Source organism: Panthera leo, chromosome E1 (assembly GCF_018350215.1).
Source record: "Panthera leo isolate Ple1 chromosome E1, P.leo_Ple1_pat1.1, whole genome shotgun sequence".
Lineage (NCBI taxonomy): Eukaryota > Metazoa > Chordata > Mammalia > Carnivora > Felidae > Panthera > Panthera leo.
In genome coordinates this window covers 49584235-49728413 of record NC_056692.1, presented here as the reverse complement: position 1 = coordinate 49728413, position 144179 = coordinate 49584235, and the positions used below count along the sequence as shown (strand labels likewise).

Genomic DNA, 144179 nt, shown 5'->3' with positions numbered 1-144179 from the left:
AAAAGATGAGATGTGGTAAGCAACTTGCCCAAGGCTGTCAGCGGTCAGGGCAGAGCCGGGATACGAACCCGTGCACTGGAGCCAGGGCTCCCCAGCCCCACACTCTATTTCATTGCCTTTATTCTCTGCCGCCTAGGAGATGCGAACAGTGTCGTTCCCCCAAGACCTGCCCACGAATCCGCACGTGCAGAGAATGGGCATTCCACGCCCCGCGGATGGGAATCGCCACGCTCTATCCCTGTCCTCCACGGAGCAGGGCGCCAGAAAGGATGACAACAACCCCGCGAAAGAGAAGGCAGCGAGTCACATTAGAATGCCTTTATTCCCCCCAATAGTTAAAGCAACAAAATCTAATGACACGAAATAATAAAAATTTTAAAACTGCGATCTGGCCCCTTGCTGCAAGGCTTTGCATTGAGACAGATAGAGCCCAGCGACTCAGGAACGCGGAGACGTTGTCAGGCCCGACTTAACATTTAGATAATTTGAGGAATGCCACCAACAGGCCTCTGTGGGAATATTTTAGAGAGGATGAAACCGTTAGGAGCTGCGATACTGAACTAGAAATGAATCCTTAGTAGGTACATGATTCTCCAGAAGTCTAAAGATGCAGAGAAGGGATGGTTAGAGTTCAGTGAATCAAGGACCCCACCCTTTCTGTCCTCCTGGTCTACCATCACAGAGTGTTGGATGGCAACCTTGGGGTTCACTCCTCATGGTGAGAAAATGGTTGCCACTGCACCAAACACCACATCCACACATGACCACGTCAAACCCTGGAAGGCTGACATTTCTCCTCATGCGACAAATGCATGCAAACGTGTACACACACACACACACACACACACACACACACACACATACACAACCTCTCCTGGGAGCCACTTAGCATATTTTTCAGCAATTCTCCTTGGCCAGGATGGTGTGGCTTGCCCATGTCATAACCACAAGGGAAGCTGGTAAGGACGTATCGGGTGTTTACTAGGACGCAAGTTCTACCATCAGAAATGGAAGGTAAGAAGATGGCCGATGGGGAAGCAATCAATGTCGGCCACAGTGCACACTCACTGGTTTGCAGATCAGACCATTACAGTGAGAAACTTCTATTTGTGCCGAGTGGAAACCTGTCATGTAATTTGTAAGCATCCACCCTAAGGTTGCTCCTCTAAGAAGCTTCCCCCACCTTAAGTAGCTTTCACTTTCCTTTGATTTTAAAAGTAATGTGTGCTTGGAGGGGCTGGGTGGCTCAGTCGGTTGAGCCTCAGACTCTTGATCTCTGCTCGGGTCAAGATCTCACAGTTGGCAAGTTCGGGCCCTGCGGCGGGCTCTGTGCTGACAGTGGGGAGCCTGCTTGGGATTCTCTCTCTTCCCCTCCTGCACTCTCTCTCTCTCTCTGTCTCAAGATATATGAACAGACTTAAAAAGTTAAAAAATGAAAGTAATTTCTGCTTATAATAAAAACTACTCAAAGTACAATCGAGAAAATAACAGGGCACGTGGGTGGCTGAATCTGTTAAGCGACCGACTCTCGGTTTCCCCTCAGGTCACGATCTTAACAGTTTGTGAGTTCGAGCCCCTCATTGGGCTCTGTGCTGACAGTGCAGAGCCTGCTTGAGATTCTCTCTCTCTCTCTCTCTCTCTCTCTCTCTGTCTCTCTCTCTCTCTCTCTGCCCCTTCTTCCTCTCACTCTTTCTCTCTTGAAATGAATAAATAAACTTAAAAAAATATTTTTTTAAAAAAAGAAAAAACAACAGTGACCTGAATCACATTGTTTCGAGACAAGCGGTGTTTGTATCCGGGAACATTTAGGTCGTTTTTCAGTCTCTCGCCATTATTGGTATTGCCGGGTTTCCTTTGGGTCTAGATCTCTTTCCCATGGTTTTGACTGGGTTCTCTTTTGCCCCTGTTGCCTGACATCTCTTGGAAGGGCCACCTGGACCACTTCCAGATCCCTTCCCATGTTGCCATGGTTACCGAAGCCATTGCATGGGCTTTATTACAGCACTATTCACAAATATCTGGAGGGCTCAATTTTCTTTAAATGTTTCTCTTTTTTTTTTTTTTTAGAGAGAGAGAGACTGTATGCAAGTGGGGAAGGGACAGAAAGAGGGGAGGAGGATCCGAAGTGGGTTCTGCACCGACAGCAACAAGCCCAATGTGGAGCTTGAACGTACGAACTGTGAGATCACGACCTGAGCCGAGGTCGGACGCTTAACCGACTGAGCCACCCGGGCGCCCCCTTCATATATTTCTGAACTGTGTGATATGCAGAAGATATAATTCCTCTTCTTTGGGGCACAGGTCCTCTCTTTTTTTTTCCCTCAGGATTTCTTTTCTTAACTTTTCTTAACTAATACACAGTGTTGCATTAGTTCCGGGTGTACAGTGTAGTGATTCAACAGTCACGTACGTGGTCCCGTGCTTGTCACAAGTGCCCTCCTTCATCCCCATCACTTGTTTCGTCCATCTCTCCACACGCCTCCCCTCTGATAACCACCCGTTTATTCTCTATAGCTAACAGTCTCTTTCTTGGTTTGTCTCTCTCTTTTTGTTTCCTTTGCTCATTTTTTCTGCTTCTTAAATTCCACATAGGAGTGAAACCATATGGTGTTTGTCTTCCTCTGACTGACTTTGCTAAGCATTATACTTTCTAGATCCATCCATGTAGTTAAAAATGGCAAGATTTCATTCTTTTTTTTTATGGCTGAATAATGTTCCATTATACATATATCCTTTTATCCATTCATCCATGCTGCTATAAACCCAGGGGTGCGTGTATCCCTTTGACGTAGTATTTTTGTATTTTACTTCCATACTCTTTTCCAGAGTGGCTGCGCCAGTTTGCATTCCCACCAACAGTGCATGAGCGTTCCTTTTTCTCTGCATCCTCGCCAACACTTGTTGTTTCTTGTGTTTTCGATTTTAGCCATTCTGACAGGTGTGAAGCGACATCACAGGGTAGTTTTGAGGTGCATTTCCCTGATGATGAGAGATGTTGAGCATCTTTTCCTGTATCTGTCGTCCATCTGGATGTCTTCCTTAGAGAAATGTCTGTTCATTTCTTCTGCCTATTTTTAAATATCGGATTATTTGTTTCGGGGGTGCTGCGTTGTAGAAGTTCCTTATATACTTTGGATACTAACCCTTTTCGGATATGTCGTCTGCAACCACGTCCTCTTTCAACGTGGGGTAAACAGCTCCCTTTGCAGGTATGTTGGCTAATTGCCTGCTTGTCTTTAATCTTACAACATTTAAAACTTTTTTTTTTTTTTTCAACTTTTTTTTTTTTTTTTTAATTTATTTTTGGGACAGAGAGAGACAGAGCATGAACGGGGGAGGGGCAGAGAGAGAGGGAGACACAGAATCAGAAACAGGCTCCAGGCTCCGAGCCATCAGCCCAGAGCCCGACGCGGGGCTCGAACTCACGGACCGCGAGATCGTGACCTGGCTGAAGTCGGACGCTTAACCGACTGCGCCACCCAGGTGCCCCTAATCTTACAACATTTAAAATTACACAGGCAGACTTTTATATTTCGGCGTTTCCCATTTTGTGTAAGCCAAGGACTCAGGAACGCGGAGTTCTCTGGCCAGATCTGCCCTGCCTCCCGTTTTTATAAATAAAGTTTTCTTGGACACAGATGTGCCCATTTGTTTATGTATTGTCTACTGCTGTTTTTGTGCTAAGTCAATAGTAGACTTGACTAGTTGCAAAGGGGCCCCGTGACCTACAAAGCAGAAAATATTTACTATCTGGCCCTTTACAGGAAAAGCTTCCTGATCTGTCTTAAGCCAGGTTCCCCTTTATAATTTCTGGCTCAAGTATCTACTTCGCTGATCTCAGGTTTTAAAAATTTCCTTAAAGTCTTGAGTCTATGATTATGTCCATCTAGATTTTCCATCACAAACATGAACTCAAGTAACAATAACACTCACCGCTAAAATTTATTGAGTACTAATACTATGTACTAAGTGTATCAATATATCCACTTTCCGCGACCACGCTATGAAGTAGGTATGATCCTCGCCTTACAAAGAGGGAAAACCAGAGTCAAGGCAGGGTAAAAGAACATGGTTGGTAAGTAGTAGAAGCAGAATTTGGACCCAGGAGATGATGCTCCAGAATCTATGCCCTACCCATCGTGCTACCCTGCTTACCTGGTGTTCATTCTCCCCCAAAGCTGGCCTCTCCCTTCTATTCCCAGCCAGTCCTTCCTTACTGGTTTAAGTCCCAAGTAGAAGACCCCCGTGTGGTTGCCTCTACCTTCTGGGAGATGAAGTTGCCAGCAGAGGAAGTCAAGAACTTACCCAGTTCCCTTTCTAGAAGGCTCCATGGTAGACAGCTGTCTAATGCTGCCCCCATCACTGCTCCACCGGCCCACGGGCTGATTGGCCACCCGTGTTAAGAAACCATGTGCACATCTTGTGTACAACCTGGCAGGTTATGTGTTTAAGCTTCTATCTTTTTCTCCTTTTATTCAAACCATGAGCCGCTCCCTCCCACCTGCTGCTTCATTCAGGGAGAAGATTTCATACGAGAGGGCAAGCTCCGTATGGGTGCCACTGAGCGTCTAACATATGTTCTACCCACCCTGGGCATGTTTTCTTTTCTTTTCTTTTCTTTTTTTAATTTTTTTTTTAACGTTTATTTATTTTTGAGACAGAGAGAGACAGAGCATGAACGAGGGAGGGGCAGAGAGAGAGGGAGACACAGAATCGGAAGCAGGCTCCAGGCTCTGAGCCGTCAGCCCAGAGCCCGACGCGGGGCTCAAACTCACGGACCACGAGATCGTGACCTGAGCTGAAGTCGGACGCTTAACCGACTGAGCCACCCAGGCGCCCCATGTTTTCTTTTAAACAAGATGCAGCCTTTCGCCCAGACCGAAGCAGAGAAAAAGCTCCATACCGTTACAAGGGGAGCCAAAGAAAGCTTGAGACCCACAGAGGGGCTTTCCAACCCTTCGACCACGCGCCCAAGCTTTAAAGGAAGAACTTTAAAGCTCTTCAATTTAATTCGTAACTGACAATAAATCTGATTTATAGACAACTTGGCAGGAACCCATTAACACACAAAGCAAGATCTGCATAGACAAAGCTTTCTTCCACTATGGGATTTGAGCAAGGCAAGATTCCTAGAAGTAATAATGGTTGCATCAACCAGCATCTCCTGAGTAACCACTGTGTTCCAGGCACCGTGTTAAAAGCTTTTGCGGACCTAACCTCAATCTACACCATTGTTCCACCATAATAGTCCACTGTCATTAAGGATGGGAAAACTGAAGTTGCAAGAAATGATAACCGTGCCGGCACCTAGCTGCCTCCTCTCGCACAGGCGTTTGAGGAACACCCTCTACAGCCTGGACACGCTCTCCCGGCTTGCCCTTTGCACAACAGCCCTGATGAGCCGTGATTTATATTCCACACTTGTTCAGAACCAGCACACACATTCTCACCCCATTCTGCCCTGCGGTTTATTTGTTCTTCGCTCCTTTCTTAGCTATCTTGATAAAGCAACCCATGCCTTTCTGACAAATGCTAATGGATTCATCTGTCACTGCTTGTAGATAACAACGTCTTTCAATTTTGGCTGCTGCCTTCTGGGGCTCAGATGTAAAAGCGAGGGCACCAACCCCCCGGCAGCCGAGGGGGGCAGGCAGGTTCCGCGGGCAAGAACCTTGCAAGGCAGACGCTGGGGTTCGGGGAGTGTGCGATTCCGTGAGTGGGGGAGCTGAAGGAATGCGGGGGAATAGGTAGAAAGCTCCTTGCACGGTTAGAAGCTTAAGGCTGGTTCAAGGACAGGCTCTGCCACTCAAGACATGACCTTGGGCAAGATGCGTGTGATGTTGAGCCGTCTGGCTCCTGGTTAGAAACCTTTGTGTGGTTTTTGAGGCCTGATCACAGACGGGGAATTGCAGTCAGACTCAGGTCCCTGGGGCCCCGTGCTTTTCTCATATTTGGTCCCCGGCCTGGAGCCTTCATTCCTGGGTCTCTTTACCCTAGGCCTTCCTTGGGTAGACAAGCTCTTCCTCAGAGCCCTGCCGGCAGAACCAGGGATGAAACCGTGACATTTCCCCACCCCCACTCGGCCCCCAGTACTTTTCCATCCCCAGTCTTCTTCTCCGTTCCCCCTCTGACCTCAGAGTCTGCAAAAATGCTGGGGCCTTTTATTGGGGTTCCCTCAGCAGTAAGACACTCACCGCCTGCTGTTCCGTGGGGGAGAACGGAACTGGGGGGGGTCAGCGTTGGCTCCAGTTTGGGACCCCTGCTTACACCATCGCAGTGAGGAAACACTTCACTCTCATTTTTGCCTTGTTACTTGAATCAGCCATTCAGACACCCGGCGACTCAGCTCATGACCGACGTGCCGTCGGCCTTTCTCGGGTGACGAGGGGAGACCTGGGCGAGCCTCTCACTGCAGCCATGTGTAGAAAGTGTCTGGCACGTGATGAGGACATAGTGGTAGTTGTCTGTTTTTTCCATATCTTCTCCAAGGCTTGATTCTAAGTCTCACATCCAGACTCGTGTGCAGGTGTGCACGCATGTGTGTATGCATGTGCACTATGCATGTGTGCATGCTTGTATGTGCGTGTGCCCTATGTGTGCATGCGCTGTGTGCGTGTGTGCATGTACACCGCGTGTGCATGCTGTGTGTGCATGTGTGCATTGCATGTTCACTGTGTGTGCATGTGCCTGAGTGCTGTGCATGCATGCATGAGTGTGCCTCTGCACTGTGGGTGCATGCGTGCATGTGTGTGCCCTGTGTGTGCATGTGAGCATGTGCTCTGTGTGTGCCCTGTGTGTGCATGTGTGCAGTGTGTGTGCATGCTGTGTGTGCCCTGTGTGTGCATGTGTGCAGTGTGTGCATGCTGTGTGTGTACACTGTGTGCATGTGTGTGGATGTGTGCCTGCACATGTGTGCTGTGTGTGCATGTGTGTGCACTCTGTGTATGCACGTGTGCATTACGTGTTCATTGTGTGTGCATGGGTGTGTACACTGTGTGTGCATGTGAGCATGTGCACGTGTTCTGTGTGTGCATGTGTGCAGTGTGTGTGCATGCATGTGTGTGTGCGTGTGTGCCTGTGCATGTGTGCTGTGTGTGCATTGCATGTTCACTGTGTGTGCATGTGAGCATGTGCATGTGCTCTGTGTGTGCATGTGTGCAGTGTGTGTGCGTGCATATGTGTGTATGCTGTGTGCATGTGTGTGCATGTGTGCCTGTGCATGTGTGCTGTGCGTGCATGTGTGCATTGCATGTTCACTGTGTGTGCATGTGCCTGAGTGCTGTGTGTGCATGCATGAGTGTGCCTCTGCGCTGTGTGTGCATGCATGCATGTGTGTATACTGTGTGTGCACGTGTGTGCCCTGTGTGTGCATGTGAGCATATGCATGTGCTCTGTGTGTGCATATGTGCAGTATGTGTGCATGCTGTGTGTGCCCTGTGTGTGCATGTGTGCCTGTGCATGTGTGCTGTGTGTGCATGCACAAGTGTGCCTCTGTGCTGTGTGTATATGCGTGCATGTGTGTATACTGTGTGTGCATGTGTGTGCCCTGTGTGTATGTGTGCCTGTGCACGTGCACTGTGTGTGCATGTGTGTGAAGGCGTGTGTGCACATATGTTTGCATGTGCACATTGTAATGAATTCAAGAGGGAGGGTGAGGGATATGACCGAGGGTGCAAAATCCAACGCAGCAGCCCCTTAGTCTGCAAACGCTCCCTCGCACCAACCTGGGAACTCTGCCTTTCTCTCTGCCATCTTCCTTTTCTCCCTGAAAGTGAAGAAAGTCTCCTGCTCAGAGGAGCAGAGCCCCCACCCTCCCCACGGCCCCTCCGGGAGCCTGGGAGTCACTGGGACGGACTGGGCTGGCACCACTGCCGGCTGGGAGAAAGCTCTAGCCGCTGGCTATTTAACGAGGAGGAAGCAGGACTGGGAACTCCCAGATAAATGGGATTGGTTCCATCTTTCGGTTTCGGGGCAGCTTTTTATTTGAGACTCCAGAAATGGTGATTTTTTTTTTTTATTGTCCGTTAAACGTCTCCATCTGCTTTGTCACTGTGACCTCCAGTATGTCACTGGATAGAATAAAGACGTGTGCCTTCAGAAACCCTCCCAAGGGTTTCCAGGTGGCAGGAAGGAGAGGAAGTCTGTGGAGCTGTGGGACGAGGCCTGCCCGGGCTGGGGAGGGTGTGTGGCCACAGCTGGTAATCCAGAGAGAGGGCCTCTCCCAGCCCTGGGGGTTCACATCTGCACAGAAGTCTGGGTCCTGAGGGTGACAGGTAAGGGACCGAGGCAGGCGACTGAGGAGTGAGGAATCGTGAAGACGGGGCCCTCTGAGCTGACACCCTGCGTCGACCTCCTGAGTGGCTCTCACATGCCAGGCCCCGGGCATTAACAGTGGGCGTGACAATGTCCCCGCTCGCACGGAGTCCTCAGTCTACCCTCCCAATGGCCCCATGCAGTCCATTGCCTACACCCCCACCGCCCTGCTCTGGGGTCAGAACATGGCAGTCACCACTGTGGCTGGGCCCGACTTAGTCTCTCCTCTGACTGTCCCCGCCTTGAGCCGGCTTGGGGGGGTGGGGTGGGCAATGCCTACTGCCTGGGGACCAGGGGCCCGTCATCCACAGAGATGACGTCATGTCGGCTGGCAGGTGTCTGTACCTCTGGCACGTTCTCTCGTTGGGCACATGTTTGAGGGAGTACCAGGCACAGTACAGGTCTTAGGGGGGCCCCCGGGAACAAGACAGATGCGGTCTCGACTCCCCACACAAAAGGGCCTAGTGCAAAGGACAGGGCAGCAAGTAGTCGCCATAAAGAATGCTGCACGAGAGATCTCCGCCGGGAAAGGCAGAGTTCTACGGGACTAGACTTTACCTGGAAAATCAGGGAAGGCTTCTCTGAAGAAGTGACATTTAAACTGAAACGAGAGGAGTCCACCATAGCGGAGGCATCTTCCAGGCACGGGAACAGCTTGTATGAGGTTCTAATGGTGAGCGAACACGACGCTTTCCAGAAACTGGAAGGGGCCCCCTGGGGCTGGTGTGGGAGACAGGCAAAGGGGAAGAGGCGCCAGGTGCCAGGAGGGGCCTCAGAAGCCAAGGCCAAGGCTCGACTGCACCTCAAGGGCAGTGGGCACCCACTGAAGGGTTTCAACCACGAGAGACCCACGGTATTTCGCCTATTAAAACGATGACCCTCCGGCTCCCGGGTGGTTCAGTCGGTTAAGCGTCCGACTTCAGCTCAGGTCACCATCTCATGCTTCGGGAGTTCAAGCCCCGTATCCAACTGTCGACTGACAGCACGGAGCCTACTTTGGATCCTCTGTCTCCCTCTCTCTGTACCCCTCCTACACGAGCGCTCTCTCTCTCTCTCTCTCAAAAATAAATAAACACTAAAGAAATAAATAAATAAACAGATGCCCCTAGTCAGAGCATCAGGACAAGAGATTCTAGTTAGGACACCAATGCCACGGTCCAGGCTAGAGGTCTGGCAGAAGACGCGGAGAGAGAGCCACAGGTCAGAGGCCCAGTCTGGGGTCCACCGGCAACACCTGATGCTCCAGTAAATGTCACAGGTGGGGGAGCAAAAGGGTTCCAAAATAGCTGCTAGGCTTCTGGCTTCAGCAGCTGGGAGGACGGTGGTGCTGTTTGCTAGAACCTATGTATTCGCCCAGACTGGCCTGGAGACCTCCATTACACCATCTGTATGCAAGACTGAACTCCAGGGCCCCAAACACCGATCTAACAGCGACTACCCAAACAGGGCCCATATAAAAATGGCGAATATCCTACATTTTTATCCTTTTAGTGACGTCAGGTATTTCCTTTTGTCGTTCGTCTTTTCTTTTCATTTTTTTATGTGTCTTTATTTATTTTGAGAAAGCACGTGTGCACGCAAGAGAGAGAGAGAGCGAAGAGGGGGGGCAGAGAGAGAGAGGGAGAGAGAGAATCCCAAGCAGTCTCCACACCTCCGCACGGTCGGCATGGCACCCGATCTCCCAAACCGTGAGATCCATGACCTGAGCCGGAATCAAGAGTCAGATGCCGAATCGGCTGAGCCACCCGGGCGCCCCGATACCGGGTATTTTCAAACAAGGCCGCTCCTTATAAGCACCCCTGGGTCCCAGATTATCCGCATCCTTGAGAGGCAAAACAAAACAAAACGAAACCGTGAGGGTTTCGTTTTGTTTTGCCCTGAGGGCTTCGTTTTGTTTTGTCCCTATTTCTTGCTGACGAGAAGTAACCACGGCCATATGCTCAGAAAACGTCCAACGTTTGCATGTTTCTTTTTTATTTAGTTTTATCTGGTTGAGCCACAGAGCCTTCAGCTCCGGAAGCCTATAATCTTCACTTCGTGAATAGCCATGTAATTGAGCAATTGCAGTCATCGCTGAGGACTGCTGTGTGGACAGCAGGCTTTGGGGTTTTTTTCCAACATTTTTTTTTGTCTGGAGTACCAGGAAAGGGAACACGCGAGCTGAATCTCAGGCCCCGGTGTCCTTGGGAATCTGCAGCCTTCCGCAAGGAATAACGAAGGTGAGGAAATAGGGCTTTGGTAAGCAATGATGAAAACCCTGCGCCTAGCTCCGGAGCCAGAATGATCTTCCGGATTTTTTTTTTTTTTTAATTGAGAGTTTTGGGAATAACTCAATCTGCTGAGAGCCCACTTGAGTGCTTAGTACGGTCTTTTTAGAACCCTGCACCATGGTGATTACTGTTGGCACAGGGTCTCCCGGGCCTCTGCACATCACCACTGCACAGTAGGTCCATATTTCAACACTACCGGTTGATGTTAATATCCTTCATCCTTCAGACGTGCCAGCAGGCCCGGAGCTGGGGGTTAGTCAGGCTGTTAGTAAGTCACCGTGAGAGACCCGACCCCAAGCCGATCCAATGCTCAAGACGATAAAGCTTCTCATTTTACCTTCCAGTTGTGGGTCTGTGTGTCAAGTGCAGATTGAACGTCGAGTGTGGTCCCGCACTAACACGGCAGCTGGAGCCAGGGACTGGCCACACTGCTAACGAACGCACAAGGTGACTCAGAGGCGAACGTGCCTGTGACAGAGGGCAGACAGGAGGTTTGCCAGCCCCAGGAACGAAAAGTGACTGTCAGCAGACTCTCCTGCACCTGGCAGGCATTTCCCTGAAGAAGCACCGTGTGTTTTGAGTAACGGAGGCAGTTCCGCCCATCAGTCTGCGAAGAGCCATCCTGCCGCCATCTTGCAGGGAAACCCGCGGAGGGCTTCGTTCAGAAGGCTTGCCCCGCCGGGTGGGGCAGATCAGTTCCCGGCTCTCATTCAATTTGAACACGAATATATTGTACACCTGTTGGGTTCCTGGCCTTTTGCGCTACACACTGATGAAAATTTTTTCAGGTATTTCTTCAAGTATTAGATGTTCTCCCTCCACTCCCTCCAGTCTCCCTGGGAAAGGTAGTGTCTACACCTAGAGTTACGAAATGCCACAAGACCATAGGAGACCCATCTTAGATTGTATAAAATTAGTTGGGAGTACAGAGGCAACTAAAGAAGGGACGGAGGGTGGGCGGATGGGTGGATGGAGACGGATGGACGGACAGCTGAATATTCTCTGGACTTGGCGTTGCTTCAAGCTAAGCAGATGCACGAGAAAATTATAAGGCTTCAAGGTGTCAATCTTTCAACCCTCCAAGGAACGTAATGATTTAGGCCAATTTAAGACACGCGGGAACCCTTTAAGGAATAACACCGATGAGTGAGAGGTGAAGATTTTGGGAAGCTTGCACGTATGGATATTTTTTGGTCCCCAAATGACACCTCCTTTGCCTGCGTCAAATGCCAGTCCTGGCAGGAAGCACCAGCAACCTCTCACCACTTAGGAATGAAAATAAAAGGCAAACAGGAAACTGTGTTTATTTTTTACCACGAGTCAGCCAAACTCCCACACCTCTGCTGTGCGTTTCCTCTGTTGGGTGTTTTAAAGTGTAGCAAGAGGGGCGCCAGGGTGGCTCCGTCGGTTAAGCGTCTGACTCTTGGTTTCAGCTCCGGGCATGATCTCACAGGTTTGGTGAGCTCGAGCCCCACGTCGGGCTCCGTGCTGACAGTGCGGAGCCTGCTTGGGATTCTCTGTCTCCCTCTCTCTCTGCCCCTCCTCCACTCGCGCTATCTCTGTCTCTCTCAAAATAAATAAACGCTAAAAAATATGTATATATAAATAAATAAAGTGCAGCAAGAAAACGACCCCTCCCTTTCTCCCAAGGAGCCCACGGGCACCCTGATGGCTACAGAGTGTGTGCAAGACAGGGGCGAAGCAGGGGCGCCTGGGTGGCTCTGTCGGTTGAGCGTCCGACTTCGGCTCAAGCCATGATCTCACGGTTCGTGGGTTCGAGCCGCCTGTCGGGCTCTGTGCTGACGGCTCGGAGCCTGGAGCCTGCTTCGGAATCTGTGATTCCCTCTCTCTCTGTCCTTTCCCTGCTCACACTGTCTCTCAAAAAAATAAATAAATGTTAATAAAAAAGAAGAAGAAGACGACAACAGTGAAGCCTAACTAGGGACAGGTGCAGGGGGAAAAAATGTCACATTTTCCCCCGGGGACTCCTCACGAGAGTCATTTTGAAGCCCCCCTCAGACGGGACTATGGCACTACATAACTATGCTAGCAGAGACCAGGTAGCATTTGATGAAAAGCCCTCACAGAACATGATGGAGTCCCAGGGTGGACCAAGCTGCCGCTGCAAATCGTTCTGTACTCAAGTGACTTCGAAGAAAACAACCGGACCCGTAGGGCCACGGGATGAGCTACCCACGTCTCTAAACCTTGCTCACCAGGGCTGGTAAAGTTCCCCTTCGAAAGATCGCTCTGCTCATTAGGCCTTCAGTGAATTTTCTTCGTCCCATAGAGACTCTTCTTGAGAGAAGTTGAAACATGAGTACCTGTTTTAATTTAGACCGCTCTTTTAACTTCATTTAAAATTACTGTTATCATGCCCGGTCTCCGTAATGATGCGCCTCGGTCGGCCAGAACGTCTCTGAGGTGCAGGCCTTTAATGAGGATCTATCTGAGTCCGAGGGATGTAATTTGACCAGTCTACCATGAAGCGTTCACCAGCTCAGCGGGGCCTCGTCCACACTTGCCCTGAACTTCCCTTGCCCCTCTGAGGATATGCCCTGCTTGGTTCTTGCCCATTTTCTCCTGCCACAGGCACCTGACTGTGTCTTTCGGCTCAGATCTGCCTGTCTCTTCTTCACGTAACAATAGCACAGTAGCATCATAGCCAAACGCTAAAAGTGGATTGAAGAAATATTCTGATTCATTCTCGCATGGGTAAAAATATCATCAGAAGGCTGTCCAGTTGAGAACAAAAGTTACATGAAAGTGTAGACACTCTCACCTCACACTGTGGGTATCGCTACTATCGAAAAACAAAAATCAAACCCAGAAAATAGCAAAGGTTGACAAGGATGTAAAGAAACGGGAAACGCTGGGGCACCTGGGTGGCTCAGTCAGTGAAGCGTCCAACTCTTGGCTTCAGCTCGGGTCACGATCTCACAGTTGGTGAGTTCGAGCCCGGCATCAGGCTCTGTGCTGACAGCCCGCTCACACTCTCTCTGTCTCTCTCTCTCTCAAAATAAATACATGAACTTAAAAAAAAAAAGAAAAGAAAAAGAAACTGGAAACTCTGTGCCTTTTTGGCAGGCACGTAAAATGATACAGCCACTGCGGAAAGAGTATGGTAGTTGTTCAAAAAATTAAAAATAGAACTAACAGTGAGTGAGATAAAGGGGATTAAGAGTATACTTATTGGGGCGCCTGGGTGGCGCAGTCGGTTAAGCGTCCGACTTCAGCCAGGTCACGATCTCGCCGTCCATGAGTTCGAGCCCCGCGTCAGGCTCTGGGCTGATGGCTCGGAGCCTGGAGCCTGTTTCCGATTCTGTGTCTCCCTCTCTCTCTGCCCCTCTCCCGTTCATGCTCTGTCTCTCTCTGTCCCAAAAATAAATAAAAAAAAACGTTGAAAAAAAAAATTTAAAAAAAAAAAAAAAAAAAAAGAGTATACTTATTGTGGTGAGCACTGAATAACGTACAAAAATATTGAATCATTATATTGTACACCTGAAATTAATATAACACTGGATGTTAATTATACTTCAATAAAAAAAAATATTAGAACTGCCATATAACCCACCAATTTTACTTCTGGGTATTTATCTAAGGAAATGAAAACACTAATTCAAAAAGATATCTCACACCTCCCTGTTCATTGCAACGTGATTTACAATAGCCAAACTATGGAAACAACCTGAGTGCCCACCAATGGATGAATGGATAAAGATGTGGTATATATACACAACAGAAAACCATTCGGCCACAAAAAAAAAAAAGAAAGAACAAAATATTGCCATTTGCAACAACACGAATGAACCTTCAGGGCATAATGCTAAGGGAAATGTCACATAAAGAAAGACAAATACCGTACGATCTCACTTGCATGTGGAATTTTTTTTTAATTTTTTTTGTTAACGTTTATTTATTTTTGAGACAGAGACAGAGCATGAACGGGGGAGGGTCACAGAGAGAAGGAGACACAGAATCTGAAACAGGCTCCAGGCTCTGAGCTGTCAGCACAGAGCCCGACGCGGGGCTCGAACCCACGGACCGTGAGATCATGACCTGAGCCAAAGTCGGACGCTTAACAGACTGAGCCACCCAGGCGTCCCTGCATGTGGAATTTTTGAAAAACCAGCAAACCCTCCCCCCCAAAACAAAAAACCCAAGCTCAAAGTTTCAGAGAACAGATTGGTGGTTGCCAGAGGCAAGGGATGAGGGGAGAAAGAAATGGAAGAAGAAGGCAAAAAGGTACAAACTTCCAGTTATAAAATAAGTCATGGGGATCCCATGTAGAGCAGAGTGGCTATAGTTAATAATACTGTACTGCATCTTTGAAAGCTGCGAAGACAGATTTTTAAAGACATCATCACAAGAAAAAAAATTTGGAACTGTGACGGATGTTAACTAGACATTGTGGTGATCCCTTCACGATATATACAAACATCGAACATTACATTGTACGCTTGAAATCCCTGTTATAGGGGCGCCTGGGTGGCGCAGTCGGTTAAGCGTCCGACTTCAGCCAGGTCACGATCTCGCAGTCCGTGAGTTCGAGCCCCGCGTCAGGCTCTGGGCTGATGGCTCGGAGCCTGGAGCCTGTTTCCGAGTCTGTGTCTCCCTCTCTCTCTGCCCCTCCCCCGTTCATGCTCTGTCTCTCTCTGTCCCAAAAATAAATAAAAAACGTTGAAAAAAAAAAAAAAAAAAAAAAAAAAAGAAATCCCTGTTATATGTCAACTACACCTCAATAAAATAAATGAAGAAATAGAGAATTTATTAATTTTCAAAAGGTAGTCTGAGGCCTCCAGATTCTGGAACTACCTGCATGGCCTGGGAGCTTTGCCCGGAAATGTGCTCCAGATTTCCAGAGCCATGGTGCAATGTATAAAGACGTCAACCCTTGGCACAGAAACTGAAACAGAGAAGGGCTCACACGTGCATCATGGCTACTCCATCACCTCGCTGGTTTGCCTCCAACCTGGATCATTCTCTCTGGGCTTCTTTGGAAGGTAGACAAGTTAACATCTGGAAAAGGAAGAGCCACAGCCTTCAGGAAGGTTTTCCAGCTGTTGCTTTCAGTTTATCAAAATCGTATTGCCACTGGCCCCTTCCCTTCTCCACTAGCCGATCTTTCTTTCTTAGTGCCCCCACCGAGGTTGCAAGCACCATCTATCTAGATGCCAAGCAACAGATCAGTGTGCTGTGATAACTGAATAAGAAATAAAGGAGTTTCAGGGTGCCTGGGTGGCTCAATCGATTAAGCGTCCGACTTCGGCTCAGGTCGTGATCTCATGGCTCATGAGTTCAAGCCCCACGTCAGGCTCTGTGCTGAAAGCTCAGAGCCTGAAGCCTGTTTTGGTTTCTATGTCTCCCTCTCTCTCTGTCCCTCCCTGACTCATACTCTGTCTCTCTCTCTCTCCTTCTCAAAAATAAATAAACATTAAAACAATTTTAGAAAACCAAAGGGAGTTTGCCTTGGAGTGAAGGGAAGCCCACGTGAAATCGGTTTAGCAACCTTTGAAAATGAAAGTTGGGAAGGAAAAGTGGAGGGCATAGTCCTTCACGGATCTGCTTTTCGCTCTTACCACTCTCCTGTCCAGAGCTTAAAATACACAGTGAACTATTTGGTTGGTTGAGATGATGTTCACCCTGAAATCAAACCTCCTCTTGGGAATCGTTTGCTGTTTGCCTTTTGGCCCCCAAGACGCTGACCTCGTATCTCAAACCAAAGGAAATGTGGAGCAGGAAGACAATGACAAGGCAGAACTTGAACCTTAACTGTTGTTTCCTCAGGCCGGATGAGTCTGTCCTTAACCCCACTGTCCTACTATTTGGTAGGTCACGGCTGTCATGAACTCGCTCACATCTGGCCCTTGTCTGGCCTTGATTTAAGAGAAGCAAATAAGTCACAAATCCTTATGGGCAAAGATAATTGCCATGGGACATGTTTTTCCTGACCAGTCCTTTTTCCTCATTGTCCCTGGATTCAAGAGGACGCCAGCTTCCAAGCCTCAGCCACAGCCATCTCCCCAGAGTGGGCGTCCACGCCCTTGCCCTCTTGGCTTTTAATGTGGCCATCAGCTAATCTTTGAATTCCTCCTCCTCCACCCTCCACTAGATATTTCCTGGCGCTTAAAAGACATTTGCCTTTAGTGCAACAGCTCCAAATCGTCCAAGTAAAGCCCTTTATACTTGTCCATTTGAAGTCTGTTTGAATTCGTAAGTTGATGAATGAAGTGGTCTATTATTTTCACAAATACTTATGTTGTGAGCTGGCCTAAGGGCCTTATTCGGCAGGTAAGTTCCTTTTGTAGGTAATGATGGCTGCTGAAGTTTAGAGTGGGGAAAATTCAGCTATTCTCTAACAACCTTCCTGCTAGGTTACAAGGAAAGAAAATGTCAGACCAAATTCTTCCAGTCCGTGGACGTTTATTCAACACTTATTGGCAAGCAAATACAAAACAGTATATGCAGTCAGTTCTATAAGACTCCAACTAAGTCCCAGCTCTCTGTCTTTTGGGAGCTATGAACACCACCCTTATTAGAAAGCATTGGCCAAGACAATTACCACAACGTTCCGGAAGCAGCGTTCAGTTACTCTCAGTTGGGTTCAGGCACCCAGAAACATTCCAAAGTCAGGGACTGAAGACAAGGTTATTCTCTGACCCAGCTTCAGGTGCCCACTGGAAGAGGCCACTACCTTGCAAGCTTTTCATACCCCACTCACGGTAAGGGGTGTCTCCAAATCATGTCAGGCAATACACAAAACCCGAATGCTTCCCTTTCCCCAATGAGAGCTCATTCAGAACAAGCCTCATGCTCGTTGACAAGCTATTACTTTTACCAATAAAAGTAATTCTAACGTCATTATGTTATCTAGCAATTTCCATTGGTGTTAGCCAACCAGCCTGTAGGAATTTGTTACAGAAGCCCTTGGAAATGAATACAGCCTCTAAGATGAGGTATTTGCTTGGTTGGCTACATGGATCAGGAGCTCAGAGACTATGGTACATGGACGGCAAATGAACACAAATAGATGGTAATGTAAGGAAAAGGAGGGGGTCCCCTGGGAAGGAATATGTAGTGAGTCGTAGGGCAGAACTACAGGCAAGACCAGTATTCAAGGTCAGAGAAAGAGTGGCCTGCAAAGGATAAGGAGTCTGGAAGGGTAAAGGGAGAGGACCAAATGTCCTTAAACTTGTTACACTAGCTCCAGGAGGGAATCTACTTTTGGAAACTTGCAAGGTGGAAGTGAAAACTCTGAAGAAGATGAATTTAGGACACTGCGGAAAATCGGGTAAGGTTGAGCCTGAGAAGCTCATGAGACCGAAGGAAGACAGATCAGGGACTGGGTGCGATGTAGGAGAACCGTAGGAAGATCGAAGAGTCCAGGACGCCGAGTTGTGTGGTGGTGAGCATGGCGGAAGTGACATACGGAGAAGGAGAGAGAGAGAGAGAGAACTGACCATTGAATGTGGCGGTAACACGGTCTGGGGGATGGAATCATAGCAAGCCTGCATCCACAGTACGTGGTCCTCAACAGCAAATCAGAGCAAACCTGATGTATCCAAAATAGTCATTTTTTGCTACAGCAGATCTGAAACTCAAGGGGTGAATGATGCCCTAGAATTTCAGCTATTTACGGACTTGCTGGGAAAAGCCCCTAACTCCGATGTGCCCTCACTTCTTTTCAAAATGGAAATTCCTTTGAATTGACTGTATTTCTGCATAACTGGGGTCTGCATAACTATATTAATAAGCCCACATGGATTTGGGAGTTCTGCCTTATTCTATTACAGCCTATAAAACTCTAATAAATACAGACCTCCTTACAGACTCCCAGCTACTTTAGAAAAAAAAAAAATAGAAAAGAAAAATTAACCGCCCCCCCCCCCAAAAAAAAAACAATCCTCACTGAATTTTGATGATGATCTTAAAACTTTCCCTCTGGTAGCCAAAAGTAATTACACTCAGTTGGGGCGAAGAAATCTTCGTTTTCTAATTATGGAACAGATGTTTTACTGAAGCAATTACCCCTATGCCACCAGTAAAAACTAATCTCACAAGTTGATCTTTGATTCAAGAAATGGCTGTGTGATTCTGCCTGCAACCTATCCTAAAAAAAGGGGGGGGGGGGGAGTCGCCATTTATATGGGCCAAATGTATTGCGGGGAAGATTTCCCCGCTTTTCTAGAATTCTGAGACGACAAATATTGGGAGCAAGTGCCTGTCACCTCTATTTCTGTGGAGTGGCAAACCGTAGCTACTGTATCTTGGCGGGAGAGGAATGTGATGAGCACACATGTGTTGGGTCTCAGGACCTGCACATATCTCACGCGATGTCTGCCCTGTGCGGGAACTGATAATGTTCTACAGGATGCCTCCCGTGAGGCGTTTACTTAATGTTCAGCTTTGATGAGCATCAGCCTTCTCAGACACAGGACAACTGTGCCCCAAACCTTGGGTGGTCGCCATATTACCTGCTTTACCTGCAATAGCCACAATTGTTCATAGAATTTCCAATGGAGACAGTCCATGGGTGCCCCCGAAACCCTTTCCCAGCCAAGTTCCTGCTCCTCTGTGCTCCCACCAAGCTAGACCCTCACCTTTTCTCTAGCTCATTCACCTTTCTCGCCTTTACTGCCTCCCACCCCTGGTAGACGTTCTCGGCTAGAGGCAGTCCCATTTCGTGCAAAGAATGTGCTTCCTCAATTCACGTATCTTATGAGTGATTATCCTGTGGGAACATATACAAAGTTCGGAGCGTATGTCCTCTGAATACATAAAGCTACCAGCAAAATGGTTCTTTCAGACGGGTAGCCATCATTTTTTCCCATTTCCCCCCATTATTTTGTCCAATTACAGAGTTTTCTGTGAACCCAAGGTGTACCCACTTGTTTTGTTTATTCTCAACATTAGCTCTAATGTTTTGCAGAAAGAATTCTTCTAAATTACCTTTATAACCACTGTACGGTCACCTTTTGGAGCATTTTACCACATCTAACATTCCTGCAAAGTTATTGATTTTTTTTTAAGCCACATTTTTCTGTATCGGGCTTAGCACCAACACAAAATGAACGTTTAGATAATATGGTTACGTAACATGTAAAGATTTTAAATTATTAATCATCGTAAATGTTAAAAGAACAGCATAATAATAGCCACCATTGTTCATAGAATTTCCAATCCCCGTAAACACATTGGTTTTTTGAAATAATAACAGTAACAACATGGAAAAACGAATCATTGGTTTTAAGAGGCATTGACGTTTAGTAATAATTTGAACACTGTTTCCTATCCATTCAGCCCTGTTTAGAAATTATACAACAAATTGTTCTTGTAAGTTGGGAAATTAGAAAAATTCCAAATCTTGTGCAGTAAATGGGACTTTGTTCATATCTCTCTGCATCCTATTTTGAAATCCCTACAATTCAGGTTCACATAAAATAAAACAACTCTGAAATTTTCTCCCACTACTTTCTCCCCTTCTCCCAACAATTTCTACCTGTCAAGACCTTACCTATGTTTAAGGCTTAGATCAAATACTACCTCTTGTAAAAAACAAAACAAGATTTTCCTAATCTTCACAACATAACTTGATCAGCTTTTTGCTTAAATCAGTAGCTTTTGGACTATAGTCCAATATTACAGGACTATTTTATGTAGATAGGTCTGCTTTTCTTATGTTTTCCTATCCCTTCTTAGATTAATCGTTCCTTGCAGAGGTGAACTGTGTCTTAACCTTTAGAGCCCCTTTGATCAGGCCCAGCACTTGACAGAGCAAGTGTTGAGTAAAAGATTGCTTTTAATTAAATCAAATTGTAAATCAGTCTTTGTCACTTGTCTCCAAATGGCCTGGCCTCAAAGCCGATTCCTCTGGAATCACACCTGAAAATTCAACTTCTTTCCAAGAAGGAAGAGTCAGCCCTGTATTTGTTTCCTGGGGTTGCCGAACAAAGTACTAAGCACCAGAAATGGCTTAGAGCACCAGAAATGTGTTCTTCCCCAGTTCTGGAGGCCAAACAATTAAGATCAAGGCGTTTGCATGGTTGCTTCCTTCTGAAAGCCAGCAGAGAGGGGGAATCCGTTCCCTACCTCTCTGCTCGCTTCTGGTGGCCAGCTGACAATTTTTGTTAATTCTTTGCTTATGGACACCACCCTGATGTCTGCTTTCCTCTTCACACGGCCTCCGTGTGTGTGGGCCCCCCTCAAGTGTGATCTCATCCTAAGTAATTACACCTGCAATGACCCTATTATTTCAGAATAAGGTCACGTTCTGAGGTTCAGGAAGTTAGGACTGCAACATTTGAATTCCATGGCTGAGGAGGACGCAATTCAACTCATACTCGGCACCTCTCTATAAAAGAGCCAAAGGGAAAAACCTGAGATCACTTTTGGACCACCTATCATTAGCCTGGGAAAAGATCAAAATTCAGAATCTGAAGGACAGTTTCTACTGCATGTGTATGTCTTTTACTCCATTGTGAAGCCAAAAAATCATTAAGTTGAACCCTCGTAAGTCAGGGACGGTCTATACATCGGCATGGAGAGATAGACTCCTCTATAAATGAACTAATTTGCTGAGTCTGGACTTGAATTATCAGAAGTGAAAGATCTGGAAGACAGAGCACCCATTTTTTTTTTTTTTAAAGCAAGATTCAGTGATCTAGAGATAACAGGATAAAATATTACGATTCCATCCATCCTGTTGGTAATTCCTTTTGTACATTTGCATCTCTAAAGAACCAGAGCAAACAAACCCGTGGCACCTTGTCAAATTTTGGTCTCTGGCATCTATCTCTTAATAATTTCCAGAAGAGATGGCGAAAAAGGAAGCAGCGGTTCATTCTGGGTCAGCTTCCACGGCAACTGACTGACGTTAGCATTGGAATCTTGCTTCAGATGGTGCCCTGAGAGGAGAGAGACTGTGGGGGGATCGTGCGTAATCCCCATTTATTCTGAAAGGATGCGAGACACTCAAGAGAGAAGTTTAACAATCTGGTGCCTGTGGATTTCCCTTTCTTTCTTTTCTTGGCTTTGCTGGCTCCATTTGGTTAGGACACGCCCAGCTTGTTTCATTGACGTAAACGTCCCAGGAGCCTTTGGGAGACTAGGACTCAAGAGTGTATTTGTAGCGTCTCTTGTTATGAAAGTCGAACCAGTGGCCCTAAAGGATCACTTGCCACACCAAAGCTTGTGTCCTCACAGCTCTGGTTGTCACTTGCCGTCCCATTTACAAATGAGAGACTAGCCTACAGCAAGAGCCAAAACCTAGTCCACGATGACTACCTTGTCCATGAAGGATTTGAAAAACATGATAAAAACAATTTGAGAATTAAAAAAATAGGGGCGCCTGGGTGGCTCAGTCAGTTAAGTGGCCGACTTCGGCCCAGGTCATGATCTCGCGGTCCGTGAGTTCGAGCCCCACGTCGGGCTCTGTGCTGACAGCTCAGAGCCTGGAGCCTGTTTCAGATTCTGTGTCTCCCTCTCTCTGACCCTCCCCTGTTCATGCTCTGTCTCTCTCTGTCTCAAAAATAAACGTTAAAAAAAATTTTTTTTAAATAAACAAATAATGGAAAAAAGTGCAGATTCTAGGGCTAACCCTCAAACCAAAAAAATCAGAAGTTTTAGGGGTGGGACCTAGGAACCTGTATGTGCTTCTGATAACCTAGATGACTCCTTCCCACTCTTAAGAATCCAGGATATTGTGATTTCTCCTGGAAGCAGACAGGAACAAGGACTAAAGAATAATCCGAGGGCAAAGTCTGTTGGAATTGGCCAAGTTCAGGGCTCCATAGAAAACCGAATAGTCTTGGGGAATATGCAAGAGAAAGCTACCAGACTTGCCACCATTTACCGGGGGAAACCAAGTCTGTTCGCCTGGGAAGATGTTTCGGGAGTAACGCAGAACGGCGTGCAATGGAAGAAAGAAAATCAGCCATAAATGCTGAAGATCTGAGTGGTAAAAGAATGGTCAGAGCTGAGACAGAACGGCTCCTTGCAAGAAAAGTAGTTGGGTTCTGATATTGGGAAACTGTGCATCTGCCTGAGTCATATTGGTTGGGGGACAGTTTTATATTAGAATCATTTTCAGCCCAGAAACAGAAGCATGAATATGTGAGCATATTGTATATGATGTAGCACTTTTAAAGTGGGGGGAAAAAGAAAAAATACTCAATAATTGTGTTGAGGCTTCCCATTTTGAAAAAACAAGTTCGATCCCTCCCTCATGCCATACACAAAAACAAATTCCAGATGGATGAAATACCTAAAGATAAACCACAAAACTCCAAAAGCATTAGGAAAAAAGATAGATATTTTTATTGATTTAAGGCTAAGGAAATCTGCCTTAGCAAGACATAAAGCAGAGAAGGTGGAAATGAACATTCATTCGGCACCAAAACAGCGTTAAAAGTAAACAAACTGAGGGGCACCTGGGTGGCTCGGTCGGTTAAGCATCGACTTTGGCTCAGGTCATGCTCTCACAGTTTGTGGGTTCGAGCCCCACCTCGGGCTCTGTGCTGACAGCTCGGATCCTGGAGCCTGCTTCGGATTCGGTGTCTCCCTCTCTCTCTCTGCCCTTCCCCCACTCGCACTCTGTCTCTCTCTCTCTCTCAAAAATAAATACAACATTAAAAAAAAAAAAGTAAACAAACTGATAACAGCCTGAAGAAAACATTTCCGGCAAATACAATAGATGAAGAAAGAGTATCCAGAATGCAGAATTGTTGCAAATCAATAAGCAATGGGCCAACATCTCAACAGAAAGCAAACAAACAAAAGTAGTTAGAGGGTAAGAGCAAGACTATAGGAAAAGAAACACAACTTATGAGCAAACACGAAAGTATGCTACACCTCATTTAAACTCTGTACAGAGATCAAAATTATTACAGCAAATATTTACCAAAATGTTGATAATATCCACTGTTAATAAGAAAGCAAGACCAAACATGCTCTCATACACTGCTGATGTGGTTGTAAACCCATAGATATTAATTATTAATTAGTTAATTAATACTCATATACCTGGAATCCAAAATTCCATTTCTAAGACTCTATCCTCCAAAAATACCAGAAACAGTACTACAAATATGCGTGTAGGAAGAAGAAGGGGAAAAAAAGGTTCACTGCAGAACTGTTTGTAATGGCGAAAAAATTAGAAACTTTTTTTTTAACGTTTATATTTGAGAGAGCAACGGACAGAGTGTGAGTGGGCAGGGGCAGAGAGAGAGAGAGATACAGAATCCGAAGCAGGCTCCAGGCTCTGAGCTGTCAGCACAGAGCCCGACGCGGGGCTCGAACCCACAACCTGTGAGACCATGACCTGGGCCAAAGTCGGAAGTTCAACAGACTGAGCCCCCCCGGCACCCCTCCCCGCCAAAATTAGAAACATCTTCAAGTAGAATGTTTAGTCCAAGGGTAGGAACCTTTTCATGTTTCCTTTCTCTCTGGTGTATTTCAAAATACTCTGTACGTTTTCTAAGTAGGATTAAGGATAAGATGAACGAAACAACCCTATAACTAACTATTTGTTCAACAACCCTATAGTTCTGCTGCTGTTCTATAAGCTACCTGAGGGTGGGACTCGTATGCCTACCCTGTGCCCGACAGTCACGATGGAATGAAAAACCTTGCCAAGCCTCGATCAAACCCCAAGTTCTGCCGAAATAGTAGCCGCAGCTATTTATGGATGGGAGACCCCTAAACGGACCCTGCCTTGTCTAACAAACATGACGTTCGGCTAGGAATGAGAGGGCCCGAGTGAAACTGGCCCCATAAATCACGTCACCTTGGACGAGTCACTTAACCTCCCCAAGCTCCAATTAACATGTTTGCAAAATGAGGATAATAACGTCTGCGCTTCTGAAGGACTACCTTGAGGATGACTGAAATAACCTGGGAGGTCAAGCTTTAGCTCTGTGTAGACCCGGGGTATTATCAAGGGTGAGTATTTCGTGAACAAAATGAAAACTAACTTGCAAACTTCAGCTACTTGCCTGATTCAGCACACGGTTTCTTCGGGTTCTCAGAAATACGTCCCATTTTACCCCGTCCCTGGCACAGACACATCCACAGAGCCAAGGGCACCCAGCCCCGGGTAACTCATTCTGAGCTCTCAGCAAACAGGGTTCTGCTTCAGGAAAGGAAAGCAAATGCTTGTTCTGTTTCATCTCAAAAACATGGTGCTGGGGTTTTAACATAAACCCAATCTTCACCTGCTGAGGACATGTGGTGGAAGAAGGTACCAGAAGGGTCCCAGAAGCCCATGGCCCTGTCCTTGTGCCCTTTATCCAGAGGCACAAAGCCACTTTTGCCTGATGTGACCCCATGCTTCTGGCCACGGGTGATCGTTCTAGAAAGGAGCAGCTTACCCAAGCTGGTGATATGAGTGTATCTCTTCCAGGAACTTGGAAAAGGCCAGCCGCTCTGTTGATGGAGGCTGTAAATTTGAACCATGAAATGGTATCACCACCTTCCTCACAGTTATTGGAAGTGGCTGAGGTGCGTGGGTGGCTTAGTCGGTTATAAGAGTCATCGGACTCTTGACCTCAGCTCAGGTCTTGATCTCAGGGTCGTGAATTCGAGCCCCGTGTTGGGCTCCATGCAAGTCTTGAGCCTACTTAAAAAACAAAAAACAAAAAACAAAAGTGGGATTTTTGCATTCTATCGGTTCCTGTCCTAACTCGCTGGATAGAATTCATCAGTAGAGGTAAGACTAAAATCATAACCCGTTAGTATTTCTGGCTTTCGTGTCTCTCCCTCCCTTCCCTCTCCGGTAGATTCCTTTGTAATCATGCACATAAACAACAGAGTATATAAAGTCATAAGACGCTAGTCCTTGTCATGAACAATTTCCCCTCACTGTTGTGCAAGTTAAAAAAAAAAAAAAAAAGTGAGCTTTCTCATTCACACCCCCCACTCTTCACCAGCTGTTGCAATTTTGCAAGCCAACAAAACAAACTTGTGGCCGGACAACACAGGGCGCAGAAGACACGACAAATCACGTCCTGGGGCAACAGCTCACTTGGATGCAATGGAAAACAAGGTGCGGCTTTTTCTATGCCCTTGAGGCAGGGTTCTGTAGCCACCAAGACAAGAAGCAGAAGGGACCCGTGGCACTTCAGTCAACATGAGACACAGTTTTGAAGAAGACCTGTGTCACCAATATGGAAAGTCCCCAAACGAGTATTTTAAAATAATGACCTTCCCAGACACGTTTGTTTATACAATAGCCTCCCGTCCCCACCCCCTCCATAAGTAGCTCAGAAGCTGAGCCTGGAGGGTGGGGTAGGAAGAATAAGGACATCAGCAAGAGAAAAGGACAGGAGAAATCCTCTTTCCTAGTTTTCTGATGGCTTTCTGCTCCTCCTTCCTTTTCTTCGTAAGTTATAGGAGATACTCCCGCAGGCTCCAAATAAATTCTCCCTGGTTGTGCTGAAATTGGCTTCAGTGAGTTTCTGATATTGGTAACAAAAGAAGTCTGGAGAATGCTGATAGCTGTTACTACCCACCTTTTTCAAGGACACTGGGGGTCACTGGAGGAAAGTAACTTGTCCAAGGTCAAATGGTTCTCCTTCTCTGACGTCCATGTTCCTTCCATTGGGCTGTTGAGGACAGAATGTGCCTGAGCCCATGGCCCCTTGAGTGATCAGGGGGATAAAATCTTGCTGATTTCCTTCTTGGTTCTAGACAAGAAGTTATCTAATGAGACAATCCCATTCATTCCTTGCCGCTGTGCTCCCTTGTGATTCATCTGCCTTCCCATTTTTCTTCCCCGGGACCAGAACCCTGTTCCCAGCCACAGCTCTGAAATCTCTAGGTCGCGGCAGGTCAATGAGAGAGGAATTTGGAACCGAAAGCTTTTGGGTTGTCTCTTCTCAGACTCAAGGCTGGAAAAGGATGCCCGCCGTCTACCTTTGTATTATTTGATAGTGTACTTAAAGGTTGAAAAGAAAGTGGTGAATTTCAGTCCTTCCTGTCTGCCAAAAGTCAGCATACTCAATCTTGCCTCCCACCTTGCCTTACAAACAGGCATTTCCGAAATGGAGGAAGTGGGCCTGCCATTGGACAGAATTGATGCATCTGAATTCCCTTTATTTTGGTAAAAAATAAATAAATAAGTAAATAAAAATAAGGGAGTGAAAATATATGTCACCCCAAATCCTACCATTCTCACACTACCAGCGTTAAGAATTTGCTACATTTTCCCCATCCTTTTTCTTATGCATCTGTTTCATATACAGCTGTTATGAAGGTGTCTAATTTTTGTAGCATGATTTTTTTTTTTTTTACTTAACATTATATCATAAGCATGTTCCCTTTTGCTGCGTGTTTTTTATAATCATAAATTTGAGGGGAGGCAACTTTTAAGGATGTAGCATTATTATGGCAAACATTTGCAGGGGGTTATTTTTTTTCTTTCATTTAAAAAAAAGTTTATTTATTTTGAGAGAGAGAGAGCATGCACCCACATGCAAGAAAGGGACAGAGAGAGACAGAGAGAGAGAGAGAGAATCCTAAGCAGACTCTGTGCTGTCATCACAGATGCAGGGGGTTCTATGATACCCGGCATCTAGCTTTCTTCTCTCCAAAGATCAATATGCTTATTATTAGGAGTTGAGTCAAATATTCCCTCTCTCCACTTTCTGGAAACCAGTGTATGGGAACAGCTCTAGTCTCAGCCATACAGTAGTGTTTTATGACTCGTGGGCGAAATGCAAAGAATTAATGAGGATCTATAACGTACCTGTTCTAACAGAGCTATAATCTCAGTGAGAGGCATATATAGCTTAAAGCAAATAGAGCTTATACAGGCTGTCCATCCTGGACTAGGGCTTATATGTGGCTCAACCATTTAGAATTCTATGAGCACTTCTCTTCAATTACTTATATCACGGTAAATTTTGTCCAACCTTAACAATAACCGATCATTTGAAAGCAACCTTGTTTTCCGCTAAATCTACACTACAATTCCACTAAAGAGTTAAGTTCCATATGAACAGTAATTTTAAAAAAATGATTCCTACTACCATATTTCTATAACCTCTCTCTCCAGTGATTAATTTAGAAGTGTGTTCCTTGGGGCACCTGGGTGGTTCAGTTGGTTAAGCATCCAGCTCTTGATTTCGCCTCAGGTTATGGTCTTGTGATTTACGGGATCGATCGAGTCAAGCTCTGCACTGTCAGTGAGGAGCCTGCTTAGGATTCTCTCTCTCTCTCTCTCTCTGCCCCTCCCCCACTCAGGCTCGCTCTCTCTCTCTCTCTCTCTCAAAATAAATAAATAAAGATTTTTAAAATGTTTTAAAAAAGAAGTGTATTCTTAATATTTGTCATTGATTTTTTCTTTTTAAATCAATTTTATTTAGTATGATTACATATAATGAAACAGACACATTTTAATATGCAGTCTAGTGAGTTTTGAAAAATGTAAACACGTAACTACCACCACAATTAAGAACTAACATTTTCTTCACTCCAAAACGTTCTCCATCTCTACCCTCAGCCCCAGACAACCGCTAAACTGCTTTCTATCATTATAGACGAGTTCTGTCCGCCATAGAATTTCATACAGATAGAATCACATACTATTTATCTTCTGTCACACATCATAATGTTTCCGAGGTGCAGTCATGTTGTTACATGTATCAGTAGCTTGGTTTTTTTTGTTTGGTTGGTTGGTTTGGGGGGTTTTTTTGTTTGTTTTTTTGCTAAAGGAGTCTTTTATTGAGTGGATTGATCACAATTTACCCATTCACTATTTGATACACATCTGGGTTATTTCCAGTTTTTTTGCTCTTATAAATAAAACTACAATAAACATGTCTGTGTAGAGATGGTCCCAGACTTACGATGATTTGACTTACAGTTTTTCAACTACACCATGGTGCAAAAGCGATACGTATTCAGTAGAAACCATACTTTGAATTTTGAATTTGGATCTTCTCCCAGTTAGCAATATGTGGTATGATCCTCTCTCGTGATGCTTGCTGAGCAGTAGCCATGAGCTACACCTCTTAGTCAACCCAGCAATCAGGAGGGCAAACAACTGATATACGGACAACCATTCTACACCCACAGGACCATTCTGTTTTTCATTTCAGTAGAGTATTCAATAAGTTACATGAGATACAGTAGGCTTGTGTTAGATGATTTGGCCAACTTTAGGCTAACGGAAGTGTTCTGAGCATGGCTAAGGAACCCTAGGCTAAGCGATGATACTCAGTAGTTTAAGTGTATTAAACCCTTTTTTGACTTAATGATATTTTCAACTTACAATGACTTTATTGGGAAGTAACTCTATCATAAGTTGAGGAAGATCTGTAATTCTTTTTGTGGGTATACGCTTCCATTTCTTTCATGTACCTATCTAGGAATGAAACTTCTGAATCATATAATAAACGTATAAACTTTATGAGACGCTTCATATCCAAAATATCTAAAGAAGATACGACTCGACACCACCACCACCAACAACAAACCTGATTAAAACAATGGGCAGAAGACCTAAATAGACATTTCTCCAAAGAAGACATACAGATGCCCAACAGATACATGAAAAGATGCTCAACATCACTCATCATCAGGGAAATGCAAATCAAAACCACAGTGAGATATCACGTTATACCCGTCAGAATGGCTAAAATCAAAAACATGAGAAATAACAAGTACAGGCAAGGATGCAGAGAAAAAGGAACACTTGTACACTCTTGGTGGAAACGCAAATTGGTGTAGCCACTGTGGAAAAAAGTATGGAGGCTCCTCCAAAAATTAAAAATAGAATTATCATATGAGCCAGTAATGTTACTACTGGGTATTTACCCCCCAAAACACTAAAACACTAAATCAGAAAGATATATGCACTTCTATATTTATTGCAACATTATTTATAGCAGCCAAGATATGGAAGCAACCCAAGTGTCCAGCCATAGAAGAATGAATAAGGAAGATGTGGTGTATATATACAATGGAATATTACTCAGCCATCAATAAGATTGAGATCTTGCCATTTGTGATAACATGGTTAGAGCTAGAGTATATTATGCTAAGTAAAATAAGTCAGTCAGAGAAAGACAAATACTGCATGATTTCACTCATATGTGGAATTTAAGAAACAAAACAAATGAACAAACAAAGAAAAAAGAAACAATAAAGAAACCAGACTCTTAAATACAGAGTCTGTATTTAGAGACTGTATTAAGAGAACAAACTGGTGGCTGCTGGAAGAGAGGGGGGAGGGGGTGAAATAGACAAAGGGAGAGAATTCAACTAAAATATTTGAAAAAGCAAGAAGAAAGTTTCCGACTTTTTTCTCAAGAGTCTACAGTTTTACATTCCCAGCAGTAATAAATTAGGTTCTTGTTTCTTTACATCTTCACCAACACTTGCTATTATTAGCCTTTTTAATTCCAGCCGTCCTAGTGGTTTTAATTTGCATTTATCTTATGACTGATGATGCTCAACATCACTTCACTGCTTTTTTACCATTAAAATATCTTTTTTTATGAAGTATCCATTCAAATCTTTTGCCCATTTTGTATGGGGTTATTGTCCTTTTACCATTGAGCTATAAAGAATTCTTTACTCTTGACACAAATCGGTTGTCATATATATGTATCACAAATATTTTCTCTAAGTTTATGGCATGCCTCTTCATTTCCTCAACAGTCTTTTGAATTAAAAGTTTTTAATTGTAACGATGTCCAATATGGTCATTTATTTTATGATTGGTGCCCTTTTTCATCCTAAGAAACCTTTGCTTACCCCAAGGCCGTGAAGATTCTCTCCCATGAATTCTTCTAAAATTTTATAGTGTTAGCTTTTACCTTTAGGTCTAAGATCTATTTTGAAATAATTTTATGTATGATGTGATGTACAGGGTGGGGTTCACTTTTTGTATATGCTTGTCTAGCTATTCCAACATCGTTTCTTTTATTGATTTTTAACTTCGTTGAGTTTCATTTAGAAGTCAAACATTGGAGGATTTGTGCTCTTGAATTTGATGTGACTTCCTTTATGTTTTCACATACAATTTTTATGGCACATTTGAAATAAATGTGTATTCTTTAGTTGTTGGCTACGTTTTCCCCACATGTCCGTAGATCAAATTCGTTGATTGTATTATTCAAATTTTGTATATTGATGCTGGTTCTCTGTAGTTATTTATTTTATCAGGTACTGAGGCAGATGTGGTAAAATTTTCCAATACAATTGTCGTTCTGTCCACATTTGCCTTATATATATTTTTTTTTTCAACTGCGTTGTATTTTATTTTTGTATCATGAAAAGTGTACTGCCTTATATATTTTGATGCCATATTATTGGATGCATAAAAATTTAGAACTCTTAGATCTTCTTGGTGAATTGAACCTTCCATCATTATGAAATGTCCTGTATCTCAACTAATATTTTTTGTCATGAGATCAGTGTCTTTTAAGCTTTATATAGCTATACTGAATTTCTTTTGGTTAAAGTTTGTTTGGTGTATCTTTTTTTCACTCTTCTACTTTAATCTTTCCATATTCTTGTGTTTTTGGTATACAAAGGTAATTAAGGTTAAATGAGGTCATGTGTCTCTTGTAACCAGCATATAGATGGATCTTCTTCAATTCTAATTTAACAGTCTATGTCTTTTAATTTGAAGCATATAGTTCATTTACATTTAATGTAAATACTAATATATCTAGATAGTTGTATTAGGTTGCCAGGACTGCCAAAACAAAATACCACAAGGGTGCTTGGGTGTCTCAGTCAGTTAAGCATCTGACTCTTGGTTTCAACTCAGGTCATGATCTCAAATTTATGGGTTCAAGCCCCACTTCAGACTCTGCGCTGATAGCATGGAGTCTGCTTTGGATTCCCTGTCTCCCTCTTTCTCTGGTCTTCCTCATTCATGCACTCTCTCTCTCTCTCTCAAAAATAAATAAATAAACATTAAAAAAAAAAACACAAAGTACCACAGATTTGGATGGTTTAAAGAACAGAAATTTATTTTCTCACAGTTCTGGAGGCTCAAAGTCCAAGATCAAGGTGTTACGAGGGCTGATTTTTTCTGAAGACTCTCCTTGGCTTATAGATAGAAATCTTCTCCTTCTGTCTTCACATAATCTTTCTTCTGCCTATGTCTGATTCCTAATCTCCTCTTCTTTAAGTAGACCAATCGTATTGGGTTAGGGCCCACTTTGGTCTTAATTACCTCTTTAAGACCCTATTTCCAAATACGGTAACACTCTTAGGTATTGGGGGTAGAACTTCAACATATAAATTTCACGAGAAACAATTCAGTCCATAATAGTGGTAAGTATACCATCGACGAGATAAAACTATTATCTACCATGTGTTTTCTATTTGTTCCACTTATTCTTTGTTCCTTTCTTGTCTTTTTGTACTTTGTTTTAAGAGGGATTTTTTCCTAATTATTCCATCTTTTCTCTAACCAGCCTGGATGCTGTACACACATTAGCCATTCTTTTAGTGTTTCCCAGAAACTACAACATGCATCCTTGACTTGCCAAAGAATAATGTTAATTGATGCCTTTCCCCTCTTTCGAGAAAATACAAAGATCTTAGAATACTTGAACTCTATTTACTGCATTCCTATTTATGTCCTTAATATTCTTTATTTTAATTCTAAATGTATTTTAGATACCACAATGTAGTAGTAAGAGTAGCAGGAGGAGGAGGAGGAGTATTTATACTATCAATATTAATTATAATTTATTCACACATTTGCCTGGAAACAAATTGCCTGTGTCATTCTTCCCTCATGCTGTCCTTTACAACATACAGGAGAAAGTATGTTCATTATCTAGTTAGATCCGTGGAGGCAAGACTAGGAATCTAAACTCTCTCTAGAGTCCTCAGAGAAGAAACTACAGAAGTCAGAGGAAACTTTAATATCAAGAAGTAAGTTTGGAAAGAGGTAAATTATTATACTACTACCCGAAGATATAACTTCTGCCATACCAGCTGATACTGGTCAATTTCTGTGATGTTTATCTTGTTTTGCCAAAGAGCAGGCTAGAAAGAAAAAAAGCAAGGTGGAAGCAAGGATGAGGGGAACATAAAAAAAGGTGAAGGAGGGTCTATACATGGGAAGAGGGGCTCCATGGAAACATCCCAGGAGATTAGCTGGATGACATATTAGCAACCAATCTGTGTTGGAACTCAGGTGTATAAATGTTTTTCATTCCCAAGCTTAGGTTCCTGGATAAAAGGAGTCTAGAAGATTGGAGCAGAGGCCCAGAAACCATGCTAGTGACAACAGATAGAGACTCATCCACATTTATGAACTCTGTAATGATAAAACTCTGTTCAGAGCACTGTAAATTTTACCAGTCTTTCCTCATGGGCTTTCGGAAAACTGTTAAGAGCTTTGCAGCTTGTAAATATCCAGCCTCAATTAATGTAAATGCGCTTCACGATTAGGGTAAAAATATCCTTTCCTTTGCCAACTATGAACTATGTATCTTACTTTTTGGTTATGATTCCAGTTGTGATTCCACAAGTATGGCCTAACCTAGTTTTCCTGCACAAACATTAGGGAAGATTTTACAACTTACGCCAAGTCTTGTATACTAAAACCAGGGTCTTAGGCTTTCTCAATCAATGTGCTCGAAATAGTATGTCGGAACCATGGGAGAAGGGATGATGGCAAATCTACATCAGTGGCTGTGTCTACTTACGGGCCTTAAGCATAATTAAATAAAGATCTTTGTCTCTCTTGTGTTTTTTCCATCTTCATAAATAAAGACCAGATTGAGAGGGGTGCCACTCAATCATTGAATTAATTACCATTACTATACCTCACCTCGCTACAAACTCACATAGGACAGGCCAGTCAGCATAAGCCACATTTTCAAAACCATGACACCACAAAGTTCTCGAGTGTGCTCTGATGTCCTCCTTCCCTTGTCCAGCTCTGGATGTCCCTCCACGTGGGGCTCCACACCTCTTTGGCAGACAATGGCTGAACGTGAATAGAGAAGGACAAATACAAGGGCTAGCTTTTCAGAGAATGATGGTATCATCAAAACATGTACATGGTGGGAAAAGAGTCAAAAAAACACACCTAGATCTACACAAATTGCATGATGTTCCATGTGGGGCATTGGGATCTATACCAAAGTCTTAAATTGCAAATATTAACTCATGCTCTCTTTTTTTGCCCTTCCATTTTTTAACAGCAAAGCTATTTTATGCTTAATGGTTCAGGGGATGATGTAAACAAACAGTAGGAAAAAAATGATATTTTCCTGGCTGTAATGTGTGTGTGCATGTGTGTGTGTGTGTGCATGTTTAATGTTTATTTACTTGGAGAGAGAGAGAAAGAGAGAGAGAGTATGCAAGATGAGGAGGGGCAGAGAGGGAGGGAGACAAAGGTTCTGAAGTGGGCTCTGTGCCCGAAGCAGGGCTCGAACTCATGAACCGTGAGATCATGACCGAAGCCAAAGTCGGAAGGTCACTGACTAAGCCACCCAGGCACCCCTGGCCTTAATGTTTTAAAAGCCCAGGATATTAGGGGCCTGGAAAGGACTCTCATCTGAGACAAAACATTTGTTGGAAAATATCTCGAATGCAAGCAAAGCCATGTAGGAACCATACAAACAGCAACAAGGAAGTCTCTATGGTGACACGCTCGGGCCGATGACGGAGGACCAAAATGGATGGCAGATGTCTCATCCAACACCCTTATAAAAAGAGTACATTAAAGAGTAGCTAAGATCATGAGATATCTAGTTCCCCCAAATTTAAACACAGTCCTGGAGTAGGAATAAACCCCAAGTTAACTGAGATTACATTTTTTCCACCCTGGTGAAATGGGGGCTTGAAATAGAAATTCCACTGAATTTCAAAAATGTAAGTTGTTTTTCTCATACACGGAGGCTTCTGAGCTAAGAGTTACACCTACGGCAGTTTATACAAGTGAATGCAAACCAGGAGAGCATTGCTGGCAGACTCCAGTCCCAAAGGGAACCTTGGGGAAAGATCAAAAGGAAGAGGTTACAGGCCACAAGTTTAGGAGATTTCTGGACAGCAAGAGGGACAGGCCATGCTTTCCTGCCAAGTCAGCTCGTATGAAAGGACAATTTGTCTCTTTATAGACATCCCGGCACAGGGACGTCAAACAATTTCGAAACACTTCTACTTGGGAAAAGGGCCAAAACGTTACATAAAGTTAAAAACCAGTTTGCAGCCCAAGACTCAAGGCCAATGCCGGACCCTCTCCAAATGCGTTCGGAACCCTCCTTCCCTAAAAAGAGAGGGCTACGCCTCTGTGCCCTGTGGACCTGGGGCCAGTGTTTGCTTTTCTCTTTGGGCCAAGCTGAATATTCTCCCTTTCTAGCCAACAAACGAAGGAAGGGAGAGATCTGTAGACACACATGTGCTGAATCTGGCTCCCCTCTGATTGCCAAATATCCCGTCTCACTGCCATGAATTCGCATCCAGCTTCATGCACACGCTGAACTCATGCTGATGCCATAGAGACAGTGTTAAGCGAAGAAAGGACAAGAATGGTGCTTCCTGCAAAAACAAAAGGTCCTTTCTGTTCAAAGTGTGGTCCAAGGCCCTACGGGAACAACAGCACCTGGGAGCTTCTTAGAAATGCTGGATCTTGGGCCCCACCTCCAGGCAGAGCAAGAGCACCCCCCCCCGCCCCCACCCCGAGATGACTTTGAGGACAGTGAAATTCTCTGTATAATATTATAATGATGGGTATGTGCCATTAAGACACTCGTCCAAACCCATAAACGCACAACACAGCAGAAGTGAACCCTAAGGCTAACTATGGATTCTGGGTGATGGTAATGGGTCAGTGCGGGTTCATCAGGTGTCACGAATGCAGCCCTCTAAGGAGTGATGTGGAGAGGCCAGGACTTGAGGGGGTGGCAGGGGATACATGGGAAATCTCTGCTTTCCTCTCAGTTGCTTTATTAATTTATTTATTGACTTTAATTTTTTTTTACTTTTGAGACAGACAGAGAGTGCAAGTGGGGGAGGAACAGAGAGAGAGGGAGACACAGACTCCGAAGCAGGCTCCGGGCTCTGAGCTGTCGGCACAGAGCCCAACATGGGGCTCAAACTCACGCACTGTGAGATCATGACCTGAGCTTAGCTGACTGAGCCACCCAGGGGCCCCTCTCAGTTTGCTTTAGACCATTTTTTAAAAAATGAGGACCCCGACTGGTCCAGCAGGAGGGATTTCTCACGGTGAGAGGTGTATGGAATCATAGAATGAGCATGGAGAACAGGGCAGGCTCCGGATTTGTCTGTCTGCGTTCCAATCCCGCCCTCTTTGCTCATTCGCTCCAGAGCCTGACGCAAAGTGCTCTCTGGGCTTCCGTTCTCTAACCTGTAAAATGGGGACAATGATGATAATAATGGTATTTCCCAGGGTTGTAAGGATTCCACGAAGCCGCATATATGAAACATTGAGAATAGCCCTCGGTGCAATGAGCCCCCAGTAGATGTTAGCTTTTACTGTGTGTAATATTTTTGTTTTGAGAGAGAGAGAATGCAACCGGGGGAGAGGGGCAGAGGGAGAGAGAGAAAGAGAGAGAGAGAGAGAGAGAGAGAGAGAGAGAGAATCTTAAGCAGGCTCCACATTCAGTACAGGGCTCAATGTGTGGGGCTCTATCCCACGACCCTGGGATCACGACCTGAGCGGAAACCAAGAGTCTGCCACTCAGCCGATGGAGCCACCCAGGCGCCTCAGCTTTTACTATTTTTAAGAAGTGTTTTGTGTCCTGGAAACCTAACAAGGGTGCTGAAATCATCTTGGAGATTCCTTCCATGTTGCTCCTTTTCAGCTGCAGAAGACACAGTGAGTGATTTTAACCACTTCTGACAGGTGCATGCTACATGGTGGGCAGCATAGCCAATGGCAGGAAGGAACCGCATAAATCACCATCCCCAGACTTCGTCCGTTCCAGAAACATCTTCAACTCTCTTTTTAAAAAACCATTCCACGCACATATTATTTTTACTTATATCAATTTACAACAAATCCGGGGTGTTTTTTTTTTTTAAAAGCTACCTCCTAAGCAATCAATACCATCTATGAAATCAGTCGTTTGGTGTGCTTGTGTCTTTTTCTAATCCACATTAAAGCGAAAGCATAACTATGGAAATTAAAACCTTCGCACATGCATAAAAACATTCCCTAGAACTCCAGGAAGCCTCCTCATTCTGACATTAGCATCTTATTAGCTCTCAGCTGCAGCTCTAAACGTTTTGACGTGAAATCCCTCCACCCAAGTGATTTGAGCAAAACCTCTTGGCTTCCAGCTCATCCGGCTCAGCTGAGGACCAGAGTCACCAAGCCGTTCGCCCGAGATAACACAGCCAGCGCAGGGCAGAAAGATTAGAACACAGCTTTGCCGAGAAACGGGAGCGTAAGATCCTTACCCCCCTTCCCGTCACCACCGCACACACTCACAGCACCCAGACAGCAGCTGTGTCTGCGTCCCTATTCCAAGCCTCCCTGCTGGTGACTCCTGTCTTGTTCCTGTGACTGTTCACAGCCCCCTTCCTTTCGCATCCATATGATTGTTAGGGTCCCACTACAGAGCTACGAGTCATGATCTCTCAATGTCATGGCTTCCATTTTGCAGTCGGCTCCGACGTCGGAGGGGCCCAATTTTTTCAGAGCCATCAAGGTTTTTCTTACGTAATCAAAGCAACGGCTTCGCTTTCCTGCCATCCTACTTGTCACAAGGCACATTTCAAAGGATGAGCCTCATGGGCCAGATTCCATTCTCCTTAAACACACAAAGCTACCACCAAAGGAATGTGTGCACAAGCTCCCAGGAGTGACAGCCTCCCGCTCAGTTATTTCTTTTCTGTGTTTTTTCCCCTCGTCTGTGAATTATCTGGTGATATTCTAGGGATTCTTGACAACATTAATTAATGCATGAAGAAGGAGAACAAATTAGCAGCGTCTCTCTGCTCTGCTTTATGGCAAACACGATACTGTTCTTGGACATCGTGTTGTCAACATTCAGTTCAATTCAGCGAATGTGTTTTAAGGGTCTCATCAAGCCACATGCGCCAAAAACGGTTCTTGCAGGCAAAAATATCTTAGGTACTACAACGTTCACCTCGAACCCACCAAATCTATTCTTTAGTGTTTGATTCGTCTTATCAGGGGGAAATTTAATTTAATTTAATTTAATTTAATTTAATTTAATTAACTAATTTACTATTTTTGTTTCACATAATTTTCTCTTTGAAAGGGGTAATAATGAAAAAAAATGGTTGAGAAACACCGATCTAAGTGAAACTGTATTTCAAATATGCTTCTCCTTTAACCGAATAATTCCACTTCTACGATTCCTCCTAGAGAAAGGGTCCCCAAAAGAGACATGTATACAAAGTTGCTGACTGCACCCATCTTTTACTAGTGGAACAAGCTAAATGTCCATCCACTGGAAATGGTTCGATAAAATATGGCGCATCCGCGTTATGAGATAGTCCATATCGGTCAAGGGGAACCAGGTAAGTCTGGATACAAAGAAAGAAACTGACATGGAGAAGCCACCATGCCATAGCGTGGGGTAGAAAAAGCCATCTGCGGAATATATACGATGGTCACATTTATACTGAAGCCAACACACAACAGATCTATGTGTTTTTATTATTACATGAAAATGAAACAGTGGTGGGTGATACCTCCAAAGGGTAGCTTGGCAACATGTATCAGAACATAGGGGCACATGGGTGGCTCAGCCATTTGGGTGTCCGACTTCGGCTCAGGTCATGATCTCGCGGTCCGTGAGTTCGAGCCCAGCATCGGGCTCTGTGCTGACAGCTCAGAGCCTGGAGCCTGTTTCCGATTCTGTGTCTCCCTCGCTCTCTGCCCCTCCCCCACTCACACTCTCTCTCTGTCTCTCAAAAAATGAATAAACATTTAAAAAAACTTTTAAAAAAAAAGCATGTAGATGAGCTTGAGGTACCTGGGCGGCTCGGTTGGTTGAGCATCTGACTTCAGCTCAGGGCACGATCTTGCAGTTCGTGGGTTCGAGCCCCACATTGGGCTCACCGCTGTCAGCCTGTCAGTGCAGAGCCTGCTTCAGATCCTATGTCCTCCTCTCTGTGCCCTTCCTCCGCTTATGCTCTCTCAAAAATAGATGAATATTTTTCAAATGTAGATGAGCTTACCTTTTAACCAGCAGTCAAGATTCTAGCAATTACACAAGAATGTTCATTGCTGCGTGCTTTACAGTAAAGTGAGAAGTCACTGAAAAGTCCATTAATAGGGGATTCGGCAAACAAAAGATGGCAGATACATAGAAAGGACCACTTTGCCTTCACTCCCAGGGATGGCCTCTATCTATTAACATGGAAAGAGATCCGCAAGACATGATTGCATGAAAAAAAGTAGGTTATAGAAAAACACAAAGAGAAGGGTGCTAGTTATGTAAATATTTACAGCCACTGTGGCTGTTGCCAAAAGGGCTCACTTCCACATCATCTTGGGTACCTCCTGCTTAGGACTGCCTCTTGGCACAGTAGCTGGTGTCTCCCAGAGCGAGTGATCTAAGACAGTTAAGATCAGCTCAGCAATGTTTGAATGACCTAGCCTCTGAAGTCACCCTCTATCATTCCTGAGATGTGCTATTAGCCACACAAGCGAGCCCTTCAGTGCAGAAGGGGGATCACACAAGGGTATGAAAGCCAGGAGGCAGGAACCGCTGGGGAGCCTCTTGAAGGCTGGCTACCACAGGTGTATATTTTGTCTCAGCTTTTAGAAATCTTACGGAGGCCAAACTGGGACAAAAATCTATAAAGTCACTACGGCACCGCGCGGAGAATTCTGCATGCTGTTTTCCGTCAAATCGAAGGTGCCATCGACGAGAGGGCACGCCATTGTTTTCTATACCTGTTAAAAGTAAATAAGCCATTGGCAATAAAATTCGGAGGTGAATTTTTATTGTCTGCCTATTGAAAGAGCTGCTTTTGGCTCCTCCTTAGCGACTATTTACTGCACCTCACCGTGTGTCTTAAGGAGAAAGAAAATAGAAGAGACATCAAACATTCAGAGTCTGAACGTTCCAAAGTGGTTTTCAAATCAGAGTCACCAATGTCCATGTTTTCCCACGCAAAATCATCCTTCATGCGATCAGTGGATCTCCTCTGGGGTCCTCTTTTAACACTGACAGCCGTTCTGCCAGTTTTGATGTCGATGCCGCATCCTGATCACAACAGCTCCTCGTTGCCTTGAAATGTCTTTCATCTGGGTCTGTGGAAGGCCGCGATTCCTCTGGCTTTCAGTTTCATTACTTGGCACGGAATAACAAAGCCTCCTGCACATATTTCAGGGAAAATAAATAAATAACACAGCTTTATCTACTCATGAATATCTTTCTGGGATCCCATGAAACCGTCATTGTTTTTGCAAGAAAAAAAAAAATATGGCGCCGAGGTCATCTCTCCCACGACGAATGCTCGCTTGATAAATATCAAACATACGCTCAGACCCATCCGTGGTTGCAGAGATGTTAAACGACGAGCGATACGCGTCCTGGAATTAATGGTATACGGTGTCCCCTTTGCACTTTCCAGCAGCCCTGTGGAACAGTTGCTGGTTTCTAGCAGTGCAGGTGCGGAAGTTTAATCAGAAGAGGTAACGTGCCCAACGTCACACACGATCAGGAAGACAGACAGATGGTCAACGCCTCAGCACTCCAGTGCTAGTCCTGAGTCAGGATGGTCCTCCTCGTCACCGGCATCATGATCGACTTGGCCATCGACATCACTGTTGTCACCACCACCGCTCTTGCCGTCCTCATGATTATCGTGGTTATCTTTATCACCATTGTTATTACTACCACTGTCACCATAATCTCCATTTTCTCCATCATCATCATCATAGCTGGTATTTACTGAGCATGTACTTATTATGTGCTAAGCTCCATGCTAAGGGCTTTATGTGGTTTGCCTCCTAACTACCCTCATTCTCCAAACACGGATAGTGAGCTTAAGTATCTCATTCAAAATGATTCAGCTGAGGCCTGAACTCAAACCCAGGCCATCTGACGCTAGAAACCACACCCTCAACTACTAGGATATTAAAGACGGTAAATACCAAACCGTAGGGACTCAATAAATGATGCATCTATTTGTGCCTAGCCCAGTGACTGGCACGTAGACAATAAACAATAAGAACAACAACAATAAGAGCAGCTAATATTTATTGAGCAATTACTATGTGCCAAGCATTATTCCTAAGTGCTTCATACAGTCTATTTCTTTCAGTCCTCACATGAGCTTTATGAGGTGGGGCACTATTGTTAGCCTCATTTTACAGGTTGGGGAAATTGAGAATTGGAGAAATTAAGAACGTGTCCAAGGCTAGGCAACCAGTTAATGATTCATCAATAATTCAAGCTCAAGTCTGGCTCAAAAGCCCTGTGGTTCTTAAGTACCGCACAACGTTGCCTCCTATAAGGAGTATTACGAGTGAATCTGTTTTCAACAATTCCCTCACAAGTATTTCCCGCACACATACAATATGCTATGTGTTGCGTCCCGTGAATGGCTGCAGGAATGAGGGAAACAGGGATCCTGCCTTCACGGAACTTACCATGGACGAAACACCAATAAAAATGAGAGGTATGAAGATCACATACAAAGATGATGACAGAACACTCACGTTTGCGTCTTACCCTTCCCAAAACTCTACTGGGAAGACAGTGAGATTATGATGACGATAACTAACGTTTATCACCGTGTCAGTCACGGATCTGAGCATTTCACATGTAGTAGAACATTTAAACCTTGTAACAAGCGTCCAAAGGCATATAGTTAGTTTGTGGCAACGTGAGCCTAAGAATCCAGAGCTTTTGCTTTTGCGCACCTCTCTACGTGGAAAAGAAATAGAAACTCTCAAGGACAGAGAGTCCTGGAGAAGGAATATCCGTGAGCGGGGGACAGCAACCCAGTGGTACAGAATGGAAAGCGGGCAAGAGGAGAAACTTATTTCGCAGGGCACAAGGCCATGAACAAAAGCAGGGCACTGGGGAGAGGACCTCGGAGAGACTCAGACACCCAGGAACACCCAGCATCGCAAGGGTGTGGGACAGGGACACAAGGAGGAATCCAAGATCGACGTCAATATTCCTCACCGCCAGCACCTTCACCTGCTCCACTCGTCCCTAAGGGGCAGAAGGCCGGAAGCCAGACACTGACCTTCTGCTCCAAGGAGACGTCAGCAGGGAAGCTTCCCAAGCTCTGGTGGCTCCTTCCAAACGGACGCGTGACACACTCTTGACATCACCCGGTCTCTCACTCACTCCTCCTATGGAGCAGAAATGGCAAATCGGGGAAGAGGAACTAGCCAGGCTTTGTTCAGCTCCACGCTTTGCTTTTGGGGGAGAGTCTGTCCAACAGAGGGAGTGTTTTCTCCCGCTGTTCCCCGGTGGAAGTCTTACCATGAGAGGAGGCCTGCCTCAGTCCAGCATTGCCCGTGACGGAGCACAGAAGTCTACACTTCTGGGGTTCGGTCAGGCCCACTTGGCTCTCACCCTAAGCCATATCCCTACCTGAGCTTTCATTAGTTCAACAACAGTTCTATTTTGCTCTCTCGTCTACTTTACGTTTTTGCCTTATTTCTCCATATGCCCAGAACTTGGGCTAATTAAGAAACAAAGGAGAAGAGAGAAGGAAGACAGAGGCAAAGGCAGAGGCAGAGACAGAGAGGAAGGAAGGAAGGAAGGTAGGAAGGAAGGAAGGAAGGAAGGAAATAAAGAAGGAAATAAGGAAGGAAGGAAGGAAGGAAATAAAGAAGGAAAGAAGGAAGGAAGGAAGGAAGGAAGGAAATAAAGAAGGAAAGAAGGAAGGAAGGAATGAAGGAAATAAAGAAGGAAATAAGGAAGGAAGGAAGGAAGGAAGGAAGGAAGGAAGGAAGGAAGGAAATAAAGAAGGAAGGAAGGAAGGAAGGAAGGGAGGAAGGAAGAGGGAAGGAAATAAAGAAGGAAGGAAGGAAGGAAGGAAGGAAGGGAGGAAGGAAGAGGGAAGGAAAGAAGGAAGGAAGGAAGGAAGGAAGGAAGGAAGGAAGGAAGGAAGGAAAAGAAGGAAGGAAAAAAGGGAGGAAAAAAGGAAGGAAGGAAGGAAGGAAGGAAGGAAAGAAGGAAAGAAGGAAGGAAAGGAGGAAGGAAGGAAGGAAGGAAGGAAGGAAGGAAGGAAGGAAATAAAGAAGGAAATAAGGAAGGAAGGAAGGAAGGAAGGAAGGAAGGAAGAAAGGAAATAAAGAAGGAAAGAAGGAAGGAAGGAAGGGAGGGAGGAAGGGAGGAAGGAAGAGGGAAGGAAAGAAGGGAGGAAAAAAGGAAGGAAGGAAGGAAGGAAGGAAGGAAGGAAGGAAGGAAATAAAGAAGGAAATAAGGAAGGAAGGAAGGAAGGAAGGAAGGAAGGAAGGAAGGAAGGAAATAAAGAAGGAAATAAGGAAGGAAGGAAGGAAGGAAGGAAGGAAGGAAGGAAGGAAATAAAGAAGGAAATAAGGAAGGAAGGAAGGAAGGAAGGAAGGAAGGAAGGAAGGAAATAAAGAAGGAAATAAGGAAGGAAGGAAGGAAGGAAGGAAGGAAGGAAATAAAGAAGGAAAGAAGGAAGGAAGGAAGGAAGGAAGGAAGGAAGGAAGGAAATAAAGAAGGAAAGAAGGAAGGAAGGAAGGAAGGAAGGAAATAAAGAAGGAAAGAAGGAAGGAAGGAAGGAAGGGAGGGAGGAAGGGAGGAAGGAAGAGGGAAGGAAAGAAGGAGGAAAGGAAGGAAGGAAGGAAGGAAGGAAAAGAAGGAAGGAAAAAAGGGAGGAAAAAAGGAAGGAAGGAAGGAAAGAAGGAAGGAAGGAAGGGAAGGAAGGAAAGGAGGAAGGAAGGAAGGAAGGGAATAAGGAAGGAGGAAGGGTGGGCAGAAGAGGCAAGGGGAAGGAAGAAAGAAAGGAAAACAGAGTGCACAGGATGTTTTTTAAATGTTTTCTAAATGATGTCCTTGGAGAGATACAATAAGATAATGGACCCATAAAACAAAAATTATTTATCACAGAGCAAAGAAGAGCTTTCAAGAAGTAAATATAGAGTACCCAAAATAAAAATTTCCATGGATGAACTTGAAGGTAAAGTTCATCCTAGTACCTTTGCCAGAAAGAGAACAGAAATAAGGAGGTGAAAAACACTGGGTGGAGGTGTGAGAGACATGAAAGAAAAGATCAGTCCAGAAGGTCTAACAGCCAAATAATGGGAACGTGAGTTGCGGTTCCAAACAGAAAACAGCAGGTAGAAAAAACACACATACAAGTGTTGAAAGGAGCCTCTCGTTCGAAAGACCCTACTGGGGACCCAGCACCAGAAGCAAAAAAAAAAAAAAAAAAGAGAGAGAGACCCACATCCAGGCACAACATCACAGGATTTAACAAATCAGGGATAAAGAACCACAAAGGGTCTCCCTGCCAAGAACACCTCCCCCAAAGCACGGTGTAAATCAGAGCGAATTTTCTAAATCTTCACACCCTCAGACCCCTTGATTTTCCGCCGCTTCTATTTTGCCAATTTCTAACCCTGGAGAAAACCAACCATCTATTTTCTCTGTTCCTGTTCCCAGACTGCCAAATACGGCTGGAGGAAATCCTAAAACCAGGCCAACTGGTTCCGCTACAAATCCTCAGCTGAGCACCCTCTATGGCTGGGACCCTGTGAGCAACCTGCCTCATCCCCCACCCCCCAGAAGTGAGAGAACAATATATATATAGTCATATATATTAATATACATTACATAATATGCAAAATATAAATAAAGCATATTTTATTTTACTATATAATTATAATATATATTACAAGGAATACATACATTTATATATAAAATCAGATCGGATAAGTACCCTAAAAGGCAGTTGCTCAAGTCGACCACAGTCCTTCAAGAACGAGGCTTCCTCACTAAACGTGACCCCGTTTGCGAGGCGGTTACAAGCCCTCCTTTGCCTGGACTATTCCTTCTCATTATTAGTGTTTTGGTTCAAACCTCCTTTCATTTCAGAGGCCTTTCTTTTTTTTTTTCTTTAATATGAAATTTATTGTCGAATTGGTTTCCATACAACACCCAGTGCTCATCCCAACAGATGCCCTCCTCAATGCCCATCCTTTCTTAACCCCCTGACACTCGTGGATCAAGGTGCCCCAGGGCACAGGAAGAAACGCCCAGGGAGAACTCCGGAAAATCTTTAAATTTCAAGGGAAATCCAATGGTAGCTGACACCTGTCGGAAACTCTGAGAATTCCTAGCTAAAGGTATTCTGCAGTTTCGACGTTAGACCGCTGCATTCCTGTGGGTGACACCGCATCGGAGACAAGTTAGGTTTGCGACAGTTGATGTGATTTTAAAAAGGCAATTACCTCCACGTGGAGATCTGTGGAAAACAGTGGCGGTGCCCAATCTGATGCCAAGATTCAAGAAGTTGTGCAACTCCGTGGGCACACACATGTCCCTAGCAAGAACAATCGACCCTTTAGCAACGTGGGGGTCAGGGGCGCCAATCCCTGCGTGGCCAGAAATCTGCCTATAACTTCTGATTCTCCAAAAACTTACCTACGGATAACCTGCTGTTGACCAGAAGCCTTACCGATAACATAAAGTCAATCAACACATATTTTGTATATTCTATGTATTATATACTTTATTATTATAATAAAGTAGGCTAGAGAAAAGAAAATTTAAGGAAAGAATGGGAAAGAGAAAATACATTTACAGGATTGTACTTATTGAAAAAAATCTGCATACAAATGGACCCACAAAGTTCAAACCCATGTTGTTCAGGGGCCAATCGTAATAAGTTTTTAAGAACAAAATAAAAATATTTTCTCTTTATGTGTATTAAAAAAAACAGCTACTAACTCATTAATACCTGAATACTTAAGTGTTTGAGACCTGCCCATTAAATAAACACAACTTCTAGGTATTTCTTTTGGCCTAGGATGCTAGGAAAGAATTACTAAGAAGCTTGTGTACCCAAAAAGCTTGGGAATCTCCATGCTAGAGTTTTGTGACGGCGTCCCTGTCACCTGCCTCCCCAGTTCTCCCACCTCCCTCCACACAACACTCATTATACTTTGTTGCAATTACTTGAGTAGCAAAGTATTTTGATCTGTCTGCTGGCGGATGGACACACACACACATACATCACACACATATCATACACTCACATACACATATACACATGCACAGACATATACACACATATACATATACACGCGTGCACATACATAACACACACATGCACATATGCACACACACAAAACTCATACATATGCATGTGCACACGTATACACATATGCATGTACACACATAGCCACGTGCATACACGCATGTACACACATATGCACACACTCGTACACATGTGTGCACTCGCATGTACATACACTTGCACACATGCATGCACACAATATACACGTGCACACATACACATACACATGTACAGACGTATACACAAATGCATGTATATGCATACATATACATTCATGCACATATGCACACATACAGACATACACATACATATATACCCATATGCACGTGTACACACATACACACATACATATTCCTGCATGCACATACACACATGCACACCTACATGCACACACACGTACATAATGCATACACATATACGTACATACATACACACACATAAATGCACATGTACGCACATACATAGACACATACACACATATACATATACACACGTGCACGTAAAATGCACACATATGCATGCACACACATATACACGCATGCACACACACGTATGCATACATGCGCGCATACACACATGTGTGCACCAGCACATACATACACACATATGCACTCACACATATACACCCATGAATATACACATACACATATACATGCACGCACATACATATACACACATACATGCGTACATACACACATACATGTGCACACACAAACACACACCTACATGCACACACATATGCATAACACATGCACATATACACGCATGCACACATAAATACACACGTGCACGCATACATATACACGCATGTACATATACACACATATACACAATGCACCTATATACACACATACATACCCCGCCATTATCTCCTTTCATATGCATGGGAGCTTCCTCGATTTGTAGCAGGCATTTGAAAGGGAAATGAACCAAAGGAGGTGATAAAGGAAGCATGAGGGAGAATGGTACGTTGTGAACCGACAACGCCACTGGAGGTCCATGTGGAGGGAAGGCCATGAGATGTGAAACCTGGCAAGTGCAGGAGGCACCCTGTCCAGGGTCACGCCCTTGCATGCGACACTGATGCCCTCACGAGCACAGGGTTTTCAGGCCATGGGAATAGAACCAACGAGTGGGCTGAACAGGGCAGGGCGATGTGGCACCTGCAGGGCAGATGGTGGCTCCTGGGCCCATCCATCTGGAGATTCCCCTATGTACTTGGCAAACATTTTGGAGGAGGGTTGAGGGCCCACCGCTCACAGACGGGAATGGTGTGGATCAACCATAAGCTGTCTGAGGACAAGGACAAGGTCTGACATCTTTACTGCTGTGTCTCCAGTAACTAGGCAGGGCTCATCACATAGTAAATGCTCACTTATTTATTTTTGTCCGTGTGTGTTTCTTTGTCTCTTTCTAACTCCCTTCTAGAGAAGTGCAGACCTTTCCTAACCTATCCAACTCAACACGCACAAAACCAAGCTCGTTGTCTTCTTCCTATTTACCTGCTTTGCCTTGGAAGATACTTTAGCTGCCCCGTGTTTGTCGACACCCCGTATCGAGCCCTCCACTGCGGTTTCTGTCTCCAACATTTCTCTTGATTAGCGCTTTATTCAAGCCTTCATCACCTCTCACCTTGAGCCTGTCCTCTATGCTCACCCATCCTGCACGCTACAACCCATTGTTCACTCCCATGCTCAGAAACTTTCCATGTCTTCTTGTTTCCTGTCTCATGAAGACCAAAATCCTTAGTAAAGCTGGCGAGGGTCTCTACCTTCCAGGCCCTCTCAACCTGCAATTTCCCCTTTTCCCTCCACCTACGCCGAACATCACCTGCCCTCCACGTTTGGGTCTCTGTGTTCCTATCCGTCCAACAGACTATCCCTTCTCTCTCTCCTGCTAGATTGTGAGCTCCTTGAATCCTCTTGGGATGTGTCTTATTTATCTTTATATCCCTTGGTATCCCTGGTCCTGATATATTGCCTTGTCTGGGGAGGAGTACTTAATAGACATTCCAGGGGGAGGACATCAATTAGAGTTAGACTCAGGACTCTCTCTTTGGCTCTCAATGACCCCATCCTGGGAAGAAGATGACTTATCTGATTCATGAGTTTCTCAAAAGGACATGAGTTACCTCGTTAAATTCTCCTTTCCTCTTGGCCATCCAGACAGTTTATTTCAGCAGGATCATGCCAGAGAAGAAGGCCTCCAGTTTGGGGGAATGATGCAAGTTGCATCCAGGGGAGTGTAAATAAACTGACGGGCCAGATTAACCCATGCCTCCAATACGGCGGTTTGTGAGTAAGAAAGGCGATATTTTTATCTCCGTCTGTCTCATTCTCCGGTTTATTATTTTTTTTAACTCTTTCCAGTTGAGGCAGGTTAAAGAGTATTATATTTGGGGTCATCGCAAAGCCTCGTGTCTGGTGCAGATGATGTGTACCTTAAACGTGTCCTTGATTTCACAGACTTGAATTCTGTCCCAGAGACTTATTTTCAGCGTTGTCATCCTGAGTAAGATTGAGCAAACAAAGCCTCACTTTATAAATAGTATAACAGCAACATGCCATCTTTCAGCTGAGGAAATTGAAACATTTGGGGTTTGGGAAACATTATTTGTTATTTCACAAACAGCAGGAGGCTGGGAAAAGCCAAAAATGGATTTTCCACGTCGATTTTTTCCTCATCTATAAATCCTTCCCATCTCAGGGAAATTTATAGGTTTCTGGCTTCCTTTTTCCCTTTGGTCATCAAATTTAATCCCCCAGGAGTTTTTTTTTTTTTTTCCTTCCTGTTTGAGTTTCTGTTCTAGACTTGTAAAATGTTCCCAATTTTTGATGTTCTAGATCCTCTCCTCTCTCAACCCATCATTTGTACCCCATCTCTTCCTTCTATCTACTCTCCACATTTATTCCTCAGTAAATTCCAGAGATGACCAAACCTCCAGCTTCTCTAAGATCCACTTTGAGCTTCTGTATTTCTTTTGTCATCGTCTCAAAACACCCACCAACATTTTGTTGTCCTTCCCGCCAGCCTCTGATTACGTGTGTCTCTTCCTCTAAAAAGTGAACCTCCCAGAGCATCTGGGATGATCACTTCTTTCCACTTCTCACATGCTTTCTAGTTCCTTCTCCCCATTAACTCCTTCCCACCCACCTTTCCACAAACCCGGATCTCCCTGTTGTGAAAACCCCCTCACCTTTCACTGTATTTGCTGCCCAGCCCCGGCTGCCTTCCCCTCACCTGCCTTCCATTCACCATCAAAAATCCTACCATGTCTCCGTATGCTGTGCGCCCACATCATTGGATTGCTCCGTAGCTCCGTGACTTTCTGCTCCCGACCCAAGCAGTCAACGGAAAGCATCGCTCTTAAAGCTTCCCAACAATTTCTGCGGGCCACATCCTTCGGTCTCTATTCATTCTTGACTTCGTCACTACGTTTGACACCATTGACCACTTCCTTACCCCTCTTTTTATGTTGAGTGCTACCTGACCGACATCACCAGCCTCTTTACCTGCCTTTGCTCCTGTGTTAGTTTCACGTTTATTCTCCCAAAACTGGGTCTTGATGGGCTCTGTGGCAAACACTTATGGTGGTTGTTCTCACTCGCTAGCTTGCTAACGGAAAGAGGTGCTCGACCTAATCATGGCGAACCATTCCCGTTTGACAGTGACTGGTAGAGGGCTGGCCGTGTGGCCCATTTCTGATCAATGATAAGGGAAGCTTTCTGAGGTGTTCTGGGACATCTTTCACCTCCTACAGAAGAGGCACATAGGGAGACAACCATTTCTTCCTGCTTATCCCTTCTTTCTTGGGATATTGCCACATAAGAACATGAGTCATTGAGCAATGTCATCCTGCCACCCTGACGGAAGTTCAAGAGAAGAGTACAGAGGCCAGGACTGTCCCCTGATATCCAGGAACTGAGAAACCAATGCAGCAACTACCCACATGCTTGAATAACCACAGACCTCGATGTAAGTAAGCAACTACTGGCTGTGTTTCTCTTGTTTGCGGCCAAAGACATTGAGGCATTCCTGCAAAACGCTCTACCTCATCCATACTCACAGAATACATTGCGAAGTCTTTGCTGACCTCGTCAAAATCCTTATCTCCAAATGTCTCTCCCAGCCCCGGAATCTCCTAGCCCTAGACGCTTCCATTTGGATTTCAGTTCATCAGCTTAATGCAACATGTTGAAATCCAAACTCATCATCTTTCCCCTAAAATCAGCCAGACCTTTGTCATCTTCAGAAAGATTAAGACTCCCTTTGAACTTTCTTAGAAGAACATGTGTTCTAACCTAGAGCTTCTAGGGCGTGGGGTGGGGGTAGGGGTGCGCTGCGATAACAAGAAAGACAGAACTTAAGATTTAAGTCTTAAGGAGGCTTATCTCTGTCTAGCCATGCTAGGTATTTCATAACAGCATATACGTATAAAACAACATGGATGAGACACAGGATGTACAACAGGAAGTGGCCAAAGATAAAGCCAAAGTGAGAACAGTCATCAGACCATGAGATCTGCCTTCCTAAAGCGTCTGGCCTTTACTGTGTAGACGGTGTAAGATTTCAAGCTGTGGAGTAATGTAAGCAGATTTATATATTGCAAAAACAGCTTCAGCAACAGCATGAAGAATGGATCAGAAGGTTCAAGGCTGAGATGAATAAAGCAATATAAAAAATCCACTAGCCAAAAAAATAATGAGGTCCTAAACCAAGATCCTAGAAGTGGCAATGGGGAAGAAAGGATATGCTCGAAAAAATAATTAGGAAAACATTCACAAGACTAGGAGACAGATTGAATATGGAAAGGGAGGAGAAAAGAAGCGTGTGAAATGAGAGATTTTGGCTGACCAAGTGATCGATGGCATAATGATATAGGCGGAAATATAATCATTACTGTGGGTCAATATAACGGAGTTCAGTTTAGCACATGTTCAAATTGAGTTGCCTTTGGGACATCTAGGTGGAAATGTCTAGGAGACGGAAAAACACCTGTTTCCAACTCAGAAGAAAAGTGTGATCGGGAAAAAACAATTTGGGAGTGTGAAAGATACTGCAGATTTAGGCCCTCAGAATCCATTTCAGTCCTCTTCCTTGCATGCTTTTTTTCCCCGGCAGACGCTAGAATTGAAACACACAAAAAAACTACATTTCCAGCTTCCCTGGTAGCTAGATGCAGCCATGTGACTATGGTGTAACCCAAGATGTAAATAGGAATGTTGTATGGGACTTCCAGGAAAACCACTTAAATTTGGCTGACTCAGATGGGAGATAGGCTCTCTCTGCTCCTTCCACTCCCTCATTTTTCTTCTGCTAAGAGCAAGACTGTGAGCGGGGGAGGTCCACCAGCCACTTTGACCATCATGTGATCTTGAACACGGGAGCCATACACTAGGATTTTAAGGTAGAATGATAGAAGGATCCTGGGTTTCTGGCGGGGAAGCCACCCTTCTGACTCTGCACTGAGAACATACAAACTCATTTTACATTTAAACCACTGTTATTCCAGTTTTATGTTTTATGCCCCCAACTGTCATCCTATCTGATGCACCAAATGTATAAGTAGTCCCTGGCATAGGCGATGATAACAAGCCATATTAGTGCCATGTAAGTGGAAGCAATCTTCCAGAAGAGTCTATAGCATAGAGAGATTTCTGGGAACCTCACTGCAAAGGCGGAGGAAGATGAGACAGCTAATGAGGCTTGAAAGGAAGAGTCAGAAAACTGAAAGAATGTGTCATGTCTAGAGATGTGCCCTTCAGACCCCCCGCTTCAAGGAAGGACTCACGGCAAGAATATGTCTGGTTGACCGCCTCCAGCCGTTGGCCCCTTCTCAGCTTTCAAGGCCATTAATGAGTGAGGCAGTGGTAGCCAAGACCACTTCGTAGGGCATCTCTGCCAATGACTGAGCAACGCATGGCCCCAAATCCCTACCAACACAGAGCTCCCTGAACAGGCAGTCTTTGCTACAGAGATCTGCACGGCTCTGGTAGAGACCATCGATCTACATCACAGTCAGATGGTTCCCTCTGGGCAGGAAGACTTTTGCCCTCCTACCTCTGCATTTCTGCATCCCAGAGAACCCAACAGCTGCAAAGGATAGCAAGAGGCTACATGCGTTCACATGCAATATTTGATTTGGTTGAATGAGCATTCAATCATCCAATCTCAGAGTAAAGACGCAGGAGGTTAGTGATTTCCTCAACTAACTAAAACTACGAAATACAAGCATTCTTACTCAAAGCCATTCCCTTTCCAGTTCACGTGCTCAGTCCTCCCTGGGTTTTTTGTTGTGTTTTTTTCTTTTCTTTTTTTTTAAATCTCTTAACCCAGGGCGCCTGGGTGGCTCAGTCGGATAGCAGCCAACTTCGGCTCCGGTCGCGATCTCACAGTTTGTGAGTTCAAGCCCTGCGCCGGGCTCTGTGCTGACAGCTCGGAGCCTGGAGCCTGCTTTGGATTCTGTGTCTCCCTCTCTCTCTGCCCCTCCCCCACTTGCGCTCTGTCTCTTTGTCTCTCAAAAACAAATAAACATGAAAAAAGAATTAAATATCTCTTAACCCAGAATATAACCATAGCCCATCAACAATCCCTCCAAAATATCACCCACTTCTATTGTCTTACTTTCCTCTTAAATTTTATCTTGCAATCAAATATTATTTAGGAAAAACGAACAGGGATGAATAAACCATAGGTAAAGGAATTCATTTAAATCCCCTTATGTATGTCATTATGAATCATTTTCCAAATCCAGCTATATTATGGCATAAACCATAGCCATTGAACACATAACTCTGTATGGCAAAAGCTTCATATAATAAGATGAGCTTATAAATCAAGTATTAAATCTGTTCCAAGATGATAATGGCCAAAAGTATTGCCAATAGAATTAACTGACAAGATCCTGGTTTCTGAGAATCGAACCATTCATTTCACAAATATAAGGGTTCATTTTCTCGTTCTTCCTTTTACATCACTCATCATTTAAGCCAGATTAATCTTCCAAAAAAAGCACATAGATCTGCCAATATGTTGGCATTTCCTTCTTATGAGGAAACAACAGAGCAGATCAAAATCTGCTTTCTCCGGTTCTGGAGAGCCACGATTATCGGTATACTCTTGCAATTCTCTGAGCTTCTCTCTCAGGGGTTAGCAAACTACCACCCATGGACTAAATCTGGCCCACCGCCGGTTTTTGTCAATAAAGTTTTATTGGAATGCTCCAATAAATGCTCCATGCTCCTGAACCTAGCTATTACCTGTGGCTGCTTTCCTACTACAATGGCAGAGTTGAATCACTGCATCAGAGACCATCTGGCCTACAAAGCTTAAAATATTTACTATCCGGCCCTTAACAGGAAAAAAAAAAAAAAATCACCAACCCCTGCCCTAGTTTAAAAAGCATGGTATGTTTTTGCCTCATTACATCCAAGAAAGCAAAATGGGTCACCGGCGACTCTACTGGAGTTATCGGAGAAAATGTGGCCGGGGTTCTCACTCTTGTCACATCTGTTCAAACCAGCACAGTCCGATCAGGAAATGTGGCCTCAATATGTGCCGCCCGTGTTTCTGTCAGTCCATGAAGGGTATAGGTTTCGTTAAGTTGGTTGAAGCGAACTTCCTTGAATGGATCATCCAAGACATACACCTTAACTGCAGATACCCAAGATACCCACCTTAATGCTCACTCTTTTTTCATAAAATAAAAATATTTCCATGATGAAAAAGAAGCATAATCTGGGGCGTGTGAGTGGCTCAGTTGGTTAAGCGTCCTCCTCTTGACATTGGCTCAGGTCGTGAGACTGATCCCCTGTGTCAGGCTTGCGCTCAGTGTGGAGCCTACTTTGGATTCTCTCTCTCTCTCTCTCTCTCTCTCTCTCTCTCTGTCCCTCCCCCACTCACTTGTGCGCACGCTCTCTCTCAAAATAAGTAACCATTTTTTTTAAAAAAGCATGGTCTCTTCTTACATTTCAGGTATTCATTCATTCATTATTATTCATTCATAGTATGTTAACTGACACCTCATTGCGTTAACATCACTACGGGTCAATATGAACTCAAACGATGACTTAACATTCATGATAAATGCTCTCCTTTTCTTTACATCGATAGGCAACGGTTATTTTTAATTAACCTAATTTTTAAAAATGTATCTCCTACCCAGAAGATAAAATGTTGAACTCAGCATTGGATACTCATCCATGTTTTAGCCTAGCTTTAAACTTTAAGCTTAAGAGCAAAAAACCGATTGGTTTTCAAAAGAGGCTGGAAATAAAACATGCTTTAAGAGAAATAAAAAAGGTGATTATGCCCAAACTCCCTTGTTTTCCTTTCTTTTTGGACAGATCGCCTCTCTCGGTGAAAGAAGACAGGAGCATTTTAAAATGCCTTTCGACAGCACAGACTTTCCTGTTTTAATGGAACAACATCTCCCTTAGGAATTCATCAAAGAATCAGAGCAAGAGAACAAGGAGAAAAAGGAGGAGGGGCAGGGCTGCACTGAAAAAGAACAAAAAACTTGGTCTGTGGCTCCAAATAGTGAGTGTTGCACAGACCACAAGGTTGCTCAACTCGGATGCCCAGAAGGCCAGGCCGGGATTCCTGCTTCCCAGCTTCCCTAGGTCCAGCTTTCAGCTGGGAGCTCTTCAGGTCTGTCCCGAGGCATAAATGAACGTAGGTATTCTGGGATGAATGTGCCCCTTCTCCTGAGCCTTTTTATTTTCTCCTCCTGTTTCTTTCCCCAGGTGGGTACAGCTGTTCAGGGTTTTGTGAACTATGGGTTCAACCATATCTTTAAGATGATGAACTCAGGACTTCTCAGGATTTTCTCAGTAATTTTCATACCCCAAGTACTTTTTCATTTTCTACTTATTTAAAAAGTAACATAAAGATCTCTGCAGGGCACCTGGGTGGCTCAGTCGGTTAAGCGTCCGACTTCAGCTCAAGTCACGATCTCATGGTTCGTGGGCTCAGCGTTGGGCTCTGAGCTAATAGTACAGAGCCTGGAGCCTGCTTCATATTCTGTGTCTCCCTCTCTCTCTGCCCCTCCCTGTTTTCTCTCTCTCTCTCTCTCTCAAAAGTCAGTAAACATTAAAATTTTTTAAAAAGATCTGTGCATAAAAATCATAAAAATACTGGTAAAGAAGAGGAAGGAGGAGGAGAAGGAGAAGAAAAGAAAACTTAGATTATGCATTAATCCTACCACCCAAGGAAATCACTACAAAATGTATTCATTCATACATGTAGTGGGTTGAATGGTGCTCACCACTTCTCCAAAAGATGTATCTGCCCAGAGCCTGTGAATGTGCCTTTATGTGGAAAAGGTTCTTTGCCAATGTAATTACATTAAGGATCTCAAAATGAAATCAGTCTGGATTATCTGCTAGGCTCTAACTCCCGGGACAATTGTTCCCATAAGGAGAGGAGAACCATAGACAGAGGAGAAAGCCATGTGAAGGCAGAGAAGAGAATGGAGAGATACAGCCACAGGCCAAGGAATGTCTGGAGCCTCCAGAAGCTGGGAGAGATAAGCAAGGTGTCTCTTCTGGAACCTTCAGAGAGGGTATGGCCCTTGATTTTAGATATATAGTGTCCAGAGTGTGGGAATAAATGGCTGATATTTTTTTTTTTAATTTAAAAAAAAAATTTTTTTAATGTTTATTTATTTTTGAGACAGAGAGACAGAGCATGAATGGGGGAGGGGCAGAGAGAGAGGGAGACACAGAATCGGAAGCAGGCTCCAGGCTCTGAGCCATCAGCCCAGAGCCTGACGTGGGGCTCGAACTCACGAACCGTGAGATCGTGACCTGAGCTGAAGTCAGACGCTCAACCGACTGAGCCACCCAGGCGCCCCTAAATGGCTGATATTTTAAGCCATCGACCGTGTGCTAATTTGTTGTAGCAGCCTTCAGAAACCAAAACAATACATCTGTTCCGTAAATGTTTACTGAACAACCAGATATTGTATCAAGAAGTTGACGAATAAGATGTCTTTAAAAAAAAGATACTAAACCTTTCAAAAACTTTTTATGCGTACATGAATATATGTATATGAATATTTTAATGGGCCATAATATAAAAGTTGTTATTAACATACTTTTTCACCTAATAATATAAACATTTTTCATGATAATAAATGAATATGTCCGCATTTTATAAATGAGCCACTATTTTGCTCACACTGTTCTCCATCTTCGAACATTGAGCTTGTTTGCATTTTTTCCCTATACTGCCATCACCGTTCTTCAGTTACATACTTACGCATATTTTAAATTATTCCCTTAAATTTTACAAAATGGAATCCAGAGGTTAAAATGTGTGCCAGTTATCAATTTCTCGTCTCTCAGATCCAAATTGACCCCTGCTTTCTGACCCTGGAACTGGACCCTGCAAACCTATCTCTGCTGTTGGGTGGGCACATGATAGGCTTGTCAGTGGAGGGCACTAGACGAATACCGCAAGACAGCAGGACCAGGAAGACACTTCCTTTTTGGGTCCCAGTTCTCAATTTTTTAATGCGACTTGGGAAACCAGCAGCCCTCACAGACTAGCTCCACGCACACTTCTAGGACACACTCACCAACACCACCAATAGTTTTCTTTTTTTTTGGGGGGGGGGTTATGTTTATTTTTGAGAGAGACAGAGACAGAGACAGAGTGTGAGCAGGGGAGGGGCAGAGAGAGAGGGAGACACAGAATCTGAAGCAGGCTCCAGGCTCTGAGCCATCAGCACAGAGCCCGACGCAGGGCTCGAACCCACGGACCGTGAGATCCTGACCTGAGCCGAAGCTGGACGCTCAACCGACCGAGCCACCCAAGTGCCCCAACATGTCTTTTGATTAAATCTTTCTTGTTCAAATAACCTGTGCGCTTTCAATCTCCTAACTGACCCTGACCCTACTGACGTAAAGTCTCAATGCACTTATGTGACCAAATCAACTTCTAGAACAACTGCTCCGACTGGCAACTCCTTCCCCAAGCCCTTACCAACCCTGGATATTTTTCTTCTTGTCTGGCAGAGAAAATATGATAAGAAGGAAGGTATCCCTTGTCAATTGTTTTCATTTGCGTTTCTTTGATGGCTAGTAAGGTAGAATATAAAACTATGTGAGTATATGTTGTGTTGGAAGGAGTCATATCAAAGCCACAATGGTTACCTCTGGGGAAAGGAATAAGATGGGAAGAGGGGGAAGGAAAGGGAACTTTCACTTATTGCTCTGAAACCTTGCACACTGTCCAAATATTTTACAAAGGGAAAGCATTCGTGCATTATGTATATAATTAAATATGTATACATCATGAAACTCAGGTGCCGCTGAGCCCTTTCTCTGACTACACGTGACTGCTGCTGGTGACTTGTTACCTTCTTTAGCAGAGCTGAGCAATCAACTCTGGAAAGAGCTTATCTCTCTGTAACCACAGTAACCCAGGCCTGACCACAGACTCATCTCTCTCAGGCTGCTTCTAGAACACCAAAAAGAAATGAGGACACATCGCATGTGCCTGGTCATGGCGGCCAGAGTTCTTGTATCTTCAAGGATAGGGGAATCATGACTTTTTTTTTTTATATACCCTGTCTCATTGGGAGAACCCGTGTCAAACCATGAGCTAGACCGTCAGTTCAAATTTTTACTCACAACGTTTGGGAAGAATGGGGGGAGAGTGTAGAGACCATAGGGTCCATCTGCCTTTTCCTTACTATCAAGGGCATGTGGTTGAAGCTTGTGAATGTGAGACTGTGACCCAGAGAGGAGACTGCATGACCAGTTGGGCACAGAGATGGGCCATAGTCATCCGTCTGCTTCCAAAATGATTCATCATTTTTTTACACCTTTCATCTTTGCTTCCAAACCCAAAACAAAACAGCACGAAGAGAGTTAAGATAATGCAACTGCACTTACCACAACTGGTAATTTTAGAATTTTTTTGTCAACCAGGGCTAAAATATTATAATATTGTGTTACAAATATTTGAAGCCTTCCTTCGAGGAAGGGAGGATTCTTTAATGACCCAGACAGCTAACAGACCTCTGCTGGGCTGAACTCTGTAGGAAACGTGTTGGGGTCCAGGAGAATGGGAGCCAGAACAAGCAGAGCACGTCACCCTACATACAAAAAGACTGGGGTGGGGGGGAATAAAGTGAAGGGTTGAGAATGGTGGGCTTGAGTTTGCAGGGGTGTGAGATGGAGGGGAAGAAAAGAAGAAAGTGAGACCATAAAGCATGGACTTTGTGAGGCCAGATCTATATATTGGAGATGTTTACAAAGGTAGGCTAATCATCCTATAGCTCAGTAATCTAAATCTCACCTCTCCCTTAAAAGTGATGGAGTTAAGACCCGTGTTAATTTTCAGAGCGTTTTGGAGTCATTTGTATTTATTTTAGCCGTACTGGTAGTCTGAGGCTGAACTTTGAGCCAGAGCAAGATATTTATTTGTGTTTCGTTTCTTTAATGCTGGTCTCACCCACTGGCTGTGAGTTCACATAGTGGACGAGGAGTGGTCGGACAAAGTTAAAATACTTGAAGACATGACTATCCAAAGACCACCCCCCAATCCAACTTCCTGCCTTCTGAAAATAGCTGCGCTGTAAGAATTGAAACAGAGAAAACGCATCTGTTGTTACCCAGTCTGACATATGAAGCTTGCATAACATGCACAAGGGTGCTGCCTAGAAGAACAGAACAGCTATACATAAGGATATAGATCTCTTCCAATTCAAAATGTACCTACAGCTAATTCAAGTCAAGATTGTTCTTCCACAGATTCTTTGCCCTCTATCATGTACCTCCTTTGAGAATAAAATAGTGCAGGGGTGGCTGGGTGGCTCAGTCAGTCAAGCGACCGACTCTTGATTTCGACTCAGGTCACGATCTCGTGATTTGTGAGATCGAGCCCCACGTGGGGCTCTGTGCCGAGAGCACGTAGCCCTGCTCAGGATTCTCTCTCTCCCTCTTTCTCTGCCCCTCCTCCACTTGCATTCTCTCTCTCTCTCCCTCTCTCTCAAAAATAAATAATAAACCTAAAAAAAAAAAGAAAACAGTGCAAATTCCTTGACTGCTGACCTGTAGTAACACACTTAACCTCCATATCAAAGCCCAACACTTTAGCTCAATTGTCTCTTTAAGAAGATAGAATAACCCAGGATATGAGACCACAAGGCAACTCGAGTCAAGCTTTTATAAATTTTTCAATGTTTATTTATTTTTGAGAGAGAGAGAGACAAAGAGTGCGAGCGGGGGAAGGGCAGAGAGAGAGGGAGACACAGAATCTGAAACAGGCTCCAGGCTCTGAGCCATCAGCACAGAGCCCCACGCAGAGCTCAAACCCACAAACCTCAAGATCATGACGTGAGCCGAGGTCGGACGCTTAACTGACTGAGCCACTCAGGCGCCCCTCAAGTCAAGCTTTTAATGAAATATTGTTAAGTATACAGAAAAGTATAAAGAACAACATGACTAACATCCACATACTCACCACCCAACTTCGTCAAATTTGAACATTTTGTAATATATCCTGCTGCTCTTTTCTGCTGAGAAATAAATCATTATGGATACTTTCAATGCCCCGTATATAATCTGCAACAATCCCCCCTCTCTTTGATCTCATATATGACCAGTAACCCCTATCCTGAATTTTGTGTTCATCATTCTCATGCTTGTTTTTATCATTTTGCTACATATATATTTACCCATAAATAATATCAAGAATTACTCTGCCAGTTTTGAGGCGTATCTAAAGTATCATACTGCTATGCACACACATACATATACGTATATACACACACATATATATTGTATATAAGTATTCATAGCTTTTTACAACTTAAAGTTGTATCCATGTTGAGAAAAATATAGTTATAGTTCCTTCATTTTAACTGCTGCTACCCACTGTCTAAGCATGCCACAACTTACTTATTTATTCTCGTATAGATAGACAATTAGATATTTTGCCATTCTTTATTATTAGAAGCCAGATGGTGGGGGAAATTCTTTGAGATAAGTGCATGAATGCTTTGTTTTTTTATTTTATTTTGTTCTTAATATAGAGTTAGAAGAATAATATGACCAATCAAGTCGACCTGTTTAAAATGTATAGCTCTGTGAATTTTAACACGTGTATAGACTGACTTGACCACCATCACAACAATAAGGATACAGAAGCATTCCATAATCAGAAGCGACTCCCCCAGGCTGCTCCTTTGTAGTCACTACTTTGTCACTGTCCCTACCACCTGCCAACCAACGGCTATTCTCTGTTGTCATAATTTTCCCATTTCTAGGATATCATAACGTAATCATACAACATATTAACTTTTGAGACTGGTTTCTTTCACTCAGCATACTACCTTGAGACGCAAGGTATACACTGGGTATACACCAGTTGGTTCATCCGTTTTGCCCATTGAAAGCCATTTGTGTTATTTCCAATTTTGGGCAATTGTTAATAAAGGTGCCAATAAATTAATAAAGATTTAATTTATAAATCTTCCCAAACAGGCCCTTATGCACCCATATGGTTTCAATTAATTTCGACAAATACCTGGTCACGGGATTCGGCAAATACCCAGTCAGATGGGAATCATATGGTTATCTTTCCAAGTTCTTAAGTATTTACCAGTTATCTCTCTGTAATTGATTTCTGGTCTAATTCTGTTATGATCAGAGAACAAAATTTGTATGATTTTTTATTCTTTTAAATTTGCGAATGTTTGTTTTATAACCCAGGGTATAGTCAGTCTTGTTAACTGTCACGTACACTTAAAAATAATATGCCCTGTGTTGAGTTGAGTGCACTACATACAACAGTTAGATCCAGTTGGTTGATGGCATTGGTCAGTTCCTCTATATCCTCGCCTACTTGTTCTATTAATTGCAGAGAGAAAAAAAAAAGTTTAAGACTCCAGCCATAATTGTTGGATTTGTCCATTTCTCTTTCCAGGCTTATTAGTTTTTTTTATGTTGATTTTTTTTTTAATATAATTTGTTGTCAAGTTAGCTAGCACACAGTGTATATATACAGTGTGCTCTTGGCTGCAGGAGTAGATTCCCATGATTCATTGCTTACATGCAACACCCAGTCGGGCTTATTAGTTTTACTTCATGTACCTTGAAGCTCTGTTGTTAGAGACATACAAACTTAAGATTGGTATCACTGGTATGATCCCACTGGTATCACTGGTATCACTGGATTGACTCTTTCATCATTACGTAATGTTTCTTTCTATCCCTGATGTCTTTCTTGCTCTACAGTCTACCCTGTCTGATATTAATATCATCATCCCAGATTTTGTTTCATTAATGTTTGCCTGGTATATCATTTTCTATGCTTTCATTTTTAACTTTCCTGTGTCATTATATTTACATCTGGTTTTTTATAGTCAACTTATCATAGGTCCAGGTTTTTTTTAAATATTTATTGGTCTTGGCTTTTTGTTTGTTTGCTTGCTTCCGTTTAACCCATTCTGATGATCTCAGTCTTTTATTTGGTGTATTTAGACCACTTACATTTAATGTTGTTATTAATATATTTGCATTAGGTCTACCATTTTATAATTTATTTTTTGTTTGTTCCCTCTGTTTTTTGTTTCACTCTTTCCCCCTTCCTACTTTCTTGTGTATGGCTGGAATATTTGTAATGTTCCATTTTAATATATCTATTGAGTTTTGATTATATCTTAGGGTGGTTTTTTTTTTAGTGGTCATGGTAGGGATTAAATATACAAACTTAACCCTTTTCAATCTACTTAGAGTTAATATTTCCCCACTTCGAGTGGAATATAGAACCCTTACCAGCATATAGGTCCCTTATGTTGTAGTGATTATTAAGTCTATATGTGTTAAAACTCCATAATTATAACTTTTGCTTTCAACCACCATACATATTTTAAAGAGCTGAAGAGGATATCTACCCGCCAGATTTTTACCATTTCTGTTGCTCTTCCTTCAGTCTTGATGTTCCAAGTTTCCCTCCAGTGTTATTTGCAATCCATCTGAATAACTTGCTTTCATGTTTCTGTTGGAGCAGGGCTGCTGGCAATGGCTTCTCTTCGTTTTTGTTGACATTTCATCATCATTCCTAGAGGAAATTCATTCTGGAATGGAATTTTGAAATTTTCTGACTTCAAGTAGTCATTTTACACGGTAGAAAAATGAAGCCCAGAGACATTAAACAATTTTCCCCTATGCTGCTGAGCCAGGGCCAAAATCTAAGCTTCTTGACTCTCAAGTTCAGTGCTCTTACTCTTCCTATATAATGCGCTGGCTTGCTATCTCAATCATTTGGTATATAGTAAGAATAGGTCGTGCACAAAAAGCTTCATTACTATGTGCTTCATACAAGACAAAATGGTAAAATTATCATTTTCTAGAACTGAAAGGGGCCTTAGGGATCACTCATTTCTCTATTTCACGTTTCAGATGAGAAAACTGGGGCCAGAGAAACTAATTCAGTTTCCCAAAGGAAATTTACTAATAAGCAAAGACATGACGTTTTACAGCAAGATCACACTACATACCTGCCATTTGCACTGGGATTGTTTGTTTGTTTTGCCCAGCAGCCATAGCCGAGATAGATCATGTTGGGCCAGACACACTCTCTCTGGTGTCCCCCATGACCTTATGACACAGGTGGATGGCCAACATTGCACAATGGATCCTAGCAGAATCATTTGAAATCAAATCTATGACTGTTCTCATTAGCACCAAAGATTCCCCAACCTCAGTGGTATCAGAATTGGACTTCTGTGTGCACAGAATCTTACACGCTGATACGAATCAGCTTATTGAAATTATACATTCCTGGGTCCACTTCCAAAAATTCTGATTCACTAGATCTAGCGTGGGAGCCTGGAATTTGCATTTGTATAAACACCGCAGGTAATTCTGAGGCAGGGGCTAAACTTGGAGAAAATGTCTGGCCGAAGTTGAAGCATCATGTCTTGGTCATTAAAAGAAAGTTCTGGGGGCACCTGGGTGGCTCGGTCGGTTAAGCGTCTGACTTCAGCTCAGGTCATGATCTCACAGTTCATGAGTTCGGGCCCCGCGTCGGGCTCTGTGCTGACAGCTCAGAGCCTGGAGCCTGCTTCACATTCTGTGTCTCCCTCTCTCTCTGCCCCTTCCCTGCTCATGCTGTGTCTCTCTCTGTCTCAAAAATAAATAAACATTAAAAAAAAATTTTAAAAATTTAAAAAAAATAAAAGAAAGTTCTGCATAAAAGAAGAGACTGGATATGACACCAAATCATTTCTTTATCTCGCTGCATTCGGGATCCGTACTCTTGCATGCCATGTAGAGTACAGAACCGCCTTCCTCCTCTCTCAGGGATAGCTGAGACAGCTAGAAGGTAACAGTCACATGCCCCTTCCCCCATCTGTATAGTAACAACAACTCTTAGGGACGCAGCTAATTCCATTTAGCACAGAGTTCATCATACGTCTCTTAGCTATAGCCTTTTCAATAGGCCCATTAAGATGCCTAAGATTTAGATGTTCCAGTTAAATATAATAGTTAACATTTACCTAGAACCAGATTTTATAAGCCCAGATTTTTACTCTAAATACACTTCTTGACCGCCCTGCCCCCCGTAGGCATGAACATGCACAGACCCACATACACAAATCGTATTTATTCCACAGGAATGTGTGAATTCTCAGCTGTATGCCTTGCTGTGTACGAGAGCCTATAAAAGCAGGGAAAAGAAGAAAGTGTGTTGGCCCCGTATGCAGAGTTACAGTCTAGTGTAGGAAACCAGCCACCCAAACAAGAAACAAGGAGTCGTGTTTTAAGCAGCATACAGACACGTGCAAGATAAAAATAGAGTATAACCTTCACAGATGGAGGAACCCTTGCATTTAAATACTGACTCTGTTGTTCTCACAACTTAATTCCTGGAAATCGAGAGCTGGATATTTAGCTAGACTAAAAGGAAACACGGGTGTCCTTTGCTTTTGCCCCTTAATTCATGCAGAGATACAGATTCTCTAATCTGGCCAGCCTTCCGCCTCAGACTTGTTCTCGATTGTCTCGTAGGTACAGACAGATCTCTCTTCTCTACTAACCATAAAAGATGCTTGAAGGCGGGAACCCTGTCTGATACTCCTTCTGTGTCTCCTCCAGGCCCTAAAACTCTGTTATTTTATTGTAACCCACAGTTCAGCCCCTCCTGGGTCCCAGGCCCTGTGTGATATGCTACAATTGCAGAGCTAACCTGAGATCCCTGCCCTCGAAGATTTGCCTTCATTCACTGAGCACAAACTTCTCCTGCAAGTGATGGGCCCTGTCCTCAGAGCTTCGGGTCCAGAGATAAGAAACACTCTCCCTCTGCACTTGAGGGAGGAAGGCAGACATGGGCATTGTGTGTTTGGGCTGCTGTCACAAAGGACCACAAACTGGGGAGCTTAAACAGTGGAAGTGTATCGGCTCATGGTTCTGGAGGCCAGAAGTCTGAGATCGACATGTTGACAGGGATGGTTTCTACCAAAAATCATGAGGGAGAATCAGCTGCTTGCCTCTTACCTAGTTTCTGGTGGTTTGCTGGCCATCTTTGGCGCCCCGCGGCTTTTAGAAGCATGAGTCTGACCTCTGGCCTCGGCTTCATGTGGAGATCCCCCTGTGTGCCTAGCTCAATGTCCAAATTCCCCTTCTTTATAAGGACACTGGTCATATTAGATGAAGGGCCCACTCTGTTCCAATATGACCTCATCTTAACTAATTACCTCTGCAATGACCCTATTTCCAAATAAGATCACATTCTGACGTATTAAGGGTTAGGATTTCAACATATAAATTGGCAAGGTGCATAGTTCAACCTCTCACACATGCAAACAACAAAACACAGCCTGGTCAACGCTTTAATAGGAGTGTATGGAAAGGGCTAGAAGGGTACCTGAGAGTACATGGTATTGAGCTTAATGGGCATGAGGAAAAGCATCAGGGAACGTGGGACAGGAGGCCAAAGCTTGGACAGACAATTCTCCGGGTAGGGAAATGCAAAAGAGTTTTTGAATAAAGGCATGTCCACGAGTGCATGAAGCACTCGGGGAATTGCAGAAAGTATTATGGGCTGAAACCTGAACGGCATCTAAAGGAGAGGTGGGAGACGAGGCAGGAAGGGGAAACAGAAGCCAAAACATGAAGGGCGACGTCATGACGTGTAGCCTAAGCCAGACACAAAGCCATGGAGGCTTTTCAACAGGACATCATCGCTGTATCTGCATCCTAGAAAGCTCACTCTGGCAAGAGTTTTCATTACATCATAACACAGGTGGGCACTGAAATGGGACCATGTCGGAAGCTGAGAGACCAGCCGAGGAGCCTATTTGCAAGAGTCTAAGCAAGAAAAGTTGGGACCCTGGATGCAGTCGAGAGCAGTGGGAACGGAAGGGTGGGGCTGGATTTACAGCGAGAGGCTTGAAACAATGTCTCTGGCAAACAGCGTTGGGGATAATCTGGGTGTGGACTGAAGAAATGTGGGTGAGGAAGCCAGGGGCCAAGATGTGGAGAGTCAGAGCAGGAACAGAAGGGCCAGGCCCATTGCTGAGAGCAGGGAAAAGACACTGAGGACACTGAGGACATCCTGCCCCTAGGATTTCACCTCCCCCACCCGGACCTCATGCACACCTAACATCTGACTTCCACATACAGTTTTGCCCTTGACCATTATAGGGCAGGGGAAATGTACTTAGATAATCTCTAATCAAGTTAAAAATATTGTTCCCTGAACTGAGGTCAGACAAGCGAGTGCTAAGGAAGCATGGCCACAGGAGTGGAGGAGAACTGGACTCGTAAGACTGTGATGGCTTCGTGCCCATATCCTTGGCCAGCCCAGAAAAATGCAAAGCGGTCCTGCCACATGTGTGCCTGGTTTCTCCATCCCCTCGCCATGATGCCTAACCAGACACATCAGAAGTTGCAAAATTTGGGGGCTTCTGGCTAGCTCAGTCAGTTAAGCCTCCAACTTCGGCTCACGTCATAATCTCGCAGTTTGTGAGTTCAAGCCCCGCGTCGGGCTCTGTGCTGACAGCTCAGAGCCTGGAGCCTGCTTCAGATTCTGTGTCTCCCTCTCTCTGCCCCTCCCCTGCTTACGCTCCGGCTCTCTCGCTCGCTCTCTCTCTCTTAAAAATAAACAAACATTAAAAAAGAGAAAAAGAAGTTGCAAAGTTTCTCAGAAATTAGGGACCAGTTGAAAGTTGGTTCCAAATAAAAAGATGGAGATCATTCAACAAGGCTTACAAATAACCACCACCATAGGCCAGCAGCAGAGTGAAATACCCAGGAAATACCCAGTACCAGATGATCCCCATGGTATCATCTTGGGATTTCTCACCAGGACTGGGCTTTGAGGCCATGATGTGCTCCTGAAAGTGGTCCCTGTCTGGCCTGCTTTTTCACACTTTATGTCTTTTGTCCCACTCATAAATTGTATCTAACTTAACCCAGTGTGCTACAGGAGCCAAGAAGTCCTAACTGCTTCTAGCAAACAAAGATTTCCCACTTATTTACCACGTGCTGGGGGCTGTTCCAAGCACATAACAACCCTATGGGGTAGGTCCTATTATTATCTTTCAGTGACAGAGGAGGGGATGGCGAAGAACACAAGAACCTCCCCCCTTCCCCGCCCCCCACTGAACCACAGGGGAAAGAAGGCTGATCTGAACCCACAAGCCAAAGGGTGTCTGAGGATTCCTAACTCCAGCAAGGGAAGGAGAGGGTTAAAGAGTAAGATGAACATACATGGGAATCTTTGCTGTCTGGGCAGGCGACTCACGGCAAAGATGTATTTTCTTGAACATTCAGCAGGGTGGGGCCGCCTCCCTGATCAGAACTGCACTCTCCTGTCCCCCCAAGCGCGCCCCAGGTCATTAAATAGAGGAGCCAGAAGTTCAGGCCTGGCCTGCCCCCTCCCCCTCCCTCTTCCCCAAAAGGAAAATGATGTGGGGGGAGCATGAATTACTTCACGAGCCATCAGGAGGAAACATAACATGTGCCCTCCAGTGATTCATTTGGGTGGACTACTTTCACACCGAGCTAAATGCAAAAGTTCAGAGGAGGGTCAGCGGGCGGCCCCTCCCTCTTTGAGTGCGGGAGAAATTTCCTCCTTGTAAAGGACAAGCACAGTTGGAATCAAACTCCATCCAAACAGGAAATCACCAAGATTCTAGGTAAACGTGGCGCCTTATTTTTAAAGGACCAACTTTTTAATTTCATTGACTGGGTATTTCCTGAGTGCCTACTAAGTGCCAGGCACCCGGGCACGTAGTTGTTATGGACCTAAGATGTGCCGGGTGGGAAGATACAAAGAGGGAAAAGACAATGCACACACACGCGCGCGCGCGCGCGCGCACACACACACACACACACCCATCTGGCGAATCTTACAAGAGAAAGACTTTCGGGGGATTGTCTTTTTTCTAAAAATGAAAATAAAAGGTTGCGCGCGCGCACGCACACACACACACACACACACCCTGACTCCCCAAAGTGCCCGGACTGAGTCCTGAGCAGGGAAAGTGGGAGGCCTGGGGCGAGGGGGATGGGCGCGCCCAGCGGGTTGGGTGACAAGGTGCAAGGGCAGAGCCGGCAGAGGCATCGGGAGTTGGCTGGCGAGCTTGCGGCAGAGGCAGGTGCCAGCTGCGAGTGGGCGGAGGGGCGGGCGCCCGGCCAGGCGGGGGAGGCCCGGCGTCACCTCTGCCTCTAGGAGTCGGGCGCGCAGACGAGCTCGCCCAGAGCAGCCGGGGGCACGGGCGTCCCCGCCGCCCGCAGAAGGAGCCGCGGGAGCAGTCGCAGCAGCCGCCAGGCGACAGCATCCTCTGGAGAGACGCCCCAGGCTCCGCAGCCGCCTTCCTCCGCCCGGAGGCGAGCGCCGCCGCCCGCTCCCCGCGCTCCCGCTCGCCGTCGCCCCCCGGCCCCGCCGCCCGTCCGCCCGCGGGGGACAGCAGGCACCCGCGCCCCCGGCCCTTCCCTGCCGCGGGCTCCCGGGCCGGCGGCGCGGGGAGAGAAGGTGCCGGAAGCAGGGGCCCAGAGGCACCATCCCCGGGTCTCCAGTCCACGCGGAGAAGAGACGCCCGGCAACACCGCGAGCCCCCGCGCCGCCGGTCCCCAAGTTCAGGGGCGACACCCCTCAAGGAGGGGGAGGGGTGCGATCCCGCGCGGTGAGCGCCGCGGCCCCATCGACCCCGGCCGGCCCTCGGCGCCCAGCGCCCGCCCGGGTCCCCGGAGACGCCCGAGCGCCCCGGCGGGGCCATGCCCGCGCTGCGCCGGGACCGCCTGCTGACCCTGCTGCTGCTGGGCGCGCTGCTCTCCGCCGACCTCTACTTCCACCTCTGGCCCCAGGTGCGGCGCCAGCTGCGGCCCCGGGAGCACCCGCGGGGCTGCCCGTGCGCCCGCCGCGCCGCCTCCCCGGGCCCGGCCCCCGCCGCCGCCTCCCCGGCCCCCCGCGCGGCCGCGCGCAACTTTTCCCGAGCCGGGCCCGGGCCCGAGCGGCGCGGCGGCCGCGGCTCCAAACTGCAGGCCCTCTACGCCCACCCGCTGTACCGCGTCCCGGAGGAGCCGCCGCTCCTCGGGCCGGAGGACTCGCTCCTGGCCAGCCAGGAGGCGCTGCGGTACTACCGGAGGAAGGTGGCCCGCTGGAACAGGTGAGGACCCCGGGCGCGAGGCGCCCGCCGCGCGCACTGCCCGGCCCCGCCGCGCCCCCCGCCCCCGCCCGCCGCGGCTTCGCCCAGCGCTCCGGCTCCGCCCGGGCGCGGCGGGTGTGCCCTGCCCGGACCCCACCAGCCGTGGCGGGCGGCAGAGCTCAGCCCCGAGCGCATCTCAGCGGGAGGAAAAGTTTCTGGGCTGCAGCCCCGCCAGGAAATGCTCCGAGCCCCTCCCCTTGGGCTCCTGGTTCACTCCTGAGCCCCACTTGTGTTCCCTGGCCGGCTACCCGCCTCTTTCAATCCTCCTCGCCCCGATGTGGGAAGCCGCGGCTGGAGTTGGGCGATCCAGAATAGGTTCCCAGACAGAGCCAACTCCAGAGCTGGTTCGAATTCCGCACTTAGCTTTAGACCTGGGCGCCTTCCAGAAAGCAATGCTACTCCCTGAAAACCCAGCTCATTCTCTTAACTTACTCCAATGCCCAGGTCAGAGATCACAAGAGGTCAGCTGGGGCAGAAAGCTAAGTGGTTGGTGCCCTGATCCGTTCTGTTTAAAACGTGGCTTGTCCCTCTGGTGAGTGTTAGAACCCGAAAGCGGTTTTAGTGTTGTGGTGATTTGGGCAGACTTGGTTCCAGGCTTGATGCTTTCATGCACGGAGATAAAAATCTACCTGGGAATTTTTAAGATCCAAAGCAAAATGCAGAGGGGGGAAAAAAAACCAAACATATTTAGGTTTAAATTTAGAAGGATATATTTGTAAAAAGGCGCGGGGGATGTGGGGGGTGGGGGGTGGTTTGGAGAAGGCCCAGTGGTGGATACTGAGATCCCCAGGTAATGACCGAGGACGTTAAATGAGTTAGAGCTCTGTTTTGAAGTACAGACTTGTCTAAATATCACTCACATCCAGAGTTCACTTATGTACCACACCCATCCCTTTCCTTAATGCAAGAGATTTCAAAATGAGATGTCATCGGATGGTTTCAGAGTCCCTGTGGAGGATGGGTAGACCATAAATCGCCGTGGAAACTCAGTGCGAGCCCAGTTTAACTGTTTGCTCGTTATTCTGTGGTGCCAGGACCGAGAGAGGGCTTTCAGAAAGTAAAAAAGACACAAAATGGAGAGCTATTGGCTGAAATCACTGTGGTGAATTTCAACTGCAACTCCATGGCTGACGATTTTATATTAGGAAGGAAGTGGTTCTCCATTTCATGGGTAATTGTGCGTAATAAAAAGGCACTTGGAGATGGCTCCTCGGACACTGTCATTTTCAGCATTACCTTTATTTCGTCCATAACGTGGGCGGCCGGATCGAAGGACGAGGAAATTTTGCCCTTAGAAAATTGTCCGCACGTCTGTTGAAGATTTGAGAAGTGAAGGGACTTAGCAAAGTCACTGGCTCTTTGGCAAATGTAACCCCACGGTGTGCACCTTTTTGCCGCCTTCAGGTTCTTCATGTTACTTTGGTCCTGAAGGGAAAGCCTAGGGGAATGCTTGGGCAGAAAAGCAAAAATCTTCCTCACCAATCTGTCCGGCAATCGATTTGGAGCTTGATTTCTACACCCTTGTGTGTCACAAAGACACATTTACTGGCCAGAAATGGTTTTGGTCATTTAATGGCGGATCGACCAATGAGGGCTGGTGACCTTGCTGTATTCGGAGGGAACAGGGTAGTTTGGTGGGGTTGGTGGGCATGTGACCCTTGTGATATTTATTTCCCTCTCCCTTTTAATCCTTGAGCTCTCAAGTGAGGTTTGTGGCTGAAACGGATGAGTAACCTGCACTCTCGAGTACCAAAAGTGGATCTCGGTACCTACCTTCACCCGAACTGTATGGTAAATGCCAGCGCGATGATATTAATACGCATGTGCATTGTTACTCATGGCAGGGTTAAAAACGGAACCTGAAGACTCATTAGCCAGTGTGAATTTGAATCACGCGCCTTGTTCTGTTGTGAGAGACAGTCCCCCATTACCTTAAGCGAGAGAGTGCCCTGATGAATATGAAGCCCGCATGCCTTTTCCAACGTGCAGGGCCAAGGAAGGCTCCAGAGTTCGCTGCAGACAGATAATTAGAACAGACAGCAAAGGAAGAAATAGTGAATGACCTTGCTAATGGCTTATCTCTTGCACGGACTAGCCCTCCATGTGTGTGTAATGATGTGAAGTCAGAAGGTATCTTTCTACAACTGTGAGCTCACTACCAATAAAAGGTAGATAATGCCCCGTCTTCTTCCCCCAGCACATTCCTTTTCGATTTCAGTGGAAGATGGGGCTTATACGTTGTTTTGAACGTCTCAGGTTTCCGATTAGTATTTGTTCATCGGGTGTCCTATTCGGTTAAGTTGATATGCAAAAGATATATCGCGTGTCGGGTGGACAGTCTTGTGCTATGGGACCCTCAGGCTTTCTGCAGACCTCCCCAACCCACTCCTGTCTCCCCCAAAATGTAAGTAAGTGTGGCACAATCCAAGTGAAAAATGCAATCAGGGAAAATGTTTCTGTCGGGTCGTCGGTCACTGATCACAGCCAGCGAGCCAACGCCAGGCCCTAGCAGGCATGATGACACATTTGGCACCTGTCTTGAATAGTGAAAAGGACAGAACAAAGAGCCAGGGGAGTATAGTCCTCACTACTTCAGGCCCTAAACCAGTCAGCCGCAGGAAGCCTTTTCCTTTCAAAGTAATGGATGGAAGGCGGGGCTTACAGATGGAAGGCGGGGCTTACAGATGGAAGGCGGGGCTTACCTGGCGCACAGGTAACTGTTCACCCCGCTGCTTTCCTTGCCTCGGAGGCTGGGCTTTCTGGGTTTGTGGGCTGGGCTGCTTCTCTGCCCACAAGCTACCCAAGCCAGACAATACCTGTCCTCTGACGTGTCAGAAGTGGCCGGGCCTTTTGCCCACATATCTTCGGTTGGCTCCTCTGTAACTCTCCGGTCTTGACAGGCAAGGCCAAACAGGGTCATGCCCCACCACCCCCCCTCACCTCTCACCCCTCACCCCCCTTCCCCATGCCCAGACTCCAGCAGCTAACACATAAATGCAAGCTCCCCACTCCCCACTCTCTGCTTTTCTTTCTTTGTGACATTGCCTCAGGTATCCGGAAGGTTGTGTCTCCCCACAATTAATTACAGCTTCAGCATTTCTGAGCAACGTGCGTGTGTATCTGTGTTCTCCGTCTCCTCCTACCTACTTGCTGTCGCCGAAAGCCTAGCCCTGTGTTTCTCTTTGAAAATCACAGCGAAGACACTGGGCAGCTTTTCAAACCTGACAGTTGTTTAAGGGGAGTAAATTGGCTCAAGTTTTTCCGGGGAAGCTTTGAGAAGACCCAGCAGCCGAGGCAGATAGAGGAGAGCGGGGAGGGGAGGGGTGGGAGAGAGAGAAGGAGCCAGGAAAGATGAAGAAGTCAGCTGGAAATGAGAACTGTCTGTTCTAAGAGGTTTGGAAGGCCAAGCTTCTTCCCACCGTGGCATCTATGGAATGAAAAATACAATCTCTTTATTCTCACCCCGTCCAGCCCCCCAGGCCTGTACCTCTTTTTCTCTTTCCTGCTTATCTCGTGCTGGCCCCAGACCATTGGGATTGATTGGGGGCAGGCAGTGCAACTCGCAAAGGCAGATAAAAGTCCAGGTTCTTACTCCTGGAGGGCGACCATTTGCTTTTCTCCCAGAGTCAACAGGGCCTTGGCCCCCTGACCGATTCTTCCGCCAGCGATGCCAGGCTAAGAAAGGAAATGACCTCCTTTGGTTTGAAAACGGGCCTCAACCCGACCTGTGTGTGACTTCCATTTCTCTTTTCAATTAGAGCTTTGCTTGACTGGTTTGGGAAGGGCTGTTGTTTTATAGCGATCCCCGCATCCCTGGACTTGTAGCTGGAAGAAACCTCTCCACTCTCCTCAGGGTCACATACTCCAAACCGATGGCGTCTGAGAGGACTAACCCAGGGCCATCTTCGGGTCCCTTCTCCCTCGTTCCAGAACCCAGTCTTCGCTGCCGTTTCTGCAGCAAAGACCTAAATCAGGGAGGCTCTCTGTTGTCCAGTCAAGGAGGACAGGCACTTCCTGTGTCCAGTTATATCAAAATGAAGTCCTTTGGCCAAGGACTAGAGGCTGTTTGTCAGCTGTTCCATTGTTCCCAGTCCCCAACACTCTCCTTTCACCGCACGAAGTTCTCATCAATCCTGGGAACTCAACTGGTTAACTGCATGCAAATCCCTCTTCCCGAAACATGAAACATACTTGGTCTGGCCCAGGGACTCCCTGTACATGTGCTAACTTAGGCCTCATGGTTTCCTTAGAAGTAGGCATGTGCTTGGAGGCGCCTGGATGGCTCAGTCGGTTGAGCGTCCTACTTCGGCTCAGGTCATGATCTCACGGTCCCTGAGTTTAAGCCCCACATCAGTCTCTGTGCTGACAGCTCAGAGCCTGGAGCCTGCTTCGGATTCTGTGTCTCCCTCTCTCTCTGCCCCTCCCCTGCTCATGCTCTGTCTCTCTGTGTCTCAAAAATAAATAAAAACATTAAAAAAAAGAAAAAAGAAGTAGGCATGTGCAGTAGGCAGAATTCCAAGGTGGCCCCATTAGATTCCCAGCCCTGGTGTAAACACGCCCTCTCCTCATTATTCTACCAAATGTTAGTCTAGGTGCTGGTGTCGAGGAATTGTACAGATGTAATTAAGGTCCCAGATGAGTTGACCTTGGGATAGACCGATTATCCCGGTGTGCCTGACCTAATCGCAGGAGCCCTTTAAAAGCAGGGAGTTTTCTCCGGCTGATCAAAGAAAAGGAAATCAGAGATCCAAAGTATGATACGGATCTGAGGGGCCACTGCTGACTTGAAGATGGAGGGGGCCACCTGGCTAGGGACACTGAGGACTTAAGATTGGCCCGCAGGCGACAGCCAGCAGGGAAACAGGGACATCAGTCCCGCCACCACAAGGAAGCAAATTCTGCCAGGGGCGAGAACGAGCTCAGAAGCAGATTTCTCCCCACAGTCGCCAGACGAGAACTCAGCCTGGGGGACAGCTTAACGTCAGCCTTGCAGAGGCTGTGCAGAGAACACAGGTACGGCCAGGCTGGACTTCAGGCACAGAACTCAGTGACTGAACCGATGGGTGTTGCTCTAAGCCCCCGGGTGTGTAGTAGCCAACAAATAGCAATAGCAAACAAATCTGGTACTGCCGTTGATTTCCCTCCATAGAGGAAACTGAGGACGAGAAGGTTATATCACTTGTCTTCCAAAGTCAGGCAGCCGGCAAACCACAGGCAGGCTTCGTACCCAGAGCGTCTGGCTCCAGGATGCACGCCCCAACCACCAGCTGCACCACTGTGCGTCTTTTGAAGTCCACAGGCCCTCGCTTTCCCTCTCCCGGAAAGGCTTTTCTGACTGCCTCCACCCACTCTGGCCCCTCTCTGACTATACCCCTCCTCTGCATGTAAGACCATATTACTTTTTGTGACTGAGCCCCGTCCGGCTTCACGGCAGCTGCTAGGAGCTTCCTGGGGGAATGAATAGCCACTTGCTTCTGGCACGAAAAGCCCCCGGCTTGCACGTGGTCACGCTGCCACATCTGTTTCATGGTTTCTCGTGGGGCTGGGAGGGGGCGGGGACAGCCAGAGTCAATTATCTGGGGAACGCGTCATGGGGAACAGACAACATCAGGATTTGGGGCCTGTGAGCAAATGGTCTGTTGTCTCCTGTGAAGAAAGCCTCACACTGAAACAATCCCAACTGTAAAATCACCCCACCTGTCGCTTTAACTCCTCCCTGTAAAGGTCTAAGACAAAGCCACCCTACTGAGACTTTCTGAAATTTGGAGCTAAGGTGGGTGTTCTCTTTATTGCAATAGCCTAGATGAAATCAATTTAAAAAAAAAAAAAAAAGCCCCGAAGGAAAGTTGAGAGGGTGTCATATGCCAGGAAGAGGGAATTTCCTCCGCTTCCGGTACTTTCTGAGGAAGAGCAGCCAAGAAGTCTTGCTTAAAGAAAGTGGGAAGCACGGAGACCCTGAGTGAGCCAACGCAATCCCCGAGCTGCCCCTTGGCAAGTGCTGACCCATGTTTTTCTTGTGATTATTCATTAAGCTGAGGCCGACGAGAGCCTGTGGATTCTGCTGAAGTCAGCCTGCCTGTGGCCGAAAGCCGAGTGGGGGATACCATTCTCAACAGCTGCCGCTTTAGGGGAACAGAAGTTTCTAGGCCAAAGAGCATCTGCGAACCTGTTGTCAGAGGCAGGCACACACATACATGCCTGATGAAAACCATAGCAAGGAGAAAACAAAAAGGGCTTAGCCCTTCTGGTGCCCTGTCACTTGGCAGAATGTCCTATGGCTGCAGTGTGAAATCAGGACAGACTGGGTCTGAGTGCTGTGGAGACGCTGGCATCCGGGACTCTGAAGGGGAAGAACTGGGGGCGGCCAGCGGAACCGGGCTTGGGCGCGACGCAAAGTTAAGAATCAGAAAAGGGTCTGATTTATTGGATCCCCGAGGAACAGACCAGTTCCATCTGGAAAGCCACAGGGAATAGAAAATAGTGGAGGACTGTGGTTCCTAAGCCAAGAACCTGTAATAAGACTCAGCAAAATACGGAGAGTAAAAGAGAAACTTAAGGAGTTTGGCACTGGGGCACATGGACTGAGAAGCTGGGCTATTAAAAAAAAGCTGGCCCGGGAAGAGATGGAATTTTAGAAAACTTGGAAGAGGTTGATGGGTTAGAAAAGATCTCTCCCGGCAGAAGGAAATCAGAGCTGCCTCTGGCCCTGGGAAGTCAGGCATAGCTCAGATAGCAAACTTGCGATCAATACCTGGGTCGTCGTGGAATCGTGGGGAAATATTTCTGGGGGGGTCGTAGGGAAATTATTTCTGATGTTGCTAACCAAAATGGAGTCTCTGCGGAGGGACAGATTGTCTCTCCTGGCCAATTCAGGTGTCCCACAGGGTCTCAGTTTCATTAGTCCAAAGGGGAGTTTTGGATTTCTGACTCATTTTTCCCCATGGCTGAAGAGTTACAAATTCTATAGGAATAGCGTATTTATCTGCACTTACAGCTCAGCCCATGTTTTCCACTCTGAGTTAAGAATTATGCACAGCCAGTAGCTGTATTTTTTACGCATTCTGCGCCCCTCGGAAGGGTCGGAGACGCTAGAGAAAGACCAGCCACAACTCCATCATCAAATCAAGCCCCTTATTAACCACTGTTTCATTGAAAGTGGTTTTTTTTTTTTTTGTCCCCCACGGGAGGGGGGGAGGGGGGCGGTCCCTGGACCCTACCGAGTTCAAGGGATGAGGTCTATGTTTCCCTTAAATGTTATGACAAATTTGCATTCTGTGCATATGCTTATTTTCCTAAGAAATAGTTTACTGCTTTTGGAAAGTCTACTTTGGTTTCAAGTGACAGAAACCTAACTCAAAGTAACGCAAGTAGGAAAAGGAAATGTAGAGACTCACGTAACCAAAACCCAGTGAGGGCCTGTCTTAATCCCCTCCTGCGGCTTTGGGTCCCAGCTGCTCAAGGACCAGAGAGAAAAAGGGAGTCTCCGGTTTCCAAAAAAAAAAAAAAAAAGATAATGAGCAGAGATGCTGATTGGCCAGGTCCGAGAAAACAGCCAGGCTGTAGAGGACTATGATTGGCCCAGCTTTGAGGCGTGCCCACCTCTCAGCCAATCCCTGACGTCAGGGAGGTGGAGTCATTGGAAACTGTGCATTCTCAGAACAGGTGGCTCATTGAGGGGAGGAGCGGTGCACCTGGGTGTAGACTTCAAGGGTCCTGGAGAAACTGTCACGGGTGATGCTGGAAAGTTTCTCAGCTTAAGCGCAGAGCACTCCTTTAGCTACTGTTCTGGAGTTTTAATTGAGACTTGAAAATCGAATTCATTCACAACAAATTCCTAACATGTGCGGGCTTTTTATACCAACCATTAAAATCCTCCCAAGAAGACAGGCATCTTCATTTATTGGGGCTTAAATCAACCTTACTCTCTTCACGGGAGCCCAAAGAAGAAACCGAGGTGGACCCAGCTCATTCGTGGGCTCATGTCTCTTTCTCCCAAAAAGAGATTCCACTTAGAGCCAAGATGCCAGTGTGTCAGTCCCGAGGAAACCACTTACCTTCTTCAGGATTCCCTTCCTTTGGAATGAAGAGAGTGAACCTCTGGTCCCTGAAGGCTCCTTGCTGCTCTGTTTTCCAGGCACAGCACATCTTTGACCAAGATTTCTTCTTCAAGGTCTATCAGAGCGAAAATATGGGACAGGCATTTTCGAGATGTGCTCCATGAACTTCCAGGGTTCTGGGAGATGCTTCTCAAGTTCTGCAAATGACGGATTAATTTTTCATCTTGAAAGAGTGTACTTTAACACAATTCTGAAGTTCTTGTATGAGAAAACTCACACCCGATTGTGTTATACACACGTGGTAGCCTGTAGAGCTTGTGGCAGGTAACTTAGGTGGACAGATGGCTTCTCCTCCTATCTTTGTTTAATTGAGGAGTATTCTGAGATTGCAAGGTGAGCTATTAAAAACCGTCTCCCGTCCCAACTACTTATGTATGTTTATCACGATTTTTTGTACCGTGCTACCAAAACGATGTGTGGAAATTAATCAGGTACTGAAATAAGACTACTTCTATCTGTCATTCCCCCCACTTTTGAATGCTTGAGTTCATAATCCTGTTTTCCTTCTTGTTTTTATCGATTAGCTTTTAAAAATAAGTCTACATATTTTAGCCTATAAATTAGATTTATAATAATAAATGACGAGTTTGGTTTATTTCATACATATTGGGATTCTGTGCAAGGTTTCTTTTGTAAGGAAGGTTCCACTTCTAGAAAATTTTTGAAAGCCACTGATTTGGACTATATGGGAATAGAGTAAACATTTTTTCCTCTTTCCTCAAAAACCGATGGGCCTAGAACCCAAGCCCCCTGCCCTCCCTTACCCCCCTCACTCCCAGCTATTATCACTAGTGAGAGCACGGCCACACACCCCCACCATGGCTTTGCCAATGCTTGTGGCCACTTGAGCGAATGAGAGCATCTTTTAGGCCTTGTGTACTATTCCTGCTTTGCTGCACAGCAAATCATACCAAAATATGACTTAAAAACAAGAACCATTTACTGGCTCACGATTCTGCAAGTCTGGGCTGGGCTCAGCTGAGCGGTTCTTCTGGCCTCCTTGGGCTCAATGAGACATCTGTGGTCAGGTGCCACATAAACTCTGCTGAGCTAGGCTGTGTCCCCTCCCGGGGGGGGCCCCTGTCTGGGCCTTGGTGGAGATGATGACGGTGGTTCCGCGTGGCAGTCAGCTAATCCTGGCTGCATCACGTAGTGGTGGAAGGTTACCAAGAGAGAGTGGAAGTGGGCATCACCCCTTGAGGTCCTGGCCAGGACCTGCTGAATGTCGCTTCTGCTGCCTTCTGTTGGCCAAAATAGATTAAAGCCCACGTGGGGAGATTTGGGTCTCCTGGCCATTGGAGAGGAGGTGGTGTAATAACTTAGGACCGAGCAGAGGCTCCAAGGAAGTCCCTTTTGCTGGCACTTGTCAGGCAGTGAGCCAGCAGCTGTAAGTGGCAACAGCCGGCCTCATGTGTCCGTGAGAAAGAAATCTAATAGAGCCCTTTAAAACTCGAATGAAGCAGTTGTGGACTGAATCATGTTCCCACAAAACCCGTATGTTCAAGTTCTTACCTGCAGCGCACCTCAGAATGTGACTGTTTTTGGAGACTGGGCCTATAAAGAGATAATTAAGGTTAAATGAGGTCACCAGGGTGGGGCCTTAATCCCCTATGACTAGTGTCCTTGAGAGAAGCGGGAGAGACCCCGGGAGATACTTATGTACGGAGGGAAGGCCATCTGAGGACGCAGGGAGAAGACGGCCGTCCGCAAGCCATGGAGACAGGCCTTGGGAGAAACCATCTCGGCTGACATCTTGGTCTTGGACTTCCAGGCTCCAGAAGCGTGGGAAATAAATTTCTATTGTGTAAGCCACACCCGGTGTGTGGTATTTTGTTATGGCAGCCTGAGCAGACTAATAATACAGAGGCTAACTGACAGGGATAGTTAGGGCTAATCTGCTGGCTCAGGCCTGCCTGCACCTCAGCTCCCTGGGGCACACGGCAAAGCCAAGCTGTCTTTGAAACTGTCCCCTCCCCCGGTGTGGTTCTCCCAGCTTCACCAGGCCTCCGGGCCTCCCTTTTCAAGACCTTAAAAACTCCCTCGTTCACAGACAAGATGACCTCAATCCTTTCCTTAGGGCCAAGTGATTAGCTCTTCATTTAGTTTCTTTTTAATCTACCTGTTTGTGGGTAGACTTGAAGATCTCCCTTCTTCTGGAGACCATTTTTGAGACCAGAAGCCGACACCTGGCTCTCTGTCTCCCTGCATCCCTCCTAGGATGGTCCTCCTCCTCCCCAAGTCCACAGGTCCTCTGATTGATGGGCCGAGGACACAACGTCATCCTTCAAGGGTGCTTAAAGCCCGTTTTGTAAATTTGTAAACACTCCCTTTCCTGTGAACCGCCAGAATATCTAGAACAGCGATGAAAATTTGTTTTCGCTTATCAGGTGTATTAAGCGCCTATTATTTCATAAGCAAATCTCCAAAGACCGTTATCTGTTCATTTACCTATAGGGAATTTGTGATAATAATTGTTAATATTAGTAATGGCATGAATGTGGAGAGTCCTTTCACTTCCCGAAGCTTTTTTTTAAATTATTTTTTTATGCTTATTTATTTCTGAGAGAGACAGAGGCAGAGCATGAATGGGGGAGGGGCAGAAAGAGGGAGTCCCAGAATCCGAAGCAGGCTCCAAGCTCTGCGCTGTCAGCACAGAGCCCGACGCGGGGCTCGAACCCACGAACCGTGAGATCACGACCCAAGCCGGAGTCAGACACTTAACCGACTGAGCCACCCAGGTGCCCCTTTCCTGAAGCTCTTTTAAACAGTCTGTAATTCATTCACCGTAGATTGGTGTTTACAGGCAGTAAGAGGCTGACCTGAGTGTCCCCATGGAAAGACATCCAGTCAGTCTGTGTTTTGAAGCACAAATTGTTATAAAGCTGTGTTATAAAGCAGCGTCCTTGGCAACAGCCTGGGCTGGTGGGACCTCAACTGTCTGTAGTGGATGCTATGCAGGACCCCCGGGGAGAAACTATGAGTACTGCCTTGTACCGAGACCATCAGAGGCCACACCTCTCAGAGGAGTCTCCATTGAAATGGACAGAAACTCCCTCAGTGAAACTTGATGGTGTCAGAACAACACAGGGAAACATTTGTGTGCTGTGTTTATTATAATCATAAGTATTATGTTATTCTAATAGAAGAATGAGAAACTGAGGTCTTCCAGTATCATTTGCTATCAGAAAATCAAATACCATCAAGGATGGACTTTAAAATACTTTTAATGTTTATTTATTTATTTTGAGACAGAGAGAGAGCGGGGCGGGGGGGAAGGGGGTTGGCAGACAGAGAGACAGAGGGAGAGAGAGAGAGAAAATCCCAAGCAGGGGGCATTTGGGTGGCTCAGTCGGTTAAGTGTCCAACTTCAGCTCAGGTCATGATCTCAGGGTTCGTGGGTTCGAGCCCTGCGTCGGGCTCTGTACTGACAGCTCGAAGCCTGGAGCCTGCTTCAGATTCTGTGTCTCCCTCGCTCTCTGCCCCTCCCCTGCTCACGCTCTGTCTCTCTCTCTCTCTCCTTCAAAAATAAATAAATAAATAAAAAATCCCAAGCAGGCTGCACCCAGTCAGGGCAGAGCCTGACATGGGGCTCGATCTCACCGACCACAAGATCATGATCTGAGCTGAAACCAAGAGTTGGACACTTCACCGACTGAGCCACCCAGGCACCCCTGCCATCAAGGAAGGATTTTAATGCCACACACTTTTTTGCTCCGTGGCCTGGACCCCTTGGCAGAGACTTTACGAGACGTTCGGCAACAGCTGCGAGCCTGAGACGACGCCCCGCGTCTCAGAAGCTGGCAGCCATGTCTTTGAGCCATTGGGTCTTTGCATTTCCTGAGCAAGTTCTGAGAAGGAAATTCCGTCACTACATAGGTTTCCTAGGGCTGCGAATGTTTCCTTGCACACTTCTGGAGGCTGAATCTGAAACCAAGGTGTCAGAGGCTCTGGGGAGGCAGGGCGGGGGGGGGGGGGGTTGCGGCGCACAAGTCCTTTGCTACAAGAATAGCTGCCAGCATTCTTGGACTCAGGGCCGCATCACCCCAAGCTCTGCCTCCACGGTCACATCACCTCCTCTTCCGCCCATGTGTCTCTCTTCGAAGGCCACGTGTCACTGCATCTGGGGCTCACCTGAATAATACAAGACCATCTCTTCTCAAAATCCTGAACTGTGTTACATCTGCACAGATGCCATTTCCAAACAAGGTCACATTCCCCGGTTCCAGGGATTTAGGTCCTGGACGTTAGGTGTTTGGGGACAGCACCCTGCCCCCCGTACCGTTATGAATAGAAAGGCCGTCAGTTACCTTTGTAACTGTCCCATTATTTTATGATGAGATAGATCATAAACATCGTTATGATCTATCTCCTAAAATAAACGTAGGGACACCTGGGTGGCTCAGTCGGTTAAGCGTCTGACCTTGGCTCAGGCCATGAACTCGTGGTTCATGAGTTCAAGCCCCACATCAGGCTCCGTGCTGACAGCTGAACCGGCTTCAGACCCTCTGCCCCCTATCTCTCTGCCCCTCCCCGACTTGCCCTCTCTCTCTCTCCCTCTCTCAAAAATCAATAAACATTAAAAAAATTTTTTTTCATGAAAAATTTTTAAAAATACAATACAATAAAATAAATGTAAAATAGTTGAGAAAAACAAGTCCAAGGGAAAATAGGACAGATGGGGCCTAGAGTGAAGAGCTTCTCAGAGCACTTCTGTGAACACCTGCCCACCCCAGAGTTAGCTGTGCTCGGGGACCCATCAGTCGTGTCTACAGGGCGAATGCTAGCCTGTGGCCCAGGAAGACCATAGGGTTCCCGTCAATTCCCCGGGGTCCTCCTCCCTCACATCCTACCGCTCAGAGGACACCTTGTGGGTAAGCACCAGGGTCCTCCACCTTGGAAGACGGTCCCGTCGGTGACTCCGTGCACTCCCCAGCATGAGCGGCACTGTGTCCCAGAGCAAGTCCGTGCAGTCATGTCCCCGTGGGCCGCACTGCCCAGTTCCCGGCACACAGGCCTGCCGGCTTGTCTTATCTAAGGAGAAAATCGACAGAGCTGAGGTTCCAGGGGAATGGGGAGCAGGTGCACGCTTGGGGAAGTCCTCCACCCCTCCCGCTGTCTTAGCAGAGCTTCTGATCGACACTGAGTGGCAGCGCATTTAGGGTCAAACTCCTGGAGGCGCCTGGAGTGCAGCTCGTCAGGGTTGACGTTCAGCGCAGAGAAACAGACTTGGCTGTTGGCTAAACTTGGAGATAAAAACAAAAGGCTCTTGAAGAAGGTCACGGTCAAACCAGACGGGTGAGTGGATTCAAAGCCACCGACCTGTGCCCAGCGAGGAGCCCAAGTTCCAAGGGCAGTCGGGATCCTCCCGAGATACTTGCAGATCTGCTGTGACAGATGGGCCAGAGGGTAATCGGTACCTCCAAGCCATATGCCGTAGCATGTGACTGCAAGATTTGGGGCTGGAAAAATATGAAAATAGATAATAACCAAATGCCCACCTTAGGTATTAAAAAACCATCGACAGAGCAACGATCGAATGCCTAATTTGAGCAGCGGAACTTACTAGTGGTCCCCGAGGGTTAAATTCATTGCAAAATGTAACCGAATGAGGTGGTTTTCTGTTCTGTTATGAGCTGTAAAGCCATTAAAAAGGTCTGAGGAGGTCAGCCAGAAATGATGAGCTTGGATTTATGGCAGTTGTTCCATGGCCCTTCTTTCTGGCAATAACAGAGCTAAGCGATCTGTTAAGGCTACTCATGAACTGTGATATGAAAACTGTTTTGTCTGCACTTACGAAAATGCTTCCTCCTGACTTTCCTGGCGGGGGGGAGGGTTGCTATGCCCAACTCATCCAAAAACATCAGTTACTCGTTAAGTATAGAAAAGTAAGCAGATGGAGGGGTGCCTGGGGGGCTCAGTCGGTTGAGCCTCTGACTCTTGGTTTCGGCTCAGGTCATGATCCCAGGTTCATGGGATTGAGCCCTGAGTCGGGCTCTGTTCTGAGTGTGGAGCCTGCTTAAGATTTTCCTCTCTCTCTCTCTCTCTCTCTTTCTTTCTCTCTCTCTTCCTCTCTCTCCCACTTGTGCGCTCTCTCTCCCTCTCAAAACAAAAACAGAAACAAGCAGATGGGCCAGAATATTTGAGCCCCAAAGGAGACAGCTGGCTCCTTCTTGCCCTTTGGATCTCCTTTCAAAACTGCCCACTCACAGGGATCTTTCCTGTCCCATCAACCTAGAGGGGTCCCCAACTCTCTCTTGCCACTCCTGCCTTATTTTCATCAGGGCTCTTGACACAATTTAACACCTTCTTGTTTGTTGATCTGCTTAGCGTAAAACCTCACTAGATCGTAAGCGTTTAAGGATTGTATCAAACTGAATGGATATATCCACATCCAAATCCCCCCCGAATCTTTCACCGGTATCTTAGGGGGTGGTGGGGGAGAAAAGTCTTTGTAGATGTAATTCAGAATCTTAGGATGAGGAGATCATCCTGGATAATCTGGGTGGGTCCTAAAACAAGAACAAGGGTCCTTATAAGGAAAAGCAGAGGGAGGTTAGACACAGAAGAGGACACAGTGCAACCAAGAAGGCAGAGACCGGGGTGATGTGGCCACCAGGCAAGGTAGGCCAACAGCCACCAGAAGCTGAAAGAAAAAAAAGAATGGATTCTCCCCCGGGGCCCCCGGAAGGAGCCTAATAGCCTCACTGATACCTCGATGTCAAGCTCTGGGAGTCCAGAACGGTGAGAAAATAAATTTCTGGAAAGCCACCACGTTTGGGGTTATTTCTTACGGCAGCCACAGGAGCCGCTGGACGGAGGCTTGCTCGCCTCTTTGGCAGTGTGATCCCGTACCTAAAAGGCTGCTTGTACACAACAGGTGCCTCATAAATGTTTGGTAAGTGAATGAGAAAAAAGAGTACTTGAGAGGCTCTGTAGTTAGGCAGTTCTGGGTTTAAATCCCAGCTCTGCCACCAGGCGCCCAAAGGCCTGAGGCTCATTTCCTAGAACCTCAGCGTCCGGGTCAGGAGTCGGGGGCTGTAATACGCACCCCCAAGGGGTAGCGGGGTCTGTCCCGCACTGAGCAGAGTGCCCGGTTCATGTGGTACATTGTTTTATGTTCCATGCGGACAACTCGCTACCTGTCCGTATCCAGCCTTACTCATGTGTGTGTGATACTCGGGTCAATGACACTCAGCAGCCGGGGTCAGCTCCATTGCTAGGGTGAAACACCCGTGGGTCCAGCCCAGCCAGGGCCCCCCGCTTGTCTGGAAGCCCCGGTGCGTCCAGAGAGAGAAAATACACGTATTGATTTGTCCGTGGTCACCGGGACGTCAAATGCCTCATGCTTGCAGGCGGAGAAAACACAGAACCGGGTCAATGTGCAATTAGCCTACCTCTTTCAGAAATTACACCCCGGGGGCGCCTGGGGGGTTCAGCGTCCAACTTCGGCTGAGGTCACGGTCTCGCAGCTCGTGAGCTCGAGCCCTGCGTCGGGTTCCGCCCGGACAGTGGCGAGCCTGCTGGGAACTCTCGCTCTCTCCCCCTCGCTCTCTACCCCTCCCCCGCTTGTGTTCGCTCGCAAAATACGTGAATAAATTTAAAAGAAAGAGAAAAGAAATCGCACCCCTTCCCACCCCCTACACCCACGCTCTGAGCGAAAACGGGTCCGTCAGCGAACGGTCCTCGGTCACACGACTTGAAACGACAGGAGTCCTGCAGATGGCAGATGCCATTTTAATTCTTCTCTTCTCCTCTCTTGTCACCGAGTATTTTTTCAGCCAGTTAAACAGGCTGATCTCTTTCCCGTCCGGCCGTGCCTCTGGTGAGCTGGTGACGTTGACAGTAGCCGACCCTTGGTGAGCACGTACTCTGGGCGCTCAGGGCGAGGCACAGGGCTTGTGTCCTTTGCATACTATCTCACTTAATTCTCACCACAACCCCACAAGAGAGGTACTGTTACTACGCCCACCTTGGGTCGCAGGAAAGGCTCAGACAGGCTAGGTTCCCCTAGAAACCGGATTTCAAAGGCGGAAATTCCACACTGACTTGAACTTTGCCTCCTGTCTCAGATCGGGTCCTGGAAGCATATCTGAAGTGAGATTGGAGGGCAGGAGGCCTTGCGGGCGGAGCTCTCAGATGCCCCCTTGCATCACGGCCCAGACATGCCCGAGGCAGAAACGCTCCCTACCTGTCTGCTGTGGACACATGAATCGCTATTGCCGGGTGGGCTAGAAGCACCAAAAAAGCTTTAAAAGATAGCTCAACTGGGGCGCCCGGCTGGCTCAGGCGGTTAAGAGACCCTTGGTTTCGGCTCAGGTCACGATCATACAGCTCGTGAGTTCGAGCCCCACGTCAGGCTCTACACGGACAGTAGGGAGCCTGCTTGGTATTCTCTCTCTCCCTCTCTCTCTCTGCCCCTTCCCCACCCGCGCCCTCTCTGTCTCTCTCAAAATAAATACACGTAAATAAATAAATAAAAATTAAAAATAGCTCAACTTGTCAGTCCTTATACACCATAGACCTGCTTTTTTATTTTTACACCAAAAAAAAAAAACTTGCTTTTTTAAACCAGGGAGAACATCGGTTATCGGTAGAATCTCTCACCCACATTCTGATTCCAGGCTTGGGTTTCATCACAGCCCTGCCACTTTGTAGCCGTGTGACCCGGGACAAGTCACCTGGTCCCCATGCCTTTAAGGAAGTCGTGACGGTAACACCGATTTTATACGGAATTTCTGTGAGGATTCAACAGCTCAAAGTTGCAAAGTGCTTAAAATAGCGCCTGGCACAGGGGAGGCACCGCGTCGAGGTGAGCGAGTTTTCTTACCATCGTTCCGACTCGTAGACCCCTTTCGGATCACTGGTTCCTGTACCTGGTTTTTGCTCATCAGAACGGAGGTCCGTCCACACGGTTCCCATGCCTGGAATGGGTCCTGAAACGCCCCTTCCGATTCAGGCGTCCTCTCCTTGGGCTCCCCTCCAGCTCAGAAGCCCCTGTCACCCTGGCTAGGTCTTACTCAACCGCTGAGCCAGAGCGGTGACCCCATGAGGTCAGGATGGGCTTGGGAATCCAGGTGGCCCCCGCGAAAACAAGAGATCTGTTGCAACACAGCATGAAGCCAGCTCCGAGAGGAGGAAGTGATTGTATTTCAACCGGATAGAAACGAGTTTGTGTTGTGAAATCCGCCCATTCTGCAAAAATCTCCCTCAAATCTCGATACAGTCCCTGCTTTCCCGCTGGCGAACAGATCAGCGTGTTTCGCCGTCTCCCCCACGACCTCTCCCTGTCTTTACGGAGGCCCCGGCAGGAATCTAAATAAACCCTTGACGGAGGGAGCATCGCTTTCTCCGCACCCTCTGTTTTTTGATTTTTACACCAAGAAACGTTGCTTTTATAATCAGGGGGAACATCGGTTACCGACAGGCTGTCTCCCCCACATTCTGATTTCAGGCTTTGGTGGAAGAACAGAAAAGGCTCAGGTCAGACGGCCTGGCTGTTCGGCCCTCCTTTCCATTTCCCGTGCTGTTTCCTTAATTTCCTCTTCCGGAGACGGGAGGGATGACGTATTCACAGGGCTTGAGGGAACTAGATCTAATCCATGCAAAGAACCCCCGGATGCATTTGGAGTAAGCTCTACACAAACACAAGTTGATAGCGTTAAAAAAAAAAAGTCATGCTATGTGAACTAAGTACCGCGAGACTGCGGCCGAGGCATCAAAATCCATGTGTTCCCCTTGTGTCCCAGCCCCCTTGCAGCCAGGCGGAGGCCCTATGACTGGTTCTAGCCCATGGTATGGGAGTTGGGATGACTGTGTCACTTCCCGGCCAAAGCCCTTAACAGCCGGTGCCTGTCTTTTCTCCCCGTGATGACCTCGAAGGCCACTCGCTGGGATCTCGGCGCGTCCCTAAGGCCGGGTCCCTGGGTCGTGCTGTGACCTTCATTAAACAAGTAGGCACGTGAGTGAGAGAGAAGGCTTCGTTGGGCGAAACCCACTGAGGTTTCCGGATGAGATTGTTACTCCAGCAAAATCCGATTTTGCTCCGCAAGCACAGGTGTGAGGGAGACGTAACATGGATTTCTTTTTCTTTTTTTAAAGTTTATTTGGGAGAGAGAGAAGAGAGAGACAGAGCGTGAGTGGGGGAGGGGCAGACAGAGGGGGAGACACAGAATCCGAAGCGGGCTCCAGGCTCCGAGCGCTCAGCACAGAGCCCCAGGCGGGGCTCGAACCCACGAACCGCAAGATCCTGACCTGAGCCGGGGTCGGACGTCAAATCCACTGGGCCACCCAGGCGCCCTGATTTCTTCTCCTAAAAAAAAAAAAAAAAAAAAAAAAAAAAAATCAAATGAAATGAAACTTTTCTTGAAAGAAAGTCAAATGAAATGAAACTCCTATTGGGTTGGTTGGGAATTGAATCTGAGCCATCACGGGATCTCCTTTCCCCAAACCCCCTCAGTGTTGGGGGGATGGCCTGAAGGTTTTCCGGTGGTAGAACACTTGAGGAGGACCCCCTAATCCACGTCCCATCACCTAGCCTCGTCCGGCTGGGAAACTGTGGGGTCTGGAATGATCTCAAGTGCAAGTATAGAACTAGGTGGGTTTCTGGTACCTGAAATGCACCTTCCTAGGCACGCTATGCCATTTTCCACCACCCTGGGTCACCCCCAGGAAACAGGCCAGACACACGACCCCAAAGCCACCTTTCCTAAGCTCGGGGAATCTGCGTACCTCCCCAATACTCTCTGCTTCGGTAGGCACCTCCTGGTCTCTGTCAAACTCCCCTGTCAAGCGTATCCCCTCACTGAGTTTAGGCTTCCCAGAAATCCAAAAGTCAAAAAAGCCAGAGAGGGAAGGAGTGGGGTAGCCTGTCCAAAGTGTGTGCTCGGTCCTAGATCATAAACACCCTCGGAGACACATGCAAAAGCCCAGCTACCTTCTCAGAACGGGGGTGGGAGAAATTCTGCAAGAACAAAAAAAAACAAATTAATATCTCAATAAATCATCCTCCTGCACACGGGTCACTGCTCATGCTGAGGAGGAAAACAGGCCAAGATCGGCAATCATGCTCTCAGTTTGTTAAACCGATGGAAAAAATAATACCATGCAAATTAGCGCTAGCTCACGGGCCAAGGACTTGAAAGAATTTCAGCTGTGGGTGAGCCACAAGGAAATTTGCCTACAAACCATGAAAATATGTGCTCCCAGCCTAGCCCTCTACTGCAACCCCCTGTAGTTAAATATCCCTTCATGCAGATCTTTCTGTCCTTCAAATGTCCGTGCCTGTGTGATAAGCAGTAAGGAAAAGCTCACATGTTTTTTGAAAATAAATATGTTCTGATCAACCTTCGATTATCAGAGGACCCAGGGTGTGGATTTTTAAAGTTCCTCTTTTCTCTTGGTCCACTCTGAGTACTGCCTTTAGACCACATTTCTTTAAAAAAAATAATAATAATTTTTTCATGTTGATTTATTTTTGAAAGAGAGAGCATCAGCGGGAGAGGGGCAGAGAGAGAGAGGGAGACACAGAATCCGAAGCAGGCTCCAGGCTCCCAGCTGTCAGCACAGAGCCCGACACGGGGCTCGAACTCACGAGCCGTGAGATCATGACCTGAGCCGAAGTCGGACGCTTAACCGACTGAGCCACCCAGGCGCCCCAGACCACATTTCTGTTTTCTGCACTCAGGAAAATGGTACAGACCAGAGAAGACACATGTCCACACGATGTCGGTATCATCGGCTAACAGTGTGTGTGTGCATGTGTGCGCGCGGGTGTGTGTGTGCGCGTGTGTGTGTGTGTGTGTTTGTGAAACATAGATTTGTTGCTTTGGGGATTGCACAACTGGAGGATGAAAAGAACCAAAATTGGGACACGTAAGTGGATCAGTGCCGCATCTCTTACAAGTAACGCGTGTGTTAGGATTTTGTCAACATGCTTGTTAGTTTGGTAGAAAGGTGATGACTGAATGACTGCTGACTCACACTGGGTTGGTTTTTTTTTTAAGCAATTAAGCAGCATTTTTAATTTTTGCTGCACAGAGATAGAGAGGAGGGTAGGAGGCCCCAAGGAAGGCTTTGATGGTGTCTATGGAAAATATTTAATTGCACAGAGTCCAGAACCCATCGTAGCGATCGGGTCATCATCAGAGGATTCAGTGCTTTATTTCCTAGTGATTCTGTGGCTCCAGCCCAGGGTTTCTCCACTTCAGCACTGCTGACATTTTGGCCCAATTATCTGTTGCGCTCGGCTCTCCTATGTCCCATCGGGTGTTCCGCGGCACCCCCCGAGCACTCCCCCCACCAACGATAACGCAAAATGTCTCTAAGTATCGCCATCCCCTCGGGGGATGAAATTGCCTCTAGTTGAGAACCTCTGGTCTTCCCCAGAGGTGACAGTCCTATGGAAATAATGGGTGACAGTGTGGGACCCCTGCTCTATGAATCATCACATCGTGCTTGGGTTGAGGGGTTCCTTGGTCCAGTATTAATATTTAATATTTTCCAAGGGTGTTGTGTGCAATACAGCATCCAGTGGGTGCTGACACGTGCTGTGTAAAGGAAGGGCTCTTGGGGAGGGCTGGCTGCAGGGCTTTCCAGAGCCTCTACTGTCTCCCCACATCTGCGGCTCGCCCAGAGAGGTTATAGTTTGCAGCCCTTTCCACATTTACTAACAAACCCGTGAGGTCTGTTAGTCATTCTGGTGCTTAGCTTATGTCCAGGACCAGAACCGGGGAATTGTAGCCCAAGCGGAAGGGATCCACTCGTTCCGACTCGAGTCTGAGGGCCCTTAGACTAGGGATGGTCCGTGCACTCCTCTCCAGAGTGTGCAATCTACTCACATCTCTGGGGATCGGTCTTAACAGATCGGATCTGTTGTGAAGTCAGAGAAGCGAGTTCCCACCTGACGTCACAGTCTCAGCTCCCGGACTGTCCTTCCAGGTCGCCAGAGGCATCTAGCCCATTCTGTTAAGCCATCCAAAATCAACAAGCTCTGAGCTTTGGTAGGATCTTTATTTTTTTTCACACGTTGCGTCACGAGGACCGAGGGTTTCTTCTTTCATCTCGGACTTCTGCGTCAGTTAAGCAAGTTATCTTGTGCCTTAAGTTCCCACCTACACGTAGCTAATGCCTTCTGTGGTACCCACCACCGAGTGTGACCGATGGGTACAGTGATGCTCTCCCTACCTGGCTGAGCTTCCCGGTTGCATCCATGGGCCTTCAAAGCCCCCGCACGAGGAGCCAGAGGGTGGTAAATGGCCCAAGCTGGTACGGGCATCCAGAGTGGCGATGAAGAGGTGCCCTCAGAAGGCAGCTGGTGAGATTTGAGTCCCTGCTTGGCAGCTGCTACTCGCCAGCCCCGTCACCTTGAGCCAGTTCCAGACAGGTCCCTAACTCAAGTCAGTCTCCTCATCTATGAAATTGGGCTAACGGTGGACCTGCCTCAGTGGGTAGATGGGACAAGCAGCGAGCCAGTGCTCGTGAAGTGTCTGGCCCAGAGCAAAAGCTCCGGTGCGCTGACGATTCCCAGTTACCGCCGCGTGCGAGAGCGCCCGGGGAAGCCAAGGGCGCCGGCAACAGGTGCCTCAGCAGCCGGAGGTCAAGGGCGCAGCAGCCCGGATTCGGATCCGGACAAGCATCCCCTTGTTGCCTGCCACCGGGCTCTCGTGTCTTTCTGGGAGCTTCTTTCATTGTCCGGCCAGATCTGTTTAAAGAGTTTAGCGGGCAGCCAAGGTTCAGAATTGGGGACAGATGGAGAAGCAGTAACTTCTCTCCAGCCTATTAACATCCACTTCCCCCAGGGCCAGCTCCTGGGCGTGGGAAAGGTGCTTTCTTAGGGGACACCCTTTTGGACTCGTTCTCAGGGATAGCGGTGCTGAGAGCCACCCGTGGCTGGTAGTTTCTTTCCATTGGCTCCCTCGGCTGTACCTGCCCCCGGCTGACCGGATTAGTGCCTGCCAAAACAAATTACCACAAACTGGGCAGCCTAAAAAAAAAACAGCAATTTATTTCCTTGCTTTTTCTGGAGGCCAAAAGTCCAAAGTCAAGTTGTAGGCAAGACCGCGTTCTCTCCCAAGGCTCCAGGGGGGAACTCATTTCTTGCCATTTCCAGCTTCTCGTGACCCCAGGTCCCTGCCCGCGCAGATCTCTGCCCCTCTGGTCACATCGCCTTCTCCTCCACTCTCGGTCTTCTCCCCTGTGTGTCCGTCTGAGAAGGATACTTGTGACCACATTCAGGCGATCCAGGATCGTCGCCCCCTCTCCGGATCCCCAGCTTCATCGCTGCTGCAAGTCCCTTTGGTCATTTTGGGAAACGTTCACAGGTGTCAGCACTCAGATATGGATATCTTTGGGGGAGCCATTACTCAGCCTAGTGCAGGAACCAGCCCGGCGAACGCAGACCAGGGTTCTTCTTACTTCCCCCCCCCCCCGCCCCCCCATGCGCAGAAATCGGGCAACTGGAAAATTAAGCGGCCCCGGCACAAAATCCTTCCCCACCGGCATGAGGCATACAGGCCCTTATGAAAATGGAGTCCCAGGACTCACAGTAATAACAGCGCACACAAATAACAATCCATTCATTTACTCTTCATGAAAATCGCATAAGGTGGGTCCATTTAGCATCCCGACTTATCAGCGGGAGTGAGGCACAGAGAGGTCAGGTAACTGGCTGTGAGCGGCAGGGCCAGGACTCAGGACTCAGGACCTGCCTCCTCCCCCCGCTCTGGATTGGCAAACGCACCATTAATTTACAGATACAGCAGCATGACCACCCGTTGGCTACCCCTAAAAATCAAGCTTCAATCCATGAGCTGACTGAAGCAGATACACCTTCAGAGCTGAAGGACAGACGCTGGGGGTGAGTGCATTTCTGTTTTGGGAAGTGAAATGAGGAAATGAGGACAGTTAGGGGAAGTCATTCTGGGGTCTGCATCACGGCTTCTGTGGGCTTCCCTTGGCCTCCAGGGCACAGAGATAAACAGAGGAGGAGGCAGATGAGTAGAAAACGGAAGAAATGGGAAATACGCCCTTTGAACCCGTGGGACGGAGCGGCGGGGAGACATCAGTCAGCATCCTGTGACCTGCGTAGGACGAGCCATGGGTGTTTGACCGTGAGTCAAGCAGTCTGCGGAAGGCTGGTCATTCTACACGATTCTATAAGTGAGCATGTGCCACCAGCAGGAGCTCAATGCTTGGCTCTCAGAAACAAAGTCTATTCGAATGGTGAACAGAAAAGCCTTTTCCAAAAGCCCATGGCCTTCTTGGCCTCAATCGCTTCCGCTCAGTGCTATTTATTGTGCTGACGTTCTCATACTCAGCTGCGGGCTAGGAGGATGGGGAAGGTCCGTTGGATGGAGCCCCTAAAGACTTCCCTAAGGTAATGTGCTTGAAAGTGACATGCTAGGAACTCAGTAAATATTTCTGGGTTGTGAGTTGCACTCGCCTGGCAGAGGCAGATTCACCATGATGCTGATAACGCGTCAGCCCGGGCTCCCTGACTTCCCCTGCGGGTGCTGGGAGCTGGAAGGCTTGGAGGAAAGCTAGCTATGGAGGGAGCCAGGTCCCAATCCAGACGCATTTCCAGGTAAATATGGAATCTCGGAAGAAAGGGTTCTGGATCTTCAAGGCACTCTTAATTTGTTGATATCTCTTCCTATTCTTAATAAATAGCCACTCTCGTGCCTAACGTGGTATTCATGATTTTGTGCTCTTTTTCTTAAAAATGGTCCTCCAAATGCCTACGTGTCAGGCCCCACTAAACCTGGATCCTTCTTGGTCACGGGAGACACAGAACAGTCCAAAGGAGCGTTTTTCACACTCATCACCACCACAATCAACAACTCAGAAGAAATGTTCTTTCTAAGACCAATGTCAAGGATAAGGATACTGAAACAGACATATGGATCAAGCAGGGGCACAGACTTAAGTGGAAAGCCAAGTCCCGCAAAGGCTCACTATAATGCATTTAAAATTTTCCTCCAGAGTGCTTTTGGAAATTCATAAGATGAGGAAAACCAACCTTCTGAGTTCCGTTCTAACAGAGATCAAACTCCAGTGTAGTTCCCACTTTCAAGAGAGTCCCCCCACCAAGCTTCGATGCTAGCGTTTCAGAGGCTGATGGCATCTTTGCTATGGGGAAATTTGTTCGAACATCTTGGGATCGTTATTTGTAGAGCATTTCCTGTGTGCCGAGCGCTTAGTGCCAAATACTTAGACGGAAGCAAAAGAAATCCAAGGCAGGTCCTTGTCTTTAAGAAACATAGAGGGGCCTGGGTAGCTCAGTCGGTTGGCTGAGTGTCCGACTTCGGCTCAGGTCATGATCTCGCGGTCTGGTCCATGAGTTCGAGCCCCGCGTCAGGCTCTGTGCCGACGGCTCGGAGCCCGGAGCCTGCTTCAGATTCTGTGCCTCCCTCTCTCTCTGCCTCTCCCCCTCTTGCGCTCTGTCTCTCAAAAATAAACATTAAAAAACAAATTTTTTTTTTAAGAAACGTAGAGCTTAGCTGGGAAGAAACCACGTGACTCTGGAGTATTTCAGCCTCGCTCTGTCTCTCTTCTGATGCTATGGCTTAGCGACCACGAACCTGAGTTTCCAACCGGGAGCATTTTGCCTGAGTGCCTGACAGCCGCAGTGCCACCTCCGTCTCTCCATTCAGGATCCTGGGTGCGGATAGCCAGGGTTCCCCCAACTCCCAAAGATCATCCATCCTAGTCTAGGTGATGGAGCAGGGGCCCTAGCACAGCACCTTCTAGAATTACTCAGGAATGAACAGCTCCAGGAAACGAGCCGGGATTCAGGTAGTTAGAAAGTAATTAATGGATTACCACCAGATTCCTCTGCAGGGGGCCTCAGTGTGAGCTTTTAAAGCAGAGGGAGTGTCCTTTCTCATAACAGCCTCGTAACCCCCGAATTCAGCAAAATATAAATTCTATGGCACACAGTGAAACAGGTATGCGTGAGAGAGGTTGGCGCCTCCGCGTTTTGCTTTTGGAAGGGAACGCGTGTCCAGATGCCAAGGGGAGACTAGTCATTTCGGCAGAAAGGACACGGGTTATTTCCCAAGGTCGGTCTAGGCAGTCCTGACTCCGGAGAGCCGGGAAATTTCAAAGATGACTCCGTTATTAAGAAGGAAGGATGGCAAGTAGGATCTCTGGAGATGTTAATACTATAGCAAACATATGGTATCCAAAAAGGAGGCACACCAGCTTCTCCCGAGTAAGCTTGTGGTTTCTATTAACTGTCTTTCCAGAAGAACACAGTAGGTGGTGCTTACCGAGAGGTGCGCTCAGTGTGTGTGAGATTAGCAGCACATTCATTCACTCAGCAGATGTTTATGAAGCGCCTCTTACCTGCCAAATGCTAAGGATCCAGCGTCAAGAAGTTTTCAGAAAGTTTTCTCTGAGGGCAAGGGGGGAAAGACCAGATTCGTTTTGAATTACAGACCGTCAAATCCCTGAAATGTTTTGCAACCTGCTGACACCAAAAATAGGCTCGAGCCATGGCATGTGTCGGTTGAGAGCTTCCGACTTCTTTCAGTAGTAAACACGGGTGCCTTCTGCGGGCAGGGGGCTGTGTTGGGTTTTGGAAGGGGGACAGAGACGAACGAGACATTGCCCCTGTCTGCGATGTGCTAGAAAGAGTGAGAAATGGGTCAAAATCACCGTCACTCCGAATATGGCAAGAGCAGTAGAAGACACGGGAGTTGTGTGGAAATTTGTGGGTCCGAGAAAGAAAGGTCATATCCGGTGGTTGGACCAGGAGAGCCTCAAAGAGGAAGCTCCGTGGGAGTTTAGCCTAGAAGGCTGGGAAGGCATTCTTGAGACAAAGATATGGAAGGAAGCGTACCACACGAAGGAACAGCATGAGGCGGGAGGAAGGTCTGGGAGCGTTGAACACAGGAGTCAGGTAGGACACAAAGGGGGCAAAGTCCAAAACCAGGAGGAGAGGCCATCTTGGAGAATGCAAGAGCAAGGGGTCTGGACTGGATGTCGTGGGCAGCGAGGACCTAGCGGAGGGTGTGTAGGAGGGAGATGCAAACTTGGGAGCTGAGCTCTCCCGTCGGTCTGGCCGTGAGTCAGTCTGCCTGTGGGGGCAGAGGAGGCAGAGGCCGAGGCTGAGTTAGAAGCATCAGGGAAGAGGACATCCCAGGGTCTAGGTGAGAGGCGTGAGGGCAGAGCAGGAAGAGAAGGAAATTCGAGAGGTTGTGGAGGTAAAATTACCGGATTGAGAAATGATTTGCAGGGGAAAGGAGTCGGATGCCTGAGCTTTGCCCCTGGTAACCTCGGGGACGGATAGCTTGCTCCTTGGTTTTGGAGAACAAACAGGGGCCTCAACTCCCCCTGCTGATACCGTGCTGGCTTCTGCACCGGAGTGGCCCGCAGAGAGTATCGTCGTGTGCATACCTGCCCGGCTTGGTGCCACAATTCTTCCAAAGGGGCCAGACCCCAGCGCACAGGGATTGTGTCAGTGTAACAGAGGCACCTAGGCCTTGTTTGGGGGCAGAGGTGGTGAATTCTGTTTTCCCCATTTCCCCCAAACACGGAAATTCAGGCACCAGGGAGGTTTTTCAGGCCTGAAGCCGTGTGGTCAGTGACCGGGAGTCTGGCGAGTTCGCCCAAGCCGCTGAGCACCTTCCGGATCCTTCCTGAACCCTGGGAGGCACAGCTGTCTCCCCGCCTTGCCTGACACACTCCCAGCACCTGGCTAATTAATACCGCACCCCAGCAGCTGTGCCCTCAGGATCCCAGGAGGAACAAGGGAGGTTGGCACCCTCCACGTGCTCTCAGCCAGTCACCTGCCAAGAAGCAAATGGGAATCCAGGCTCCCGTGTAGCCCAGGGTCCCCAGGCCAGACCCGCCCGTGCACTCAAAAGGTGAAAACCAGCTTCTGTCCCTAATGCTTCGGAGCTACCTTAGCTAGTGCTCGGTGTGCCTACCAAGGGACCGCAGAAGAATTCCGAGGTCCCGTGGATGATGCCTGACCTCGAGGATGTGCGAAAGCATTGCACGTGGAGGTGTCTAATGCAACAGATGACCTAGATGTCACTCCCTTGCTCGCGGGACGTTCCAAGGATTTTGCTCTGGCTTGCAAAGCTGGTTGTTTCTCCTTACCCACTGCAATCGTATTTTTGAAAATTTATTCGCCTGATCACCAGTCTTTTTTTTTATGCTTTTTTAATGTTTATTTTTTTTGGGAGGGGGGGTGGGGAGAGAGACAGCGAAAGCAGGGGAGGGGCAGAGAGAGGGAGACAGAGCATCTGAAGGGGGCTCTGCACTAAAAGCAGAGAGCCCGATGAGGGGATCAAACCCACATCTCACGGGGACCGTGAGATCATGACCTGAGCTGAAGTTGGATGCTTAGCAGCCTGAGCCACCCAGGCGCCCCTGACCTCCAGTCTTTGTAAACAGTAAGAATAAGAATAAGAATTAAAAAGAGCAACCATTCTTTGAAGCCTTCTCTGTGGCTGCATATTACTGCAGTTAATTTCTTATGATACAATGAGGTAGGTGTCAGGATCCCCATTTTGCACAATGGGTAAACTGAGGCTCAGAGGGCCTAAATTTATTTTTAAGGCCATGCCCTGTCCTCAGTCTTTCCATTAGCAAATTGGGGAGAAGAACGTGTATCTCCTGTGGGGGTCATGGGCCCAGAGGAGGTACTGTGAGTACAGCAATGGCACCTAGTCCTATCCTCAAGGTCACTCTGCTGGTAGGAGGCAGAACCAGGTCTTTGTGACACAAAACTCTGTGTCCTTTGCTATTATTTCACTCCTGATTAGCTTCCGCTCTGCTGCACTGTGCTTATTAATGTCCCTTCTGTGACACGCTCACCTCATTCCAGCAGGGAGAGAGCTTTGCCTTTGTCGTTATTGTCACCTGAAACAGGCCTCATGTTTTGCTTTTGTGTTTCTTCTTTATTTGCAAGACTCAAGGGCTTTTGAGATGGCCCTTGAAGGAGTTCCATGGGTGAGGGTTTCCGTCACAATGGATCAAAGCCTTGGAAGTCTCTACAGAAGAGATTTAAGGGGCACCCGGGTGGCTCAGTCGGCTAAGCGTCCGACTTCGGCTCAGGTCGTGATCTCACAGTTCGTGAGTTCGAGCCCCACGTCGGGCTCTGTGCTGACATCTCAGAGCCTGGAGCCTGCTTCGGGTTCTGTGTCTCCCTCTCTCTCTGCCCCTCCCCCCACACTCTCTCCCTCTTTCTCTCTCTCTCTCAAAAATAAATAAGACATTAGAACACAACCAACCAACCAAACCAATAATTCTGAGTCTGGAAATGAAGCAAGGATGTTGAGTAATAATGAAGATTATTGAGAAAAGCATCTCTCCTGTTGTCTACGTATAAGATGGGGTTGAGGGAGTGGTTGTGTTTACAGTAAAAACAAAAAAAGTCCCTAATAATTGTGGACATGGGGAATGAATTCCAGAGCCCTGACTGGAACCTGGAGGTTAGATGAGATGGCCGAGCTCCAGCCCTCTGCGGTGTGGGGCCGCATAGCGGGGAGCTGATCCCGTTTGCCAAAACCAGAGCGAGTGCGCAACGCCCCAGGAGGGAGGTGTCGCGAAGGGCAGATGGGGGGACCCCAGCCCAGAGCTGCTAGAGGACGGGACTTGTTCCATTCAGATGCCTGCAAAGTCCAAGCATGGAGGCTGCATCCAGGTATTCAACCAAGACAAGCAGATGTACACACGCGCGCACACACACACACACACACTCACTCACATACACACATATATACACACTCACATATACACACTCACATATACACACTCGCACACACACATATACTCACACTCACATTCACACACATACACACTCATATTCACACACTCACACTCATATACACACTCACATACACACACATTCACATATGAACACACACACACTCATATACACACTCGCACACACATATACTCACATACACTCATATACATACTCACATATGCACACACATATACTGACACTCACATACACATATACACACTCACATACACTCACATATACACACACTCACATATACACACTCGCACACACATATACTCACACTCATATACACACTCATATGCACACACATACTGACATTCACATACACATATACACACTCACATACACTCACATATACACACTCGCACACACATACTCACACTCACATTCACACACTCACATATTCACACACTCACTCACATATACACACATACACACACTCATACACACACATTCACATATGAACACACACACACTCACATACACACTCACATATACACACTCGCACACACATATACTCACATACACTCATATACACACTCACATATGCACACACATATACTGACACATACACATACACACTCACATACACTCACATATGCTCATATACACACACTCATACACACTCACATATGCACACACATATACTGACACATACACATACACACTCACATACACTCACATATACACACACTCACACACACATATACTCACATATGCTCATATACACACACTCATACACACTCACATATGCACACACATATACTGACACATACACATACACACTCACATACACTCACATATACACACACTCACACACACATATACTCACATATGCTCATATACACACACTCATACACACATATGCACACACACATATTCATACTCACGTATTCACACACACTCACATATACACACATATGCACACACACACATACACTCACACTCACATACACACACTGGCATATACACACTCATATTCACACATTCACATACACACACTCACACACACATACCTTTTTTTTTGTCTATTTATTTATTTTGAGAGAAAGAGAGAAACTGAGCAGAGGAGGGGCAGAGAAAGAGGGAGAGAGAGAATCCCAAGCAGGCTCCGCGCTGTCCCACGCAGGGCTCGAACTCACGAACCCTGAGATCACGGCCTGAGCCAAAAACCAAGGGGGGGACACTTAACCGACTAAGCCACCCAGGCGCTATATCTTTTCAAAAACATAATGGGATTTACTCTTGCCATATTGATTGACCTGCTTTTTTTAGAAGACGACTATCCCTTTTTTTCTAAGTGTAACAAACAGGAAAGAACACAAGTAACCCCCCACTTCCCCTCACCCCGCCCCACGCTCACCGCTTTCATGCTTGCCACTGACAACCGTGATCAGAGCGCAGGCTGGCGGTGTGCCTTTTGGGGTTAAAAAAAAGGGGTGCCTGGGTGGCTCAGTCGGTTAAGTGCCAGCTGGGCTCAGGTCACGATCTCGCGGTTCGTGGGTTCGAGCCCCCGCATCGGGCTCCGTGGTGACAGCTCCGAGCCTGGAGCCCGCTTCGGATTCTCTGTCTCCCTCTCTCTGTCTGCCCCTCCCTGGCTCATGATCTCTCTCTCTCAAAAATAAACGGAAGGAAGGAAGGAAGAAAGGAAAAGATATTACCCTTAACAGCCCTAATTTAATCATTCAAAACAAACAAGCAGTAGGAAGGATACCCTTTCTTTCCCGCCCCACCTTCTCCCCAGGCTATGGCACTGGCTCTGGCGAGGGCAGGATGACAAGCCAGAGAGCCAACTGTCCCCACCTAGCAGTAAATGTGGATGCTTTAAAGAGGAATTTGTCCTCGTCCAGAAGTTGCACTCAATTTGCCACATGTGTTTTTCCTTCTCTGGACTCTGCCTCCCCGCCTGCTGCTGCGGCTGGAACGCATCAGTTTGGAGCGCCCCGCCCCCCCCAACCCTGTGCCCGGAGCGCCCCACCCCACGGACCCTGTGCCCAGACCCCTCTCGGCCAGGCTCTTCCTCCTAACTTGCTCTGGGCGCTGCTCCGATTCGGGGTGACTAGCTTAGCTCCGGCCTGTGCAATCTTTCCACCAGACTCCCAAGAGAGGCCAGCAGGCCACTGAGATTGAGCCGCAGAGTCTGGCCTGACTAGTCGCTAAAATAAAAATAAATGTTAATAACGTAAGGAAAAGTTGGCGGGAGGCCTACAGCCCTGGTCAACAATGCGTCCTTTCCCCTGATTGTCATAAATCATAAGACACGGGTCATGTTGAAGAACGATCACAGTGGCTCACATCTCCCCGCACCCCGGGCTGGATGGCTGCCAACGGCTTGCTGTCTCCGGCAAGAGGTCTCAGCCGTCTTTGTCTCTTCTGCTCTTGCAGACCAAAGTCTTAAAATAACAGAGTTCCCTTGCCTTGTCTGCTCTGTGCTCGGACTTCCCCACAGCTACACGGCCGGGGGCACAGGGTGTCTTACAACCACCCTGCGCTGACTCAGGTCACATCTGCATCTGCTTTAATGGCAAAGGGCACTGAACACGGGTGGGGTGCTATTTTGTTATTTTGTTGTTGTTGCTGTTGTCTTTAGTGGGGTGTAATCAACAAGTGGGGTGTAATCGACAAAGCCTATATGTGTGTAAGGTGCAGAGCTTCATATTTCGATACATTGTTAAATAATTCACCACTATGCAGCCAATGAACTTATCCATCACCTTACATAGTTACCTTGTGTGTGTGTGCGCGCGCGCGCGCGCGCACGCGCGTGTGCGTGTGTGCACGCACGTAGCGAGAACACTTAAAGTCGATATTCTTAGCCTATGTCAAGCGTGCACTAGAGTATCCTTAACTGTGGTGACACTGCCGGGTATTAAATCTGCAGAATTTAACGCATCCTGTAACTGAAACTTTGTTGCCTTTGACTAAGCTCTCCCCAGTGCTCCTTCGTCTCAGCCCCTGCAACTACCTTCCCACCCTCTCTGCTGCAGTGAATGAGTTGGACTGTGTTAAATTCCATACATGAGTGAGCTCGCGCAGTGTCTGCCTGCCTGTGTCCGGCTTCTTTCACTTCGCACAGTGTCCTCCGGGCCTCATCCAGAAGTTCGTCCACGGGCAGGATCTTCTTTGTTAAGGCTGAATAATATTCCGTGGTGCAGATATACCACACGCCCTCTACCTAGTTATCCACTGACAGGCATAGAAGTTGCTTCCGTGTCTCTTGCGAATAAAAACCACAGTGAACGCGGGAGCGCAGGCGTCTCTTCAAGTACGGGCTTCGTTCCCTTTTTACATATACCCAGCCTACACAGGATGTTTTAAATTTTTTTGTAATTTTTTTAACTGTTTATTTATCTTGAAGGAGAGAGAGAGAGCATGAGCCGGGGAGGGGCAGAGAGAGAGGGAGACAGAATCTGAAGCAGGCTCCAGGCTCTGAGCTGTCAGCATAGAGCCCGACGAGGGGCTCGAACCCACGAGTGGCGAGATCATGACCTGAGCTGAAGTCGGACGCTCAGCCGACTGAGCCACCCAGGCACCCTGGGGATGTTTTAAATCTTAAGTCAACATGTTTTAAAAAGGAGATTATACATTGTGATCAGAATCTGGATTTTTAGGGGCACTTGGGTGGCTCAATCGGCTGAATGTCTGACTCTTGATTTCCACCTCAGGTCATGATCCCAGAATCATGAGAGGGAGCCCCGCATCAGGCTTGGCACCACAGTGCAGAGCCTGCTTAAGATAGTCTTGGGGCGCCTGGGTGGCTCAGTCGGTTAAGCAACCGACTTAGGCTCAGGTCATGATTTCGCGGTCAGTGAGTTCAAGCCCCACGTCAGGCTCTGTGCTGACAGCTCAGAGCCTGGAGCCTGTTTCGGATTCTGTGTCTCCCTCTCTCTGACCCTCCCCTGTTCATGCTCTGTCTCGCTCTGTCTCAAAAATAAATAAACGTTTAAAAAAAAAAAAAAGATTCTCTCTCTCTCTCTCCCCCACTCGCTTGTGCACACTCTCTCTAAAAAAAAAAAAAAAAGAAAGAAAGAAAAAGAAAAAGAAAAAAATATCTGGATTCTTAGCTTCTCTTGAAAACTCAGAATAAAAGATTTCTCAGGAAAATGTAAGTTTCCTGACAACAAACACTTTGTTTTGTACACAGCCTTAGTTTCAGTATGTAGATCAGTGTCTAGCAGTCAATAAATGTTTGATGAATGAATAAATAAATGAACAATGACAAGACATGACTACTGTTAGCTGAAACTTAATGGCAGCTGTCCCCTTTAGATGGGGAGTGTGCTCTCCCTTGCATGTCGAGTAAGTGTGCCCTACGGATGAGTTAAGGGTGGAGAAATGAAGCTCATACTTTTATGGGCTGAATGCTTGTGAGTCCCCTGCACCCACCCACCCCCACCACCAAATTCATATGTCAAAGCCCTAACTTCCACGGCCACGGTATTTGGAGGTGGGGGTCTTTGGAAAACAATGAGGTTTAGATGAGGTCATGAGGGTAGAGGCCCACGACGGGATTAGTATCCTTACAAGAAGAGAACGAGAGGTTCCCCTCTCTCGACGTGAAGACACAGCGAGAGGGTGGCCATCTGCAAGTCAAGAAGTAAAAACCCTCATCCAGGGCTCAATCTGGGGGCGCCTGGGTGGCTCGGTCAGTTAAGTGGCTGACTCTTGATTTCCGCTCAGGTCACAACCTCAAGGTTCATGAGTTCGAGCCCCACGATGGGCTCTGCCCTGACAGTGTGGAACCTGCTTGGGATTCCCTGTCTTCCTCTCTCTCTCTGCCCCTCCCCTGCTCCTACATGTTCTCTCTCTCTCTCTCTCTCAAAATAAATAAATAAATAAATATTTTCTTAAAAAAAGAACTGAATCTGCCCACACCTTAATCTTGGACTTGCCAGCCTGTAGAACTGCAAGAAACCGACGTCCGTTGGCTAAGCCACCTGGTCTGCAGAATTTTGTTACGGTGGCCAGAGGGGGCCAATATACACACATTGCCGCCAGGTACTTATCTTAGCCCCCCCCCGGAGAGGCTGATAAAGGAGAAAATGGAAACGCATAGCTCTGCCTGACGGATGTGAGCCTAATTGAATTCTGTAGATGGGTAGAAACGTGTCCAGAAAGGAAGTTCCATCCATGTAGAGTTACCTCGCCGTCCGCACCCCTTCTCTCTCCTGACCTCCTGGCTGGGGTTGAGGAAAGCCTTCTGGAATGGACCTTCCTGGCGACTGGCCGCAAACATTGTAAATGGGCAAGTACCGTGGACCGATTTGTGTCCCCCCCCCCCCCAAGATTCCTACATAGAGCGGGCCCTAATTCAATAGGGCTGGTGTCCTTATGAGAGCAGGAGACGCGAGGGATGCTCGCACACAGAGAGAAGACAACGTGAGGAAGAAAGAAGGAGGCCGTCCGCGAGGCCGAGAGAAAGCGAGAGGGGGCGCAGGCGAAATCAAAACGTGGCCACATTTTGATCTTGGACTTCGGCCTCCAGAAGCGTGCGAAAATAAATGCCTGCTGTTGACTCTCCTGGTCAGTGGTATTTTATTTGGGCATCTGAGCTAAGACAGTGGGTCAGGGTTCATTAGCAATGTGGACACAGTACCTAAAATACACAAAAGCTTTTCAAACGCGGCAGGACCTGAACAAAGAAAATGTGTTGGCTCGAAAAGGAGAACTCCGAAATCAAAATGAATTCATATGTAATTAAATGTTTTTACAAAACAGTGAGTCAGTGTTGACTCGGCTACATTACCGGATGCTTTATTCTTAACAGAATTCGCAACGACAGAATTCAGAAATCAAAAATCATAGCAACAAAAATGTTTTAAAAACCCACACCAACCCATCACAGACCTCAGAGGTGTGGTATCAGCTTGAGAAATATGCACATAGAGGAGCACCATTTCCCTGCCCCCAAAAATCCCACGTTCCCCTGCAGTCAGCGTCTCCTCGCCAGGTGAGATCATGCTAATTTGCTCTGCCTTCCAAATGGAAGCCTCCACCTTTTTATTCAACCATCTGTCGAAATAATGCCTCCCTCTCTAATCCTTACATACACCTGTCGCCCGCCGGCCTCTCCTCGCGCACCCCTGTAATACCCCATTCAATCCAAACGCCCCCCATTCGTTACGATTCAGCTGAAGTCCACCTTCCTCCCCGATTGTCTTCCTCTGACCAGTCTTTCCCTTCTCCAAAATATTGGGAGCGAGGGGGTAGTCTGAACCACATATCTAGCAGTCAACTTATAACTGCCTTCTTTTTGGCTCCGATGATTTCACAGACCTACAACTTGTCTCCCAAACTAGACTCTTGGCCTCCGTAGGGCACTGGCTTTGGTTTTTATTTGTACCCTGGTAGAAAAGGCTCTTGAGTGGGCCAACAGTAAATGGCTAATTAATTCTTCTTTTCCTATATGACTCATCGTTTAATCTATTGTCTAATCTATCTCTACTTAAGGGATCCTTGCCCTCCATTCACTTCCTTCTCTCCAAAGGTCAGAAAATAGTGGGGAAATATAACATACAGACTCTTCCATGGAAAAGTGCACAGGAGAGGCCCAGAACACCTCCCCGAGATCCCCAGTTATAGGAAGTCCCCAATTTTACTCGTCATCATCTACTCTTTTCCTCTGCCGTGGTTGTCATGGTTTATAGTTAGGTATTTGTGTGTTTGTGTATGACACTGTGTAACCATGCACCTGTTGCACTCGCTAGATGGTAAGCCCTCAGAGGGCAAGGAAGGCGTGTGCCCGTTTTGCTCCCCCCCACCCCCCGCCATGGTATCCTAAGCACAGCAAAAGGCCGGGTACACAGTGGGCACTTAATACTGCTGCTGAATGAATGAAAGAATGAATAGAGAGCCCAGACACGGTGCTTTCGCAAGTCTCTGCGTTCTCGTAGCCCAACCGAAACAGAACAAAACTCTCTCTGCTCTTTCAGGCGGCACAAGATGTACCAAGAACAGCTCAACCTTACCTCCCTGGACTCGCCACTACAGCTCCAACTTGACGCCAGCTGGATCCAGTTCCACCTGGGGATCAGCCGCCACGGGCTGTACCCCCGGTCCAGCCCTGTCGTCCGCCAACTTCTCCAGGACATGAGGCGCTCTCCCACCATCAGCGCTGGTGAGACTCACAGGGTCGCCTTGTGGGACGCCTTGACTTTCTCCCAGAGAAGCTGCGTAAACCATGTCAGGCTGGGCTCTAGCATGAAATCTTAAAGGGTTGACTCTGACACCTGATAGGTAAGAAGAAGAAAAGGCTAGCCATTGATCCTTTCCCCCTTTGAAAGACCTCTTTTCATTCTAATCTCCTCACCACCCCATCAGAGAGCCCTAAGAGTTTCCACACACTTAAAGGATGGTGGTTTTGCTATCATTTATTGCATGCTCCTTTGGAACCTGTCAACGATCTTTCATACAGTGACTACGTGACGTAGACCTTATCATGGCCATTTTACAGGCGGGGAAACTGAGACTCAGAGAGGTTAATCAGCTCAGCCAAAGACCCCGTGGTGGCGCTGGGATTCAAACACAGACCTGCTGTGTCCCAGGTCTGGGCTCTCAAGCACTCCAACAGTCCAGTTTCTAGAAGACCAAACTAGCGTCCTTCACTTACCCAGGCGCTGCTCGAGTACCCGCTGAAGGGCTAGAGGGCACGGGCCCTGGCATGGAGCAGGGTGGAGGCTGCAGCCAGCTGGGGCCACGGGACGTGCCCTGCTGAGTGGGCAAGGGCCCCCTGGGCCGCCTCACCGTCTCCCCCACTGCGGTCTAAACCAGAGTCGAGGCCCCTGTGTGGTGGGCTCTTCCAGGAACAAGCCTGGATGTTCTCACTGCCCTTTTCCTTCTTTGCAGATTACAGTCAGGACGAGAAAGCCCTGCTTGGGGCTTGTGACTGCACCCAGAGTAAGTGGCCCGGCCCCGCCTCTGTCCAGCCCCCTCCCCTCCACAGCCCTGTGAACCCCAAGATTTGGCAACAACAGGGGGGGCCCATCGTCCACTCCGTGGTCCACTTCTGGTCGGAAGTTGGAGCATGACTCTCTCTGCCTAATCTCTGAGAACGCAACATTTTTCCCCACCCACCCACACAAAAGAAAAGAAAAGAAGAGGGACAGTTACCAGGCCCCGCTGGTGAGCCTGGGGTCCCTGCATCATCAAGGAGCTTGCTAGGAATGCAAAATGTCGGGGTGCCTGGGTGGCTCAGTCAGTTAAGCATCCAACCATTGATCTCAGCTCAGGCCTCGATCTCAGGGTTGTGAGTTCAAGCCCCAGCTGGGCTCTGCGCTGGGCCCGAAGCCTGCTTAAAAAAAATAAAAATAGAAAAGGGATGCAAAATTTCCGTCCCCACTCTGCTTTTGTGAATCGGAATCTGGAAATTAACATCGTCGGTTCTCAAGCTGGCCCCGTACTAGAGTTGCCCGGAGAGTTTTAAAAGGTACCGTGTACTGGCCTCCCCCCCACAGGAGATTTTAATTCAGTTGTATGGGGTGATCCCCAGGCAGCAGAATTTTGAAGCCCTCCGGGTGCTTCTAATGTACCCAAAGTTGAGACCCACTGGGGTAAATGATGAAAAGAATCAAAAAGATAAATGTGAGCTATAGCCCCTCCCAGGGTGCTATGAATTGGGTACAGTCGTGCCTGGACACTGGAATCCCCAGCCCTCAGCGTGGGCAGGTCTGGGCCGGACACTGAGGCCCACAGGCCGGTCACCGCCAGCGATGAGTAACCTCCTGCGTTGACGGCAATACTTCCCCAACAGGGAAATTCCCGTGTAAGTCATGATGTGACAAAGGTTTGGAAGAAAGTTTGTAGGGCCCGGGGCTCCCCTTTCCTTTAGTTTAGCACCTGCCCTTTGCCATTTGATAGAAGACAAAGGTTGAGCAAGTCGTTGTCCCAACCGTCACGGGGCTTATAGCAAGGCCAGGATGGGGCAAAGCGTGTGAAGGGCTCCATGACATCCCTGGAGGCAGCACCCAGCTCAGGGTGACGGAGGTGCCCCCGCAGGTGTCTTACTCACCAGACCCTGTCTCACCCAGGTATGCAGTGTCGAACGGAAGGAGATGTAGATAAACTCGCCCAGTGCAATGTAACAGGTGACACAACCAGAATCCATTGGGACGGAGGTACAAAGAGGAAGACAGTGGTTCTTCTTAGGAAAACGTTTTCTGGGGTTTGCAGTGAGTGTCTGTCCGGGGAATCCCGCATTGTCTGCCCTGTCCCCACAACAGCAGAAAAAGTAATGCCTTGAGCCCCTGGATCCACTCTCCGTGGCCTGACATGCTAGGCCTTACCCTGCAAGGTTTTGAAAGCAAACGCTAGGCTTCGGGGTCTTATTAAGAGCCAAGGGAAGAAATCAGCTGGGTTTATTGAGTGAACAAAGGCTCACAGCCCCGAGGTTAGGCCCAGAAGGATTGCTAACTCCCCGCTTCTCCCCCTTACAGTTGTGAAACCCAGTGGGGTCCACCTCAAGCTGGTTCTGAGGTTCTCAGACTTCGGGAAGGCCATGTTCAAACCCATGAGGTAAGTGACTGCCTTCCTCACCTCCACGTCCAGCTGTGGCAGCCATAAGGGAGTTTTGACCAAAAGTTAATAAATGTGGGCTAAAATCTTCAAGCTAGTCCTTTATGGGCTCTCTTGGGGGCAGTCTGCCCAAGCGTATAACTGATTTTAGTGATCATGAAAAACAGTAAAAGGCAGTCTTGATCAGGTCGTTGCTCGTATCCAGGCCACATGCTTTCCCTGATTGGCTCTTGGGTCATCAATAGGCTTATGGGCCAGGGACTGTCACAGAGGGGCCACCTTGCCCCAACCTCCCTGCTGCAAGCAGCGGAACTGGGATTCAAACCCAGACGGCTGGCTTGCAGAATTCCCACTGCACCTCTATACTTGATCCCCACTTTTGTTTCCAGGCCCAGGACCCTCACAAAGTCTACTTTATAGATGACTGAAAAACTAGACAATGAAGAAAGGGTACTATGGAGGCAATTCACCTTTACATTAATTTCTGTTTTATTCCTAACAACAGCAAATACATGTCTTTAAAATACTGTGGCACAGATGTGTGGGCGAAATACTATGCAGTCAGTCTACAGGCAGAGTTTGGTGTGCATATGGATTCCTCGCCCCAAAGGGTCTATAGCTCAAAGACTGGGGACTTTTGAGGTGACACTGTCCCTCCTGCAGATGACACGCACAAGGGAAAATGGCCCAAGACGGGTTCCCGTTACCCAGGTCACGCTTTCTGCCAGAAGGCACTGTCTTCCGGGGGATCCAATTAGACTGACTTAGAGTCCAGACCTTCTGGCAACGGACAGGCCTTAGTACCTGCATTGCTTTGGCAAAACACCCCTTTAAAGAGAGCTTCTGTGTACACTGGGATCACTTGGGGACCCTTAAACATCCTGATGCCTGGGGCGCCTGGGTGGCTCAGTCGGTTCAGCGTCTCACTTCAGCTCAGATCACAGTCTCACGGTTCCTGACTTTGAGCCCCGCGTCGGGCTCTGTGCTGACCGCTCAGAGCCTGGAGCCTGTTTCAGATTCTGTGTCTCCCTCTCTCTCTGATCCTCCCCCGTTCATGCTGTGTCTCTCTCTGTCTCAAAAATAAATAAATAAATAAATAGCCTGATGCCTGAGTCCCACCCTCCGGGAGTCCACTAGGACTGGTCTGGGAGCTCCCCCTGTGATCCCAAGGCCAGACGACCTTGGGAACCGCTGCTACATAAGGGGATCCTCCATTGCTCCCGTGTGAGAACCCAAACACCTAGTTATTTGGTCAATTTCAACCTGTAACTTATCAGAGAGGCACATGAAACAAGTGAATGTCTGCCTATGTTTAATTTATTGATGAAAAAGACCCCATCCTATAAAACGATACGTAGATTCATAGAAATCTTGCCTGTTCCTTCCAGACTCTTTCCTCGCTCATCCAAAAAAATTTTATTTATTCATTTTGAGAGAGAGAGACAGAGAGTGCGAGCAAGGGACGGGCAGAGAGAGAGGGAGAGAGAATCCGAAGCAGGCTCCACGCTGTCAGCACAGAGCCCAACATGGGGCTCGATCCCACGAACTGTGAGATCATGACCTGAGCCGAAATCAAGAGTCAGACGCTTAACCAACTGAGCCTCCCAGCGAACCATCACTCATCCAAAATGCTTAATGTCAATCATCATCGTCACCAGGGTCAAGTTGGGGGCCAATGTTGAAAGAATGTTAAGTTCTACACCCATCACTGCCACCAGTCTGTTTTAACCAGTTCTGTCAGTAATAAAACCCAACGCAGAATGGACGTGTCTCTGCTGAAGGAGCCTATCCCTGACAAAATAAGTTAAGAGGAGGCTGTGTCATTTGAGAACAGGCAAGGAATCAAGTATAGAGAAGTTCATTTTTCTGAGGGACTGTTTTTGGAGGGGATCTCATCTTGTATTCAGGCATATAAATACTGGGGGAAAATTGTATTCCTTTTTTTTTTTTAACGTTTATTTATTTTTGAGACAGAGAGAGACAGAGCATGAACGGGGGAGGGGCAGAGACAGAGAGAGGGAGACACAGAATCGGAAGCAGGCTCCAGGCTCTGAGCCATCAGCCTAGAGCCTGACGCGGGGCTCGAACTCACAGACCGCGAGATCGTGACCTGAGCTGAAGTCGGACGCTTAACCGACTGAGCCACCCAGGCGCCCTGTGTGTTCCTTTTTAAAGGGAGCGATCCCAGCGAGCACACCTGGCTGGTTTAGCCAAGGCTCCAGGAGAAGGCAGGTGATTCTTTGTTGCACCACTCGGCTGAACACAGAGCCACCAAGTTTGGGGAATTACAGGGCTTTAAACGATTGTTATGGTTAGTCATGCGGGGTGAGCGCAGGCTCAGAGGTGAGCACTGGTTACAGAGAGGAGGCAGAAGGAATGCGGATGTAGACACACGAGGCATTAAAGAGAAGCATAAAGACAGTGATAAACTGGGGCCTCTGGGTGGCTCAGTTGGTTAAGCGTCCAACCCTTGATTTTGGCTCAGGTCACGATCATGCGGTTCGTGAGATCAAACCCTGAGTCGGGCTCTGTGCTGACGGCACAGGGTCTGCTTGGGATTCTCTCTCTCCCTTTCTCTCTGTCTCTGCCCCTCCCCCCACTCAGGCTCTCTCTTTCTCTAAATAAACTAAAAAAACGATGAGAAATCTGCAAATTCACCTCACCTCATCGGCTCCACGAGTTGCATCCTCAGAGCAGAATTCTTATCCGGCACATGAGCATGGCTGTGAGCTTTTAAAATGAAAGCTAATATAGAGCGGATGAGGTTCACTGTGACTTTTTATACGTGGGGACGAAAACCACTCACACGGGCCACGTTTTCCTGCAGGAAAGAACAGGAAGTACTTGTCTGCCCCGTCACTTAACAAACAAAATACAAAGACTGTTCAAACGAACAGGGTTATCTCTCTGAGCGTAACGCAAACGTTTCCAACATTGTGTCTATTCTTACACCGTAACACAAAGTGCAAATGTGCATCTGTACGCAATTTAGTCCAAACCCAAACAGCATCGTTTAAAAATGTTTTCCTTGGAAAAGCATGCGTTTATTTCTACATGTAACTTACAGTAAAAAAAAAAAAAAATTTGTCCCTTCTTAAAAACGTCTTCAGATGATTTCAATTCTGACCATAATTCAAGATTATATTTTTCATGTGATATATGCAATATATATACTGAGAAATACGTCAGCGCTTGCCGAAGCCTGAGAAGCACCCAGGTACAAATGATTTTCAAGTTTAAAATCACATCTAGATATGCCTTACAAAAACAGGGAAAAGATGCTTTAGAAAATTCTAGAAAGGGCCGGAAGATTGTGTAATCTTAGGGATGGATGCCTGGATGTATTCTTCTGGATATTCTTCAGGAATTAAAATTTGGAGACTGGGACACACGGACGGTCCTTGCTGCCCAGACATCCAGAGGCGACGCTGGTGAGGAGATGCAGGGCTGGGCACCGAGGCCGGTCCACGAAATGTGGCTGCGCCCTTTTTAAATAGAATCCCTGCTTCTGGGCAGCCTCTCGCTGTGGTTTCTAGGACTTGTGTTTCTTGGCAAAGCACACGTCACTATTTCAATTGCTGGGGCTGTGTGTTTACAGCTTTCTGTAACACTGTGCTTATTTACCTGTGGATGGCTTCTGCAGCTCTCTCGCGGTCCCACACGATGGATGATACGATTGCTCAAAGGTCTTCGTCCTTCTGTATCTTAGCGTCGAGGCAGGTCACCCAGGCTGCCCGTGATGACCGCGAGGCACCTTCCTGAACACACATGCCAGCCGGCCCGTCACACCCGGGCAGGCTGTCGCTTTTCAGGAATCTGTTAGAAATTTTTAAATGTACATAAATCAATTTCCTCTGCACCAGCCTCCCTCGAGCCTCTGGCTGGGCTCACTCTCAGGACCCAGCTGAGGTTTCTCTGAGGGGACAGGCTCGATTACTCACCCCTGTCACCCTAAGACCTGGACCCTCTCTGTTCTTCAATATCAGTTGTACTAAACTATAATATAATAACCCGGGGCGCCTGGGTGGCTCAGTCGGTTGAGCAGCCGACTTCAGCTCAGGTCATGATCTCGCGGTCCGTGAGTTCGAGCCCCACGCCGGGCTCTGTGCTGACGGCTCAGAGCCTGGAGCCTGTTTCGGATTCTGTGTCTCCTTCTCTCTCTGACCCTCCCCCATTCATGCTCTGTCTCTCTCTGTCTCAAAAATAAATAAACGTTAAAAAAAAATTAAAAAAAAAACTATAATAACCCTAGGGCACTGTTCCTGTTATACCGCCCCGCCTGCTCGTCTACCCCTAACCCTTGACCCCTGGGTCTGTGCCAGCCGCTCGTTCTCTTCTGTTTACACCTGCTGAAGGATGTCTGTCTTTCTTCCGGACTCAACTACTTTTTAAAAAATTTTTTTTTAATTTATTTATTTTTGAGAGAGAGAGAGTGCACAGGCGCAAGTTGGGGAGGGGCAGAGAGAGAGGGAGACACAGAACCTGAAGCAGGCTGCAGGCTCCGAGCCATCAGCACAGAGCCCGATGCGGGGCTCGAACTCACAAACCGGGAGATCATGACCTGAGCCGAAGTCGGACGCTTAACCGACTAGGCCACCCAGGCACCCCTGGACTCAACTACTTTTTAAAAGAATCAGCCGCTGTCTCCAAAGTTGCTCAAACAGGAGACCTGGTAGGGGGAGTGCCTGCCGGACAAGTTCCGGGGAGAATACTGCAGGTCTGCCCCCGGCCCAGGGAGCCGCAGGCCGACCGTGGTGCCCCACTCCGTCATGCACACGGACCTTAAAAGCATGAAAGCATGTTTCCCCTTCCCTGCGATCACGCTTCTCAGCTCTCTTCTCAGGCTCCCGCTGAAGTCTGAGTCCAGGGCGTGACTCCTCCCTTCCTTCCAGACAGCAGCGACATGAAGAGACACCCGCCGACTTCTTCTATTTCATCGACTTCCAGAGACACAACGCTGAGATTGCAGCTTTCCACCTGGACAGGTAGGGCCGGGCCCCGGGGACGTGGCGTGGACTTGGAGGGCTGACCGCCAGAGAGGGGCGCTGGGCAGACCCCCAGGTGGGAAGCCCCTGGCATTTCTTCCTTCTGGAACCCGGTCATTCGTGAACCTCAGTGTTGCCCTTGAACCCAACGCGATTCCTCACTCAGCCCCACCACTGAAAAACACAATGACCTAGAGAGAAAACTAACCCTGCCAGGAGGCTCAGGCTGCCACCTTGGAGCTGACCTTGCCCTTTGCTCTAGTTTCCTGCTCTGGAGACGGGGAAAAGGCATTCACCCCCATGTACCCCAGGAGTCTTAAATGATGTTAAAAGGTGAAAGCGCGGTCCTAAACTTCCTCCCCTCCTATTTGCCCGGCATTGCTACTCAAGGTGTGTTCTATGGACTGGCCGCCAGGGGGCACCACCCAGGAGCTTTTCACAAATGCCGAATCTCGGGCTCCCCCCTGGACCCACTGAATCAGAGCCTGCAAGTGAGCGAGATGCCAGGTGACTCGTTACGTACGTGGAATTACGAGAAGCTCTGACCTAGGACGCGGCCTGCGTTGTGCGAAGGCTTGCCCAGGAGGCCTGCCGGCATCGGGATTCCTTTTCCACCCCTTCCGATACGGGTTTGCCCTGGGCACGGTCAGCTCAGTAGCGCAGAGCGCCCTCGGCTGGCCGTGGTCGGGAATGGCAGTCGACGTCCAACGGGCCACCACCGCCCTCGCTGAGCAAGGCTTTGTCTCTTTCAGGATTCTGGACTTCCGACGAGTGCCACCCACAGTGGGGAGGCTAGTCAATGTCACCAAGGAAATCCTAGAGGTCACCAAGAATGAAATCCTGCAGAGTGTTTTCTTCGTCTCTCCAGGTGGAGTACTGGCCGGAGCAGGGTTTGCCACCGGGATGGGTTTATGCTGCCCCCGGACGCTCCCCCCCTGGTGCCCCCGAGCATCACGCCCGTGAGATGCCAAGCAGGCTGTGTGGGCATGAGCTACAGCGCCAGCCTCCCCGGCATCAGATGTTACCCATGCAAACAAAGAGCATTCTAATCACACGGATGGGATGCCGGGAGGCGGGGTCCCACGCTTCCTCTGTCCTGAGACATTTGAAAATTGGTACCCAGCATCCCCAGTCTAAAAGCATTCACGGGGCGCCTGGGAGGCTCAGTCGGTTAAGCCTCCGACTGTTGGGTTTCAGCTCAGCTCACCGTCTCATGCTTTGTGGGTTCGGGCCCTGCCTCAGGCTCTGAGCTGACAGCATGGAGTCTGCTTGGGATTCTCTCTCTCTCCCCGTCTTTCTTTCTCTCTCTCTCTGCCCCTCCCCTGCTGGCTCTGTCTCTCTCTCAAAATAAATAAATTGAAAAAAAAAAAAAAAAAAAAGCATTCACAAGCCCTGACATCTGGAAATGCAATATTTTCTTCTTCTTCTGCCTCTTCCCAAGCTGTGGGTTCAGGGTTTCCCTTCCCTCCTAGAGGATTGGGGGGGCGGGGGGGGGGGGGGGGCGCTGGAAAATGGCCTTGCCCCCTTCTCTTAGTCCTCCCTCTCCTCCGCACCCTCCAGCCAGCAACGTGTGCTTCTTTGCCAAGTGCCCATACATGTGCAAGACTGAATACGCCGTCTGCGGTAACCCGCACCTGCTGGAGGGCTCCCTCTCCGCCTTCCTGCCGTCCCTCAACCTGGCCCCCAGGCTGTCTGTGCCCAACCCCTGGATCCGCTCCTACTCGCTGGCAGGAAAAGAGGAGTGAGTTGGCCCCCTGGCCACAGTGCCCTGCCCCCGGCCCTCCAGGCTTGTCCCTGACAGTGGCTACAGTCCCTGTCCCAAGGCCTGGCGGCTAGCCTGGCTTTTGGACCCCAGAAGCTGTCCCCATTTGCCTTACATGGATTCTGGAACCAGCTGTGCCTCGTCTCCCCCTTTCGCTCATGGATTCAGTTACAAAGAGCCTACTGTGTACCCAGTACTGGGTGCCAGGGGGTACGGAAACCAAAGACCCAGGCTCTCCCCTCGGGAGGCTCCCAGCCTAGTGGGGTGGTCAGACAAGAAGCCTTGAGTATGAAAACACGGTGCTACACCTGCTTGTCATACACACGAGCCCATGAGGAGCCCATGGGAGAGACGCCTGCTTCCCTATGGCTGTGGGCTGAGCGCCCACAGCAGGCGCTCAGTTTCTAGCAGGTGATGGAATGCATAGGTTCATCCGTCCAGACACTGCTGAGGAGAAGTGAGTGGAGAAGGGTTTCTGGAGGACAGGACAGATCCTCGGGGACTCGTGAAGGCAGGGTCAGAGCCCAGCAGATGGACAGGGACAAGGGGGCATTCTAGCAGAGGAGCATAGGAAAGGGAGAGGTGACAGAGAATTGGGGGCCTGGCAGGGGGGCTCCGAATGGTTCAGGGCCAGGGTCCAGGAGGCTCGGTGACAGGAGCTGCAGGCTCTGGCACGCGGTATCCCAGCCAGGAGTATAGCGCCCAGCAGAATGGATGCTCAGGACCCAGAACCTTCTTCGCCCCACGTGGGGTCTGCAGCCCCCCACCACGTCTTTGCCCGGGGGCCTCCTGTGTCCCCAGCTACAACCCGCATGCCCAGGACCTGCCGGCAGCCCAGGGTGGGATCGGGGAGGCAGGGATCGGAGGGGGCGAGGGGAGGTGTGAGAAGGACCCCCAACACCTTGCCATCTTGGCTCTTCCAGCCCCAGGACTTCTTCTCCCCCTCAGGTGGGAGGTCAATCCGTTGTACTGCGACACGGTGAAACAGATCTACCCGTACAACAGCAGCCACCGTCTCCTCAACATCATCGACATGGCCATCTTCGATTTCTTGATAGGTAGGTCCCCGGGCTCGGGCCCTGGGCCGCAGTGGCCCCCCCCACCCCCGCTCTTGGGCTGGGATTCGCCATGACCTTGGGCGGAAGACTTGCAGCCTGGAGCGCGAGGACTGAGTGAGCTGGGGAGCGGCCCAGGTCCCAGACGACAGAAGTTCCCACGCTCCCCTCTTCAGAGAGGACGTCACTCAGGAGGCGGGCACGCGGTGTGAAAACGGCCCACCGGAGGGCTTGCTTGCCTGGGTTGGCTCCCTTCTCCCTCTGCGGCTCCACTCAGGACCCCCGGAAACAGCCTGTGGCCCTGGGTTCGGAGTCCGGCCTCAGCCGGTGACAGGCCTCCGTGCCCGGGAGAGCTCAGAGGTCCGCAGCGTCTGCCCTCCTTCACAGGGAACATGGACCGTCACCATTACGAGATGTTCACCAAATTTGGGGATGACGGGTTCCTTATTCACCTTGACAACGCCAGAGGGTAAGTGGGCCAACGCCCCTGTCCCGGCCATGGCCCTGGTGCGGCTGCCCGGGGCAAACGGGAGGCCCTTCCCCGTCCCGTTCCCGGCCGCCTTGCCCCACTCCTTCCACTTCGCTAAGTGACGCTAGAGTCCCCTCCTACCTGAGAGCGTTACTGAAACAGACTCGCGTTTTCCGTATTTTTTTTCACCGTGTGGTTCAGTCTTGGAGGCGGAACACACGGTTCATCCTCAGTGCCGGGTCCCCTGTAGTTAGGGAATGAATGAATGAACGAACGAACGAACGAATGAATGCACATCTTTGGACAGAGGCTTCTGTGAGCTGATTGAGGAGGGGGCTGGAGAGGAAGCCACCACGATCCCCGGCGTTTTACCCCAGGGCTGTGAGTCAAAACAAGGCTGAGGTAGAGGAGAGAGGCAATCATTAAGGAGGGGCTGTGGGCCACCCTGAAAGCCCGTGTCCCCTTCCAGGTTTGGACGACACTCCCAGGACGAACTCTCCATCCTGTCACCACTGTCCCAGTGTTGCAGGTAAGCTTTCAGCTCCGGGGCAGGTCACGATCGCGACCCTTCACGCTCTGAAGGTCTCAAGTGTGCGCTAGGACGCCAGTGGGAAGGATGAAGGGAATGACCTCCTTTCTGGTACGGCCACAGAACCGTCCCCAGCAACAGCCTCTTTCACCTTTCAGCATAGGATGACTGAGGACCTCAAGGCTTGCAAACCCTCCGGTTGCCGAGTTGAATCCTTAACCCACTCAGAGATCTCACTCTTGCAAAGCCTGGGTCTTCAACGGGACTAATCACATCTCTGCTTCGCTCGGCACTCACAGAAGCTCAGATTACTACCTGCTCACAGGTCTAAGATCCTGATGGAAATCCCATAAACTTGGGGCGCCCGGCTGGCTCAGTTGGTAGAACACACGACTCTTGATCTCAGATCAGGTTGGGGGTTCGAGCCCCACATTGGGTGTAGAGAGTACTTAAAAATAAAATCTTAAAAAAAAAAAAAAAGTCCCATAAACTCACGTCAGGTTGAAAGGAGGTAGTTAGACTTGGTGCGGCCGCCATTCTCTAGAGAATGTCTAATCCACCTCCACACCTCTCCGGGGCTCAAGTCAGGCTCGTGAAATGGCCCACCTGCTCAGGTGCGGTATCTAGATCTAACTAGAAATCCCGGGATGCGCGCCTAGCAAAACCACCTTTCATTTCCAGCTGGAAAACTCAGAGCGAAGCATGTTCTTTATCTGCTTCCTAGCTTCATTTAAGCGTGCCTCCCTCCATCCCTCCCTGTCCTCCTCAGGCGAGGCAGTGGCTGTTGAGAAAGCCAGTCGGACAATTAAGCTGCTTACACATCCGAGTGCAAGTCGGATCCCCCCACATACGAAGAAATCAAATTCCTAAAGCCCGGATTGGTTCCACCCCATTGCCATCCCTCCAAGAACCTGACACAGAGAAATCGTATAAAGTTGGCAAGGAACAACCGGGAGGCTGGCTTTTGAGATGGCAAACGTCCTCATCATGTCACCTGCCAGAAGCTTCTCTCGTTGGCTTTAAATCTCCTTGAGATGCCATTAAATGTGGCTTATTTCCTTTTCCCTGGTTTTCGTTAAAATGGGCTCGAAAAGACCCCGGGGAAGGCGGCTCCCGGGACATCAGCTACAACAGCTGCTTGCGGGGAACCGAGCTCAGGCAGGCTTTTCCCTTTGCATTTACTTAACTTGCCTCCTCTGACTTTGTCCTTCCAGGATAAAAAAGAAAACGCTTTCGCACCTGCAGCTGCTGGCCCAAGGCGACTACAGACTCAGTGACGTGATGCGGGAGTCTTTGCTAGAAGACGAGCTCAGCCCCGTCCTCACGGAGCCCCACCTGCTGGCCCTGGACCGGAGACTCCAAATCATCCTACAGACAGTGAAGGGGTGTGTGGAGGCCCACGGAGAGCAGAGCGTCATAGCCAGTGACCCCGCAGGAGAGTCGGCCCCGGACTCTGGCCGGGCTAACCCGACAAGCTAGGGGCCGGGTGAAGCCGCATGTCAGGGACGACGCCTGCAGCCGGCGGTGGACTCGGGTGCGGACCCCGGCTTCCTCGCACCCCCGTCGAGCGGGGAGGCGCTGGGTCAGGAAGTCCTGGGGCACCAGGATGATTCTACAGGAGCAAGACCCAAAGGAGAGGGATCCGCCGAACTTCCTCGGTGCGCTGCTTCTCTAGGGCACCTCCTTGGCTCCCTCTTTCCCAGCAGGCACTGCTTCATCAAGGCCACAGACCAGCTCCTGAACCCACCAGGGAAATCTGGGCAGGAGTCGGGCTTGGAAGGCCGGGAAGCCTTGTCCCCGGGAAAAGGGTAGAACAAATAAAATAAAAGGACACCGGTGGCACCTAGCTGACCTCCAGATCCTTAGAATATCTACGAGGATAATTTCTGATCCAGATAAAATACCTGGCATCTCACAAGCAGACAAAAAAAAAAAAAATCTAAAAACGGTAGCTCTCCAACCGGTTCAAAGTAGACCCAACCCTTTCTATTTATGTCCCAGTCACTGTGGCCCCAGTGAATAGAATAATCCCTCGCTGACTGGTCTGGTCCAAAAGTAGCTCCTCCAACGTTATTACGAGAGGTAGAAAGAACATAGGAATTTGCTCAGAATATCTGAAAGGGGATGTGTTCCATCTGAAGAGTATTTAAATATCAAGTGAAAGGACGTCAAGTATGTCAAAATTAGCGTCCGGCAACAATAGAAGGAACTTTAGTGAAGGGAAAAGCACGGCCGTCCCAAAGGGGGAACGGCACCGGAAAGGGCCCGGCACGTGCGTGAGCCTGTACTCCGGCAGGAGAAAAGCCAGGGCCCACCCCTCCCCCACAATCCTCTTTTCCAGAAGATCCCAGAACCTGTCACCCTCCTGGTCCCCGAGAGGCAGGGGGCTCTCTGGACAGGTCTGACACTCTGGACGCCCCTCCCCAGCTGCTTTATCCAAAAAGGACTAAATTGAGTTGACTTTCGAAGCCTCCCTTAGAAGTTGAGTAGATAGGGGTCGCGTCCCCTCAGCTTTCTCCCTACTGACTCGCCCACATCGGAGAGGCCTGTGACCGGAGGCTCTGTCTCACGTGCCCTAAGTCAGGTCTGAAAACCCAAGTGACAGGAACGTAGTCCTCCTGTGGGAGTGATCAGTCAGTCCACAAGTAAAAATGGCTGCCTTGATCACATCAACTTCTCTGAGGCCAGAGATTCCAATTCTAGAAATGTGAGGGGGGGTGGGGGGGCCTGGGGGGGGGGGGGGGGGGGGACTTGAAAGCTGTCAGTGAAGCAGGTCCCAGGTCAGGAACCGGAAAGGTCACCCAAGCCCTCCTCACTGGACAGTGACACGGGTCTTTCTGACCCAGCTGGTCCCCATAAACCTGGGTCTCTGTGACATTCGCTGAGCTTGGGTTAGGAGAGTCAACAAACAGGTTTCTGAGACTCCCGAACACACAGGGGGAACCCCTGACCCTCCAATGTATACAGGAAAAAATGGTCTCAGAGAGATTAACTCATATCACGCCAGTGAATGATTTAAACCAACTCCCGGGTGTTCTTCCCACTGTGACACAAAAACCCAACGGTACGGCAGTCTGTGAAGTCGTGTTTGTTTCTGGAGAAAATGAACCCTTTCGTAGAACCTTCACCCCAGAGACTTCCATCACGGTAGGGCTCTACTACTGCTCAGGGCTTCCCACTTGATGGACTGTCTCCTACTTCAACACAGGGTTTCCTTTGGGTAGAGGGACCAGGTCACCGCACACAGGACGGCAGAAAAAAATATGCAGGCAAAGATGTTCCAAGAATAGCACAGAACAGTCTGGGATGTTGAGCTGCAGAGCCTGCGGAAGGCAAGCCACAGCCCCATGTCAAACCCAGCCACGTTGAGGACAGTGCGCTGGTGTGAGAATGGCCTATGATAAATTTTGGTGCATTTTACAAACTAAGAGTAACAGCAGTCGGTTTGACTACAATACGTAGAGTACGGAGAGATCTAATTATTTGCTTCAACACTCCATTATTTTTTCACTGATGCGGAAGACAAGACTGCATCAATGTCAAAAATACCAGAAAGCAAAAAGGCTCCTCTCTTACGATGGTCAGGTTCTTCTAACACGTCCATTCTGAGCCACTGTTCAACTTCCCCTAACACAAAAATTCTCCCCTCTTTGTAAAAACTTTTCACGTTACTATGGACAACGAACTGAAAAGTGAAAGGACATTGTACAGTACATGAATTGGGAGAGGAAGGGGTTGGAAGGCATTTGTTTGAGCCTGCGCAAAAGCCGGGAAGACAATCTGAGCTCGAAGACCGGAGAAAGTGCAGTGGGTTCTCTTATTCGTGGTAGTTTTACGGTCTATAAAATCTCTGCAGACGCCAAATTGGTGGAGACTGAATCATCCGCTCCCAGAGGACACACGGGGGGTAGATTCCCAGCCTCTAGTGGCGACACTTTTGTAAACAAATCAATACATAATCTTGACTCGTGTGTTGAAGACACCACCCTATGCGTTGTCGGTTTACAACACCGAACTTGTGGCCAACAGCACTGCAACTCACGCCTGAAAGAAGCGGCTTAATACACTTCCTTTCCCCACCAGACACACATCACGGCTTTCTCACCCTTAGGAACACTAGTTAGCACTTCAGCACTACACTTGGGGGCCATTTCAAATGGTACAGTCACCAACAGAAAGCGCAAAACTGCCAGAGTAGCACTAAACAGACCGTGAAACAGACATGTGATGACAGTGTGAGAGCCGAAACCAGAAGGCAGAGCATCCCTTTGTTCAAGCCCAGCTGGGCACCCGCATGTTGGGAGAATCAAAGTCTTTGCCCCTCCGCCCATGTCCCCGAATGACAGGGAAGGTGCTCTGTGTACCGACTTGGGGGGGGGCGTGGTCACAAATTTTAGCCGGTAGGCAAATCTGCAGAATTCACAAATACAACACCACGAATATACAAGGACCAACTGTGTAACTCATTTGAGATTAACCAAGATGGTAAAAAAAAAAAAAAAAAAAAAAAGCTCTCCATCTAGTGGCGACTTGGGAGAATCACAAGGCTACTTAAGCTAAATTGGCAGAACTTGGCACAAAACGAGCAAGATTACACTCGCTAGTGGTTTGGGTTTTAGGTTGACTCGGGATGAAGTCACAGCTCTGAACTTACATTAACAAATTTAAACTTTAAATGTACACAACAATACCGATCTCTATGTGAAAGTTCCACAGGGTAAGAGAGAGGTTTAAGATGTTCCCTTTTTACTGGTAGTGGTTAGGATAGCTCACTTTAGGAGGAGCATTAAATGGCGATGTGGCCTTTGCATTTCGGTGCTGTTTTAGCCGTCTAGAAACACAGTGCCGGGGCCTAACAAAAATACAAGAAAGGATTCCGTTATTAATCCATGACCAGCAATAAAGCAGGATTAAGAAAATGATCATCTGGGGAAGCCTGGGTGGCTCAGTCAGTTGAGCGTCCGACTTCGGCTCAGGTCATGATCTCACGGCTCGTGGGTTCGAGCCCCGCATCAGGCTCTGTGCTGACAGCTCAGAGCCTGGAGTCTGTTTCAGATTCTGTGTCTCCCTCTCCTCTGCCCCTCCCCCACTCACGCTCTGTCTCCGTCTCAAAAACAAACATTTAAAAAAAATTTTTTAAAGAAAATGATCATCATGCTCCTCCAATTCTAAAATGTCAGCATCTAAGTCAGCAAAAGACAAAAAACAATTCCACACGAGCCAGTGTTCTAGAAGAATGAGAACAGAAACAGCTCAGTCAATCCAAGGAAGTTCTCTTCAGTTATCTTCTGTGGTGACTCTACATGCTCCGCCTCCAGGGGGCTGAGGGAAGGGGCTACTAAATCAGGGCAAATCAAAATTAAAGAATGTTCAGGAATAGGACACATCTTCACTGGATGTGAAGACATTAATACCAATAAACTAATGAGTATAACTGAATCGTCTCAGAAACCTGAGGAGTAGCAGAATTAAGACTCCATGAATGCAAAATATATAGAAGCATACCTAAATAGCCAAATGCATGTACTGAATTTAAGCCACAGAGAATGCTGATACAGAAATGACGAATCCCATGAGCTCTGGGAAAGTTCCAAGGGCAGAGAACCACTCTTGTCTCAAATAAAAAGGAACTCTTTCGGCTTTTGAGTTAACCTTTTCCTTCTATTGCTCAGTGAACAGGTCGGCTAACAACTCAATTATGCTTCGAGTAAGGATTTCGGACTCATTCTTTAACAAACTGAATTGGAAAACGTTGAAAACAAACATAATCCCTTCAAAACACTAATCCCGTAATTCACTTGATTTTCATTCTTGCCCACCAGATTTCAAAGTTTCTGGGGGAGACAGGGAAGAAGACAACAAGGAAAGGAGAAGGGGAAGAAAAACCGATTCATTTAAGAATGTAAATTATTTCATTTTTTTTATTACTTGACCTACCGTTAAGACAATCTATAACAAAAAGAATAGAGTATATTAGCACACACAGTATAACCAGACTAGTAAACCAGGAAACAATACAAAATGGTCCTTTGGCCATCTGTACTTTCTAGAGCAATAAATCTCTTAAATTCACTTAACCACGCCCGGAAACAATGACTTCTAAAGCCCTGAATATCAACTAAGACAAATTATGCCAGTTGTGATTTCTGACATATACTCAGATTGCACAAAGAGAAAGCTTTAAATGTGATAACTTTTCAGTTTAGACTTAAAGTTCCTTAGATTAAAAACTACAAAAGGGAGTAAACAGCAAGCCAAATGATTTAAGAGCAAAACTCATTTAGAAGGCATTATATGTATCCAAATACACGTGAACATGATTATATACATATACGAAACTGTGCAAACTTACAGCATTCTAAAGAATTCAGTTAAGTACAGTTTTGGCATTTAAACAAAGATTAAATCAAGCTTTAAGCTAACAAGAACAGAACTTTTATTTTTCATTTTTAAATAGAAAAGATAGCTAAACACAAAGTACAGATCAGAAAACCTTCATTTAGTGTAATTTTGAAAAACACAAAAATTTGTAATGTGGTGGCCATCACACTAAAATGTAAATAAAACCGCTTTCCCAGATTTATCCTCCAAACTCAGTTAACAAAACCTGAAAACCGTTCAAATCTATGAACCAAACCTGCCATGACCAATTTAAATTCCCCAGGAAAGGGCTGGAAGTCCCGGGACTGATAATCACAGCCAGTTGCCCACAGATGGAAAAACGCTTGCAGTCACTCCCCAACGTAACCGTACGTTACATATAAATCACAATGAAAACAACAGCGCCTAACATGACAGAACTGTGAGATTTTGTTTAAAAAAAAATAACAAAAATAAAAATAAACCACTGGGTTATCACTGGTGCACATAGAATAATGGAACAGAGAAGGATGTTGAGGCTGGAAAAGACTGAAATAAGGTGAAGACTCGAAACACAAGTCTGCTGTAAAACATCAAGAACGTTTGCCAGGGAAAGAAATGCTAAATGGAAAAGCAGAACTTCTCAACCTGGAAGAACAGAGACACGCCTCACCGCCCCCCCAGCCCGTGTAGAACACTCTTCCCAAACCTCCCGCCCCAGGGAATTTAGCGGCACAGAGTCCCCAGCACTGAACTCTGTGCCCCTGGCACCTCTCCCTTTACCAACACCACCTCCATTTTTCTGCTAGGACATTCGTCCCGTGTGTTCTATCCCCAGCAAACTCAGTCTCCTGCAGTCGGTGTTTAATGAACACAGGAGGGAATCCCGGAGTCAACTGAACCGTGTACATTTAGCCAAGAGCTCTAAGTTAACGACCAAGAGCGTAGGCCTCAAATCCTTATTCCCGACTCGGCATCTGGTGATCAGCATTTGGCACTAGCTGGGTAAATACGGGTCTAATCAGAATTTTTGAGCTGAGGCAGACGTAGTTAATCCGTAACTCAGTGTTTGCAGCCTAGATCTGGTTTCAAACTCAAAAGGCAGGCAGAGATAGCCACATCTACACATGGCAGAACTGGGAAACACTAACAATAGGACACAAGACCAGGAGAAGGGGCTTGACAAAAATTCTGATGAAAAGAAAAAAAAAGAAAGAAAGAACTCAACAGATCACGTCCATCCGATCCTTAGCAAAAATGGGCGTTTTCCCACCCTTAAGCTAGTTTAAGTACAGGCAGATGTCTTTCTACTATACTAGGATTTTTCTAGGTCTGTTTTTCCTAATCCTCAGAACTTAATGAGAAATCATTAATTCTATAGAGCAGTACAACACATATGAGTACAGTCTAAAATATGCCTACGGTAACCGGAAAGTTGTGTCACTGAGCGACAGAAGCCCCTCGCGCTGTCACCCCCCTGCCCTACGCGGCCGCCCGGGCTGAGCAACTACCACTGCACAGAGAGAAAAGCAGTAACAGCGGAGTCTCCACAGAACTCTGTTTATTTAACTGCGTCGGGGCATCCGGTCAACGCTCCACATGAAAAACGGTGCGATAGAAGCGACTTTGAATACAAACGGACGAGAAGCCGCCGTGCTGCCAGGAGGGGGGAAAGCCGTCTGCGCGAGGGAGGCACGGACCGGGGACAGGACGACAGGGAGGCACGGGAGGCGGGTCTCAGACAGACAGCGACACAAAACTGTTGTACTGCTGGATGTTTCGCTTGAGGATATCTGAGCACGGGCCGAGGACACGCTCAAATCTGGGTCGGTCCAGCTTCACGCACTTCAAAGGGCCGCGAGCGACCACCGTGGCAGCGCGAGGACGGTTCATCAGGAGCGCGATCTCACCTGCGAAGGGGGGACACGGGTCAGGGGAGGCGGGCGTCCCGGGAGCACCCCCGCGGGGGCGCTTCCGAGACACGAGGAGGCCGCGTCTACCGCTCTTCAAGCCCGGCACGGGCCCCACGACATCCGCACTTAAACACGACCGACAGGAGACCGTCGGCGACCGGACTACTGATGGGTAAAGGTCACAATCTCCCTCTCTCGGAGAGCCAAAAAGACTACAGTGAAAAAGTAATATTCGGGAGAAAGACAGAACGAAGAGAGACCTCTCCGCGTTATCTCCCTGAGAGGGGACTCGAACTACGTACTTGAAGGACAGCCACGTACCGAAATAGTCAGAAGGCCCCAATCTTCCCACTTCGACAAACTCTTCGTTTTCTGACCGACGCTGTAGCACAGCAGCTGAGCCCTGTAATAAAACCACCAAATGGCAAAACAGATACTTTCAAATCCAGGGTGCCCCTCTGCAGATGCAAGCGGGGCTACTTTGTCCTAGAAAAATAAAAAAAAGACACGGCGGCAATTTCAAATCCTCCCGTTCGCGTAAAAGATGACTCGAGAGAGTCACGACGTGAGCTCCAGTCCCCTTCTGCCCCACGGCCCTGCCGGAGCCCCTTCTCACACCCAGGAGCCAAAGGGCTGAGACTCGGGTTGGCAAACCGCAGCCGGGGGGGCCCAACCCGAGCTCGCCGCCTGTTTTTATAAACGAAACGTCACAGGAACACACCAACGCATTTACACACCGTCTCTGGCCGCTTCTGCGCTGCACTCTTGCGCTAAGAGTCGAAGTGCGAGCGCTGAGTCTTTGCGACAGAAACCCCACGGCTCACAAAGCCTCAGTCACTTACCAACTGGCCTTCCAAAGAAACAGTCGCTCGACTCCTGGCTTTTAGCAATTAGCATCTACTGAGCCACATTCCTACAAAAGCTGCTCTTTAGGCTCTGGTTGGCGGGCAGGAGTATCTGCTATGCATTTCCATGAATTGTGAAGATACAAAACATAGTAGCTTTCAGCCTTTACACGCTTGCCTTTAACCCTTATTTGCCAAATGGTCCAGACACGCGATTTTAACAAGGACAGTACAGACCCGTAATAGTTTGTTACGCTAAATGGGTTAAGTTTCACTTGGCTTGCGTGATAAAAGATCGAGGAGCTCAGAATCTGGCCATTACTTCCTGAACAGCCCTTCCAGAACGGACTCCAACTCATTTAAAATACGGTGGCCTGGCACAACACCATTTCTAAGTGAAAGATAATTTTTAAATAAAATCTATCAGGTATTACTAAAAAGTGAAGCTAGAAATCAGAATGAGCCCCTCTTCTCTCTTATGGTGTACTGCTTTTCCCCCCCAATATCAAACACAGGCTCCGTTACCTCTAAAATAATGAAGAACTCGTCCCCTGGTTCACCCTGCACCACAATCTTCTGCCCATCCTCAAACTGAACAGGTTCCAACGCATCAGCAACTGTGAGACGTTCCCACTTGTCCAGAGATTCTGAAAGGCGAGAATCGAAAGAATTTCTCTACACTAGTTGTCACTGCTAAAAATGTCAAAACTGTCAAAACGATGAGTCCCATCGCCATGCCCATTTAACATTCTAGTAGTGTTGCAGGTTCAACATGGCGCCTCTCTTCAATGACCTCAAGTCTCACCAAGATCCTCCTCCTACTTACAGATAACTCTTAGATCCTTACTTCAGTGGTCCAGTGGCCAGGTTAACTTATCAACTGCACCCAATGGTAAAGGAATAAAAAATGTAATCATTAAGTCTTCCTGAAGAACACCGTCCATGCGAATCAAGACCCAAAAGTCATAGAGAGTGTCACCATCCGTACTATCCCAGAGGTTCACAGAAATAACTTACCTATTTAAACCCGAAGTTGAATTTATTTATGAAACCCACGAGGAGAACCGGACAACAGTTCCCCAAAGCCAAACGGAAACCCAAGTCATTAAGTAAATGTAACCCACTCAAAGGACAAACGAGGGGGGAGAAGTCAACTCGCTCTAACAAAACGCAGAAGACTATTCCCTAAGAATCACCACCCCCCCCCCGCCCCGCCCCCGGCAGAGCAGGTTGTAACAACATCTGTGAGGCCGTGAAACAAAATACAACTATGTCCAGTTAACCTGCTTTACTCAATTTCAACAAACTTCCAGCACTTCTTCAGAGAAAATCAGAAAATGACACCTAATTTTTCTACAGAGAAAAGGCATTCGTGGAAACGCTCGACTCTCCTGAACCAGTCAACTCACCGACGGAGCAACAGAGACAGAAATCAGAGGGGGAATGACTGCCAATGTCCATCAGCAAAGAAGGACACTTTTAGCCTTTCTGTCTCTCCCAGAGGAATGAGTAGCACATAATTCCAGGAAGTTTTTCCCACGTCCACCACTAGTAAAGAGGTGTATCATAGATTAGTAGATTAAATACACTGTAAAATTACTTCTAACTTGGTCAAACTTCAACTTTGTGTTTGTCATTACTGTTAGCAAAAAAAAAAAAAAAAAAAGAAAAGAAAAAAGTGAGTTGATAACCAGGGCAGTTTTTATGACATAAGCATGTATCACTAACACTTCAATTTAACAATTCTCCGTGCAATCTTCCAAAACTCACCTAAAATAGATACTTTACTAAGAAACTCCTCATACATCTTCCGCTTTCTCAGCGTGCTTCCCTATAAATGAAAAAAAAAAAAGTGATCTCAAAAATGTGTAATTATCACATAACGCTGCGGAATAAATATTAAATGTTAAGTAAACATTAAAAAAGAAAAAAAGTCAAAGCTTGCTGATGCTTCTTGATGCTTCGTGTTGAAGACGGCAAAGCCGCTGGTTCAGCTTAATAAGCAGCTGAGTAACTCGCCCTTAAAAGTCAGACCAGGCATATGGCCAAAGAAGGTGCCTAGGACAAGCAATTAATGAAAGGCCAGACGCACCATCAATTCTCCAAGAAAGCTACCACGTTACATGTGTGACTAGAGCTGAACGTATCTGCAGCCCAGGGTTCTTGCCCACGACCCACGACCCCAGTCTTCCACAGAACGAAGGAGAGAAAACGGCTACCGCTTGCAGACCTTCTACCGCAAACAGTCCCCCAGCCCCTGACTTAACCAAGCTGTCTTATCTGTGAGGTCTGGTAAACGCCAAGCATCTGGAGGAAGGAGAGGGGGGAGCACAGTCCTCTGGAACGTCCTTACAGGCGCGTAGACGTCTATCTCCACACACACATCCCCCAAACACCGCAAGTGTTCGAAGTACGTCCAACTGCAGACTGTCAAATAGCCAGACAGGCACGGCACAAATTTAAGGAAACCATTCAAGAGGACGAAGGCCAGCAGCTGGCACTTAACATCTGAAACTACTCTATAAACCTGTCACAAGGTTCTACATGAGCAGAACGTTCCAATGGTTTTATCATTTTGTTTCTTCCTCCAGTCTTACGAGGAGACGTCTGCACTACCGACAACCCCCCTGCCGTTTAGGGAAGCGGGTTACTGGCGAACGGCCGTAAGGCACTTCGTGCTCTCAGAAGCAGCACCTGGCAAGCTACCTGACGTGCAAATGGGGACGTTCCCAAACGTGGGCTGACCACTACAGACGCACCACATGTGTCTCCCGTGTTATTTGCAGCCAGACATTTGTTCTAAAAGACCTGGCGATACGACTCAAACGCCCGTGACACAGACTGAATTCTACGTCGCACTCCAAGAGCCGTGCCGGCTCACCATGAGGATTCTTCTGTAGCTGTCCCGGTCGATACCCCACAGTTTCACATTCGTCTTCGCTTTGACAGTGGCGGCTCTAGGCGTTCCATAGATCAAAGCGAGTTCCCCAAAGCTGCCTCCTTCCCCAACGCTGGTTGCCCATTCGTTGTTGACATAGACCTAAAAGGCAAATGACAAAGGACCGGTTGTTTCCTACACACACAAACACATTGGGATTAAACACCTTCCAAGGAGCCAGAATACTGAACTTGGTTTCTAAACCGGAATACATGATGTCTGTAGCACACAGCAGCGCAAACCCGAGTGTCTGTGATTCACGGGCTTAATTACCCGACATGAGAACGTTCCCCACGGGGAGGATCAGGGCAGAGGTAAGCGAAGCGTCAACCGCGTGTACATTTCGAGAGTGCCGTGCCTCCTGCAGACGGCACTGAACTAACGATCCTGCGACAGCAGTGCTGTTATTATGCCCATTTGCCTTGTAAACAAGGTTCACAGGATCAAGAGAGCTGTACCTGGTCTCAGCGCCAACTCCCAGGTCTGACGGACAGTCTCCCTCACATCTACCTTACCACACAGTACGCACAAGCGCCTTAACCGGGGACTCCAGCAAGAGATTTAAACTGAATGTCTAGCGAACGAAATTGCCTTTCGATAGGTTAAAAAGTTTCTCTGTGTCATTTAAAATACCTGGCAAAAGATGTTGCTGGAATTTGACATACGAGGCTTTTAACAGCCCTTCAGAAACTCTTACAAGTAATCAGTATCGACACATTCACCTTTACGACTATCAACATATTTCTATTATTAAATCTTACATCCATCTCTCCTTGATCAATCACATAGAAGTTATCCCCTTCATCACCTAAAACAGAGTACAAAAAGTTAGGTGTATAATGCAAATTGAGGAAACATACATCAGAACTATCAAATTAATGTAAAAATAAATTTATTTTACAGAGGTGCCATCAAAGAAAGCGCGTTGTAAATTAACACAACCTTTCAGGAAGAAAAGTCCAATGATATATTTTTAAAGCCATAAAACTGATCGATTTTTTAGTCATCTCATGGTAAAGAACAGCTCTGAAAAATAACTTACAACGAAACAAAAGCTGTATGTGTACAAAGACAGTACCCGCTACATGATCATGACAATAAAACAGAGTAAGTAACAAAATATCAGACTATCACTACACTGGAAAACTCAAGGATTATGAAGACCCACGAAAATATCAAGAGTCAATAAAAGAAAACAGGGGAGGGGGATATACCCACAAGGTTAGATCCATGTTAATACACAAGGCAAAAAAGCTAAGAATCAGAAGCCCGAGAACCTTATAAACAGACGTGCTATGTGATTCAGAATGCAACTGCTTTGCCGCTTCCTACTTTATTTTACTCTGTAAGTGGTTAATAATATAAAGGATATACGAAATATATACGGCTCTAAAATCTCACACAACATTCAAAATTAAAATGCAATATCCTCCAAAAGTTACTATAAACAAAACTGAATCAGATACTAGAGAAAACAGTAGTCCTTTAGAGAAAGTGTGCCTTTTAGTTCAAAGGACTTTTTTTTTTAACGTTTATTTATTTTTGAGACAGAGAGAGACAGAGCATGAACGGGGGAGGGTCAGAGAGAGAGAGGGAGACACAGAATCGGAAACAGGCTCCAGGCTCTGAGCGGTCAGCACAGAGCCCGACGCGGGGCTCGAACTCACGGACCGCGAGATCATGACCTGAGCCGAAGTCGGACACTTAACCGACTGAGCCACCCAGGCACTCCAAAGTTCAAAGGATTTTAATTTAAAAAAAAAAAAAAAAGGATCAGTTGAGCGGATCATGTGATTTTTAGCATCTGTCTTGTTGATGCGGTGGTGTAGGACACTGATTGATTTACAAATATCGAACCATTCTTGCATCCCCAGAATAAAGCCTGCCTGCCTGTGATGAATGATCCTTTCAATGTCTTGCTCAATGTGAATATTTTGTTGAGGATTTTTGCATCTGTGTTCTCAGTGATATTGGCCTATAGTTTTCTTTTCCTGTGGTATCTGTCTGGTTTTGGCATCAGGGTAATGCTGGCCTTGGAGCATGTATCTGGAAGCTTCCTTTCCTCCTCTATTTTTTCAAATAGTTAGAGGAGAATAGGTATTAACTTTACAAGGAACATACTTCAACACAACAAAAGGCCATATGCAAAAAACAAACAGCTAACATCAGAATCAAAGGTGAAAAACTGAGAGCTTTTCCCTCTCTGTTCAGGAACAAGACAAGGATGTCCACTCTCACCACTTTTATTTAACACAGAACTGAAGTCCTAGCCACGGCAATCAGCGCAAAAAAGAAATGAGGCATCCATATTGGCAAGAAGTTTCAACTGTCACTATCTGCAAACAACACAAACAACACTATACATAGAAAATCCTAAAGACTCCAACCAAAAACTACGAGAAGCAATTCATGAATTCAGTCAAGTGGCAGGATACAAAATTAATAGTCAGAAATCAACAGCATTTTTATACACTAGTAACAAAGTAGCAGGAAGAGAAATTTAAAAAGTAACACCATTTACAAGTGCACCAAAAAGGAATAAACTACCGAGGAATAAACGAAAGAGGTAAAAGATCTGTACTCTAAAAACCGTAAATCACAAATGACAGAAATGAAAGATGACAAAGACAAACAGAAAGCTATTCCATGGTCACAGGACTAAAAGAGTTAATGTTGTTAAAATGTCCATATTACCTAAAGCAATCTACAGACTCAGTATGACCCCTATCAAAATATCAACAGCATTTTTCACAAAACTAGAAGAAATAATAAAAATTTGTATGGCAGCACAGAAGACCCCAAATAACCAAAGCAATCCTAAGAAAAACAAAGCTGGAGGTATCACAATACCAGACAGACTTCAAGATATACTACAAAGTTCAGTAAACAAAACAGTATGGTACTAACACAAAACGAGACACACAGATCAAGGGAACAGAACAGAGCCTAGAAATAAACACACAAGTATATGCTCACTTAATCTACGACAAAGGAAGCAAGAATACACAATGGGGAAAAGACAATTTCTTCAACAAATGGTGCTGGGGAAACGACACTACGTGCAAAAGAATGAAACTGGGCCACTTTCTAACATAATACACAAAAATAAACTCAAAATGGATTAAGGATCTAAATATGAGACCTGAAACCATAAAAATCCTGTAAGAGAAAACAGTATTTCTCTCCCGTCAGCCACAGCAACATTTTTCTAGAGATGTTTCCGTAGGCAAGGGACTACATCAAAATCAAAAGCTTTCGCAGGGGCCCCTGGGTGACTCAATCGGTTAGGCATCTGACTCTCTCGATCTTGGCTCAGGTCACGATCCCAGGGTCCTGACACTGTGCTATTAGCGCAGACCCTGCTTGGGCTTTTCTCTCTCTCAAAATAAATAAATTTACTTAAAAAAAAAAAAAAGTTTTTGCACAGCAAAACTTTTAAAATGTGTATTTATTAGTATTATTTAATATTATAATTATATATAATATATAATAACATATTAATATTTTGCACAGAAAATTTTTAGTATTTATTTTTGAGAGAGAGACAGAGACAGAGAGTACAAGTGGGGGAGGGGTAGAGAGAGGGAGACACAGAATCCAAAGCAGGCTGCAGGCTCCGAGCTGTCAGCACAGAGCCCAACGCGGGGCTTGAACTCATGACCCGCCAGATCATGACCTGAGCCAAAGTCGGACGCCTAACTGATTGAGCCACCCAGGCACCCGTGTGTGAGTTTTTAATATAAATGTGGGGACATAAAGCATTAATGCAAGTCAAAATGTCTCAGTGAACACGTTTCAGCAGTTTAACTTTATATAACAATAATAAATAAACCTGTTACGTTTTTCTGGACAATGCCAACCTTTGGATTTTCTTAAAACAAGTATATTGATGACAACTAAATAGTGTTTGCAGCATTCTTATCAGACAGTAGATGTGATCCATTCACTATGCTTTTCTAACTGAGTTGTCCTACACACAAGTACATGTTTTTAACGTTGTTGATCTTCTGTGCTGTCCACGTTAAGTCTGCTATCAGAATACGTTAAACCATTTTAAAAAATGAAAAACAGAAATACCAGTGATCCAATAATTCCACTACTGGGTATTTACCCGAAAAAAATGAACACACGAATTTGAAAAGATCTATGCAGCCCTATGTTTACCGCAGCACTGTTTACAATAGCCAAGATATAGAAGTACCCTAAATGTCCATCCACAGGTAAATGAATAAGGAAAATAATGGAACATTACACAGCCATAAAAAAAAAAAAAAATCAGAAGACCGTGCCATTTGCAACAACATGGATGGACCTAGAGGGCATTATTCTAAGTAAAATAAGTCAGATTGAGAAAGACAAATATCCTATGACTCCACTCATAAGTAGAATCTTAAAGAAAAAGCACACACACCCACAAATGAACAGACACCTGGAAAGCAGAATCAGACCCATAAATACCGAGAACAAACCGAAGGCTGCCAGGGGGAGGGGGGAAGGGCAAAATGGGCAAAGGGAAGTGGGACAGGCTTCCGGTCACAGAATGAGTGAGTCACGGAGAAGAAAGGCACAGCCTAGGGGATTCAGTCAGTGACACCGTCATAGTCCTATAAAGGGACCGGTGGTACTACAGCCGTGGTGAGCACAGCTTAATGTACAAACCTGTCAAATCAGTAAATGGTACACCTGAAAACAATATAACATTGTGTGTCAACGATACTCAAAAAAAAAAAAAAAAAAAGAAAGAAAGAAAGAAATCGGAAAATCCCGCAGTAGGACAGAAGGAAAATGGCAGGCCGAAAAGAAGAAAACGAACTCCAATTAACAAAATCCTGCAGGCCCACAGCACTGCAGGCCGCGGAAGCGGCAGCCCTTACCTTGCTGAATCACGGTCTCTCCGGCAATAAAGGAAACCGGAAACATGGCATCGAAAATATCGCTGCAAGACACATAAGGCCTCAAGTCACATCTCATGTGCATCTTCTATGGATTCCAAACACCACCCTTTGACTTAAAGCTCCCAGATCTTCAGCCTGGACCGTCATCGGGGGAAAGATTATCAAAACTTGCCGCGGTGAGCAGACTAGTTTGGGACCACGGGTGTTCTGAAAAAACAGTATAACCAAGAACCCGAACTTACCTTCTCTCATTGTCATCAAGATGTGAAAAGAGCACATTCTTTTCAATGGCTTTGGCTAAAGCAGCCATTGTCTTATAATCTTTTGGTATAACCTGGAAAAGAACAGAAGATCCAATGACAATTCCATAAACCAAAACCAGATCATGTCTGAACGTGCCTTTCAATTAAACGTCAAGATACGCTATGGTATTTACACAAGACTGCTTTGAGTTAACTATTTAACACAACACGCTTGTACTATCTGTGATCTACAAAGCACTCAATAAATATTGACTGACTAATCCCCTTTCCTACAACCAAGCCTATATTGAAGGCTCCTACTTGGTTTCCAGTCAACGACTGAAGTCACAAACCATAACACCTTGCAAGGTCATTATTTTGAGGCAAAACTAAGCAGTTTATGACAATTAGTCATTTTTTAAACCGTGACCACGTACTATGAGCTTCACAGGCCTCTCGTCAGGACAACTCTCTTCCCCCTTCAGGCCAATAGCAGAACTCAAAATGGCAGGCTGGCTCCAAGGAAGAGCCAAAAGGAGGAAGGAAGCTTCCAGGATAAAAGGTTCACGACATGAGTTACGGGATGTCAAAAAGAAACCATGATTCAAGAGAAAAAACACTGCCCGCTTCTTCTACTGCAAAGCAACCGGAAAAGAAAATCCCCCAAATACAACCGTTCGCTGTTTTACAATCATTATTAGTTATTTCCTCTAATGGCATGTTTAGTACAGTAATCTGTTCCCCGGGACCCAAGAACCGTACAGGACGAAGTACAACCCATCCTGTGTTTTACTATTCAGAATGGTGCAGGCATCACCACAGGCGGCTAGCGGACGACCACGTGGGTCCCGGAAACAGTGCCCCATCGTGCGGACAGCAGAACTACCTTTCTAACGTACGACGCAGCGTCTTCCTCCGTGTAGACTTCAGCACTGATGGCACCTCGTCGCCTCCGGCCCTTAACCACTGGGTTGGGTGGGGGAGGAGAGATCTCATCCTCCCTCGAATCCGCACGGGCGCTCGCCTTCTGCAGATTCTGAATCTGTTTGGCCTCCTCCTGAAAAAAATTACACGTTTATAAAATGAGATCCTTCAGCATGTCGATTTGGTCTTCTCGTATCCTCTCTAGTGTGACCCAATCTCAATCACTGAAAATCTCTTCCTCTATTACCAATATGAAAGTGAAGGGGGGAAAGGCCATTCCAAATGCAAAAAAAAATGGAGTCGAGTTTGAAAAGAAATACTCTGAAAGGGCTATACTGTTTCCTCAGATGATAGTAGACACCATATTTAATAATAAACGAAAGCCATTAGTACAAGGACACATAACATGCAAATAAAAAATTAGATACTGGTTATGGTAATACATTGACAACAATGCCTTCTAATGCACACAACAGCAATAAACTGCAAAACAAAATCCTGGGGAATTAGGTTTCCGTATGCTGCTACGGATAGCATGAAGATTCCCCACCACACACACACCCCAAAAGAATTGTTACCTAGAAATAACCACTCAGGCACAGCAAAGTGATACAACAATGTCTAGGTTACTGGGTTATTTCCTTAATTCAGTTAAGTATTCTCTGGATCTGCCATGTCAAGTTGATGCTAGGAAAAGACAATACCAAACCAACAGGAAAGGGTCCTAAGCCTATGGAATTCATATTCTGGCCGGAGTCTCAGATATAAACAAATTATGAAATGATGCGATGGTAACCAAGAATTTAAGTAAGATCAGATCTAATAATATTTCTCTCAAAGGAGCTATAAGCATTCTTTATTATCTCTATTATTTATATTCTTTAATACCTTTATTATATTATTTATTATTCATTACACCGAAATTAAAACCAAAAGTTCACTTGTTTTTAATCTCATTACATCAATTCATACAAAAACTGAGATAAACTCTTTAATATTCTTACTTTTCAGATCCAGGGCCTTAAAAAGAAATGCCTCTTAACTGTGCAGTAAAGAAAGTTATTATACTTGATATAAAATAAAAATGAAAAAAAAAAAAAACCCCAAGAACATATTCTCTACTATTGCTCTCATTCACTTGACTCATTCATTCTCCATTATTTTTCTAAACCATTTTTCAAATTCTAAATGAACTTATTCGCATTTACTGATAATTTCAAAAAGATTTTTGATAAAAGAAATTAATGAGATGCCTACTTTTTCTCTGACATGGTATTTAGCCCTGCTTCTACAAATAAAAGAGCTTATATATGCCACAACAAAGCCTAGGGTGATAACCATCAAGGTATTAACAATGTTAATTTCTATTAGGAGAATCATGCCTGATTTTTATTCTTTTCTGGAGAGAAGGTTTGGCTTTATTTTTCTCATTTCTCTGGATTTTCTAATTTTCAAACTTAGAAGAAAACACAGTAAGAAAAACATACAATGAAAACAATCTTACTATGCTTTATACTAAATTACAAATGCATTTACTTCTTGACCAACTAATCCAGAAATTCTCCTTCTAAGAATTTATTCCAACATATACATATATGTGATAAAACATATATACTAAGTAACTCATTGTATCATTTGTAATAGTTTGTAATAGCCTAACAGTGGAAACAACCAAAATGGTCCTCAATGGTTAAATAAATTATAGTTTTTCCATACAATGGAATGCCATGCACCTGCTGGAAAACAGGAAGCTTTTTTATATATGAATTTGTAGGTAAATGCCCATATATTATCTATAGAAAACTGGCTGCACTCAAGACGACAATGGAATGGGACTTTTTACTACGTATTTATATAGTATTATAGAACAATGTACAATTTTACTCAGATAAAATATCTTCTATACTATGTCAGATTATATATTTATATAGGAAACATGTCATGCATTTCATTATATTTTATTATGTCACACCCTTTTGCACTTGCAAAATTTTGAACCATGTGCAAACATGTAACCATTTTCTTTAAAACTACATTTTTTAGAGGGGCGCCTGGGCGGTCGGTCGGTTGAGCAGCTGACTTCAGCTCAGGTCACGATCTCACGGTCTGTGAGTTCAAGCCTGGAGTAGGGCTCTGTGCTGACAGCCCAGGGCCTGGAGCCTGCTTTGGATTCTGTGTCTCCCTCTCTCCTGCTCCTCCCCTGCTTGTGCTCTCTGTCTCTCAAAACTAAATAAATGTTTCAAAAAAAATTTTTTTAAACACATTTTTCAGAAAACCCACTTCATTTTCCTTCTGGTAATTCCAATAACCAGTAAGTTTTCCCACCTCATACTAACAAAAAACTATAAAACTCGTGTCTCGTCAAATTTAGCTGAAGGCCATAAATTAAAACACAAATTCTACCTCCAAAAATCTGTCATTGGCATTTCACGAAAATTTCACGAAAAATGACACAAACGGCATCTCTTTGGAACGACATCTAAATGAATTTTTAAGATAATTTTTAAGGACCAAAAGCATTTTGATTTTTAACATCGTTTCATGGATCCTCTTTAAACAGCAATCAGATACAACCTCATCCTGGTGACTCACAGCCATTACTGAGATCGAATCCTAGTACATATTAGGATACATTTTTATATCCTTTTCCTTGCTGTCGTCATTCTGCCGCCAGCCTCTCCCCTCTTCGGTTTTCCCACTTATTAAAACAAAAGCCAAAAGGAGCCAAAAAAACACACCAAAAAACCCTCCTAATCTACTTCATGGCTGCCGGCATTCGTCCTCGAGTTTAAGTTCTCAGTGTCCTCGCCGCTTACTTAACAGGCTTCCAACAATTACTCGTTCTCTCTCCCCCCTCGCCGTTCCACTCTTCCCCACAGGGGAGACAAACTTCCAAGCAAATGGACGTGGGGTGTGGCCTTGGAATGTGAGTGGACGCACCATACCGCGCCCACTTCGATGGTCTGCCCTGCTTGGGCTTCTGGTGGTTCTCGCCTTGAGCAACGGCACGCTCTACACCGTGGCTGCTCCTCGCACTCGGCTCCAGAACAAGAAACCTGTGGAGCCAGGGAGACAGGAGGGGCTGAGCCCAGAAGAGCTGCCCAGGACAGTGAAAGAAGGTCTTCTGTAGTCAGCCACTGCAATCGGGGGCTTTATGTGGAGTAAGCCACTGAGATCGGGGTGGGGGAGGAGGGGGTCGCATGCCGCCCCAGTACAAGTTAACTGCCACGCCACGTGTACGCAGCCACGTCACTCCGCTTCTTAGTTTTACCCGCTACCTCTTAACATGGTGATAGTCACCTACCTCTCACATCTGAAATGAGGAGTATGTATGCGTGCAAAGTGCTTCACGCAGAACCTGGCACACAGGAGACGCTCAGTGGTCACGGCAATTAAAATTCCTCTGACCTATCAGACAGGCAAGGTTCTAATAAATGCATGCACAAGTGCGGACTTCAATTTCAGATGACAGTCTGAAGGAAAACGCAGAAGCTTTCCAATGGACCAATTGTGAGTCTGGGGCACACTTCTCGTTGAGTAGCTCAAGGTTCCAGAAACACGACCCCTGGCTAACACAGGAAAGGAGGTGACAAGAACGTGACTGTGTATTTCCAGACATACTAAACCCAACACCTAACGTACAGAACAACGACCTGTGGAAAAGTTGAAAATCTAGTTCCTTAAAAGCCCAGATGTCTACACTGGACCCTGGCTAAAGGAATGTGCGCGTGTGAAATAAAGACCCTTGAGTTACAGGAAGGAGTGTGTCAGCCAGGACTCTTGTTAAGAGGTAAAGAGGCTAATACACATTAAATCTAAAAATCCCATCTGCAAAACACTCCGTTAAGGACGCTTTCTCGCCTCCCCTGTCGGTGAGGCTTCGGCAGCGCGAGGGTAAGGCCAGGCGCTGCAGTGACCACACGCTCCATGTTCCCTATAAAAAGACACACCCTTAATGTCCCACCCACTTCATTCCCTCATCTGATGGTTTCTATTGATGTCTGAGGCGAAGAGGGATCACCTTACAGTGACCCATTTCAGAACCAGATCTCCAGGAACGCACTTTATTTCAAAACAGGGAACGCCCACGGCAGCCTGGCTCTACAGTATTTCACAAACGATTTGGAAATTGCTTACAACGGAGCAAACGAGACTTTCTAATACAATTCTAAAACAGCGAGGCCACATTCCTGGGAACCGGTTAATTGTTCTTTTGTTGTTAATTCTCTTAATCATGGTACTAAACACCAGTTTTAACAAACACCTTTTCAACAAAACAGTAGTAGAAAATGTCTGATCACCGAGCTACCCAAACACTTTTAAAATCTTAGTATACACAGATTCTTCACTAATATGGTACGCCACTTGAAAGATTTTCCAAACAAATGGGATATATTACAAATATTTCTATTATACAATTATATAATTAATCACCACATACCTAAGAAATGCCTCCCAAGTGGTTCATAATCATTTCAAACCACATCAAAGCTCCAGTATGTATAAAAAACCCTGTAAACTTATCTCAATTTACAGAAACAAATCAAACTACGGAAAGCATTTAACGTTCCAGACTTTCTCATTCATCATTTCTTGAGGGAAGTGAACTGAAGCACTGTCCTTGATTACCATTCGGCTTAGAAAAGCACTTAGCATATCCTTAGGTCACAGTGACACACGCAATGAGGACGAACGATAAACAATAAAAACTGAATTGCTCTTTTTCAAGAGGAAACAAGTCCTGACCAAAACCGTAAGTAAAGGAAAATTCCGACACCGGTCACGTCACCCTTCGCGTCTCTGCTCTACAGTCCGACTCATCTGAGATACAGTCCACAGTGAAACGGACGCCTCTGCTTCAGATCCCCCGCTTTGTCAGAAGCTAGACTCAAATGCTTCATTACATTAGTTTTAAAAGGTGAAACAAGGCCTACGAAGCTCACTCGTTTTGTGGAAGGAAACGGAAGCATTAGCTGCTTTCAAGCACTGTAGAACTTCTCGTGCCCTACAACCGCTACCTCTCATCAACCGTATCTAGTTATTTTAATCAGGTTTATGGGTCAATTAAAACGGTTACAAGGGACTACTGTTCAGAAGCCCTCCGTTACCCAGCTAAACTCGCCATGCAGGTTTGTTTTGAGGCATTCTACCGATCACAAAGTTAAAAATTACTAGAAATGCCTTAACTGCACTTCTTTTTGTGAAACTCTAGTTTGGATTTCTTGTTTGGTCCAAATTCCTTTTCTTCCAAGTGGTACAAATTGGGCACGTTCGACGGCGTTACGTGTAACAGTCGCCGGGCTCGTCGGGTCTCCCGCGTGTATTTTTACCTTCTCCAGCCTCTCGAAGTATTCTCTGAGGAATGCCATGGGTCGCTCGGGCCGGGCAGTGCACAACTGCACGATGGAATCCTTGAGCAGCGCCTGGATGTTGTGCTTCTGGACGTAGAGCTCGCACTCGCGGAGGCTGCGCTCCTCATCACTGGCGGTGCTGCCGGAGGCCATGGCTGTCTGCGGGCGAAAACACACACACACAGGCTTGGGCAAACGATTGCTAAAGAGCACATGCCGATCTGGCCTTTGACTGAAATTCATCAGGCAACTGAATCACAAGGGCTTTTTTTTTCCGGAGATTTTCTTTTTTTAAACAGGGAGGTGGGGGTTCGCGAAGAAAATATGTAAAGAAATAAATAGCATTCTTCCAAAGAAGTGTTTCATTTAGTTCCTGGCGCGGGATCTGGGTTCTGCAGGCAGCAACAGCAAGAGGCAAGAACCCGCGCTCCTGGGAGGAAGGACCAGCCACTATCCCCCGCGGAGGAGGGCCACTGAGGAGTCAGGACCCTAAGGGAATTTCATTCAGTTCTCCCCCTGCAAAGAAATCACGATGATGTGGGAAAGTGTGTAAATGGCAAACAGGACAGAGAATTACAAGTGCACACAAGTCCGCTCTAAGTGAAAGCAAGGAAGCACAATGAAGAACTTCCGACATTCCCTGTACCTGACTCCCATCCTGGGCGAGTGTCCTAATGTCGCTCAACAAACCCCTGGAGCAAAGGATCGGATTAGCCAACCACTAGCATAATCAAAATTTCTAAAAACACAAAATGATTTCCAGACGAATTTTAAAAGCAACCTTTTATTCCAGATTCTTTTATAAAATCCCGGCCCTAAGTGATAACAAACACACTGGTAAAAGAAAATAGCCTTAACAGAAAAAAACAAAAGCAAAAACAAACCAAAGAACCTTCCCAAATAAATCATATAAGATTTGGGCAGGTAAATGTCAAAACATTTTCTTTGACTGGGCAGAAAAATGCTAAAACAGGTTAAATTTTAAATGTACATGAAAGGGGCGTCTGGGTGGCTCAGTTGGTTGAGCGTCCGACTTCAGCTCAGGTCATGATCTCACGGTGCGTGAGTTCGAGCCCGGCGTCGGGCTCTGTGCTGACGGCTCAGAGCCTGGAGCCTGCTTCAGATTCTGTGTCTCCCTCTCTCTCTGCCCCTCCCCTGCTCATGCTCTGTCTCTGTCTCAAAAATAAATAAAAACATTTTAAAAAGTGTACATGAAGATATCAATAGATAAACTGCATTTAATGAATTTTAGAGGATTCAAACTACCTGGATGTAAAGTAAAGTAAGTAGAAATATAACAGCAGCTAACTTTACCCCGGAATTTAAAGCTTACCAATTTAACAACACAGTCATAAGTTATTTTCCTTCCAACTCCTAATTATTAAGCCATTAAGATTAGAAAATAAAATTGAGGTCCTCTCCCCCTCCCAGATGAATTCAATACACATCAGTCTTTTCCAAATATAATGCACACGAAACCAGAGAGGAAACTCTAAATTTAAAAGAAAAAAAGAAACCCCAGATTAAGAGCCAAAGTGCTACACTGTTATTCATTTTGTTTTGACAAATAAAGGTCAATAACAAGCAGACTAATTTTTTTTTAACCTTTATTCATTTTTGAGAGACAGAGAGAGACAGAGCATGAGCAGGGGAGGGGCAGAGAGAGAGGGAGACACAGAATCCAAAGCAGGCTCCAGGCTCTGAGCTGTCAACACAGAGCCCGATGCGGGGCTCGAACCCAGACTGTGAGATCCTGACCTGAGCCGAAGTCGGACTCTCAACCGCTCAACCGACTGAGCCACCCAGGCACCCCACAAGCAGACTAGTTAACAGACCATGAGAAAGTCTGTAGCTCCCTGACAAGCACATAAATTAAAAGCCACAGAAAAAGAACCACGCTACTTCAGAAATACACAATAAAAAAAAAAAAAAGGTTCTTTAATTTTGGATTTATACCAGCCACTTTTCCAGGTCAGACCGTCATAAGAACTGATAATCCACTTCAGTGAATTTTCTACATTTCAAATAATGCCAAAGGCCACCAAGAACAATGATAAATCAGATCTTTTATGCTCCAAAATATTCCGACATGTTTCAGGAATATCAATCCATGTATTCAACTGATCAGAGAAATCATTCAAAGATCACGACTCTGGCTGGTAGAAATGAGAGAACTGGGTCTAACAAGTGAAACTGACCTTTTGTTTGAAACAAAGTCTTAAAAAGAACACACTGGCTGGTCTTCCTGAGGGAGCAAATTAACAAAAATGCCCCAAGATTAATGCGGTCACCATGTGAACCCCTTAATCCAAACTTGACTGTCTTAGTATTTTTAATCGGATATACTCTGTATTCCTTCTTAAAACTAAGAGCCCAACAATTTAGCTTCTCCCCTCCCCCCGCAAAATTATTTAACTCCTTTTTAACTTTCACTGCATTGTACCTGCTCATAAGAAAACTCAGTTTTCTTTTGTCAATTCAATTGTGATAAAATTCAGTTTCAAAAGGATTACATGAGAGGGCATATTTAACACACTTTTGGGAAACTTGCTGATTCAGACCGCAGACCCTCAGACCAGCCAGAAACACTTCCTTTGGGTCATCTTGAGAAAGTGTTCTTTCTTTCCTCTGCTAGAAAGGCCAGTCGCTTGACAATCTCTCAAAGTAGCTGTTTGGCATTACACCTGCACTGCGCTGCAGGGGTTAATAGGGACCATGTACTTATTTTCGAGAGGAAGGACAGGAGAGTGCCCTTCACTTCACTCATGCCACAATCATGGCCACAGAATGAAGAAGGGAGGCCTATCCTTCCTTCATCCTACTCTAGTCGGAAGGCCACGACGGTGGCGAAAAGACGGAGGAAGGACGGGGACGAAGATCAGAAAAGGGGAGGTGAAAGGGGACAAAATGAAATTCAGGAGCCAAGCTAAAATCACGGAGCAGGGGGGAGGAGGGGAGCACCCGGAAGGCTTTCCCGGGGAAAGAAAGCCACCGCTGGAGAGGAGGACAAGGAGGCCCTAGAAAGAAAAACGAGAACGGCCGAGTCTCAAGATCAGCCAGCAATGCTAGGGGGAACGATGGCGGATTCCAGTAAAATCGAACTGATGTCCTTCAGGAAATGGGGGAGGGCGAGCGAGGAGGCCGCGGCGCGCGGGTGCGGAGGCGGCAGGGGCGCGATGGCCGCGGAGGGCCGGGGGCCCCAGCGCCGCCGAGCGCGGGGAACGCGCGCGGGCGGGGCGGCCGGTGAGCCCCGCACCGGAGCAGTCCCGGCGACCCGGGGGCCTCGGAGCCGCAGACTCGGGGCCGGGGGCGCGGCCCGGGGCGTGAGGCCTACGGGGAGGCGCCCGCTGGGGCCGGGGAGGGGCAGGGGGTGCGGCCATCCCCCTGCAGGTCGCTCCCCGTGACGCCATCTTGGATCGGTCCAGCGCCCCCAAACGGGCGGCGGGGCCGCGAAGCTCGGCGCGTCGGGGCCCCCTGGCCGACCCCACTCACCTGGGGACGGGCGGCGGCGGACGCGGGACAGCGGGTGCGAGGCTGCGGCTGGCTGAGCTGTCCGGGCGCTTCCCTCCCAGCCCCGCTCTACTCTGCGGTAGCGGCTCCGCGGCGGCTCCACCGGAAACGACCCGGCTGCAACCAATCAGCGCCCGACTGCTGACGTCAATGCGCCTCGCTCTGGCCAGAGCCGTCGCCTTGGCAACCTTAAAGGCGCTGCGGCCCGGGTTCGTCTTTAGCCCCTCTTAGAAGGACCCTGGCCCCTCCACGCCCTAGAATCGTTCTTCCGCTCTCCTTTCTAATCTAACCTCGTCCCCCACTCGCAGCCCTTTCCTCCCACCCGCCTCTTATCCTTTCCCCACTCTCTCCAGCCCGACGCTCCCCTCCTTCCGTTCACCTGCCCCCCTTACCTGTTCCTGTCTGGATACCACAGGTCCCCTTTATTCTTCCTTCTGCTCTCCGCTCGTCGACGGCGCGGCTCGGGGGAGCTCCCCTCTCTGCTCGGCCCCTCGCCTCCACTCGTCACTCCGCCCCACTCTCACTCCCGCCTCCCTCGCCGCCTCTGCCTTTTCTCCCTCCCTCCAGCCCCCACCCCCAACCCGGGCGGACCCACGTGGGGCGTCTCGGATGACAGGTGGGCGACTCCGCCCCGCAGCCCCTTGCTGGGGGAGGACGCGGGGCCGGGGTGGGGAGATTCCTGCCGTTTCCAGGCCCCGGAGGAGGCGGCGGCCGCGGCGGATCCGCGGCAGCGGCGGATGCCCAGGATGAGCACGCCCGGCCGCGCATCCTGTGCCTGGCCTGCACCGCGCGGGCCTCCGGGCACGGGCCCGCCATCCGGTCCAGGAAATCCGAGCCCTGCCGAGCGTCCGCTTGGCTGATCGGGCCGCTCTCCCCTCCGGGGGTGCTGTCGTCAGTGGAGGCCAAGCCGGTCTGTGGGCCCGAGACACTGAAAAGGACTTGTCAGGGTGCATCTAGACCCTGAAACGCACACCCCCCCTCCCCTCCATCATGACGCCTGACCCGGCATGGGGAGAAGTTACAAAGGGTGCAGACAGGCGCAAACCCTCTGTGACCACAAGAGAAATCTCAACTGCCTGCAAAACCACCCATCAAGGATGATTCGGATTCGAGGGGGAGACAAGGCGGCTCCTTTACTGCTTCGGCCATTTTTTTTTTCCCCATCAGAGCGTCTGTCGGTAGAAGGAAGAAAGGGGGAGCGGGAGACAGTTTTAGACATCTAAAGTCGCTACATGAATAAAGAAGGCCTTTGGAGGACACGTATCCTTGGGTCTGATACGTGTTGTAATCACACGGTATATATAGCCCTAGGGCTGTGGGTGCCAAACGCATAGGTGGATTTAACACAAAGAAAATAGAAATATCTCACTAAGAATTTTTATATTGATTCCAGGTGGACATGGGTAATATTTTGGAGACCTCAGGTTAAATATTATTACAATTAAGTTCATCTTTGTCTTTTTACTTGTGAAACGTAGCTATTAGGAAAATTTTCCTGACATATACGGCTTACATTACATTTCTGTTGGACAGCACTGCCCCGGGAG

The 144179-nt window shown here is 47.0% G+C and overlaps 4 protein-coding genes across 6 annotated transcripts in view; 3 read left to right on the top strand and 1 right to left on the bottom strand.

The window, feature by feature from the left end:
* LOC122207199 overlaps positions 1 to 387 on the top strand; it is a 23217-nt gene extending 22830 nt beyond the window's left edge. For both annotated transcript variants that reach the window (XM_042917082.1, XM_042917081.1), the window contains exon 5: positions 137 to 387. In XM_042917082.1, the coding sequence (XP_042773016.1) occupies positions 137 to 367 (231 nt within the window). In that variant the 3' untranslated portion in view covers positions 368 to 387. The remainder of the gene's footprint in view (positions 1 to 136) is intronic.
* A 52854-nt stretch (positions 388 to 53241) lies between these two features.
* LOC122205892 (40S ribosomal protein S29-like) lies at positions 53242 to 53481 on the top strand. Its single transcript, XM_042914504.1, has one exon. The coding sequence runs from the start codon at positions 53242 to 53244 to the stop codon at positions 53479 to 53481; it is 240 nt and encodes a 79-aa protein (XP_042770438.1).
* A 14557-nt stretch (positions 53482 to 68038) lies between these two features.
* On the top strand, positions 68039 to 117534 carry FAM20A (FAM20A golgi associated secretory pathway pseudokinase). Its single transcript, XM_042916498.1, has 11 exons — positions 68039 to 68430; positions 104277 to 104461; positions 105190 to 105240; positions 106776 to 106854; positions 111747 to 111839; positions 112592 to 112707; positions 113400 to 113580; positions 114550 to 114659; positions 115044 to 115125; positions 115595 to 115654; positions 116869 to 117534. Exons 1-11 carry the CDS (start codon positions 68039 to 68041, stop codon positions 117131 to 117133), a joined length of 1614 nt encoding a protein of 537 aa, XP_042772432.1. The 3' UTR covers positions 117134 to 117534.
* Positions 117535 to 123558: 6024 nt separating this feature from the next.
* Positions 123559 to 143137, bottom strand: PRKAR1A (protein kinase cAMP-dependent type I regulatory subunit alpha). Of its 2 annotated transcripts, none has more exons than XM_042915056.1 (11): positions 143025 to 143137; positions 139102 to 139281; positions 133734 to 133904; positions 132848 to 132939; positions 132585 to 132646; positions 128472 to 128518; positions 127654 to 127812; positions 126543 to 126603; positions 125298 to 125419; positions 124249 to 124330; positions 123559 to 123924 (listed from the first exon to the last, which is right to left on the bottom strand). In XM_042915056.1, the coding sequence occupies exons 2-11, from the start codon at positions 139273 to 139275 to the stop codon at positions 123752 to 123754; spliced, it is 1143 nt and encodes a 380-aa protein (XP_042770990.1). In that variant the 5' UTR covers positions 139276 to 139281; positions 143025 to 143137; the 3' UTR covers positions 123559 to 123751. The 2 variants fall into 2 exon arrangements, with proteins under 2 accessions (XP_042770990.1, XP_042770989.1); XM_042915055.1 differs by lacking the exon at positions 143025 to 143137 and adding an exon at positions 142615 to 142749.
* Positions 143138 to 144179: the final 1042 nt, after the last annotated feature.

Excerpts from the sequence above, each read along its gene's own strand:
- FAM20A (XM_042916498.1), top strand. The coding sequence starts at position 68,039 with ATGCCCGCGCTGCGCCGGGACCGCCTGCTGACCCTGCTGCTGCTGGGC. Across the intron at positions 111,840-112,591 it reads GCAGCTTTCCACCTGGACAG|GATTCTGGACTTCCGACGAG; the intron begins GTAGGGCCGGGC and ends TGTCTCTTTCAG. Across the intron at positions 115,126-115,594 it reads CACCTTGACAACGCCAGAGG|GTTTGGACGACACTCCCAGG; the intron begins GTAAGTGGGCCA and ends GTCCCCTTCCAG.
- LOC122205892 (XM_042914504.1), top strand. The coding sequence starts at position 53,242 with ATGGGTCACCGGCGACTCTACTGGAGTTATCGGAGAAAATGTGGCCGG.
- PRKAR1A (XM_042915056.1), bottom strand. The coding sequence starts at position 139,275 with ATGGCCTCCGGCAGCACCGCCAGTGATGAGGAGCGCAGCCTCCGCGAG. Across the intron at positions 124,331-125,297 it reads AGTTCTTCATTATTTTAGAG|GGCTCAGCTGCTGTGCTACA; the intron begins GTAACGGAGCCT and ends GTTTTATTACAG. Across the intron at positions 123,925-124,248 it reads GGGGCCTTCTGACTATTTCG|GTGAGATCGCGCTCCTGATG; the intron begins GTACGTGGCTGT and ends CCCCCTTCGCAG.